Source organism: Cetorhinus maximus, chromosome 7 (assembly GCF_964194155.1).
Source record: "Cetorhinus maximus chromosome 7, sCetMax3.hap1.1, whole genome shotgun sequence".
Taxonomy (NCBI): Eukaryota; Metazoa; Chordata; class Chondrichthyes; order Lamniformes; family Cetorhinidae; genus Cetorhinus; species Cetorhinus maximus.
The window spans coordinates 90,547,631-90,691,809 of record NC_135885.1 but is presented as its reverse complement, the minus strand read 5'-3'; the positions used below and the strand labels follow the sequence as shown (position 1 = coordinate 90,691,809).

General features: G+C 43.0%; 1 protein-coding gene across 1 annotated transcript; it reads left to right on the top strand.

Annotated features, from left to right (window-relative positions):
• The first annotated feature begins 29,982 nt into the window (after positions 1–29,982).
• Positions 29,983–141,721, top strand: LOC144682492 (uncharacterized). Its single transcript, XM_078544889.1, has 4 exons — positions 29,983–30,505; positions 90,952–91,018; positions 91,137–91,221; positions 141,444–141,721. Exons 1-4 carry the CDS (start codon positions 30,185–30,187, stop codon positions 141,583–141,585), a joined length of 615 nt encoding a protein of 204 aa, XP_078401015.1. The 5' UTR covers positions 29,983–30,184; the 3' UTR covers positions 141,586–141,721.
• Positions 141,722–144,179: the final 2,458 nt, after the last annotated feature.

Here is a 144,179-nt window from a genome sequence, read left to right as displayed (position 1 = left end):
GACCTAAGTTCAGGAAATCTGGATGTAGAAATGGTTTGGATAGAGGTGAGAAATGATAAAGGCAAGAGGTACCTGAAGATAGCTCATTGGTTAGTATGCCAAAGTTACACGAAGAACCCAATTGCCACAATACTGCCACATATTGTTTAATGACTCACCATTTCCCTGGGATCTCTGATGGAATATATTTCATTTTCTTTGGCCCAAAGTATTTTTTAGAGCTTATCCTGCAGTATCAAACATTTGTGAATTGCTCGAATATTCACTGGCCCCCTGCTCTGAGACAATGTATAAGTATTGCTTTCTTACAGAGAGCTGATACATCTGGACAGTCCATACCTTTAGTGAGAAAGTAGGTCTTAAACCCTGAAATCCACCAATTCCACAACATGGGATGATCTCCCAATGGAGAAAGAAATGGTGTTGGGGACTGTTTAACCATCCTTGTTGACAATTTTTGTTATCTATTCTCTGGTTTGCTGTATATTTTGGATGTCAGATTTATCTCCGAGCAATGCAGGTATGACACCAGTTCTAAGTCCAAACAGCTGTATTTACAATACTTAAAATATCTCAGATTTTGTACACACACATAGCCTCAGCTCAGGTCTTCTCTCTGGAAGCTTCTCTTTGTATGCTTAACTCTCTATCTCCACCTTCAGGCTTAAATAATCAAGTACAGTTATATAAATCAGAGAACTAACTAGCGTAATCAAACACAAATCAATAAAACCATTGAACACCACAGAAGTCAGCATGGACTTGATGGACCGAGTTCTGTACCATTATGGTTCTATATCTGCCAGCTAGACATTGCATCTTACTTACCTTGCTAGACCTCAGAAGGTCATTGAATTGCTTCCTGAACTGTACTCATGCCTTGCTTAGTCTGACAGATAGGCCTCCACCCGCTCTCAGGAAATAAAAACATTCCTGCAAGTTCTCAACAGCTCTATCAGAACCTCCAGGAAGGCAGTAATGAACTGTGGGTCCACCATTCCACGACTGCATGCCATGTTGCTGCTCTACTATTACATACTCTGTAATGCTACAGTTTGCCTACGCCACATTGATGGCTGACGAAAGCCCATTAAATGGGTCCTGCCATGTCTCACTCCAACCTCATGAATACACCCGCCCTCCCTAATTGGATGACAATCACAGAGGCAAGCCACTAATTAGTCATCTAATGCAAAATCCTGCTGTATGTCATGCAACAACCTTGAGTGAAATTGGGACATGGGAATTGTCTGAATGTTGGGTTCACAACACTACCGGTTACATCCAGCCCTATAAGGCTGGAGCTGGAGTGGCAATATTTGTAAAAGAGAGTGCAGAGAGGGGCACAGACAGAGTCAATGTGATTGGAGCTCAAAGATTTTTTAAGAAGCTTATTATTTATTAGGACACAATACAGACCTCCAAATTGTGGGAAGGAAATGGAAGAGAAAATCAGCAGTCAGATTAGAGCAATGACGAAGAAAACATTATTGTTCTGGGAGATCTCAATCATCCACTTATTGATTGAGACAGAGAGATGAAGGAAAGGGAACTGAAATTCTAAACTACCTGCAGGAGTGAAGATTGGCCAATATAGAACTCATTTTTAAAAAGGGATACAGAGCTAATCCAGGTAATTACAGTCCCATTAGTATAACATCTGTGGCAGGCAAACTTTCAGAATGTCTAATTAAAAATGAAATTATGACCAATATAGAGATAAAGAGGAAATAGAAGTGGCCAGAATTGATTTCAAAAGGGATGATTGTGCTTGACAAACCTCATAGAATTTGTTGGGGAGGTTTTAGGCTTGTTTTTTTTTTATTCAAGGGATGTTGGCTTCACTGGCTAGGCCAACATTTATTGCCCATCCCTAGTTGCCCTTGAGAAGGTAGTGGTGAACTGCCTTCTTGAAATGCTGCAGTCCATGTGGTGTAGGTACACCCACAGTGCTGTTAGGGAGGGAGTTCCAGGATTTTGACCCAGCGACAGAGAAGGAACAGCAATATATTTCCAAGTCAGGACAGTGAGTGGCTTGGAGGGGAACATGCAGGTGTGGTGTTCCCATGTATCTGCTGCCCTTGTCCCTTTAGCTGGTAGCGGTGATGGATTTGGAAGGTGGTGCCTAAGGAGCTTTGGTGAGTTTCTGCAGTAGATGGAGAATTGCAGTGAATGAAGTGTGGACTTTAGAAATTTTGACTCAGGAGCCCATTCTGGCATGGCAGTCTCTGCTGCATTGCTGCACAGGAGGACCTTGGGCTGAGAAGTTGCATGATTCATGAGCCTCTGTTTTCTCTGGGCCCTCTTCTCACCCAGCTGAGCTTCTTGTTTCTGGTTGTCTCTTCCAATGCCCTTCTAAATGGTCAGCCTCCAGAGGTCACAGCGGTCAGTGAGTGTCTCCCAATTGTCAGTATCAATATCCGCCATCTTCGTATCTTGCTTGCAGGTGTCTTCATAGTAAAGGAATGGACTCCCAGGAAGTCGTAATCCAGTGGCCAATTCACAATACAGAAAGTCCTTGGGTATACCACTGTCATCCATCCGATGAACTAGCCAATGCAGATGTTGTTGGTTTAGCAATCAGTGTATGTTGATTGAATTGGTACGCTTCAGGACCTCTGAGTTGGTGACTTTGTCCTGCCAAGAAATGCCAAAGATACATCTGAGACAACAAAATTGGAAAATGTTCAGCCTTTTCTCCTGCCTAGTGAATGTTGTCCAGGTCTCACCACTGTAGAGGAGTGTACTGAGGACGCAGGCTTGGTAGACTCTCAGTTTAGTGTTTTCAGTCAGCTTTCTGTTGTTCCACACTCTTTTATTAAGCTTGGATATAACAGCTGCAGCTTTTGTAATGCGTGTGTTGATTTCAATGTCCAGTGACAGATTGCTCGTGGTTGTGTAGCCTAGATATGTGAAGCTATCAACAATCGCTAGTGTTAAATTGTTAATGCTGATAGATGGCAACATTCTGGACTCTGACATTTGTCTTTCTGATGGCCAAACCAAACTCCTTACAGGCACCAGAGATTCTGTCCGTTTGCTGCTGAGGTGTCCTTGATATGTTCATGCGGCATTATCAGCATAGAGCTGCTCCCTGATGAGGACTTGGTGCACCTTTGCCTTGGACCTCAGGCAAATGAGGCTGAACATCAGTTCTGGTATATGAGTAGACAGCCTCTATAGATGACCTGAAAGCATATGACAGCAGCAAAGAGAAGAATATGCCAAAAAATGTCGGTTCCAGAACACAAACCTGTTTGATTCCACTGCAGATCTCAAACGGCCCTAATGTTTCCCCATCATAGCGAACCTTGCTGATCGTCTTGTCATGGAAAGAGGAGATCACATGGAGCAGCTTCGGCAGACACCCAATTTTCTCCAGAAGCTTAAATAGATTGCCTCTATTTACATGGTAGAATGCCTTGATGAGATCTATGAAGGCAATATATAGTTGTCTCCTTTGTTCATGGCATTTGTCTTGCAGCTGCCACACTGAGAAGATCATGTCAATTGTAGATATTCCAGTTCTGAAACCACACTGGGGTCCGGGATAGATCCATTCAGCCAGAATCTGCAGTCTGACAAGAGCAACATGGGAAAATACATTTCCCACGATGTTCAGCAGGGAGATGCCTCGATAGTTGTTGCAATTGTTGTGGTTGCCCTTGTTCTTGTACAGAGTCACAACCTTTGCATCACACATATCCTGGGGCACTGCCCCCTCCCTCCAGCTGACACAGAGAAGTTAATGCAGATGCTGCAGGAGTGTTGGTTTCCTATGCTTGATGAGTTCAGGTGGTATAGCATCAGCACCTGAAGCTTTAACCATGGCAAGTGAGTCAATAGCTTTGCTAAGCTCCTCCACTGTAGGTTTAATATCCAGCTCTGCCATGATAGGCTTTCTATGGTGTTTGCAACTTCCTCGGTGACAGTGTTCTCCTTGGAGTGCCAACTCAAGGTTGTGTTCCACCAATCTGTCCAACTGTTTATTGCAGTTGGTGATGACCTCCCCTGCCTTTTCAATGGAGCTGCTTTCTTTCCTGATAGACCTGTTGCCTTTTTGATATCTTCATACATGCCCCTGACATTCCCTGTGTGGAAGGGCATCTGAACATTGTGGCAAAGTTGTAACCAGTAGTCAATGGCACAAAACCTAGGAGCCTGTTGGACTTTATTTCGAGTGGCTCTTAGTGCATTCAGAGTTTTTTCACTCAGATCTCTCTTGTAATTAATGAGAGCAGGCCACTTAGCATCAATGACAGGTTCCATCACAGTGATGATAGCCTTGAACCAGTCAGCATTTTTTTGCTTTGAGTTCATATAGTGCATTTGGAACAATCCCTGGAGCAGTGAATTCTAGTGCCAACCAGGGAGCAGGCTATTCTAGATCTGGCAATGTGCAATGAGACAGGATTAATCAATAACCTCCTAGTAAAGGAGCCTCTAGGTAACAGTGATCATAATATGACAGAACTTCATGTTCACTTTGAAAGTGAAAAGTGTGGGGCTAAGACTAGTGTTTTAAACCTAAATAATGGTAACTATAAAGGTATGAAGACAGAGTTGGCTAAAATGATCTTGGAAACTAGGTTAAAAGATAAGACAGTAAAGGTGCAGCGGCAGACTTTCAAGGAGATATTTAATAACTCTCAGCAAAGATTTATTCCAGTGGGAAAGACTCTTTGAGAAGGATGCAGCATCCATAGCTAAATAAGGAAGTTGAGGATAATATCATATTGAAAGAAATACTGTACAATTCTGTGAAGATTAGTAGTAAGTCAGAAGATTAGACAGAATCCAAAAACAGCAAAGGAGGACTAAAAAAAATGAAAGACGGAGTATGAAAGAAAGTCAGCTAGAAATATAAGAACAGATAGTAAGAGTTTCTGCAAGTATTTTAAAAAGGAAAAGAGTAACTAAAGCAAGTGTTGGTCCTCTAGAGGTCGAGTCTGGGGAATTAGTAATAGAAAACAAGGAAATGGCAGAAATGTTGAACAGGTATTTTGTGTTGGATTTCACTATAGAAGACTGATATTAACTTCCCAAAGATACTTGAAAAACAAAAAGTGAATGGGAGGGGGAACTTAAAACAGTCACCATCATCAGGGAAAATGTGTTGGGAAGACTATTAAACCTAAAGGCTGCCAAGACCAAGGACCAGGTGCTTGCATCCTAGGGTCTTAAAAGTTAGGCTGCAGAGATAATAGAGGCATTGGTTATAATCTTCCAAAATTCCTTATATTCTGGAGGGTCCCAGCATATTGGAAAACAGCAAATATAAAACTTTTATTCAAGAAAAGAGAGACACAGAAAGCAGGAAACTATAGACCAGTTAGCCTAACATCTGTTGTAGGGAAATTGCTGGAATTTATTATTAATGAGGCAATAGCAGGATACCTAAAAAAACTAAAATTTAATTATGCAGAATCAACATGGCTTTGTGAAAGGGAAATCATGTTTAACTAATTTATTAGAGTCCTTTGAGGAAGTAACAAGGAAGAATAGAAAAGCAGCATACTATCTAAATGGAGAGAGGTTTTAGAATTCTGAGGTACAGGGGGATCTGGGTGTCCTGGTGCATGAATCAGAAGAAGTTAGCATGCAGGTGCAGCAAGTGGAACCAAGGCAAATGGAATATTGTTATTTATTGCAAGTCGAGTGGAATATAACAGTAGGGATGTTTTGCCACAGTTGTACAGGGCCTTGATGAAAGGATATAATTGCATGAGAAGCAGTTCAGAGAAGGTTCACTTGACTCATTCCTGGGATGAAGGGCTTATCTTCTGAAGAAAGTTTGCACAGGTTGGACCTTTACCCATTGGAGTTTAGTAGAATGAGAGGTGATGTTGTTCAAACATATAAGATCTTGAGGGATTTGATAGGGTGGATACTGGGAAGATGTTTCCTCTTTTTGGGCAGGCTAGAACTAGGGGACATAGTTTAATAATCAGAGGCCTTTGAAGATGGAGATGAGAAGAAATATTTATTCCCAGAGGGTCATTGGTCTGTGCAATTCTGTTCCCCTGAAAGCAGTGGAGGCTGGGTCGTTGAATATTTTTAAGGATAAAATAGATAGATAAGGGAGTCAAGAGTTATGGGGGGCAGACAGGAAAGTGGAGTTGAGACCACAATTAAATCAGCCATGATCTTTTTGAATGGCAGAGCAGGCTCTAAGGGCTGAATGGCCTACTCCTGCTCCTAAGTCTAAGTCCTATATTTCCATATGGAGAGAGTCCAATATTGTAGGTTGTGTCTTGAAGGTCATTCCATTTTGCTTCTGCACTCTGTGTGGGAATACTGGAGAGTTCATGTTCAATCGAATCGCAGGACTTGTTGGTGTTTATCTGGGTAGGTAGTTTGGCTGATGTTGATTTGAGCATGCCATTTGATTTGAATGAAAAAGCTTCAAAGGTTGCATCCTCACCCTATACACACCAGGACGTGATCTGTATCACAGTCAGCATTGCGGTAGCTGTGTGTATTGAGAATGTTGTTCAGAGAGTTATGTCTGGTGGTGATCAGGTCCAGCTGGTGCCAATGCCCTGATCTTGGATGTCTCCAGGACACCTTGTGACATGATTTGTTCTGAAAGAAGGTGCTAGTTACACAAAGCTCATAGTAGCAGCAAATCTCCAGGGTCTCTGTCCATTCTCATTTATCTTTCCCAGGCCATGATTTCTGAGGCAGAAGGACCATGCTTCATGGTCTGTATATGCTTTTGTGTTGCTATCCTCCGGTAGGTAAAGATGTTCTGATGAAATTTGCCTGTCTTCTCAGAGGAGGTCTTGTGGCGCAATGGGTAGTATCCCTACCTGAGTCAGAAGCTCTGGCTTTGAATCTCACTACAGGGCTAGATGACCAGGAAAGGTGCATTTGTAACACAGCCAAACAGGTTGATTATCAACCTGCAAATCTTTCCAACATGCCTATGACAGGTGGTAAGAGTGGGAGAGACTCCTCATCAGCCATGCTTGATTTAGAGTGGCACCCCTTGAGCTGACTTCAAGCTAGTGACCTGTTCCAGGCAACACAAGCTACAGAAAACAGATATGTGCTTTCTCTGCCTCTTGCATCTCTAAATGTGGGAAGTCTTCTTAGTTTGAAATTCTAATAATTCAGGAGTTCAATAATCCAATTATCCATCTTGTTGGTCTTGGGACTCAGGATATGATTCTCACTTAGGGAATATCATTGATTTTGGATGAGCCCCGTATACAATGGGTGGAATTTTATGGCACCTCCCACCAGCAGAATCGTCTGGTCCTGTCGAAGTCAATGGAGTTTTGAATGGCTTGCCGCATTTTCCAGCCCCACCTCTGCTGTGACGGGGGCCGTAAAATTCCGCCCAAAGTATCACATAGGAGATTATTGGAGGAGATTAAGGGGTATGGAATTAAAGGGAAGATCGGAAACTGGATTAAAAATGATTGAAAGGAAACAGACAGAGAATAGGTGTTAAGGGCATTCTTTCATTTTGGTTGGAAATGGGTAGCAGTTTCCTTCAGGGTCCATTTCTGGGGTCACTCTGTTCACCATACACATCAATGATCTGAGTAATGGGTTACAGGGAGTTTGTCAACATTTTCAAATGATTCTAAAATTGGCAATATTGCTAATTCTTTAGAATACCAAATAAAACTGCTAAGGGTTATTAATAAGAGGCTTTCAAAGCCACAGATCAAATTCAATATCAGTAAGTCTTGAAGTGATACATTTTGGTAAACGTAATTATACGCTAAATGGAAGAAGGTTCAGTGCTGTGGAAGATCAGGGGATTTGAGATACAATTTCACTGGACATTAAAGGAGACCCCACACAGGTTGCTAAGGCTGTAAAAAGTAAACAGAATTCTAAATTTTATCACAAGTGGTTTAGGATATAAAAGTCAAGAGATGATGATGAGCCTATATAAATCTTCAATAAGGCCTCAGTTAGAGGACTGGGTTCCATAGTTTAGGAAAGATATTGAGGCTTTAGAGAAGATATAACACAGGTTCACCTGGATGCTATATGGTATGATGAAATACAAATCCAAAGAAAGACTTGAAAAATTGCGGTTCTTTTTGCTGAACAATGCAGATTGTGGGATAACTTGAGTCTTTAAAATTATGACAGAATAGGATAGGGTAGACAGAACACATTGTTTCCAGCAGTTGGTAGATCTAGAGTAAGAGGCCATAAATATAAATCTAAGAGCTTTAGAACAAAAGAACTGGAGAAATTTCTTCAGACAGAAAGCTGTAGGCTGCAAAATTCAATTCAATGGTTGGTGGTCGAGGCAGAAACCGTCAACATTCAAAATTAGATTGGACAGGTGCATGAAGGGAAATGGAAAGGTGGCAGGTAAATGTGATTAGAATTATTTGCTCATGTGGAAGGTGAACACTGCCAAAGACTGGGTGGGTTGAGAGGCCTGATTTGGTGAGTTTTTAAAATTAATTTACGGGATGTGGGTGTCGCTGGCTAGGCCAGCATTTATTGTCCATCTCTAATTGTCCTTGAGAAGGTGGTGGTGAGCTGCCCTCATGAACCGCTGCAGTCCCTGTGGTGTAGGTACACCCACAGTGCTGTTAGGAAGAGAGTTCCAGGATTTTGACCCAGCGACAGTGAACGAACAGTGATATATTTCCAAATTTAGCTACTTGCTGTTTAGGTCACTTCTTGGTGGGTAACGGATGGGTTAATGACTTCGATATATAGATCGGTCTTATTGCTGGTAACCACAATATATGAAGAGTATTAAGGGCATTAAAATTCATAGATGGAATACTCTGAGGCCTTGCTGTGCCAGAAATTCAAATGAATCTCCATGCCAGGTGTGTAAATTCATACAATCTATCCTATTGGAAATTTTGTATAGCTGATGTGTACATGCTTAATTGACTATCTATATAGACAAAATTCCTGACATTATGTAGTTTAAATACTCTTCCACGATGATTAATTTCAACTCGAATTTTATTACTGTCAAAACTGTTTATCTTACACAACAGCAAATCAGATTTATGTAACACCTTTAATATTATAAAATGTCCCAAAGCACTTCATAAAGACACTATAAAACAAAATATGACACTGAGCTGCACGAGGAGATGTTAGTGCAGGTGACCAAAAGCTTGGTCAAAGAGATAGGTTTTAAGGACCATCATAGAGGGAAGCAAGGCAGAGAGGTGAAAAAGTTTAGGGAGGTAATTCCAGAGTTTAGAGCCTTCACAACTGAAGGCACAGCCACCAATGGTGGAGCCATTAAAAGCAAGGAGGCTCAAGAGGCCAGAATTAGAGCAATGCAAATATCTCAGATGGTTGCGAGGCTGGAGAAGAATACAGAGATGCAGTGGGGGGTGGCGGGGGAGTTGGATTGGGTAGGGGTGGGGTGGGTGGGGACAGCAGGCCAGGGGAGGATTTGAAAACAAGGATGAGAATTTTAAAACTGAGGCATTGCTTAACAGAGAGCCAACGAAGGTAAGCAAGCACAAGGGTTTTGGGTGAATGGAATTTGGTGCAAGTTAGGGCATGGGCAGCAGAGTATTGGAAGACCACAATTTTTCAGATGGTTGAATGTTAGAGGCCAGCCAGGTGCGTGTTAGAATAAACATATCTGGAGGTAACAAAAGGTTGGATGAGAGTTTCAAAAGCAGAAGATCTAAGTCCGGGGCAGACTTGGTCCAATGTTATGGAGGTGGGCATAGATGGTTTTAGTGATGGTATGGATATATGGCTGAAAGCTCATCTTTAGGTCAAATATTACATTAAGAATGAGAATGGTTCAGTCTTAGACAGTTGCCAGGGAGAGGGATGGAGTCAGTGAGAACAAAGGACGAGCATCATTGCTTGCTCCTTTTGAAAAGTCAAACAGTTAAAAAAGCTTCTGAATAATTTTAACATTATTTTCCTTACTACTCATATTTTAAAAATCTACACTTTCTTTGAAAGAGTTTGTGCTGATCCCATCATTGGGCTAAATATCTTGGGAGTTGCTAATGAACTAGATGGTGCAAAATAATTGAATTGATATGCACAACTTATACTGAAACTTGCTCTCATTAACAATTACTTCCCTGCTTGTATTAGTTAAATTCCCATACACTGTTTAGCTTCAATATTGTTTAAACAATATCTTACATCAACAGAAAGAGAGTAACAAAACATTTAATCATTTTAGTAAGCATTTGATCTATTCTATGTTACCACTTATCCTTTACTCTGGGGAGCAGTCTTCATTCCCTGACAGCTAACCACAAAAAACTAACATCTTAATAACAAAAACAAAAAACTGCGGACGCTGGAAATCCAAAACAAAAACAGAATTACCTGGAAAAACTCAGCAGGTCTGGCAGCATCGGCAGAGAAGAAAAGAGATGACGTTTTGAGTCCTCATGACCCTTCAACAGAACTGAGTAATATTAGGAGAGGGGTGAAATATAAGCTGATTTAAGGTGGGGGGGTGGGGGGAGAGAAGTGGTGGGGTGGGGTGGGGGGGTGGTGTGGTTGTAGGGACAAACAAGCAGTGATAGGAGCAGATAATCAAAAGATGTCACAACAAAAGGATCAAAGAGGTGTTGAAGGTGGTGATATTATCTAAACGAATGTACTAATTAAGAATGGATGGCAGGACACTCAAGGTACAGCTCTAGTGGGGATGGGGTGGAAAGACTAACAGGGCACAAAAGGTATAGATTTAAAAATAATGGAAATAGGTGGGAAAAGAAAATCTATATAAATTATTGGAAAAAACAAAAGGAAGGGGGAAGAGACGGAAAGGGGGTGGGGATGGAGGAGGGAGTTCAAGATCTAAAGTTGTTGAATTCAATATTCAGTCTGGAAGGCTGTAAAGTGCCTAGTCGGAAGATGAGGTGCTGTTCCTCCAGTTTGCGTTGGGCTTCACTAGAACAATGCAGCAAGCCAAGGACAGACATGTGGGCAAGAGAGCAGGGTGGAGTGTTAAAATGGCAAGCGACAGGGAGGTTTGGGTCTTTCTTGCAGACAGACCGCAGGTGTTCTGCAAAGCGGTTGCCCAGTTTACGTTTGGTCTCTCCAATGTAGAGGAGACCCCATTTGGAGCAACGAATGCAGTAGACTAAGTTAGGGGAAATGCAAGTGAAATGCTACTTCACTTGAAAGGAGTGTTTGGGCCCTTGGACGGTGAGGAGAGAGGAAGTGAAGGGAAAGGTGTTGCATCTTTTGCGTGGGCATGGGGAGGTGCCATAGGTGGGGGTTGAGGAGTAAGGGGTGATGGAGGAGTGGACCAGGGTGTCCCGGAGGGAACAATCCCTACGGAATGCCGCCGGGGGGGTGAAGGGAAGATGTGTTTGGTGGTGGCATCATGCTGGAGTTGGCGGAAATGGCAGAGGATGATCCTTTGAATGCGAAGGCTGGTGGGGTAATAAGTGAGGACAAGGGGGACCCTATCATGTTTCTGGGAGGGAGGAGAAGGCATGAGGGCGGATGCGCGGGAGATGGGCCGGACACGGTTGAGGGCCCTGTCAATGACCGTGGGTGGAAAACCTCGGTTAAGGAAGAAGGAGGACATGTCAGAGGAACTGTTTTTGAAGGTAGCATCATCAGAACAGATGCGATGGAGGCGAAGGAACTGAGAGAATGGGATGGAGTCCTTACAGGAAGCGGGGTGTGAGGAGCTGTAGTCGAGGTAGCTGTGGGAGTCCGTAGGCTTGTAATGGATATTGGTGGACAGTCTATCACCAGAAATTGAGACAGAGGTCAAGGAAGGGAAGGGAAGTGTCAAAGATGGACCATGTGAAAATGATGGAGGGGTGGAGATTGGAAGCAAAATTAATAAATTTTTCCAGGTCCTGACGAGAGCATGAAGCAGCACCGAAGTAATCATCGATGTACCGGAGAAAGAGTTGTGGGAGGGGGCCGGAGTAGGACTGGAACAAGGAATGTTCCACATACCCCATAAATAGACAGGCATAGCTGGGGCTCTATACCTTTTATGCCCTGTTAGTCTTTTCACCCCATCCCCACTAGAGCTGTACCTTGAGTGTCCTGCCATCCATTCTTAATTAGCACATTCGTTTAGATAATATCACCACCTTCAACACCTCTTTGTTCCTTTGTCTGTGACATCTTTTGATTATCTGCTCCTATCACTGCTTGCTTGTCCCTACAACCACCACCCCCCTCACTTCTCTCCCCCCCCCCAAACACACACACACACACACACACACACACCCCCCCAACCTTAAACCAGCTTATACTTCACCCCTCTCCTAATATTACTCAGTTCTGTTGAAGGGTCATGAGGACTCGAAACGTCAACTCTTTTCTTCTCCGCCGATGCTGCCAGACCTGCTGAGTTTTTCCAGGTAATTCTGTTTTTGTTTAACATCTTAATAATTGTCAAGGTTACCAACAATTTCATCAATTTCCCAGCTCCAGCAACAGTAGTCAAATCCTTTATCAATACAATTTACACCATTCTTTGAAGCAATTTCCCTCTGTACACAGCAGCCATTGCAGAAACATATTTTGTGTTCCTTCAGGAATCTGCTAACATCAGGCTCAACCTATCCCCGACCTATGACTCCTATTAGATTTCTGCACTTCCCAAATTCAAGATCAATACTCCTTTTGTATTAGTGGGGTCTTTTTCCTCTGAAGTAATATCAACTGGTTATTAATCAACAAGACCAGTGACATGACTTTCTATGACGCCGTTAACTGAACACAATTCAACCTCATGAATTCCATTTATATTAAAGCAGCCTCTGCAGAAAAAGCTGCAGTGCACTTAAGACAACATACGTGCCTCCTGAGGTGGTTTTAATTCCCGTCTCTAATCATATGTAAACAGTCATGGCTGGTGACATTTGCCAGTAAGATGCCATTTTACTCTGGTTGTGGCTGGATTTTGCACTCAATTCATCCATGCAGGCCAGCTATTCCCCCAATGATAAGTGGTGTCTGTGACCAGCAGAATGATCATTTTGGTGACTTTTGAACACGTCATTATTCTGATCTTTCCAAATTTATCTCATAGAGATTGATCTGGTAAACTTTAGACTTGTTAATTACATGCCAGATTATACTAATTAGTCAGATACATGGACAGAATATTATCAAATATCCCAACTTATTCTTGTTCAGATGTAAGTTCATTAACCTCAAACATCAACTCTGGGTAGAATTTTCTGTGCCTGCTGGCATCAGGCATCATGGCGGGTGTGAGCAGACAACATGGCGGGAAGGCCAAAAATCGATCTCACGACATCATGAAACCAGTTTGCAATTGTCCACTCCGCCTGTTAATGGCGGGCCGATGTGTTTCACAACTGTGCATAAGCGACGTGCACTTTGCGAGCTGCACTTCACTCAGGGCCTTAAGGTTTCTTTGCCTACCTTGCTTCGGGCAGCACTCGCAGACATCAGCATCAGGCTTTGCACCACATCACTTTTAGGAGGGCTAACAGACAGGTCTCTACTTCTGAGATCAGCCGTAAGGCAGGGGTGGCTTTTCAACAGCTGCAGGGCTAATGCTTGCTTGGGGAAAGAAGAGGCCTCAGGCAATGGAAGAGGCTGCAGGTCTAGGACATTACTGTGGAAGAGGGGTATCCCAGGTGCATGCGGGGACACGTTGATCTGTGCAAGTGGCCTCAAAAGGGTGAGGGTTGAGGAAGCAGTCTCCAGAGGAGATGAAGCCAGATGGAGATGTAAGGGTGTGTGTTTGAGACAGTGAGTGGTGATTTCCCTTGAGCTGGCAGTGAGTGAGATGAATATGTGATGGCCTTGTGAGCGTGTGAGTTTACAGTGATGAGATGGTTGCCTTACCCCGGTGGCAGAGGTGAGATCATTTGTCCTTTTTCTGCACTGGATGGCAAACCTTTTCTGTACAGCATTGGCACTGACCACCATTGCCACCGCCTCTCAAGCCAGAGAGGTGACACTGATGGGCCTCCTGTGGCCAGAGCGGGGGTAGAGGACATTGCGGTGGGCTCCAACGGTTTCCAGAAGTTGTCCCAGGGATACGTCACTAATTCAGGGGGCTGCAGTCTTCTGTCTTTTGGAGCCATTCTGTGCAGCAGTCTTGGGCTGGAAACACTGAGGTGTGCGCGTGGCTGCACTTTAAATATGGCACCCAGCGTGAGGAAGCAGCAAGGTGACAGTGTGGTGGGCGAACGAGAGCCCACCCACCATCAAAACAGCTTGTTTCTCAGTAATGTATGATTAATGAGGTAGGATGAAAAGCCGCCGTTGCTGCCAGCAAATAAAACGTTCTCTTTCCTACCTGCTACCGCACTTAGTGCAAATCTGGGACGATTCCGCCCTCTGTTTCTCTCTCCAAAGATGCTGCCAGACCTGCTGAGAATTTTTCGCATTTTCTGTTTTTATGCCTATTTATTTAACTAATATATTAGATCACACTAATAATACACTAACTTCTCAATGCAACAACATTGAAGGAAGACAAATTTTTGTCCCTATTTTTCAAAAAATAGTGATATTCTATCTTATCTTTGCATCTACTTTGGTGATGAAATTAGAAGTCAAGAAATTCCACCCAGCAAATGATATAAACCTGTAACCACAATATATTGAGGCTAATAAAACTCTGATACAAAGGAGAATACATCAGCAAATATATCCAGCCATTATTGCCAATGAAAGCGCTGGAGAAGTGGAACTTTCTCTACTTGTTTAATTTCTGTTCGCTCTATGCTTTGACTTCCAGGCTTGGCTGCTGTACTTTCTCATGTTATGTGCAGAATATCACAACCAATTGAAATGCCATTCTATGTATGAATTAACTGGGGGGCTTATGTCATCCGGCTTTCAAACCTGTTTCAAACGGACACTGAAAAAAAAATCAAGTTCTCATGTGTTGAGGGCAGATTCGAACTATGGGAATTGTTTTTAGTGTTCCAATCTTACTGCAGTTAAGAAAGAGGATGAAGAAAAATAAGCCACCAAATCTATTGACCCAAGCACAACAGCCTAGCAGTTGCGGAAGAGAACTACCTCCTCAGGGAAGAAATTATAGAACTGTGCCATCTATTTCAAGGAAACATTCAGCTAACCTCCGCCAAATGGACTGCATTGCTAGAGGCAGTCAAAATGACCACAGACCTCTTGAAAGTTAGAAAAAGTGAAATCTGCAAGGCTAGTCAACTTATAAAAACAAAAAGCTACTGCGGATGCTGGAAATCCAAAACAAAAACAGAATTACCTGGAAAAACTCAGCAGGTCTGGCAGCATCGGTGGAGAAGAAAAGAGTTGACGTTTCGAGACAACATGACCCTTCAACAGAACTGTTGAAGGGTCATGTTAGACTCGAAACGTCAACTCTTTTCTTCTCCACCGATGCTGCCAGACCTGCTGAGTTTTTCCAGGCTAGTCAACTTGCTGTCCATGCAGGTGATTAATGCATTGTTCAACATGACCAACACATTTATTTTCAAACCTTAAGAATATGACAACAGTATAATATATTAAATGAATAGTCAGCATAGATTTAAAAGGGGAAAGTCTTGCTTAACCAACTTCATTGACTTTTTGAGAAGGTAATAGGGAGAGTAGACAAGGGCAATTCAGTAAATGTATTTTATCTAGAATTACAAAAGGCCTTTGATAAGGTACCATGTAATAGACTGGTGAACGGAGTCATGGAATGCGGAGTCGGGGGACAAGTAGCATGATGGAAAGCTAAAACAAAAACAGAAAATTATAGGAATATTCAGCAGGTCACCATATGGACTGCAGCGGTTCAAGAAGGCAGCTCACTACCACCTTCTCAAGGGCAATTAGGGACGGGCAGTAAATGGTGGCCTACCCAGCATCGCGCACATCCCATGAACGAATAAAAAAAATGTCAGGTAGCAGATGTCTCTCTGTAGAGAGAGAAACAGAGTTAATGTTCAGGTTGATGACCTTCATCAGAAGGATCAGAATGGATAGCTATTGGCTTCAAGACAGAAAGCAGAGAAAATAATAATAATAAAAATAATAATTGTATTCAAGAAACATGTTTGTAGCCGGGAGATTGAATTGCAGAGTGACTTACATTGAAAAATGTGTATATGGACTAAGATCAATACCAGCTCAAACTTCAATATTCTTTCAATCTGGGCAGTTTGCACTTGTGTGAAGCCAGGAATCCACACAGCCACAGCGGATTTAACCAAGGGACAGATGTAGCCCCTTTAGATCAACAACAAGTCATGAACAGTGGGCAGTAAGAGCAGGAAATGAGGCAGATGAGGGGATTAATTAGGCAGGAGCCGAAATTTTGGTTTCTGACGTCGGGTTGAGTGTGAGAAATTTAGTTGGCAGCGTGTCAATGGGGGAGCAACCTTCACACTGTCCTGTAGCAAAAATCTATTTACCATGCATTTGCATTCCATGAATGTCACCAAATTAAGTCCTATCTTCAAGATTAATTCAGCAACACATGGGAAACCTGAGCCTCCTGCCTTCCAACTGCTTAAAGGCGGCACACACTAGGTGAGGTTGTTCAATCTTTGGATCTGAGGTGAAGTTTTGTCTTTATCTAACTCAACAGCATAGGAAGCAGGAGAAGCTGGATGGTCCAGTAATGGCAAGGACAAGAGAGGGGGGAGAGGGTGGTGGTAATCAGGGCCTCAAACAGTACAACAGGTGGGCTGGCAAGCAGGCAAGAGGGTGCTAGTGGTGGTCAGGTCCTCAAAAGACAGTACAACAAGACACTGGCATAGTTAGGGGCGGGGGGGGGAGGAGGTGCCCAAAGGGAGAGCCAGGCTATTGGGTATGGGGTGGGGTCCATCGTTGCAGTACTCTTGTCATGTGTGTCCTGGGAGGCAGCTGTATCACAAGTGGCAGGTCAACTGCCAGGGAAGGGTCATCGAGTTTGAAGCAGGGCAGGTCCAGCTGCAGGGTTGGGAGGCCAATGGTCCCTGAGAGAGGGTTAAGGTAAAGTGAGGGCAGGTCAAGGATGATGGAGGGAGGCTGAAGGAAGACGGTAGGAAGGTCAATGGGGGAGGCTCAAGGAAGAGAGATGGAAGTTAGAGGGTCACTGGCACCTGGGTCAAGGGTGATGGTTGGAGGGTCCTGGATGATTGGGGGTAGGAGCAGGGTGATGTTGTGAGGGTCAAAGGAGATGGGAGGAGATTTGAGGGTGAAAGAGGGAGGGTGGAGGTGGATAGCCTGCAGCTGCAAGGTCGCAGTGTGCGTGTCCATTGATGTGGTTGCTAAGAAAGTAGTACCTTGCAGGAGATCAGGTTCTTGTGGGAAGAGGCCATTGTGGGATGGGAGGTATTCTGGGTGTGGCCCATGGGAGGGTCATGCATGCCCATTGGTCAATTGCAGCTGCTCTAGAAAGGAAGGCCGTGTAAACAAGTGTTTGAATCATTGCCTGCTTCCTTCACACAGTTCACAATGGGTGTCATAAACCCAATATTTTGCAATCTCAGTAGTGGAGGAGCAGATTCACCAGAGGAGGGCCTTGGTTGCACTATAACATAGGCCACAACGCCATCAGCCGGTACCAGCCAAGGGAGAAGGCAACCAAGGCTGTCCTCGTCACCAAACAGCATTTGCGTGTCGTCGCTTGTTCAGCACCAACTACCTCCACATGTGTGAGGGGCAATGTCAGAGATGATTAAGGTTTGTGCAGGAGATGGCCACTGACCTGTGTGCCCTCCTTCAACAAGACCTGCAGGATTTGGGGGGAGCCCCAAGTTGGTTGCCCAGGAGGTGACTGTGTCCCTAAATTACTTCACCTGTGGCTCATTCCAGGGCTCCATGGGGGACATGTGTGGCATCTCCCAAGCTGCAACATGTAGATGCATATGGGAGGTGACCAATATTCTGTTCAGAAGGGCCAACAAATTCATTAGATTCACAACTGATTCATGATAGCCAAGCTGCACAAGCAGTTGACTTCGTGGCCATTGCACGGTTCCCACAGGTACAGGGTGTGAATGACTGCACTCATGTGGCCATTGGGGCTCCCTGGGAATAGCCAGCTGCATTTATCAATTAGAAGGGGTTTCACTCCTTTAATATTCAAGTAATAGGTGACCACTGGAAAGGCATTATGCAGGTCTGTGATCATTTCCCATGGAGTTCCTATGGCTCCTACATTTTACGAATTCCCGGCTGCCAAGCTCTCTTTGCCCTGGCCCAAGTGTTGGATCCTGGGTGACAAGGAGTATCCCCTGAGAAGGTGGTTCATGACACCAATGCATCATCTCCACAGTATTACAGAGATGCGTTACAATGCAGCACACTGACCGGGGAGATCAGCAAATCATAGGATTGCTGAAACTGCACTTCCAATGCCTTGACCACTCTGGCAGAGTATTGCAAATATGCACCATCGAGGGTGTCCGACATTGTAGCAATCTGCGTGCATTGCAGAATATTGCAACTCTCGAAGATGCCAGTGCCAAGGAGAGGTGTGCCAGGGTTGTCAGAGACAAACTCATCTTCAATTGCCAAAGAATGAGGCAACTACATGACCATCAGTGCCTCGCCTGAAAACCTTTGCCTGCTCTGAACGTGTGCCAACTCTGCCAGATTACATCCGGACTCACATCACTATCCACGTCCTCTACCCCCTAGAAGGCCAAGGGCAGCAGGCTTTTATTACACAGGATGAAAAGCAATGATTGGCCCTGAGAATACAGACTTTGCACTGGCACATAAGCCACTTACGCTATTATTAGCCACCTTTCTGCTCCTTTCCCACATTGACAGGTCCATGAGTGCACAGGCAGCACATCACGAGAATGCCCCATTCCCTTCTTGCATAGGAATTGCTGTATTGAGCCCATGGCCAGAGTGGCGGAATGCATGTCCTCATGCATATGGGTCATATGATAGACCTGGTTCTCCATGGTGGTCACCAACCTCTCCATGAAGGAAGCCACATGCTCAGAGGGTTGTTAATCTTTGGATCCTCTTCCACAGAGAGCAGTGGAGGCTGGGTCACTGAATATATTCAAGGCTGAGTTAGACAGATTTTTGATTGACAAGAGTGTCATAAATTATGGGTCAGGCAGGAAACTGGAGGTAAGGCCACAATCATATCAGCTATTATCTTATTGAATGACAGAGCAGACTCAATTGGTTGAATTGCCTACTCCTGTTCCTATTTCTTGTGATCTTATGTGAAGATGTGCCACCAGCATGTGCCACCGATTCTATGTATAAATCCTCCAAGACCTGTGTGAGTGTAACTGGGCTGGTGGAGGAAGAGCAAGAGGCAGGTGACAGTGCATCCTCTGGCTGGTGTTGGTCTTCATCAGAGGTGGAGTCAAATGTTTCTACTATAAGTTTTGGTTTTCTTTGCCTAAGATGACAACCGGCATTGGAGAACAACAAGGAAGACATTCAGGAGAAGTTCAGTCTATCAGGAAACCACAGTTTCATGCGTCTTTCTAATGGGCTGATGTCTCAACACTAGTTTGGAGGAATTCTCACTTTGCTGGCTGGCTGTTTCAGTCTTGCTCTCTGCTATTGAATGGTCACCCTGCTCAATTGCAATCTCCAAGTTATAACTTTCAATTCGGGCACTCCTCCTCTTGGCTTGGTCCTCTCCCTGGCATTGAACGTCTCCTTATCCTGCATGACAAAGTGGAGATTAGTGACATGTTAAGAGACACTTAACTCCCTTGTTCTTGTTGTGGAGTATTTTAAACCAATGCTCAACACAGGGTCTTTCGTTCAAATGTCAAGCAGCCTTTATTCTTTTACACCGGTGGGGAGACAATCTCTACTGGTAAACCAGGAGACTTCTCCAACAATACAGAGTTTCAAGCAGTTTATATACTATTCTAATTGTGTTACAATCACAGTGCCGCCTACAACAGAACTGGTACCATTAAGAAGGACTGGAATTTAGGACATCACAACAATGACACAGGACAACCACCATCATGTAATCTAATTAAGAAATGGAGGAGGCCATTGTCACGACCAAATGGCCACAGACAATGTCCATTCGCTCCAGTCACAGAAGGAGAGAAATCTTTTACATAAAGATTAACTTTGGAGCCAGGGACAGCTCATCTTGGTAGGATCCATTGTTTTCAGTTGTGGAAGTAACATCAGCACTGAGCAAGTCTGTCCAGAACAGACTTGCTGGATCAAAGTCAGTGCTAAGAACCAATCATCCAGCATGATGTCCTCAGGAGATGTGCTTGTGATATTCTATAAACTTAGCATCTGGGAACCATTTTAACCCCATAATTGCTGTACAGCTCAAAAGCCCCACTTCAGCCCCCCCTTTTGCACTTGGCTACCCTGCCCAAATAAACCAACCTAAAGCTACGATGTCCCGGGTCCTCTGCCCCGTTGTGGTGATCAGGCACACAGTTTGGAGGACTCGGGGTGTACCCTATATCTTGTAATACTCCTGAATACTGGTTCTCGAACAACAAGTTTCGCTGGTCCTTAGCAAGGACCTTGCTTTTTCCTTTCCCTGTTTCTTCCTACATGCTGCCCATGCTGCAATTCCCCAACCTATAGCTTACAGTCACTGTAATACTATCAAGGCATGGGAGATCATTCGGATCCAAGGGTGGGTTTCAACACTTACATCCCAGTTCCACAGTCACTCCCACCAAGTTCTGGCCCTTAGGTCCTTTTCTATATCCTTCTTCAAAATTGTTAGGCCCTGTTTCAAAACATGGTATCGTTGCACTACTCTGCCTAAACTCTCCTTAATTTCTTGTAAGTGTTCAGGTAAGTGGGAAATAGGCGCCCTCACAGGGTCTTCACATTGTCCCGGGTCCTTGCTTATCTGATCTATAACGTTTATAGTAACCAGCTCCCTTGATTTTATACACACCAGTATGGTATGTCCAATAGTAACAGGAACCCGGGGTTTAAAGCAGAAATTTGGCATTATGATATTACACATAAGGTCTGCGTATTGATGTTTGACTTCAGTGGTAATGACGTAGTACCCCCTTGGTCTCTGTACCCTGCGTGGGTAACCTGAGTGGGATACTTCCAACATACATCCCTCTGTCCTGTTATAGCCACACTCACCCTTTGTGCCCCGGCCCGAGGGGTGTGGGCATATGGTTAAGCTACCTTTCCGATGAGACCCGCTCAGGGACACTCCTCTAATTGCACCATTCTTGCTCCTCCACACTAACTTCATCCTGTATCTTTGTAATATTCATTTCACATGGTCCCATTGCTGCAGCGACAATGACCAGTGTTTCTTTCTCGGCTGCTTGTCTGGTTGCCTCATCCGCTAGCATATTTTCTCTCTGTTCCTCAGTTTCCACCTTTTGCTGGGCTCTTATTTTAATCACAGCCGCCTCTGCTGGCCCTTGTGCTGCCTCCACTAACCCTCTCACCATTTTCTCGTGCCTTATGTGTCCTCCGCCTGAGGTGATGTATCCTCACCTACTCCAAACTATCACATAATCATTTATCACCCTGACAGCATATCAGCTGTCTGTATAGATGTTAACCCTTTATCCTTTCGCCAGTTTCAAGGCTTCTATAAGGGCAGTCACCTGGGCTGAGACACTTCCCTCTAGCCCCCCTTTGGCTACCACTTCACCATCTCCTGTTACTACTGCCCATCCTGTATGCGGCATTCCATATATATATCGTCGAGATCTGTCCACATAAAGGGTGTAGGAGGGGTTTTCCAGGGGTTCGTCTGAGACTATCCCTTGTGTTTCTTCGTCTATTGTAGCCTGACACCCGTGTGTCTCCCCTTCCACTAATATGTCTTCAGCGGGATTTACTCTAGTATCCTTCACTATCTGAACTGATCTGTCTTTAGGTATTAGGACTGCTTCTCATGCAGCTCTTCTACAGTCCAAGACAGATTTCAATTTCCCTGTGTTCAACAGGTCTACCAGTGTATGTCACGTGTGCAACACTGTCTGTCCTGACATGGTTATCGGCTTACAGACTCGCACTGCCCATGATGCATCTTGCCATACCCTGGGCTACCGGGAACTGCTGGGTGGAATAATAAGCTACAGGCCTCATGACCCCGCCATACTCCTGTAACACTACTTCATTGTAGAAGTTTCCATCCACATTGTGGTGCACGTGGAATGGCCGGGACATATTGGGAAATCTCAGGGCAGGGGCTGATGTCAGGGCAGCCTTCAACTCTGCCTATGCCTTATCCTATCCTGGTCCCCACTCTCTCTTTTCTGTTGCCGGCCTTCCTCCCTTTACTAATGGCTGTATTGGCTCCGCGGTTGCCACGAGGTCTGGTATAAAGTTTCTGCAGTAATTAAGTAGTCCTAACACCTTCCTCACTCCTCTGATGGTCATCGGTCTTGGCATGTTTTTGATGGCTGTTTTTCTTTCTTGGGGGAGTAACTTACAACCATGACTAATTTAATGTCCCAGGTATTTAACCTGTGGTAGTCTCAATTGTGCCTTTTTCAGGTTTACTTTAAATCTTGCCTCCTTTAGGGTCTGCAAAGTGCATATTAGAGTGCCCATGTGCCCCTTTTCATCCTCTGAGGCTATCAGTATATCATCTATATATTGTAGTAATGTGTTTTGGTACTTTGCCAAATCCAGTCCTTCCAGGGCTTGATGTATTACATGGTGGAACATATTAGGGCTGTTATGGAATCCCTGTGGGACTCTGGTCCAAGTGTATTGTTTCTCTTTCACCGTGAATGTGAATTTTTCTTGTGACTTGCCATCCAATGGTATGGACCAGAACCCATTGGAAATGTCCAAGACTGTGAACACTCTGTGTTCGGCCTTTAATCCATTAAATATTGTGGAGGGACTCGCTGCTATGGGGTGTTGTCATGGGGTTGCTTTATTAAGGGCAATATAGTCGACTGTCAGTCGATATGATCTGCCGGGTTTCTTTATGGGCCATATAAGGGAATTAGTGGTCGATATGGTTTCTCTCAACAGCCCTTGCTCTACTAGATCTGCCACTATATTCTGCATGGCTTTCCTTGCCTCTGGTTTTATTGGGTATTGTCTATGGGCTCAGTGTTCCGGCCCCGCTATCTTAATCGGTTCCGTCCTTATCAGTCAGCAGCCTTGTTTAGATTCTGCCCAAAACCCTTCTATCACCTCACACACTGGTCGTCCTTGCTCCAATCTCAGTTTAAGGGTTTTGTGCTGCATATTTGAGCCACATATTGGGCACCTGGACTTTGGGTCTTTTCCCCTAGGTCCCTCCATATTACTCTCTTGTCTTTAACATCTGTTAATAAGTTTAATTCACTCAGAATATCTATTCCTAAGATTGTCCCTTCAGGGTTCTCACATACCCACAATTGTACCGGAAGGATTAAACCCCCTATCTCCAATAATTGTGTCTCACTTTTATAAGCCCTAACATGTTTTCTGCCACACCCTGTATTAATATCGAATGTTTGGTGAGTGGAAGTTTCAAATTTGTTATGGACACCGAGGCCCCTGTATCTATTAGCACCTCGCACTGCCAGCCCCCTTACAGCACCGCTAAATATATTTGGGGGTCTTGGTCCTCTTTGGGGGCCGCTGCTACCTATTGTTTCTGACTCAGGGTTTTGATTTTCTCGATCAGTTGCTTTTTTGTTCATGTCCTCCATACTGGACGTTTGTCCGGTTGGAAGGACTAATTGTTGTTTGGGGCCCTGTCCTGCTTTGCCTCCCCCAACCGACCAACAGTCCTTGGCCTCATGGCCGGTCTTGTTACAATTCCTACACTTTCTCCTTTTGTCCTTTTTTCCGCATATGGCACTCATTGCGCCTATATCCTGGACGGTTGCAATTATAGCAATCCTCTCCTTTTCAGCATCCGCAGTAGTTTTTGTTTTTATCTCTCCTTTTCCTCCTGTTTTTGCTACGGCTGCCACTGACTCTGTTGTGGCTCGTTTAGCCTTCTGTTGATTGTCTATGTCCATAGCCCATCTAACTAGGGAGTCGTAATCCTGCATCGTGACTAGTCCCTTCCTTATTACATCCTGATGTGCTTTGCTCAGTCCATCTTTAAACATTTGTAAGAATGCTGCATCGCTCCTTGCTGGGTCTCGTACGCCTGAGTGTACTATTGGGATGTCCACTTTCTCTCCCCATAGTCGTGTGCTGATTCCCCTTTATTCTGTGTTACTCCCATTATCATACCTGAATTCACTGGCACCACTCCCAGTGCGGTAGTCACTGCTGTTTAAAATGATCAAATGCTGTCTGAGACTCTTGGGCGGTCTGGGTGACTGCCGCACACCAGGTGCCATCCCCAAAGTCATCGCCTAGTTCCTGCCATTTTGTCTCAGGCATTTTAGCTTGTACGAGATTGGCAATGTCCCGATTATGTCATTGGTGGGTTATTCGTATATCTCTCAATTTGTCCCAAAAGAGTTCATTGCTCTGGCGGGGGGGCCAGTTTTGGCAATATTTCTAATAACTTGATTTTGTCACTCGGAGAAAACGGGACATATATTGTCCTTAATCAGGACAGTCCTGGTTGACCTTTGGTATCCAGGAGTCTGGGCGCAACTTCTACTTTAATTGGTGCCACTCCAATGGCACCGTCATATGACAGAGGCAGATATTTTCCTTCTTTATCTTTTTCATAATTATACACTTCACTGTTTATATCCCAATCATCTGGACCTTTGGTCCAGTATTATGGGGCTGTTGGTAATACTGGGTAAATGTTAGCTACAGCAGATGTGTTTCCGCACCTTTTGTTCAGATCCCAGTATGTCCTGGCTATTAATAAAACGGCCTTTTCTTCCTTTTGTTTCTCTTTTTTCCACTATGCCCTGTTTCCCTATCGGGCCATCTGGATTCCATCCCTTCTCTCTCATTTTTGCTATGAGTTTCTGCTTCTTTTCTCCTAGCTATCTAGTTAACGGTCCCTCTAGACCCCACTCGAGTTCTAACTTCTTTTCCACGGTCATTGTTGGTTTGGGTTATTTGTTGTCAGTGGTACGCCTCTTCTTTACTTCCTCCTGAAGTGAGCGCGTTACTTGCAACTAATACCGAGTGTCTTATTATACACACTTCACCCAAACCCCCTTACCGGCTGATTGAGGTTTGACTCAGACCCGTAAGTTCTTTTGGTCCCAGGGCAGCGGATCGCGGACGGTTTTGGCTTTGCCCTACCTATGTGTGGTATTTTAAAAGGTAATCACACGGTGACTCAGCTGTCACTTGTCCGTTTCCTCCGTCCTTAGCAGCATCCCATCGTCATCGCCAATTTGTTTTGGAGTATTTTGAACCAACACACAACACAGGGTCTTTCGTTCAAATGTTAAGCAGCCTTTATTCTTTTACACCGGTGGGGAGACAATCTCTACTGGTAAACCAGGAGACTTCTCCAACAATACAGTTCCGAGCAGTTTATATACTATTCTAATTGCGTTTTATCACAGCGCTGCCTACAACAGAAACTGATACTATTAAAAGGACTAGAATTTAGGACATCACAACAATGACACAGGATAACCACCATTATGTAATCTAATTAAGAAATGGAGGAGGCCATTGTCACAACCAAATGGCCCCAGACAACATCCATTCACCCCTGTCACAGAAGGAGAGAAATCTTCCTTGTACAAGTTCAGGGGTAGGGGGGGGGGGGGGGGATCGGGAGGGTGGCAGAACTGCCATATTGGGCGTTTTAAAAATGTTTTTAAACTTAACCTGTTGTTGACGGCTGGTGAAGAATCTCAAGTGATGCCTGCCCCATTCATTGTTGACGAGTTTTGAAAATCATTTCTTCAATAGGTCTTAGGTTCCTAACTTACATAATAAAGGGGCACTGTTTAGGCATCCACACAGGATACCTAAAAATGGAGCTCAGAAATTTAGTTGTGGGACAAATGCCTGTGCAAGTTGCAAACATGTTAAATTGGCCACTGTTAAATTGGTATGCTTTGCACCCATTCTATACCCAAAAGCAGACACATGCCAATTTCTACCCAAAACAGCACCTAATTAGCTGTGGACCACTTTTGAGATGTCATGAGGTTGTGAAAGTTGCCACATCAATGCAAATAACAATGCCATGTTTACTCCAAAACAGATAGTTGCTGTTAGGGAGGTGATTAGGATAAGTGCTAGCCACCAAAATGATTTCTAATGAAGGCTAGCAGGCATTTTAAGTAGCAATCAGTCCCTAATGAGCCTCTGGACAATCCTTCCTAGTGCAGGTTTCAACTCCTTAATCAAGTTGATGTTAAACACAGGTTAAACTACTGTTTCATCTTAAGAATTCACCTTCGTTACTTCTAAGACACTTGAGCGCCTGAACAGTACTGCTGAAAATTGCCCCTCAAGTAACTTTTTCTGTAATCTGTCGGGTAATTATTAGGCTGTGCAACTTTGAGTTTATGTGATCAGTATATTTGCATAAATAAACAATGAATCCAATACATCTTCAGGTGTTGTGTATCGAAGTTGATACCTTTGACTGAAATGTGAATCTGCTTTCATCTTAAAAACAACAATGAAAAGTCTTCACAGAAGAAACAGGGTTACTGAACTGGACTTCAAGAAAACTAATTTAAAATGAAAACCCATTAAAGGTGAATATTTTGAGGTATTGTTCACAACATGGAGCCTCAACGATTGGGAATGTGCATCATGAGCTCCAGTGCTAAAGGGTGTGCTTGAAACATGTAGTGCATACATTTCATGCACAATAAATTTGTAGATTTTTCAAGGTCATTCCTTAAAGTGCTGCTGACTCCATTGCCCATTCGAATCTTGTAAACTTGAACTCATCCAAAACTCTACTGCCCATTTACTAATTTATGCCAAGTCTCAATCATCCATTTCCCCTTTGTACACTGACCTACATCAGCTCCCAGTCTGGCAATGCCTTGATTTTAAAATTCATATACTTCGTATATTCGTATGGGGAGCAGGCAGGAAAATGGAGTTAAAGCCCAAGATCAGTCATGATTGTATTGCATGGTGGAGCAGGCTTGACAGGCCAGATGATCTACTCCTGATTCTTGTGTTCGAATCCATCTATGTCTTTACCCCTCCCTATTTCAGTAAGTTCTTCTTCCATAGAAAAGTTACAGAGCAGAAAGAGGCCATTCAGCCCATTGTGTCTGCGCCATCCATAAAAAGAGAAAAAAGAAACTAGCTGCTCATTTTTAATCATACTTTCCAGCACCTGGTCCATAGCCTTGCAGGTTACAGCACTTCAGGTGCATATCCGGGTACCTTTAAATGAGTTGAGCATTTCAGCCTCAACCATCAATTTAGGCAGTGAATTCCAGATGCCCACCACCCTCTGGATGAAAACGTTTTTCCTCATGTCCCCTCTACTCCTACCACCAATCACCTTAAATCTATGTCACCTGGTAATTGACCCTTCAGCTAGGGGAAACAGGTCTTTCCTGTCTACCCTAACTAGGCCCCTTATAATTTTGTACACCTCAATTAGGTCACCCCTCAGCCTCCTCAGTTCTAAGGAAAACGACCCTGGCCTATCCAACCATTCCTCATAGCTGCAATTTTCAAGCCCTGATAACATTCTTGTAAATCTCCTCTGTACTCTCTCCAGAGCAGTATTCCTGTAATGTGGTGACCAGAACTGTACACAAAATTCCAGCTGCATCCTAACCAGCGTTTTATACAGTTCCAGCATTACATCCCTGTTTTTGTATTCAATACCTCATCCAATAAAAGAAAGCATTCCAAAAGCTTTACCACCTTATCCACCTATCCTGCCACCTTCAGGGACCTGTGAACATGGACTCCAAGGTCTCCCACTTCCTCAATCTCTCTCAACATTTTCCCATTAATTGAGTATTCCCTTGCTTTGTTTGCCGTCCCCGAATGCATTATCTCACACTTCTCTGGATTGAATTCCATTTGCCATATTTCCACCTACTCAACCAAACCAACGCTCCACTAATTCTGACCTATTGCACAATCCTGATTTTCTTCTCTACAACATTGGTGATGGAGTCTTTAGCTGCCAGGGTCCTAAACTCTGGAACTCCTTCCTAAATCTCTTTGCCTCTCTCTCCCTCTTTAAGACACTTCTTAAAATCTATCTTCTTGAGCAAACTTTGGTCCTCAGTCATAATGCCTCTTTCTGTGGTTGGTCTCAAATTCTGTTTGATAATCATTCCTGTGAAGTATTTTGTGAGATTTTGCTAAGTTAGAGATGCTATATAAATGCAAGTTATTGTTATTGTGCTGAAAGAGGTTTCAGAACAGGGAAGGGCCAAGAGAAGGAGGGATTTCAAAACATATTTAGAAAGGTGACAAACGATGGAGAATTGGAGATGGGCATGTATACACACATTACTAACACGCTGATGAATTAGACACCCGGTTTGAAAGTTACAAGTACCTAAATTAAGATCAACAACTGGGTGTTCTTTTCCTGATTAAATTCAGTATGTTTTGCCAGAAACTTTCCAGCCCTGCTTTTAGATCACACCCTGCAGACCTGCCTTACCTTCCTTTCCTGATTAAGACACAGTGTGAGGTAGGATATTGCATGGTAAAGTTCCCTGTCTTACTCCCTCCAGAAGTAGAACCATTGGTGCACATCACAGTTGAATTGTTGCACTGAGTGCTTTTAATAATGCTTGTAGGCTTTTCAAATGAGTTGTTTGATTCAGCACCATTATATACCATTCTTTCTGACTGGTTGCTCAGCTATCTGTTAGTTAAATGCATTAGAACAAAGGAATAGGAGTTGGCTATTCAGCACCTCAAGCTTGTTCCACCATTCATGGCTGGTCTATACCTTAACTCAGTTTACCTGCCTTTTCTCCATTTCGTTTGATATCATGATCCAGCAAAAATCTATTTAATTGCCGTTCCGAAATCTTCAATTGACCTAGCACCCGAAGTCTTTTGCAGGTGAGAATTCCAGATTTTCACTAATCCTTGTATGAAAAAGGTCTTTCAGTCATGGGTTATTAACAGGAAACTAACAAAAATGTAAGACCTATTCTCTTCAAACACAAACAGAACACCAGAGTTCGACTGGTGAGCAAATAGGAAACAAGGGTTTGGAGACTGAGGTTAATTGTGCTGAGGAAGCATCACGAACACAGGAGGGCTGAGTTTGGCTGGCAAGAAGCTGTAGTGTAGGCATTCCACAGAAAGGAAGTAAAATAAACTTTCCCTACTATTCCTTCAGTGGCATCCAGCTACCCCTTGAGAGGGTGATGTAGAATTGAAGAATCTAGTCTGGGCTTGCACGGTGCATGCTGCACTTAACTGTGCATCCATTTTGTGCAAGGGTCTTAAAACAGACATAAGAGCTTCTTTTGCTGATTAAAATTGATGCTGTGCTGATTTCAGGTGGCCAAAAGGGATGCTTAAAAACTGCGAAGACTAATATGGTGGCCACACTATTGATACAGTTTAGGTGCACTACCTCGCACACAGAAATTGGGACAAAATGTTTTTTTTTACCCTTTTATGCACAGAATGGGGAAAGCACACATCAATTTCTACCCTAATGGGTCAAAATAATTTTGCTGTATGTTGATAATGCCAAGTGCCAGAATATTGCATCAGGCCCACGATGTGAATTCTATTTGTTACCATTGCACTAAATTTCTGACACTCATTTTGCGCCAAAGCTTCTAGCTTCTGTTGCCTACAAGGAAAAATAATTTAAGAAATATTGGTTGATTTTCCTCAGCTGCCACTGCTATCCGTTGTAAACATTATTGTAATGTCGGCAAGTTTGATAAGTAATGTGTAGTTTCTATATTCTGCCCATAGGCAGCAGATCTAGGTGCCACGCTGCTCACACGTGGCTCTTTCCGCGGCAAATATCACCAGGCAACTGGCGTCACACAATAGCGCCGCCTATCCGATAGGAAGGGGGAGAAATTTCGCTTTGGCATTTAAAAATAGGGGAAAAAATCCACCACAGCTGACTTACCAAATGAACGCTGGCTATTTTATTTGAAATATTCCATTATTTCCTTCTGTATTTGTGAATATTGCTCTGGTGTATTTTCTGGCCTCACCCCACCCCGCAACCCCCCCCCTTGGTGATGGGCTAAGCCTCTGTGACTGAATAGTGACCCCGGGCAGGCGGTGACCGGGACCTGAGGCCTCACCACTCAGTGTCCGTATTGTCTCAACGCGTTGGGACTGATTTGTTTTTCTGCACATTTAAAAAAAAACACGAGAAATCTGTTCGCGTTCCTCATCTTGAATCGTTCGTTTCTTGTATATCGGATTGAGTTTGTCGGGCTATATCGAGGTCGAATCCGAGCCTTCCTGTGCGCGCGGCGCGCAGGGAGCCGCCATGTTGGTGAATCTGCTCGACGTGTTGGGGCTGGAACAGGCGACGGAATCTTACCCGGGAATATGGTGGGTCAGCGATCCGCCCCCCAGATCTCAAGTGACTATCTTCGGCGCTGCCATGTTCGACTTGATGTCACTCCTATGGACCACGAACCTGGGCATGGTCATCTTGATGAGCGCGATGCTGGCGGTGATCTCTTGCCTCCTGGCCGTGTTCACAGTCTTTCTGGTCAAGGGTGTCCGCTGCCAGGAGAAGAAGAGAAGCTCAGTGGTGTCGCTGAAGTCGGAAAGATCGACAGCTCCTCACTCTCCGTCCCGTAAGGTGCGTGCCCGGGGTTGTGCTTTTATTTAATTGTCAAGTACTGCACCCCCCCCCCCGCGCCCGTGAACGGGCGGCCGCGTGTTTGTGTGTGGCAGGGAGTTGGGTGTTTGAGAGTTTTCTTGGGATCTTGTGTTTGTCCACCTCGTTCTACCATTTTCACCTTTATTATCTTGCCCCTTGTTGGGGATGATTTTGTTGCTGTGTCGGGGGGAGCTTTTGACACAGTCACTGAAGTACAACTCCTCCAAATTGACCACTACCGTTTTCGATGGTCAGCATGTTTGTTCTTGATTTATCAAGGCTGCCAACGGCGTAATTATGTTGATTTTGTGTTTATTTAGAACATTCTTCAATCTACTTGTTTGTATCCTCCTGGTAAATAAATTCCATATCCCATCCACCGCATTAAACTTTATTCGCACCACTACGGACACACACTGCCACCAGTGTGTATCGTCTACGAAATGCATTGCAGCAACTCGCCAAGGCTTGTCAGAACCTTCCAAACTCGAGACCTTCAGCACCTAGAAGAACAAGGGCAGAAGATGCAAGGGAACACCATAATCTGCAAGTCCTAGTTCAAGCCTCACACAATCCTGCGTTAGCACTATATCACCATTCCTTAATTGTCATTGGCAATCAGGGATGGACAATAAATGCTGGCCTTGCCAGTGATATCCATGCCCCATGAATGATTTTTTAAAAAAAAATCAATATATTTTAGCCTGAGTTCTTACATGGATTCTGCAGACTTCAGAACATAGTACACGTGGTTGGACATCCATGCTTCAACATTCAGTATTATATGTGTTGGTCTGCAATGCAAAGTTTGTAAGTTTGCATTGCAGACCACCTCTCGGGAAAACACTGCAGCTGACCAGCCCATGAGGAGGCAAGCACTGAAATTTGTTTCAGCATGCTTAGAGGACCATCTGCGCAAAACCCACAAAATCAAACGTGGCCAGAGGTGGTGCAGCTGCAGAAGTTCCCCCGAGCACCAACAATGACAACATGAACTGCCAGTTCTGTGGATGCCCATGCTAATCGCAGTTTGGACTCTTCAGTTATGAGAGGATCCACAGAAGTTGATGAAGCCACTTACAGCTTAGACATACTCAAATAACAAGGAGCCTACCACCATTCTGAACAGAAATTTGCGAAATTCTGGGGAGAAAAAAGCCATTATCTTCAGTCCCTACCACAAACTGTTCCCTCTTCACCAGCTTCTTTTAGCAGCCATCTGAGGCTTTCTCCAGCAGCTGGTGAATGTCCTTTTTTGCCTTCAAACTTGGAGACTGTAACTTGCTATTGATTTAGCTAACTAAATTAGTAACTTATTGACTAATTATCAGGGCTGGTGATGTGCCGTGACTGCAACATTTGGGAACCTGTGGAATGCATTGCAGTCCTGGACAACCATATCTGTGCTAAGTGTCTGTAACTTTGGCTTACAGTAGCTGAGCTGGCGTCTGTGTTGCAGAGATTGCGGGGTATCGGGGAGGGGACACTTTGTTCGGCGATGCAGTCATAGCCCTTGGGTTAAGTAGAACTTGACCGTTGATCAGTGTTCAGGGACAGGAGGGTGTGACTGTGAGTCAGTAAGCTATGGGGACCCAGCATTTGGTGACGGAGGAGCTTCGGCCCTTGACTTTGACCCACAGGTACGAGGTATTTACTACCTGTGTGGATGAGAACAAGGACTACAGGGTGGATGGGAAAACTGACCATGGCACCACATTGCAGGATGCCATTCAAGTGAGAGAAAAGGAATGCTATATGACAATATAGTCAGGGGGATAGATACTGTTCTCTGCAGATGTGACCAGGAGCTCTGATGGTTGTGTTGCCTGCCTGGTGCCAGGATTAAAGACATCTCCTCACTGCTGGAGACAAACTTGGAATGGGAGAGGTAGGATCCAATTGTTGTGGCCCTTGTAGGAACCAACAACATAGGCAGAACTAGGAATGATGTTTTATTGAGAGAGTTTGAGGAGTTGGGGATCAAATTAAAACACAGAGCCTCAAAGGTAATTTCTAGATTGTTACCTGAGCCACATGCCATTGACACTGAGGCACACATTTAATTTGCTTGACCCTCGGGTTGGTTTAGGAAGAAGGGGTTTTTATTCATGGAGCACTGGCACTAGTACTCAGGAAAGAGGGAGCTGTTCCATTGGGATTGGGTCCACTTAACTCTGTCCTGGCAAGTCATATAAGTAGGGCTTATGGATAGGACTTTAAACTAACAGTGGGGGGAGGGAGGGAGGAGGGCTAGGGTTTGGTGCAGGGAGATTTAGAAATCCGAAGAGAAAAATTGAGATGATAAACATGGAAAATAGGAGCAGAAGGTGGCCATTCTGTCCTTGAGCTTTCTCTGCCATTCAATTAGTTCATGGCTGATCGGGTAGGGAATTCCAAAGATTCACCAACCTCTGAGTAAAGAAATTCCTCCTCATCTCAGTCTGAAATGTCTTACCTCTTATTCTGAGACTCTATCCCCTGGTTCCAGACCTGCCAGCCAGAGAAAACATCCTTATTGTATCTACTTGTCGAGCCCTGTAAGAATGTTTTATGTTTCAAGGAGATTGCCTCTCCTTCATCTAAACTGTAGAGAATGTAGGCCCAGTCTCTTCAATCTCTCCTCAGAGGACAACCCTGCTGTCCCAGGGATCAGTCTGGTGAACCTTCACTGCACCCCCTCTATGACCAGTATACCCTTCCTTAGGTAAGGAGACCAAAACTGTAAGCAGTACTCCAGTTGTGGTCTCACCAAAGCTCTATACAATTGCAGCAAGACATCTTTACTTCTGTAGTCAACTCATCTTGCAATAAAGACCAACATACCATTTGCCTCCCTAATTGCTTGCTGCACCTGCATGCTAACTTTTATGACTTACGAACAAGGTTATCAACACTTCTCAATCTCTCTCCATTTAAAAATAGTCTGCGTTTCTGTTTTCCCTACCAAAGTGGATAACTTTACATTTTCTCACGTTATATTCCTTCTGCCATGTTCTAGCCAACTCACTTAGCCTGCCGAAATCCCTTGAAGCCTCTTTGCATCTCCCTCACAATTCACATGCCAACCTAGTTTTGTGTCATCAGTGAACTTGGAAATATTACATTTGGTCCCCACATCCAAATCATTGACTATAGAATATGAATATCTGGGGTCCAAGTACTGATCTCTGAGGTACCCCATTAGTTACAGCCTGCCAGCCTGAGAATAACCTGTTTATTTCTATTTCCTTTGTTAACCAATACTGCAATCCCATGTGCTCTACTTTTGTTTTCTAACCTCTTGTCTATAACCTTATCAAAAGCCTTCTGCAAATCCAAATACACCACACCCACTGGCTTCCCCTTATCTATTCTGCTCATTACATCCTCAAAAAACTTAATTTCCTTTTCAAAAATTCATGTTGACTCTGCCCAATCCTACCATTTTTTTCAAAGTGTTCAGTTAGCACATCCTTTACAATAGATTCCAGCATTTTCGCCACTACTAATGTCAGGCTAACAGTCCGTAATTCCCTGTTTCCTCTCCCCCTTCTTTCTTAAACAGTGGGGTTACATTTGCTTCCTTCCAATCTGCAGGAACCATTCCAGAAGCTAGAGAATATTGGAAGATGACCACCAATGCATCCACCCTACAGCCACTTCTTTGAGCCTTGTGAGATGTAGATCATTAGGTCCTGGGGATTATTTTTTTTTTATTCATTCATAGGATGTTAGCTTCGCTGGTTGGGCCAGCATGGATTGCCCATCCCTAGTTGCCCTTGAGAAGGTGGTGGTGAGCTGCCTTCTTGCACTGCTGCGGCCTATGTGGTGTAGTAACAGCCACAGTGCGGTTAGGAAGGAGCTCCAGGATTTTGACCCAGTGACAGTGAAGGAAGGGCGATATATTTCCAAGTCAGGATGGTGAGTGACTTGGAGGGGAACTTCCAGGTGGTGGTGTTCCCATTTACTGCCCTTGTCCTTCTAGGTGGTAGTGGTTGTGGGTTTGGAAGGTGCTGTCTAAGGAGCCTTGGTGAATTCCTGCAGCGCATCTTGTAGATGGTACACCCTGCTGCTACTGTGCATCGTTGGTGGAGGGAGTGAATGTTTGTGGATGCGGTGCCAATCAAGTGGACTGCTTTGTCTTAGATGGTGTCCAGCTTCTTGAGTGTTGTGGGAGCTGCACTCATCCAGGCAAGCGGGGAGTATTCCATCACACTCCTGACTTGTGCCTTGTAGATGGTGAACAGGCTTTGGGGAGTCAGGAGTTGAGTTACTCTTCGCACGATTCCTAGCCTCTGACCTGCTCTTGTAGTCACAGTATTTATATGGCTAGTGCAGTTCAGTTTCTGGTCAATGGTAACCCCCCAGGATGTTGATAGTGGGGGATTCAATGATGGTAATGCCATTGAACATCAAGGGGCGATGGTTGGATTCTGTCTTGTTGGAGATGGTCATTGCCTGACACTTGTGTGGCGTGAATGTTACTTGCCACTTGTCAGCCCAAGCCTGGATATTGTCTAGGTCTTGCTGCATTTGGACATGGACTGCTTCAGTATCTGAGGAGTCGCGAATGGTGCTGAACATTATACAATCATCAGCAAATATTCCCACTTCTGACCTTATGATGGAAGGAAGGTCATTGATGAAGCAGCTGAAGATGGCTGGGCTTAGGACACTACCCTGAGGGACTCCTGCAGTGATGTCCTGGAGCTGAGATGACTGACTGCCAACAACCACAACCATCTTCCTTTTCAATTTTCAACCTCTTCAATTTTCAGTCTCATTAATTTTTTCAGTACTACTTTTTTATTCATAATTTCTTTCAGTTCCTAATTCCTGCTAGCCCATGGTTCCCTAGTATTTCTAGGAGGTTTTTTTGTTTTTTTCTCCATGAATACAGACACTATTTATTTAGTTTCTCTACCATTTCCTTGTTCCCCATTATAAATTCTCCTATTCCTGCCTGTAATTGGCCCACATTTGTCTTTGCTATTTGTTTTCCTTTTTACATACTTATGGAAGCTTTTACAGTCTGTTTTCATGTTTCTCCCTAGTTTACTGTCATATTCTATTTTCTTTAGCAGTATCTTGGTTCTCCTTTGCTAAATTCTAAAAGGCTCCCAATCCTCGGGCTTGCTACTTTTTTGGCAACTTTATAAGCCTCTTCCTTTGATCTAATACAATCTTTAACTTCCCTTGTTAGCCATGATTGGATCACTTTCCCTGTTGGGCTTCTGTGCCTCAAAGGATGTATATTTGTTGTAAACTATGTATTTTTTTTACTGCTAGCCATTGCCTATTTACTGTCATACGTTTTAATGTAGTTTTCTAATCTACCGAAGCCAACTTGCCCTTCATACCTTCATAGTTTCTTTTGTTTAGATTTAAGACCCTAGTTTTCGATTGAACTACATCATTTAAAACTTTATGTAAAATTCCATCATCTTATGGTCACTCTTCCCTAAAGGCCCCATTACAACAAGATTATTAATTAACCCTTTCTCATTGCACAATACTAGATCTAAAGTAGTCCATTCCCTAGTTAGTTCCTCAACAGACTGTTCTAGAAAATCATCTTGTATACATTCCAGGAATTTGCCACAACATTAGTTAATTTGATTTACCCAGTCTATATGTAGATTGAAGTTCCCCATGATTACCCTTGTTGCATGCTTCTCTGATTTTCCTGATTTATATCATGCCCTACATTACTACTACTGTTTGATGGCCTATGTATAAATAACTCTCACCAATGTTTGCTGCCTCTTGCTGTTTCTGAGATCCACCCAAACTGATTCAACATCTTGACCTTCTGATCCAAGATTCTCATTCACTGATGTACTGATTTCATCCTTTACTAACAGCACTACCCTACCTCCTTTTCCTTTTTGCCTATCCTTTCTAAATGTTGAATACCCTTGAACATTCGGTTTCCAGCCTTGGTCACCCTGCATCCATGCCTCCGTAATGGCAATTAGATAATACCAATTTACTTCATCATGCTGTCAATTCATCTACCTTGTTACAGCATGCCTTTAGTTTTGCCTTCTTCACATTTTTCTGTATTTTGACCCTTTTTGATGCTGGTCTTTGTTTCTACTACCTCCAATTTTGCTTACTACTTTTCTTCCTACCATTACCAGCTTTGTTACTCTCCTATCTGAATTCCCTCTCTGGTTCTCATCTCCCTGACAAACTAGCTTAAACGCCCCCAACAGCACTAGCAAATCTCCCGGTGAGGATATTGTTCCCGGTCCTGCTAATGTGTAATCCTTCTGTCGTGTACAGGTTCTAGCTGCCCCAGAACCAGTCCCAGTGCCTCAGAAATCTAAAGCCTTCCTTCCTGTGCCATCTCTCCAGCCATGCCAACATTTGCTCTACCTTCCAATTTCTGTGCTCAGCAGCACATGGTACTGGGAGTAATCCTGAAGTACGTCCTTTGAAGTCCTGCTTTTTAATCTCCTGGCATTCTCAAATCTGCTTTCAGGACTTCATACCTCTTTCTATATGGTGTTTTTTACTGATGTGGACCATGATCATGGCTGTTCAGCCTCCCCCATAAGAATGTCCTGTAGCCACTCTGATGTCCTTAACCCTGGCACCAGGGAGGCAACATACCATCCTTGAGTCATGTCAACGGCTCCAGAAATGCCTGTATGTTCCCCTAACTATTGAATCCCCTACCGCTATTGTTTTTCCACTCTTCTTTCTTCCCTCTTGTGTAGCTGAACCACGTGTGGTGCCACGGACTTGGCTCTGGCTGCAGAAGGAACCTCTGAGGAACCATCACCCTCACCAGTATCCAGAATCGAAAACCAGTTAATGGGATGGACTTGGGACTCTTGCACCACCTGTCTTGTTCTCCCATTCCCCCTCTGCCTGTAATCTCTTAACGTGTGATGTGACTATCTCCCTAAACCTGCTATCCGCTTAGTTCTCAGCTTCGCAGATGCGCCACAGTAACTCCAGCCATCACTTGAGCTCTGAAATCTGGAGCTCAGGTTTCAGCAGCTGGTGACAGTTCCTGTACATGTGGTTGTCTGGGCCACAGGAAACATCCACGACTCTCCACATGTTACAGGATGGACATTCTACACAGCTGAGCTACCATGCAGTGTCTTTACTTTACAGACTATTTATTATAAAGTTAGGGACTAGAAACCTAGACTCTACTGCTCCCAATGACCTTTACTACTGCTAGTAAACCTTGGTACTACTAATAAAACCTTACAATTTATTACTAATTTACCAGAGTTTTGAAAGATAAATGAGCAAAATACTCACAACCAGTCACTTACCTGTTTCTCTGTGACGTCACACTAAATTTTTTTCAGAGCACGGCTGATCCACAGAATGAGCCTCCTAGGTATTTTAAATTAGTCTGACTCTGCGCTATTTTAAACTCAGTAAAGGTAGTTACTTCCATAAACAACACCTCCCAATTCCCTCATGCACCAAATTCCCAAGCTCACGCTCTGATTAGCTGCATTCAGTGACCAGCTGTTGTCTTTGTACTTGCTTACTTTGTGTGCTCTATATTTATACTAGCTGAAATTCTACAGTGATGAGTCAGCTCTGCTAGCTAAAGAATCTAGTTCAAACTAGCTACCTTACTACCTAACTGCAGCTGTCTCTCCTGTAGGGAGCTTGTTTATCCCTGACTAAGACTAAAAGAAAATGAACTTTAACAGTAAGTTGTAGTTAAATTCTACATACAAATTAGACTAGATTTTAGAAAAAGATTAACCCTTAAAATTCCCTCATTCGCCAAATTCCCAAGCTCACACTTTGTGACTAGTTGCCCTCACTGCTGTTTTTGTGCTCACTTACTTAAAACAGTGTAGCTATGTAGGTAGGCAAACAGAATGGGACAGGAAGGGGCGTAGAGTTTAACTGTAATAGTGCATCAGGGTGTAAGATCTGTGCAGAGAACGGTAGCAAAAAAAATTAAAGGCTCTTTAACTGAATGTGCAAAGCATCTGCAATAAGATAGATGAAATAGTGACATAAATAGAGATAAATGGTTTAGACCTAATTGCCATTGCAGAGATGTAGTTATAAGATGACCAAGGTTGGAAAATAAATATTCCAAGGAACAGAACATTTTGAAAAGACAGAATAGAAAAAGAGGAGGAGTGGCCTGGACTGTAAAGGAGGATACAAGGACAATAGTGAGAGTGGCTCTTGGCTCAGAAGATCAAGGAGTAGAATCAGTATGGGTGGAGATAAGGGATAGCTAGGGTCAGTAAACACAGGTGGGAGTAGTTTATAGGCCCCTAATAGTAGTTATACCATTGGAGAGAGCATTAAACAAGAAAATATTGGAACTTGTAACAAAGACAATGTAATAATTGCTCAACATTTAATCTTTGTATAGACTGGACAAGCCAAATTGGCATTGGTGAGCTTGAAGATGAGCATGACCGTTTCCTGGAACAGTGTGTTGTGGAACCAACTGGGGATAAAGTTATTTTCGTGAAATGATAGAATCATAGTTGTGTCTGTGCTGAAGGAGCAATTCATCTAGTACCACTCCTCTGCCTCTTCCTCAGTGCCCTGCACATTCTTCCTTTTCTGATAGTGATCCAATTGCCTTTTGAAAACCTCAATCAATTCTACCCTCTCCACACTCTCAGACAGTGCATTCCAGATTGCCATTTCGCCATTGCTTCTTTTGCCATTCACCTTCAATCTCTGCCCTCTGGTTCTCAATCCTTCCACCAATGGGAACAGTTTCTCCCTTTCTGCTCTGTCCAAACACCTCATGATTTTGAATACCTCTATCAAATCCCCACTCAACCTTCCCTTCTCCAAAGCGAACATTCCCATTTGCACCAATCTTTCTATGTTGCTGAAGTTCCTCCTCCTTAACCATTCATGTGAATCGTTTCTGCACTATCCCTAATGCATTCACACCCTTTCTAGTGTAGTGCCCAGAATTGGACACAAACTCCAGCAGAGGAAGGCTGCAAGCTTCAAGCTTAAAGTAAGAAAATCTGCAGGAAGTAGATTTAAAGCGAGAGGTCAGAAGGTCCAAAGAGACAGCTGAAGGCCTGTAATCTTGCTGTGAGCATGTGAAGCAGTGGTGTACTGTTGATGGCTGAGTCAGTGAGAGAGGGAGAGAGTGCGTGGAAGAAAGCTTGGATGCATGTGGTGACGCAGGGGAGAGGAACATTGGAGGGAGAGTTCGAAACTCTGGAGATGGACCCTTGTGGAAGGCATCTGAGAGAAAGCGTTGGTTTGGGAGAGAATTCCAAAGCGAGCTCTTGGGATGTGCATATTGGAAACCTTCATGTGAAAGACGGAGATCAGTGAGACTGGTTGACTCACAGTGAAGCGTCTGGAGATGTTGATGAGAGATTCATAGCATCTGTTTTGAGTGGCATTGTCACTTGATTTCAGAGTGCCTGACCACAAGTCGCCATTTGGTTTACATGGACTGTGTATTTACTGTGAACATTAGAGTATAAGATAGTTTTTGTAACTTGTGTTATCCTTACTAATCTGTATCTATCTGTAAAGGTATAGTTGTGGGTGAAGGAGTTATCCTTACAAATCTCTATATATCTGTAAAGGTATAGTTGTGGGTGAAGGAGTATTGTAATATAGTTCATTTCTTCTTGTTTAATAAATGTTTTATTCTTTTGTTAAAAGTTCATCAGCTGACTTCTGTGATTGTTCAGTAGCCGCTCTCCATGTATCTAAACAAAAAAATACAAGTTAGGATCTATCAAGCCAGGTTCCACCCTAGGATCAGGCTTGTCCAGTTGTAACATTAGCTGGGATCATAACAACATATCGTATTTACAGAATTATAAGGGTTTGACCAGAGCAAAGGCAAGTATTAGCATGATTCATACATCATAATTATCATAACTCAGCCTATCTTCTCTCCTACACCCCTTTTTGAAACTCTTGACAGAGCATCAGCAATTACTTTGTTTTTCCTGGCAACGTGCTCAATTTTTAGGTTGAAGGTCTGCAGACCAACTCTAGTGAAACAACTGGAGATTGTTTGTGTAGAACTTCTCCAAAATTGCTGGTGGATTATGATTGGTGTAAATTAATTTCTCTGCTAAATTTATTTCAAATTGTTAAGAGCCAAGTCAAAACTTAACGTTTCCTTCTCAGTTGTGGAGTATTTTTGTTGATAACTGGGCACTCAACACCAGTATCATTATCTTGTAGCAACACTGTCTCCACGTCTTCAACACTAGCATCAATAGCTATTTTGAATGGTTTATTGAAATTTGGAAGAACCAAAACAGACTTGTTTATTAATATGGCCCTTAAGCTCTCAGAGGAGGCCTGACAAGACTCTGTCCATTAATGTTTATATTGTTCTTCAAGTTCACTAATGGAGCAACTACAGTGCTGAACTTCGGTACAAAGTTCCTGTAAAACCCACACATTCTGAGGAATTATAGCATTTCCCATTTTGTTTTAGAGACAGGAAAGTTCATAATTGCCTGAACTTTAGCTTTTCAACTTGACTCATGACGTCCCAAATAGGTGACTTTGGCATTCCCAAACTCCGTCTTTGCCAAATTTATCATCAAATCAGCTTTTGTGGTCTGTCAAACAATGCACTCAGGCGTTGCACATGTTCTTCACAAGTGTTAATATAGACCAATAGATCATTGATATACACAACACAGTCATGTGACCTGGCTTTGGCTGCAGCGGACTTTCCTGCCTGGAGGCGAGCAGTCTGCCTCCCTCTCCCAACCCCTGTAAAATGCAGTCCCATGTGTCCTTTGACTACCCTAGTGTTATAGCCACTTTCTCCAACAAGACAAAATTTCACTGAGTACGGAGTTGAATGATTCTAGGCACCAGACGAAGATTCTTTGTTAAATCAAAACTTAGAGTGGAACTTGACTTATCATCCATACCATTAGCTCCCCCTTCACCGCATAACCTAAGCTTTTCTATAGCTAGTTCATACTGTCTGACTTCTTTCTCTCTTTGAAACACTTTGGCCTGGATTTTCACTCCTGGGTTGAGTGAGCAGCGATGGGAAAATTCCCAGCTCTGCAAATCCAACCTTTAAAAATGGCAGCCCGCAATTCTGATTGTCGTTCATTGGGGTGGGGGAAGGTTTCTGGAACAGAAGTGGGGTCTGCCGCCCACAGAACAAGTGTGTAGGCTGCTGGGTACAGAGGTGTGCTGGGCTGCCTCTGTGCTCTGGCACTTTGTTGAATTTTTAAAAATTACAGCAAAAACCAGACCTCACCTCTTACTGCCCCCACACACTCCCCATACTAATCTATGACACCTCATGCCCCCACCCCTCCCCCATGGCACCTCATATCCCCAATGCCAATCCATGGCCCTGTACCCACCCCCATGCCCCTTTATATCCCCATGCTAACCCATGCACATCTACCCACTCTCCATGGCCCCTCATACACCCTATGCAAACCCATGCCCCTCTATCCACCTCCAATCGCCTCTTATACCCCTTATGTCAATCCATATCCTTCTTCTCACCTCTCATAGGCCCTCATATCCATATGCCCCCCACATTCCCATGGCCCTTTATAGCTGCTATGCCAAATTAGTGTCAACTCATACCGACCCATGCCCCCACCCATCACACTTTGCCCTTACCTGCTCCATGCCCACTCACCTAGTATTCACCATGGGCAAACCTCAGGAGCCATGCTGGCACAAAATAAAGTTGGGTTTCTATTGGTGACTTCATTATTTTAAGCAAAAAGCACTCATTGATAAAAAAAAATCCATTCAATACATATAAATTCTTCCAACTAATCTCTTATGGAAACAAACATTTCAATTCTATAACCACTTGGAGCTGTCAATCAAGCTGCTCATTTAGCAAGCACCCCACTGTGATAATGTTAGTTTATAAAATCAGTCATTGCAGCACAAATCTTATAATAGACTTCTGTCTTAAGTCAATAGATGAATGAAATATCAAGCACTGTTTAGTTTTGAACTCCAGACTGCATTTTTAAATTTAAAACCCAGCAGAGTCCATCGACAGCTTTGACAGTTTTTTGACAGCTTTCACAGTTCCAATGAGTTTATGCACTTTATAAGCGCAATCATGTTTACTTTTAACAATTACAAAGGGTGCTTTGCCCCTCCCACAAAGTTGTCTTGGGACTATATCCAAAGGGCTACCTAGCTATCTAAATGACTCGGCCAAGTTCAGACCAGCTTTTACCTGGTCTGTCTGTAAACTCCAGGTTTCACCTTCCTGGCCTGCCAATATCCCACTTCAGTGGAGGCAGCTGAGGATTTAAATTTTCAGCTCCCTCCATAAACTGTGCATACGCGAACCGTGGCCCGACTCCAGTCCCGCCTCTGTGAAAATTGTAAGTGCGTGTTCAGGGTGGGCTTAGAATTTCCAAACTTACGCGCCATTTTTGCCATAACACAAATCTGAGCATTGTCTTTCTCGTTCTTTCCCTGGCAACCTCTCTTCTGGAGTTCCGTTTCAAGCCTTTTGAGTTTTTGCTTTCTCTCTTTCGAGTTTGAGTTGCTTCATTTGCATCCGAATCCTAGCTAACTCAAGCTACAATATATCTCGATCAGACTTATTTCCTTGCAATTCCAAACGCTGTTCTATTGCTTCAGTTATTTCTGCCTATTTAGCCCTGGCTTTTAACTCTCTTCAGCTTTCTGCTAATGCTATTAACCTAACCTTTGTTAGTTGTTGTAAATCCCTCAGCGATAAATTCCCTTTCAAGAAAAGTCTCAGCAATTGATAAAGCCATCCTGCTTTCCAATAGGCACAGTGAGATTCACCATGTAATCCCAGCAGTGTATCTGAGTGTGGATTCAAAATCCTCCAAAAGATCCTCCAATTTTTGATTTCAAGAGTCAAACAAAGCAAACGTTAAATACTATTTTGGGTAGTTATCTATACTGTCAAACCCAGAATCAACGTAAACTAAACATGAATTAACAGGCAAATTGCTGACGACTATAAACAATAAATTGCACATTAAATGACAGACGCAACTAAGGCAGATCTTACTAATTGGCTCAGCAGTCGACTCAGCAAATACGTCATCAATCTCAGTCACAAAGCCCTTCAAAACTCTGTCTTCCTTGCAGAATTTCTTTTCCTCCTCTTCTAGGATTTAAGCCTGATCCCCAGCCAATAGCAGTGCACAACCAACCAGAGTTCCACGGGCACGGTCTTCACCAAAAATGATAGACATCCCCAGAACCTCCTTAACTCTGCATATGACATTCTGGATGTCGTCGATCCACCAATATTATCCTCGTGTAACAGAAACTGTTGCAGCAATTGTATATTTGCCTAATCTCAGTTTCTGCATCTAGCCTCCAATTTCTTTCGCTTGACTGTACTGTGTTACAAAAGGTTTAACATAACTTCCTTGCTCTTGTACTCTATGCCCCTGTTGATAAAGCCCAGGATTCCATATGCGTTATCCACCTTGTCTTGTCCTGCCACATTCAATGATTTATACACATGTACACCTAGGTCCCTCTACATCTGCCCCCCCACCCCTCGAATTGTACCCTTTATTTTATGTTGTATCTCTGCATTCTTCTGACGACTTCACATCTAGTATTATGCAATGAGGCTGGGTTAATCAGTAATCTAGTGGTGAAAGATCTGATGAGAAATAGTGATACGATTAAATTCCTCATTAAGTTTGGAAGTGATATACTCCTATCACAAACGGGAATCTTTAGCTTAAACAAAGCCAATTACGTAGATATGAGGGAAGAGCTAGCTGAGGTTGATTTGGTAAGTAGACTGAAAGGTATGGCAGTAAATAAAAACAGTGGTAAACATTTAAAGAAACAGTTCAAAATATACGGCAAAAATAGAACAATCAACAACTCAGCAAGAATGATCCCTCCTTGCCTTGCTAAGGAGGGTGAGGATAGTATTAGATTTAAGAACAAGCTTATAATGTTGCAAAGAATAGTAGTAAGTTTGAGGATTGGGAGTGTTTTTGAATCCAGCAAGGATCACCAAAAAGTTGATAAAAGGGGAAAAATAGAAAATATATCCTTTAGCTAGTCAGGAATATGAGAACAGATTGTAAGTGCTTTTCAGCTATATAAAAAGGGGCAGTGTAGCTAAAATAAACATTGGTCCTTTAGAGGCAAAGACAGAATAAATTATCATAGGGAATGAGGAAATGATCGAGTCACTGAACAGATGTTCTGTGCCTGTCTTCACTGTAGAAGACACAAGTTACAAACCAGAAATAATGGGTAACCTAGGGGCTAATACGAGTGAGAAAATTAAGACAATTAATATCAGCAGAGAAAAAGTACTGGAAAAACTTAAAGTACTACAGTCCAACAAAGCACCAGGACCTGATGGCCTACACCCTATGGTTCTAAAAGAGCTAGCTGCAGAGTTAATGGATGCGTTGGTTATAATTTTCCAAATCTCCTCACATTTTAGAATGGTTCCAGTAGATTGAAAGGTAACAAATGTTACATAAACTGTTTTATGAAAGGGACATTGTGTTTGACAAATTTCAGTTTTTTGAGGATGTACTAGTACGGTAGATAAAGGGGAACCAATAGATATAGTATATTTGGATTTCCAAAAAGCATTCAGTATGTTGCCCACACGCACAAGTTAAGAAGGGCTTATGGAGTTGGTAAAACATTAGCACAAATGGAGGATTGGTTAACGGACAGGAAGCAAAGAACAGGGACAAATGAGGCATTTTCAAGCTGGCACACTAACGATTGGAGTGCTGCAAGGATAAATGCTGGGGCTTCAGCTGTTTACTATCTATATTAATAACTTAGGCGAAGAGACAGAGAGTAATGTATCTAAGTTTTCTGACTATACAAAGCTGGTGGCAATGCAAGCTGTGAGGAGGATACAAAGAGGCTGCAAAGAGATATAGCAGAGAAAGTAAGTGACTGGGAAACAGAGGTAGATGGAGTATAATGTGGGGTAGTGTGAGATTATTCACTTTGGTCATAAGAATAGAAAAGCAGAATATTTTTTACAGGGTGTGACAGTTATAAATGTTCTCGGGATTAGAGTGGACTCGTACAAGAAGCACAAAGTTAGCATGCAGGTACAGCAAATAATTAGGAAGGCAAATGGTGTGTTGGCCTTTATTGCAAGGGGTTTGGAGTACAAGAATAAACAAGTCTTGCTACAGTTGTACAGGGCTTTGAGATCATACGACAACATTATGAATAGATTTTCCCTCCATATTTATGGAAGGGTGTACAGGACAAAATTGAAAACAACAAGATCCTCTTTCAGTTCTGGGCTGAACAGCACAGGAGACCGCCCACCAGAAAATTTAACTTGATGGGCAGGCCATGTGTCCCACATGGGTGATTACTGAATCCTCAAGCAGTTCTTTTATGGAAAGCTGTCTTGGGGCAAACGACGTCAAGGTGGTCAGTACAAACGATATGAGGACACCCTAAAAAAGAGTCTTACAAACCTCTGCATTGCAGACCATCTCTCTAGGAAAAGCACTGCAGCCAACCTGCCTATGTGCATTGAAATTTGGTTTGGCATGTTTTGAGGACCATCGGTGCAAATTCATAACATCCAACATGCCCAGAGGAAGGCCAAAGGTCGTGCTGCTGCAGATGTTTCCCCAAGCGTCAACAATGACAATATGAACTGCCATCTCTGTGGACATCAGTGCTGTCCTGCTTCAGACTCTTCCTTCGTGAGAGGACCTACAGAAAAGGTTGAAATCATTTACAGCCTGGACATACTCAAACAACAAGGAGTCTACCATGGTATATTTGTAGTGAAGGTGACACAGTGAAGGTTCACTAGATTGGTCCCAGGGATGAGATGCTGAGTAAATTGCCTCACTCTTCTCTGGACTTTAGAAGAAAGAGTGGTAATTGTATTGAAATGTCTAAGATTATCAAAGGCTTGACAGGGTAGACACTCAGAGGTTGTTTCCCCTGGCTGGGGAAGCTAGAACATGGGGGCACAGCCTCAAGATACGGAGTTGATCATTTAGGACTAAGATGAGAAATTTCTTCATTTAAAGGGTATCAAAGAGGATTGTGGATGCTCCATCATTGAACTTATTTAAGGTTGAAAGACACTTTTGATACCTGAGAATCAAGGGATATGGGGAGCGAGCAGAAAGGTGGAGCTCGAGTCGAAGGTAAGCCGCTCTAGTGAATGGTGAAGCTAGTTCGATGGGATGTATGGAGGTAGGCCCTGCACACGCGTGGAAAATGATGCGTGGTGATGTCGGGTAAGCGTCCCGATGTCACCATGAGTCATTGCGATATTTCGTTGGGCGGACGCGTGATGCTCTCCGACGTGTGCCCGCCATTAATTAACGGGCCACTTAAGGCCCTTGACGCTCCAATCGACTGCGATTTTTTGGCGCCCGTGCAGTCTTTGGGCTGGCGCATGCCGCAATGGGCAGGCGGGTAGAACACATTTGTATAAACTTTATCCACAGGCGGGATAAGAGGGCTCACTGGGGTCGCGAGTGTGTTCTCTCAAGTATTGATTTTTAAAAGCTTTGAAACTTGCCTGTGTGATCTGCAACACCTCAAAACGCATACCAGCTGCCTTGTCTGGACTCTTAACCTTCAGGTCAGCACCCTGCACTGAGGAATCTTTTTTGGGCCTGCAGGTTTCAGGAAGCCTTCCCTTAGCCTGGGAATGGGAGCTGAACTGGCCACTGGAGGCACCTCCTCTGAGGAGGAAGGGAGGGCTAAAAGGAGGAGGAGGCCAGGAGTGCACATTCAGCCTCCAGGGGAGCCACCATTGGGAGGACAGGTGCAGGCACAAGGGGCGCAGGGTCAAGGCGGAAGGGGCTGCAGAAGACGCCACTGTCCTGCTGCCAGGGTATACAGGTGGCATAACAGCTACCTCAATATGTCTGAGGTGCAGTGCCGAAGGAGGCTCCGTCTCTTGAGGGAGACAGTCAACTATACCTGTCAGATGGTTAAGCCTGAGATCTCCGCTAACTGTGTGGGTGGACACCCCATGCCAGTGGCTCTGAAGGTCACAGCTGCCCTCAACTTCTATGCCTCTGGCTCGTTCCAGGGGTCGGTGGGTGATCTTTGCGGTGTCTCCCAATCAATTATCCGCACTTATGTCAAGCAGGTTACAGACGCTCTGTTTAGGCGTGCATTGACCTTCATCCACTTCCGCTGGGACCAGGCAAGCCAGACACAGAGAACCAGAGGCTTTGCGGTGATTGCAGGCTTCCCCCGTGTCCAGTTTGCAATAGACTGCACACACGTGACCATCAAGGTGCCAGCAGTTGAGCCGGGTGCCTTTGTCAACAGGAAGGGCTTCCACTCCATAAACGTGCAGATAGTGTGTGATCACAGGATGCTGATTTAACAAGTCTGTGCAAGGTACCCAGGCAGCTCCCACGACGCCTACATCCTCAGACACTCCCAGGTGCCGGGGCTCTTCAGTGTTCCAGCCCGGCTTGATGAATGGCTGCTGGGTGGCAAGGGCTATCCCCCCAGAAGGTGGCTAATGATGCCTCTCCGCCATCCAAGAGTAGAAGCTGAGCAGCGGTACAATAGGAGCCACACCTCCACAAGGGCTGTGGTGGAGAGAACCACCGGTTTTCTTAAGATGTGCTTCTGATGCCTAGACTGCTCAGGGGGCGCACTCCAGTACCCCTCAGATCGTGTCTCGGTGAAAGTGATTGCATGCTGCGACCTCCACAATCTTGCGCTGGAAAGGGGGGATGCAGTGGACGATGAAGACGTCGACACAGTGGCTGTGGCTGCACACGATGAGTCCAGCAGTGAGTCCGAGGATGAGCGTGCACAGGGAAATGCTGAGGAGGTAGACGCTGACCTGGGCATACTGCAGGGAGGCAGGGACACCTGGGAGGCTTTAATCCAACGAACCTTCAGCTAGCATACCACAGATGGACCGCCAGGACAAGCCTGGGCTGTAGGCTCCATACTCGATACCTAAGTGCAAACTCTACCAGGCTAAGAACAGTAACTAAGGGCCTTGCTATTAAAGCTGAATATCCCACAGAGCATTCATAATGGTTTTGGAAACCATACACATACCTTTTCTTCTGTATGGTCACATGTCTGAATTTAATATCACAAGCAAAGAAACTTAAGCAAAAAAATGACAATGGTGTTCCAGTTCAAAGCAAATCATGAAGACCCCATCTAGGGCCAATACAAAAGCACCAGTGATAAACCCGTGGTATGCCTAAGATGCCTTATGTTTACGTTTCCAGGGGCTACGTCTTGGTGCTTCCCCCTCTGCCGACTCTGCTGTCCTGTTGACCTTGCTGACCTTGGCGGTCGTCCTCTGGCCCGTGGATCCTGGTAGGGATCTGCCAGTTCCACAGCTGGTTCTCCCCAGTCGTCGTAGCCTCACCGGATGTTACGGTTGCTGAGAGAGGGGCGGAGAAGCTGCCACCCTCATCTGGAGCACCCTGAGAGGTGCCAGCAGGGATGACAGGCAGCTGCTGCGCCGATGTGAGGTCGCTTCGGACCTCCCTGCTCACCGTGGATGGATGGGCACCGAGCTGGGAAACTTGGTGCCTAGACCAGCTCCCACACTGGCACTGACCAACTGAGGTCAATGCCGATGTGAAAGCTTGCTGGTCAGAGTGCATCCCCAAGAAGTCCTGACGTGTCTCCTGGAGGAGCCTCTTCACGAGAGTCACCATTCTTTCCATGGAGGACGCATGGCAGTTGGACATGTGGCTCATTCCTCAATCATCTGCGTAGACTCCTCCGCCATGGAGACCAAGCCAAGCATAGCCTCATGTATCTCCCCCAGATGCTCCCGCACACCCGGTCACATTTCCTGCCCCTCCTGGGTTGCGGACGACTCCAGAGGCGCATCATCAGGCACCGACTGAGCATGTGCCTGGTCCCCTGCAGTCCTCCGACTGCTGGCGGCATGGGCACTCTCTGTCTCTGCCAGCTCCTCCAGCGACTGTGAAGTGCTCTTACCACTGTGCCCCGGGACACTAGCTGATGTTCTAATTCCCACTGAGGTGCTCGTACCTGCACTGATGCCTGCCTGGCAGAGATGGTGTGACACTGGTGAGACTTCAAGGCCCTCATGTGTGAGAGGGGGCCTCTGCTGCTGCTCCTCCCAGCCCTGCTCCGCTGATGCTGAAAGGAAGAACAAGGACATTGGATCAGTTAACGTGGAGACAATGACAAAGTGCATCCATGTCCTCTGGATCATTATGCGCTCATCCTTCCATAAGCAATGGTCATGCCACGTTGCAAAATTAAATGGCTTAACGTTTAGCACTGCTGTGGATGTTGGGAGAACAATGCTGACCTCACTGCTGGGCATACATACCTGGCCGTGGCACCCCAGCCTCACTGGGTGCATAGCATCTCTCCAAATCCAGGGCCTTCTGCTCAAACTGGCTGAGAATGACTAACCGCCGTCAGCCCTCACACGCTCTGCCGCATTATGAGCATTTTTCTCCTGAAAATGAGAGAAGAGCGTTGATTTGTGCAAATTGCACATGGACTCTTCGAGCACTGCCCACCCCAACCAGAGTGGGACATAGCAGGGCTGCAGTGCCTCCTCACCCCGCTGCTGCCTAATACTCACTCAAAGATGCTAGGCCTGTTCCCCACCCTCCTTGGCCACATGCTGCCTACATCACATTAGGCACCACATGCTATATCCTTCCATAGCAAGGAGGCGCAAGCACGTGGAACGCAGGGGGCAGCAGATGGTTTGTTGCCACGCCACCTTGAAGCTCCCCTCCCGCATGGAGGCTGAATGTGCACTCCTGGCCTCCTCCCCCTTCTCGCCCTCCCTTCCTCCTCAGATGAGGTGCCTCCAGTGGAGCGAGAACCTCCCATTCCCAGGCTCAGGGAGGCTTGCTGAAACCTACTGGTCCCAAAATAAATCCTCACTGAAAAGTGCTGACCTGAAGGTAATGAGTGCAGTCCAAGCAGCTGCTGTGCGTTTGAGACTTTTCCACCTCACACATGCAACTTTCAATAACTTCTGAGCACTAACTGTTAAATGCCTGGATTCACAAAAACAATAATCCCTCTTTCCCACTCGTGTATGAGGATCATTAAAGTTTTGGATAGCCGCAAGCCCGTTGCACCCGTGCGACGAGCCGAATATCGCACGGACATCTTAAAATCCAGGACAATTGGAGCCATAACTACCTTAATTGGCCCGGTAATGACTGGCACCTGCGTAACGAACATTGTCACGCGCTCGCCCAGCAAAATATCGCGATGGCGCGTGGTGACGTCATTTTATGCATTGGCGTGTGGGCCCCACCCCCTGCACGTTGACAGAAAAATTCTGCCCCTGGTGTTAGCGTTGCAGCATTTTGAGGTTTGTGTTGCAAGCAATCCTTCAGAAACAATTGTTTATAGAGGTCACAAACCTTTAACATTTCTGGACAAATTTCGAGACTGGCAGTGCAAGACGGTTCAGATGGAGTTTACTACTGCAATCATTTAATTTACAGATTATACATGTCGCTGGATGAGAAAATTTAATTGCAGATGTGTTGTCAAGAGTTTAAAGTTCAAAGAAGTTCGACACTGAACTGAAATGACCTCTGTTGATCCAAAGCCTTTGTGTATATTGTCATGTTAATGCATGTACCTGGTAGTGTAATAGTTAGTGTATATAGATAAGTATGGTAAATAATGTGAAATGAGTTGAGCAAGTGAAAACTGCCTCTTAGAATTATGACAGTTCATTTTTCCATAAGGATGGGGCTGTAAAGGAAATATCCTTTTTTTTTCATAATATTACTGTGGGATACTGAAGCAGGCTTATGAGGACTGTGTGTACGTATGTTTGTGTGTTTGTCTAGTTTAATTAAACTGCAGACAGTCAGACTGAATAATCAGAAGGGGTTAAGTGTAAAACAAGCATTTGAAATGAAGTTGGGTAAGCTAGGGTGATGTCTCAGCAGAAACAGTATGAATGGAATTTGCATTTTTAGATAAATTGAGAGGTTGTTTGATTTTTTAAAAGGATGTGATAAGTTGGTTGTAACTGGCAAGATAAATAAGGCAGCTATTAAGTTTATTTTTCCCGAAAGTGCTGGCCATAATGACAACATGAAAGAATTTTATATTCTGGGAAAAGTAACTCTCAAAGAAAGGTTTAAACAATGGGATTTACAGATCAAATGAGAGGAAATATGTTTAAAGAGAGATGAAAAGCTGTGTGTGGAGTGACCATGTGAGATCTTCAAAGGGTGCATTGTGTGAAACAAACCTGTGGGAGGAAGAAACCTCTAGTTACCCTAGAGAAATTTGCTGTTCCAGAAAGCAAGGTTTTGTCAAAAGCTTTGGAATTCTATCGTCAAGTGAGAGGGAGAAAGAAGCTGTGAAATACCTCCCTTATAGCAACAGTGGGTGCTTGTGGTAATATTGCTGGATGTTTCATAGATTAATCTATTTGGACTGTTGCCTAAAAGGGGTGTGTAGTTTGGAGTGTAGGTAAGTAGAAATCCTGTGAGAACTGTTATAAAACTAAATATAACTGTGTTCTTGCATATTTACATTTCCTATTATTTTGTTAACAAATGTTCTAATTTAATCTTTAAAGCCTCCAAAGGTGGCAGTGAACTCTTTACTCCTGACTTCAGTGTACAAACCTTCTCGTAATAAATAGAAATTGCAAAATGGTTGTGATAGCCTGGCTAGTGTTCCCTCTGGGATTTAGTCAGCCTGGCAAATACCACCTGCCATATCTTAACAGCAGCCTGCTTGATTGGCACCCATCCACAAACATTTACTCCCTCCACCACTGATGCACAGTGGCGGCAGTGTGTGCCATCTACAAGATGCACTGCAAGAACTCACCAAGCCTCCTTAGCACCTTCCAAACCCGCGACTGCTACAACCTAGAAGGACATGGGCAACACACAGATGAGAACACCACCTGCTGGAAGTTACCCTCCAAGCCATGCATCATCCTCAGTTGGAAATATATTGCCGTTCCTTCCCTGTTGCTGGGCAAAATCCTGGAACTCCCTCTGTAATAGCACTGTAGGTGTACCTACACCACATGGACTGCAGCGGTTCAAGAAGGCACCACACGACCACCATCTCAAGAGAAATTAGGGATGGGCAATAAATGGTGGCCTCGCCAGCGACGTCCACGTCCCATTAATGAAAAATAAAAGAATCACATGCCAGTGTTCAGTCAATTCAATTCACTGCACATGATGTCAAGAAACATCTGAAGGCACTGGATACTGCAAAGGGCCCTTACTACATTCCAGCAATAGTACTAAAGATTTGTGCTTCAGAATTAGCTGCACACTTAGCTAAACTGTTCCAGTACAGCTAAACACTGGCATCTACCCAGCAATGTGGAAAACTGCCCAGGTATGTCCTGTCCACAAAAAGCATGACAAATCCAATCCTGCCAATTGCTACCCCATCAGTCTACTCTCGATCATTAGCAAAGCGATGGGTGTGGTCGTGGACTATGCTATCAAGCGGCACTTAGCCAGAAGCAACTTGCTCACTGATGCTCAGCTTGGGCTCCGCCAGGGCCATTCAGCTCCTGATCTCATTATAGCCTTGGTTCGAACACGGACAAAAGAGCTGAACTCAAGGTGAGAGTGACAGCCCTTGACATTAAGGCAGCATTTGACTGAGTGTGGTGTCAAGGAGCTCTCGCAGAACTGGAATAACTGGGAATCGGGGAAAACTCTCCACTGTTTGCAGTTGTACCAAGCACAAAGCAAGTTGGTTTTGGTTGTTGGAGGTCAATTACCTCAGTTCCAGGACATCACTGCAGGAGTTCCTTAGAGTAGCGTCCTAGGCCCAGCCATCTTCAGCTGCTTCATCAATGACCTTATCTCCATCATAAGGGTGCGGATATTCGCAGATGATTGCACGATGTTCAGCACCATTTGCGATTCTTCAAATACTGAAGCAGTCCATGCCCATATGCAGCAAGACCTGGACAATGTCCCAGCTTGGGCTGATAAGTGGCAAGTAACATTAGTGCCACACAAGTGCCAGGCAATGACCATCTCCAACGAGAAAATCCAACTATCTCCCTTTGATATTTAATGGCATTATCATCGCTGAGTCCCCTACCATCAACATCCTGGTGGTTACCATTGATCAAAATTGGAACTGGACCAACCTTGTAATTACTGTGGCTACAAGAACGCAGAATTCCTAGCTTCTACGCTGGAGAGTAACTCACCTCCTGACTCCCAAAAGCCTGTCCACCATCTACAAGGCACAAGTCAGGAGTGCGATGGAATACTCTCCACTTGCCTGGATGAGTGCAGCTCCAACAACACTCGAAGCTTCATACCAACCAGGACAAAGCAACCTGCTTGATTGGTACCCATCCACAAACATTCACTCCCTCCACCACTGACGCACAGTGGCAGCGGTGTGTACCATCTACAAGATGCACTGCAGGAACTCACCAAGGCTCTTTAGACAGGACCTTCCAAACCCATGACTGCTATAATCTAGAAGGACATGGTCAGCAGGCACATGGGAATTCCACCACCTGGATGTTCCCCTCCAAGCCACATACCATCCTGACTTGGAAACATATCGCCGTTCCTTCACTCTCGCTGGGTCAAAGTCCTGGAACTCCTTCCCTAACAGCACTGTGGGTGTGCCTAGACTACATGGACTGCAGTGGTTCAAGAAGGCAGCTGATCACCACCTTCTGAAGGGTAACTAGGGATGGGCAATAAATGCTGGCCTACCTCACAATGCCACATCCCATGAATGAATAAAAAAAAATCAGCCTTTGTTGTCCAACAAGTTCAAGGTTCTTGTAGCCTGTGTAGATAAAATTGGTGGCTGTAGGGTGGCTGAGCAAACTGACCATGGCACCATGATGCAGGAAGCCATTCAAGTGGGGGAGGAAGGAGTTAATAGGAATGTAGCAGTAGTTGGGGCAGTGTAGTCAGGGGAATATATATAGTTCTCTGCAGCTGAGAGCAGATGTCCGTATGGCTGCGTTGCTTGCCCCGTGCCAGGGTTGGGGACACTTGCCCTGGGCTGGAGAGAAACCTGCATTGGGAGGGGGAGGATCCAGTAGTCGTGGTCCATAACAACATAGGAAAAAGATTCTGCTGAGGGTGTATGAGCAGCTAGGTGCTAAATTACAAACCAAAACCTCAAAGCTATAATTCCTGAATTACTACCTGAGCCACGAGCAAATTGGTGTAGGGTAAATCAGATTAGAGTGTTAAGTACGTTGCTCAAAGATTGGTGTGAGTGAAATGGGTTTTGGTTCATGGGGCACTGGCGCCAGAACTGGGGAAAGTAGGAGCTGTACTGTTGGGACAGTCATTGCCTGAACCATGCTGGGACCAGAGTTCTGGCAAGTGTAATAACTAGGGCGGTAGAGAGGGCTTAAAACTAAATAGTGGCGGCAAGGGATCAGATTTGGGAAGATATGATAAATTAAATAAGGAAGATGAGGCAAAAGAGCAAGGTAGGAATCGGGGAAATGATCAGAGCGTGGCAGGAAGAGACAAGAGTGCACCTGCAGATAAGGCTAGGGGTTACAAAAAAAAGTAAAAAGACAGAATTAACCATTCTGTATTGGAAAGCCTTTATAACAAAACATGAATTGACAGCATACATAGAAATGAATGTGTATGATCTGATCGCCAATACAGATACATGGCTGTAGGAAGACAAAGACTGGGATCTGAATATTCAAGGGTGCATGACATTTGGGAAGGACAGGAAGCTAGGAAAAGGTGGCGAGCTAACTCTGTTAAATAAGGATTGCATTGGTGCAATAGAGAGAGACGGCCTTAGTTCTGGAGATCAAGATGTAGAATCATTGTGTAGAGATGAGAAATAGTTGGGAGTGGTTCATAGGCCCCCTAATAGTAACCGCACTGTAGGATGGGGTATACAGGAAGAAATATAGGGGACTTGTGAGAACGGTACGGTGATAATCTTGGGTAATTTTAATCTATATATAGATTGGACAAATCATATTGGCAAGGTAACTTGGATGATGAGTTCATGGAGTGTTTTTGGGACAGTTCCTTTGAGCAGCATGTTTTAGCATCTACCAGAGAGCAGGTTATACTAGATCTAGTAATGTGCAATGAGACAGGATTAATAATGACCTCATGGGGAAAGGCCCCCAGGTAGCAGTGATCATAATATGACTGAATTTCACATTCTGTTTGAGGGAACGAGGAGCGGACCTAAGTTAAATAAGGGCAATTAAGAGGGCATGAAGACAGAGCTGGCTAAAGTGAATGGGGAAATTAGTAGAGATGCAGTGGCAGACATTTAAGGAGATATTTCAGAATACTGAAAAGATATACATTCCAGTGGGAAAGAAAGAAGGGAAGGATACACTATCCGTGGCTAACTGAAAAAGTTAAAGATAGTGTCAAATTGAAAAAAAAAGACATATACCATTAATTTTTGCGGAATCATATCACATGATAAAGAACAGTAAAGAATGACTAAAAGATTAATCAGGAGGGAGAAGTTAAGAGTACAATGAAAAGCTAGCTAGAAATGTAAACAGTAAGCTTCTACAGGCATTTAAAGATGAGAGTAAGTAAAGTGAACGTTGGTCCTCTAGAGAGTGAGAATAGGAAATTAATAATGGAAAATAAGGAAATGGTGGAAGAATTGAACAGATATTTTGCATCCCTCTTCACTGTAGAGGATGCAAATGACATCCCAGCAATAATTGTGAATCAGGAGGTGAAAGGGAGGGATGAACTGAAAACAATTACAATCACCAGGGAAAGGGTACTGAGAAAGCTGTTCGAACTAAAAGCTGACAAGCCCCCAGGACCTGACGGACTTCATCCTAGGGTCTTAAAAGAAGTGGCTACTGAGATAGTAGATGCAATGGTTTTAATTATCCAAAATGCTCTAGATTCTGGAATTACCATCAGATTGGTAAATGGCAAATATAACTCTTCTATTCAAGAAGGGAAGGAGACTGAAAGCAGGAAACTAGAGGCCAGTTAGCTGAACCTCTGTCGTAGATAGATTACTGGAACCTATTATTACGAGCCTATGGCAGGGCACCTGGAAAATCTGCATGCAATCAGGCAGACTCAGCATGGTTTTATGAAAGGTAAATCAGGTTTGACTAATTTATTGGAGTTCTTTTGAGGAAGTAACAAGTAGCATTGATAAAGGGGAACCTGTGGATATGCTGTACTTAAATTTCCAAAAGGCATTTGACAAGGTGCCACATCCAAGGTTGCTGCGCAAAATAAGAGCTCATGATATAGGGGGTAAAATATTAATATGAAGAGAAGATTGGTTAGCTAACAGGAAGCAGAGAGTAGGAATAAATGGATCTTTTCGGGTTGGCACGTTGTGTCGAGTGGAGTGTCACAGGGATCAGTACTGGGGCCTCAGCTATTTACCTTTTATATCAATGACTTGGATGAAGGGAACGAATGTATGGTTGCTAAATTTAATGATGACACAAAGATAGGTAGGAAAGTAAGTTGTGACAAGGACATAAGAAGTGTGCAAAGGGTCATAGGTTAAGTGAGTGGGCAAAAATTTGGCGTATAATGTGGGAAAATGTGAATTTGTCCATTTTGGCAGGAAGAATAGAAAAGCAGAATATTATCTAAATCGAGAGATTGCAGAGCTCTGAGGTACAGAGGGATCTGTGTGTCCTGAGTCAGGAAAAGTTAGTATGCAGTTATGGCAAGTGATTAGGAAGGCAAATGGAATGACCTTGGTTATCGCAAGGGAATGGAACATATAAGTAGGGATATTTTTCTATAACTGTACAGGGTGTTGATGAGACCATTTCTAGAGTACTGCGTACGGTTTTTGCCTCCTTATTTAAGAAAGGATATAAATGAAGCAGTTCAGAGAAGGTTCACTCGACTGACACCTGGGATGGGGTGTTATCTTATGTGAAAAGCTGAATAGGCTGGGCATGTATCCATTGGAATTTAGAAAATTGAGAGGTGATCTTATTGAAACATTTTAAGATCCTGAGGAGACTTGACAGAGTGGATGCTGAAAGGATGTTTCCAATTGTGGAAGAGACTAGAACTGGGGGACACAGTTTAAAAATAAGGGGCCTTTGAGTTAAGATAGAGGTGAGAAGAAAAGTTTTTCTGAGAGTCGTGGATCTTTGGAATGCTCTTCCCCAGATAGCGATGGAGGCAGGGTCAATAAATATTTTTAAGGTAGAGGTAGAAAGATTCTTGACTAACAAGGGAATTAAAGGTTATTAGGGATAGGCGGAATGTGGAGTTGAGGCCACAACCAGATCAGCCATGATCTTATTGAATGATGAAGCAGGCTTGAGGGGCTGAATGGCCTACTCTTGCTCCTAATTTGTATGTTCATATGTACCCTTGTGGTTCTGCTTTTTAATTTTTAATTGCTAGTTAGGCCAGCACTTTTATTGCCCATCCCTTATTACCCTTGTGAAGGTGGTGATGAGCTGTCTTCTTGAACCACTGCAGTCCGTACAAACATACGAACATATGAGTTAAGAACAGGAGTAGGCCACTCGGCCCTTTGAGCCTGCTCCACCATGCAATAAGATCATGACTGGTCTGATTGTAACCTCAACTCCACATTCCTGCCTATTCCGCTAACCTTTCACTCTCGTGTTTATCAAGAGTCTATCTACTTCTGCCTTGAAAACATTCAAAGACTCCATTCCTTAAAAGGCAACTCCAAAGACTCACTACCCTCCTGAGAGATAAAATTTCTTTTCATCTCTGTATTAAATGGGCAGCTCCTTATTTCTAAACCCCTAGTTCTAGAGTCTCCCAAAAGAGGAAACATCCTCTCCACATTGACCCTGCCCAAGACCCCTCAGGATCTTTTATGTTTCAATCAAGTCACCTCTTACTTTTCTAAACTCCAGCAGATAATACAAGCCTAGCCTGCCCAATCTTTCCTCATAAGACAATCCGCCATTCTTGTTATTAGTTTAGTAAACCTCCTCTGAACTGCTTCTAATGTATTTACATCCTTCCTTAATTAAGGAGGCTAATACTGTACACAGTGCTTAAGATGTGGCCTCAGCAGTGTCCTATACAAATGAAGCACAACCTCCCTACTTTTATTTATATTCAGTTCCCCTCGCCTTAAAATGATAACATTCTATTAGCTTTCCTAATTACTTGTACCTGCATACTAGCTTTTTGTGATTCACGCACTAGGATATCCAGATCCCTCTGAATCTCAGAGCACTGGAATCTCTCACCATTTAGGTAATATGGTTCTTTTTATCCTCCCTTCCAAAATGGACAATTACACAATTTCCTACATTATACTCCTTTTACCAGATCTTTGCCCACTCTCTTATGTTCCCTTGTAGCCTCCTTAAGCCCTCTTCAAAACTTAGTATCCCACCTATCTTTGTGTCATCAGAAAATTTAGCAACCGTACCTTCTGTCTCTTCATCCGAGTCATTTATATAAATTGTAAAATGTTGAGGCCCCAGCACTGATCCCTGTGACACACCACTCATTACATCCCGCCAACCAGAAAAAGACCCATTTACGGATACTGTTTGTTTCCTGTTAACTAGCCAATTTTCTATCCATGACAATATGTTACCCCCTACACAATAAGCTTTTACTTTCTAAATAACCTTTAATCTGGCACCTTATCAAATGCCTTCTGGAAAGTCTAAGTACATCCTCCTTTATCCACAGCACTTGTGGCTTCTTCAAAGAACTCCAATAAATTGGTTAAACATGATTTCCCTTTTTCAAAACCATGTTGACTCTGCCTAATTGCCTTGAATTTTTCTAAGTGTCCTGTCATAACTTCTTTAATAATAGCTTCCAAAACTTTCCCTATGACAGATGTTAAGCTAACTGCTTCCTGCTTTCTGTCTCCCTCCCTTTTTGAATAAAGGAGTTACATTTGCTATTTTCCAATGGCATCTTGTCTGAATCTATGGAACTTTAAAAACTGAAGCCAATGCATCAACTGTCTCACTAACCACTTCTTGTAAGACCCTAGGATGAAGTCCATTAGGTCCCAGGGATTTGTCAGCCCTCAGCTGCAACAGTTTTCCTGAGTGCCTCCCTCCCTTCCAATTCCTGATTTACAACTATTTCAGAGATGTTACTTGTATCCTCTATAGTGAAGACTGATGCAAAATACCTGTTCAATTCACCTGCCATCTCTTTATTTTCCATTATTAATTCCCCTGACTGACTTTCTATAGAACCAACGCTCAGTTTGTTAACTCCTTTCTTCTTTAAGTATCTATAGAAACTCTTACTATTTGTCTTTATATTCCTAGCTAGCCTTCCCTCGTACTCTAATTTTGCCCTCCTTATTAATCTTTTTGTCATTCTTTGCTATTCTTTATACTCTGTCCAATCAAGCAGCCTGCTTGATTGGCACCACATCCACAAACATTCACTCCCTCCACCACCAACGCACAGTAGCAGCAGTGTGTACCATCTTCAAGATGCACTGCAGGAATTCATCTAGGCTCCTTAGACAGCACCTTCCAAACCCATGTCCACTACCATCTAGAAGGACAAGGGCAGCAGATAGTTGAGAACACCACCACCTAGAAGTTCCCCTCCAAGTCACTCACCATCCTGACTTGGAAATATATCGCTGTTCCTTCACTGTCACTGGGTCAAAATCCTGAAACTCCCTTCCTAACAGCACTGTGGATGTACCTACACCACATAGACTACAGCGGTTCAAGAAGGCAGCTCACCATCACCTCAAGGGTAACTAGGGATAGGCAATGAAGCCCAGCCAGTGAAGCCCACATCCCATGAATGAATAAAAAAAATCTTCTGACCTGCCACTCGTTTCTCTGCAATTGTATGCTTTTTCTTTAAGTTTGATACTGTTTTTAACTTTTTTAGTTAACCACAGATGGTGGGTCCTCCCCTTGAAATTTTTCTTTCTCATTGGAATGTATCTGATCTGTATCTGCATCTCTATTGACCTATCCCTTAACCTCATATGCCATTTCACTTTAGCTAGCTTTGCTTTCATTCCCACATAATTGCCCTTGTTTAAGTTTAAAATACTAGTTTTGTGGTGTAGTTACACGTAGAGTGCTTTTAGGGAGGGAGTTCCAGGATTTTGGCCTAGTGACATTGAAGGAATGGCGATATAGTTCCAAGTCAGGATGGCGTGTGGTTTGGAGGGAACTTGCGGAGGTGGTGTTCCTATGTCTTTCTGGTTGGTAGATGTCGTGGGTTGTACCCACACCACATGGACTGCATCGGTTCAAGAAGGCAGCTCAACACCACCTCCTCAAGGGCAACTAGGGATGGGCAATAAATGCTGGCCCAGCCAGCGAAGCCCACATCCCGTGAATGAATAAAAAAAAGGTGCTGTTGACTGAGCCTTGGGGAATTGCTGCAGTGCATCTTGTAGATGGTACAGTGTTGCCACTGTGCATCGCTGGTGGAGGGAGTGGGTGTTGAAGGTGATAGAGTGCCGATCAAGCAGGCAACTTGTGTTACGAACCGTGGGTTGTGGTGGAGATCCAGTTAGGGACCAGTAGTGTTTTGCTTAAAGTAGACAAAGCTTGAAATTCATATGCTACTAAGTGAATAAAGCCACCAGATTCCACAAGCTTTGAACAAACAAAAATAAACATTAATATAGAAGTTTAAAAAGATGAAACAATTTATAATATCTATCTTATACTTATTCTGAATGTTAAAGTATGAAGTACGTGTGAATTAACAAGTAAGTTATGGTCAGACACACTGCAATACACAATAAATGCCAAATGTGACCAAACCCAATTCCATAAATTTCTCAACAACCCACATTGTGAGTCAGTCAATCTCACTGAAACTTCCTCTTTCTCACGATGATTTCCAATCTCCCCGTTCAAACACCCCGCCTTGGAATTCAAACGTTGCTCCCACTCGGATGGCTTCAACGATGGCCCACCTCACAAGGTTTCAGTCTTGCCTTCCGAGATTGCGTTCTCCTGAATTTCTGAGTACACTCAGCTTACAAGCAAAATTTCCAATCTTTGACCATACGATGCAGAACACCACTGCCCCAAAGGGATACCTTTGCCCCAATAGCCCACAGCATGGAGTCACCAACCTTTGGATGCCTTCATGGATCTTTTGGGTTTCTCTCGAGCCCACTTAACTTAAAGTCTGCTCACCACAGCCCTTTCTCTAATTGGAGCCTGTTTCTCTGCTCCTTTCTTTTAACCTAACTGGGACTTGTTTCTGTCCCTTTTGTCTTTGTCCCCCAATTGGGACACTTGCTGGCTCACTGACTAAAACTGACTGTTCAAGCAGTGCTGTTCACTGACCCTTGAACTGATCTGGTGACCTATCACAACATTCCAAGAGGGTCCTGCCCTTGTTAATAGGCAGGAACAAATGTTACAAACAGTGGAACATCCTGTAACTTAAATGTTCCAATCTCAACAGACTACAAGCTTACACAACACACAGGCACAGAATGGATGGATTTTATAACATTCTGAATGCATGCAGCATTTGTAACAAGAGGGATGAATTGTCAGCACAGATAGAGATAAAAGTGTATGACCTGATAGGCATTACACAGACATGGTTGAAAGGTGACCAAGGCTGGAACCTAAATGTTGAAGGGTATTAGACTATTGAAATAACAGGAAGCTAGGAAAAGACGTCAGGATTGAGGATGGCATTAGTTCAGTACTGAGAGACGAACTTAGCTTGAAAGATCAGGATGTAGAAATAGTTTGGGTGGAGATGAGAAATAGTAATGGTAAGAGGTCACTTGTAGGAGCAGTTTATAGGCCCCTAACTGTAGGACAGAGCATGCAGGAAGCAATAAATGACACATGTGAGAAAGGTACCACAATAATCATGGGTGACGTTAATCTACATGTAGATTGGGAGAATCAGATTGGCAAAGGTAGCCTGGAAAATGAATTTATAGTGTTTTCAGGACATTTTCTTAGAGCAGTATGTTCTAGAGCCAACCAGGGAGCAGGCTGTCCTAGACCTGGTAATGTGCAATGAGACAGGATTAATCAATAACCTCATGGTAAAGGAGTCTCTAAGTGAGTGATCACAACATGGTAGAATTTCATGTTTAATTTTAAAGTGAGAAGTGTGAGTCCATGACTTGAGTTTTAAACCTAAATGAAGATAACTATGAGGGTTTGTCATGAAGAGATATTAATGTATATAACGTTATTGAAAATTATCTTAAATTGGACTTTTAGTGGGGTCTGTGTCTCTGGGTGGCTGTGTGTGGCTTAATTAGATTAAAGCCAGATAGCCTGGGTGCTTTGATGTATAGTAGCTTTGAGATGTTAATTGGGTGAACAGTAAGTTGAAAGGTAAAGAGTACATTTGCATTTTGTTGAATAAACCATTCAAAGATTGGGGGTGAAATCTTGCACCTAGCTGGGAGACACCAAGCTATATGTTTATATTACTAATAAAATTGGTACTATGAAAGGGGTTTTATTGTTAGAAGAGGTGGAGTTCAAAGGGCCTGGTGAAAAATGCGAATTTGCATTCAAAGAGAAGGTTAGGTATATTCAGAAGAGTTTTGTGTGTGGAAGTCAGAGGCATGTGAGATCTAAGCCACCTGTAAGCCTACAACTGTCTGCAAAGGGAACAAATTAAAAGGAACTACATTTCGAATTCGTAAGATAAAATGTGCTTTGCCTGGTGTCTGTTTAAAGTCTATGGATTCTTTGTTGCCTTGAGGAAGATTACCTGGGAGTGATTAATTTGGGGAATTATTTAACAGTTATTGTAGTAATTTGTAGATGTGTATGTGTTTAATTTCTTATTGAAATTAATAAATGTTTAATTTAATTTATATAAAAAAACCTCTGGAGGCTTGGTGGTTTCATTTCCGAATTCAGAGTTGCATCTCAAACATCCCAATTGAAAATATAGGTTATGACAGTTGTTTAAAGTTTCCCTTTGGGATTTTAAATAACTCAGCCTTTACCAACTGCTGTGTCATAACAGAATGATGGCAGAGCGGGCTAAGATGAACTGGGAAACTAGGTTAAACGGTAGGACAGTAGAGTTGTAGTGGCAGACTTTTAAGGAGGTATTTAATAACTCTTAGCAAAGATTTTATTCCAGTGAGACAGAAAGGCTCTTTAAGAAGGATGCATCATCCGTGGCTAAATAAGGAATTGCAAGGATCGTATTAAATTGAGATAAACACAACAAATCTGCAAAGATTAGTGGTAGGTCAGAGAATTGGATAGACTTTAAGAGCCAGCAAAGAATGACTAGAAAGATAATAGAGACAGAAAGTAGAGTATTAGAGAAAGCTATCTAGTGATACAAAAAAACATAAAGTAAGAATTTCTACAAATATTTGAATAGGAAAAGAGTAATGAAAGCTAGTATTGGTCCTCTGGAGATTGAGACTGGGGAATTGATCATGGAAAACAAAGAAATGTTTTCAACAAAGATGTGTTGAACAGGCATTTTGCGTCTTGCCTTCATGGTCGAAGACTTGGAAAATTTCCCAAAGAAAATTGAAAGTCAAGAAGTGATAGGGAGGGATGAACTTTAAATAATCACCATCGTTAGGGAAAAGGTGCTGAGCAAACTGTTACATGTAAAGGCTGACAAGTCCCCAGGACCAGATGGCCTGCATCCTACAGTCTGAAAAGAAATGGTGGCACAGATTGCAGATGCATTGGTTATAATCTTCCAAAATTCCTTAGATTCTAGATGCGTTCCAGTGAACTGGAAAATAGCTATTGTAATACCTTGATTCAAAAAAGGAAGTAGGCAGAAAGCAGGAAACTATAGGCCAGTTAGCCTATCATCTGTCACAGGGAAAGTGCTAGAATCCACTATTAAGGTAATTATAGCAGGATATTTAGAAAATCTCAATGTAATCAAGCAGAGTAAATGTGGCTTTGTGAAAGGAAGTCGTGTTTAACTAATTAGAGCTTTTTGATGCAGTAACAATCAAGGGGGATAAAGCGGAACCAATGAATATGTACTTGGATTTCCAAAAGGCATTTGATAAGGTGCCACATCAAAGTTTACTACACAAGATAAAAGAACGTGATTAGGGAGTAGCATATTACCATGGATAAAGGATTGGTTAGCTAACAGGAAGCAGAGAGTAGGGCGAAATGGGCTTCTTCGGATTAGCAAGCTGGAACTGGTGGAGTTCCACTGGGATCAGTGCTGGGTCCTCAACTATTTACGATCTACATCAATAACTTGAATGAAGGGACCAAATGTATGGTAGCTAGATTTGTCGATGACACCAAGGTAGGAGATTAAGTTGTCGAGAGGAGTTAGATATAGACAGGATAAGTGAGTGGACAAAAAGATGGGAGTATAACGTGGTAAATGTGAACTTGTACATTTTGGCAGGAAGAATAGAAAAGTAGCCTACTGTTTAAATGGAGAGAGATTGCAAAACTCGGTGGTAGAGGGATCTGGGTGTCCTGCCTGTTACATGAATCACAAGAAAGTTAGTTTGCAGGTGCAGCAAGTGATTAGGAAGGCAAATGGAATGTTGGTATTTATTGCAAGAGGAATGGACTGTAAAAGTGGGTAGGTTTTACTGCAGTTGTACATGGCCGCAGTGAGACCATATCTAGAGTACTGTGTACAGTTTTGGTCTCCTTATGTAGAGCAGATATTACTGGGTGGCAGGGAGGGTGGGTGTATTCTCCCCGCCCCCCCCCCCCGCCCCACCGACCCCAGCCCGGAAATAAAGTTGGCGTGGAGCCAACTCGCTTCACACCAGCCCGCCTTGCAGTCATAATGTGCTGTGGTGGGCTAAATTGGGGTAGCGTGGGACTTCACTGGGGAGGAAGTCCCCGCCTCAGCAGTTGCTGACCAGAATGGCCGGCAGCTTCATCAGGCCTGGCAATGCCAAGAACATATTAGTGGGTGTTGCCAGGTCTGCTAGCAGGCCCAAGAAGAAGGCCCTTGGACCCTGGAGCCAGGTAAGTCCAGGATCATGGGCAGGGAGGGTTTGGGCAGTTTAGGGTGGGGGTGGTGTTTTTATGGAGCAGGTGGGTATGAAGAAAGTTGGGGGCTACGATCTCAGGGGGCTGTCACCCGAACTGCAAGGGTCACCCCTGAAGACAGTAACTTTCCTACCTTTCTGCCCTTAGAAAAAGGTTTTCAAAAAAGTGGTCCGCCCACTCCTGCCCTACTGCCCACATCAACTGTTTTATGGTGTGGGTGGCATATTATTGGGGCCAATTGCCCTTTTAACAAGCCCAATTGACCCTTGATTATTATTTAAATTTGGCAGGCAGCATATCGATTTTGATGCCCACCCACCCTACCCCTCCCATATTTTAGGGGTGGGTGGGAAGGTGATGGGATGGACACCTACCCTATTTTACATGCCAGGCAGGGGCACATAAAATGCAGCCCATAATTGCTTTAGAAATAATTCAGAGAAGGTTCACTTGACTCATTCCTAGGATGAAGGGCTTATGAAAAGAGATTGAACAGTTTAGACCTATACTCATTGGAGTTTAGAAGAATGAGAGGTGATCTTATTGAAACATATAAGATCTTGAGGGGACTGGATAAGGGTGGATACTGGGAGGATGCTTCCTCTTGTGGGAGAAGCTAGAACACTGGGATATAGTTTAAGAATAAGAGGTCTCCCTTTTAAGACAGAGATTAGGAGATATTTTTTCTCTGAGGTTCATTAGAGTACGGAATTCTCTTTCCCAGAAGATAGTGGAGGCTGGATCTTTAAATTTATTCAAGGCTGAGTAAGACAGATTTTTGTTAGACAACGGATTCAAGGGTTTTGGGGTGCAGAGAGCAAAGTGGAGCTGAGACGACAACAGATCAGCCATGATCTTATTGAATGGTGGAGCAGGTTAGTAGGGCTGTATTGCCTACTCCTGCTCCTAAGTACTATGTTCTTATGAAGCCCTTGTGTTTAAATGAATAGTGACTGTATGGATATGGAAATTGGAAAGAGATAGAAAGCCAAAAGTAGAACGTAATGGTGATGTCTGATTTTCAGACTGGAGGGAAGAGTGCTTTCCTCCCAGGGTCAATGCGATGACATGAAACTCAGAAATGTAGTGAACTTGAGGATAGCAACAGACTTGCAGACACAGGTGAATGAATATTAACATAGAGAAATGTGAAGTGATTCATTTTAGTAGGAAGAATGAGGAGAGCCAGCATGAACTCAATGGGTGCAGGTACACAATCCTGGGAGTGTATCTACACAAGCTTTTGAAAGTAGCAGGAGAAGTTGAGAAGACTATTTAAAAAAAAACACGTAGGAGAGGATCTTCCAGTCGGCGAGCGGGGACAGGGCCTGCTCACCAACTCGTAAAATGACGGGGGATGATGTCAGGTGGAACTCCCGCCGTCACCCCGCGTCATTTCCATTTTTAGGTCGGCGGCGGCGCAGCCGAGTCAGCTGCACGCCCGCCGACCTGTCAACAGCCTAGGCCATTTAAAAAGTAATTAACCTCATTAATGGACCTGCCCATCAAACCTTAGGGTTGGCAGGCAGGCCGGGAGCCCTGGCGGGCTTAAGAAAAAGCATGAAACCTCATCTATGGGTGGGATGAGGTTTCATGAGGATTTTTTTTAATATTTAATAAAGGTTTCAGTAAAAGTGATGGACATGTCCCAACTCATGTGACAGTGTCACATGAGGGGACATGTCAGGGAAATGTTATCATTTGCTTACCATTTTTAAATTTGGAGCCGATCCCCCTGAGGCAGCACTTAGCCTCAGGGAGATCAGTGCGCTCTTTCATGACCTTGGGATCTTTTAAAACCAAGGAAGTTATGCTAAATCTCTATAAAATACTGGTTCGACATGAGGTGAAGTATTGCATCCATTTTGGGGAATGACATCTTAGAAAGGCTGTCAAAGTCTTAGAGAGGATGTGAGAGGAAACCCACGAGAATAGTACCAGTGATGATGGACTTCAGTTACATGGAGAGAGGTTGTCCTTCAAGCAGCGAGGGGAGATTTGATAGCTCCATTAAGACATTCCATTAAATCTTGTCCTGATAGTTCCTTAAGGGGCTCAGTGTCAAATTTTGTTTATTAATTGCTCCTATGAAGCACCTTGGGACATTTTACTACATTAAAAGCACGATATAAATGAGTTGTTGTTTTATGGATTGTTAATGCACAAACAGGGAGTAGAACTATAAACAGAATAATTGCAATTAAAAAGCAAAACCTTGGGATAGGCATGAGAAATGGAAATATAGTGGAGTAAAAATTTGCCAGACTGGGAGCAAAACTAAAGGAGAAACAAATACTTAGAACTTAAAAGCATAATAAAGGTTTACTTGAAAACAAAAATACTGCTATTTGAAATGAAAGACAATATAAAAAGGACGAAAAGGTAAAATTAGACTTAGAAAAAAATGAGAATGTCAGGAATGGAATAGAAAAGATTCTGGAATTTTATGACAGCGGGATTTTATGGTTCCGCAGAAGTCAGTGAAGTTAGAATGGCTTGCCGCATTTTATGGCCCCGTCCACACTGTGCCGGAGCCATAAAATTGCGACCATTGTGTCAGATATGCACATGGTTATAGGACAGATGGGGTAGTGAGAGAGATGGGGTAGAGACCTGACTACAGGAACATAGGACTTAGGAGCAGCGATAGGCTGTTCAGCCCTTCAAGCCTGCTCCGCCCTTCAACAAGATCATGGCTGATCTGGTTGTGGTCTCAACTCCACTTTGCCATCTGCTCCCCATAACCCTTGACTTTCTTGTCTATCAAAAATTTGTCTAACTCTGCCTTGAATAAATTCAATGCCCCAGCCTCCACTGCTTTTTGGGGAAGAGAATTCCACGCACTAACAACCCTTTAAGAGAAAAAATTTCTCCCCCTCTTCATCTTAAACAGTAGATCTCTTATTCTTAAACTATATCCCCGGTTCTAGTCTCTCCCACAATTGGAAACATCCTCCCAATGCCTACCCTATCAAATCCCCTCAGGATCTTTATATTTTTTAATAAGATCATCTCTCATTCTCCTAAATTCCAGTGGGCATAAACTCAACCTGTCCGACCTTTCCTCATAACATATGCCCCTCACCACGGGAATGAGTCAAGTAAACCTTCTCTGAACTGATTCTAATGCAGTTATATCCTTTTTCAAAAAAGATCAAAACTGTACACAGTACTCAATACAAAGAGATGTGGTCTCACCAGTGCCCTGTACAGCTATAGTAAAACTTACCTACTTTTTATATTCCATTCGCCTTGCAATTAATGCCAACCTTCCATTTGCCTTCCTAATCACTTGCTGTACCTGCATACTAACTTTTTGTGATTCATATACCAGGGCACCCAGATCCCTTTATACCACTGAGTTTTGCAATCTTTCTCCATAAATAGTATACTGCTTTTCTATTCTTCCTGCCAAAGCGGACAAGTTCACATTTATCCACATTATACGCCATCTGCCAAATTTTTGTCCACTCGCTTAACCTGTCTATATCCCTTTGCAGGCTCTGTCTCCCCATGACAACTTATTTTCCTTCCCATCTTGGTGTCATCGGCAAATTTAGCTACAATACATCCGGTTCCTTTGTGCAAATCATTGATGTAGATTGTAAATAGTTGAGGCCCCAGCACTGATCCCTGCGGCACTCCACTTATTACAGCTTTCCACCATGTAAAAAATCAATTTATCCCAACTCTCTGCTTCCTGCTAGCTAACCAATCCTTTATTCATGCTAATGTTATCCCTACATCATGTAATCTTTGATGTGGCACCTTGTCAAACGCCTTTTGGAAACCCAAGCACACCATATCTACCGGTTTCCCTTTATCCACCTTGCTTGTTACTTCCTTAAAAAACTCGAATTAGTTAAACACGATTGTCCTTTCACAAACCTATGTTGCCTCTGCCTGATCAAATTATGATTTTTTAAGCATTCTGCTATAACCTCCTTGATAATGGGTTCTAGCAATTTCCTTATGACAGATGTTAGGCTAACTGGCCAGTTAAACTGTAGTTTGAGGGGATTTTGGCTGTGGGGTGAAGATTATGATAAGGGCTCGCATATCTTATTCCCTATCCATTCAGAAGAATGCCCTCATCTATTTGAAGCTGATCTTTGATAACCTTTATACTAACTTTCCCTTCTTGACTTTAAGTTGTATGACCCCAGTTGCTGTCTGCAATTTTATGCTCCATGTATTGCGTACGCTTTTCCCTGTGACTTCCATACCATTTGTGCTTTTTTATTACTATCTTACTGCCATCATCTTTCCTGTGTGTTCCTTTTATCACCATCTCATCCCCTTCCCAGCAGAGTAAATCCAATAATATCCAATTTGCAGCACACTGCCAACTCTACATTTTGTGCTCCATCCTATGACCTTTCTGTTGCTGCCTGTCATGGCACCTAACTCGCATATTAGCTTTGTGCATGATACCCCTTATGCTTTACACTGCTTATTTCCCTTCTCTAAGACATCCTTTCCTATTTATCCTGCTACACACTTAACCTTACATCTGGTGCTGACCTCTTATTCTCCCCTCTGTTATGCCTCTCGTGTCTTATTCTTTATTAGAGTCATTTGTAATTTCTGCCACTGCTGCTGGAATTTAAAAAAATTTTTGTTGTGGCTGACCCCCTTCACCCCTTCTGTCCCACGGACACACATACGTTCCAAAACAATGGGAAAAATTTTCCCCCTGTTGGGGGTGAAGAGCGGGCGCGGGCGAGTGTGCCTTCTATTGGTGTCCCTGATTGGGAGCACGCTGCCATTTTACATGGGCGGGTCAATTAAGGCCCACCCAGCGTGACGTCTGCTCAGAAGCGCTATGCGCTCCCTGTGCGGGGAGGGGGTGGATTCTCTCAGCCGGATGTGCGCTTTTTTGCACATGCGCGCGAAATAGCGCACAGATCTCCCTGAGGCAAAGTGCTGCCTCAGGGAGATCGTCTCCGATTTAAAACTTTAAATAAAGAGGTCTAAAAAATTTCCCTGCCATGTCCCCTCATGACACTGTCACATGAGTTGGGACATGTCCATAACTTTTATTGAAAGATGTGATTAAAATTTAAATACCCTCATGAAACCTCATCCTGCCCGTGGATGAGGTTTCATGCTTTTCCCAAAGCCCACCAGGGCTCCCTGCCTGCCCGCCAACCTTAAGGTTGGATTGGCAAGTCCATTAATTAACTTAATTACTTTTTCAATGGCCTCAATAGGTCGCTGGCAGGTCGACGCGTGTGCAGTTGACTCAGCTGTGCCCCCGCCGACCTGAAAATGGAAATGATGCGGGGTGATGTCGGGAGTTCCATCCAACGTCATCCTGCGTCATTTTATGTGTCGGCGAGCGGGCCCTGCCCCCGCTTGCCAACCGGAAGCTCCTGCCCAATAAAGTTCAGCATCGCCTCCCCCAAAATAAAACAGCTGCATCCTAAAGTAATAGAGTAGATATTGTAACTGCCACAAATATCTACACGCTCCAGAAAATAAAGTAAAAATATCTTAGCCTCAAAAATAGAACTGTATAGCCCAAATACAGTAACATTTAACAGCCTCATTTATACCCCATAAAATAAGAAATGGCCCCTTTGAACACTTGGACAGTCCCCAAAAATACCAGGACAACTGCAACATGTCTAAAAATACACTAATTATTGTTTAACAACAAATTTGTGCCACCAAAAATTTCCAAAAATAATCACACCCCAAAAATAATACATTATTGCATTTGCTCAAAATCACATCAACACCCTCCCAAAGTATTGTTATATTACTATTGGACAAGCCAGATCCCAGGGTGGACCCCGGCTTGATAGATCCTAACTTTTATTTTTTGTTTGGAAAGGTGGAGGGTGGCTACTGGACAGAGTCACAGGAGTCAGCTGATGAACTTTTAACAGAAGAATAAAACATTTATTAAACAAGATGAACTAAATTACAATACTCCTTCACCCACACCTATACCTTTACAGATATAAGTACAGATTTGTAAGGATAACACAAGTTACAAAGGCTATCTTATGTTCACAGTAAGTACACAGTCCATGTAAACCAATAGGTGACTTGTGGTCAGGCACACCACACTCTGAAACCAAGTGACAGATGCCACCTAAACCAACTGGTTTCACAGAATGCCGTCTTTCACACCAGGGTTTCCAGGCTCCATTTTCGAAGAACCCGCATTCTTCTCCCAAACTATGCTTTCGCGTGGATACCTTCCACAAGGATCCGCCTCCAGGGTTTCGAACTCTCCTTCCATTGTTCCTCTCCCCTGAATCGCCACGTGCACTTGTCGGCGATTAATCACACCAAGGCATCATTAATACATAGAAACCCCATTTATTACTTGTGCACAAGGGAGAACAATACAACGAGAGCTATTGTACTGTCTCAAAGCAGAATACACAAACACTTGCTTAAAAGCATTTTACAGCCAATCAGTAAATTTTGCACAACTCAATCCGCTTACTTGCATAAGTTTACTGACCAATCCATGTCCCGGTAAATTTCCATTCCCATCACAACAGACATTGTGATTACGCAAATGCTTATCACAACTTTGATTACATTCGGCCTGAGAAAGAACAACATGGAATGTCTCAGGGCTCACCTACAACAGTGGTTAGACAAGATGGTATTGTTCTTCAGGTTGCAATATTTTTCTCTTAGGCCTAGGCATTTATTTCAATTTCCCTATTAACCCTTTTAGTACTAAGTGGGTTCCCTATTTGTCTAGGCCACCACACTTCCCCTCCTTTTGTCCTCCAAGGACAATCCACCACCCTTAGCCAAGTTCTATGTATCCTGGCCACCGGGCTTCATCCTGAGAGGGGTCTTGATCTCTGAGGAGAGGGAGGGAATAGATAGCTGGCTTGAATCAGCAAGGTAGGCACAGGAACCCAATGGCAGCTCGCCCACCCGAGTGCTATCCTTAGTATAATTTCTCCTGACGCATAGCCAGGCCTCCCCCTTAACAAGCACAAAGGTGGGCTCCCGTCTCCAAATGGCTTTTGCTAAATGAGGGCCCCTGTATTACCTAGGGACCATGCGGAATCTGAGGGGAAAGCCAGAAAATGCATCTCACAGGAGCAGGGGTTAACAGGAAAATGAGTACAAATCCAACGTTTAGTCCGATTAACTTGCGAGGCTACGGCCTGCATTTGTTGAACCGCAGAATTGGTAGTCCTTGCCCCCCGCAAGGACCACGCAGGACAGGATCCAAATCAGAGTCAGCATTCTAATGGCTCAGTTAAAGTTGCTGCACAAGCACTTCTGTCCGAGGTCAGCGTCCGCTTGACGTGCGATGCGTGGATCCACAAGGGACGTCCTTCAACCTTCACGGCCGTATGGGTGGTGAGCAGGACTTGGAAAGGCCCCTCCCATCAAGGTTCCAAACAGTTCTTTCTCCTGAAGGTCTTTACCAGGACTAGGTCCCCGGGCTGGTATTGATGGCAATCTTCAATGGTGGGCTTTTTCTGAGCTTCTACTACCTGTATATGCAAGCTTTTGAGAGAATTAGTGAGCGCTATACAGTATGTAATCATTCCCTCATCTATAGTGTGGATGTCCATTTCCCTAGCAGACAAAGGTGGGGCCACTGGGAGGCGCATAGGACGTCCCATTACAACTTCATAAGGAGAGAGGGAGGTGGTACAGTTAGGGTGAGAGCACATAGTCATGAGTGCCAAGGGTAGAGCTTCAGGCCATTTCAAATCGGTTTCTTCACATAATTTGGCTAGTTTGTTTTTCAGAATACCATTTTGTCTTTCCACTGCCCCAGTAGACTGGGGGTGGTATGGGCAGGAAAGGTGATGGTTGCATTGTAAGGCCCTCAACAGTTCCTTTATCATTTTAGCGGTAAAATGAGGCCCATTATCACTCGATAAAATCTCTGGTATCCCAAATCTGGGTATGTATTCACGCAACAACATTTTTAAAATAACAGCATCATTTCGTCGGGTGGGATACACCTCCACCCATCGTGAGAACATACTATAACTAAAACATAATTATATCCAATACATTTAGGCATTTGTATAAAGTCCATTTGTAGGTGTACAAACGGGCCCCATGGCTGGGGTCCCGTACCAGCAGTCACTGTGGGCGTCTTGCCTGGGTGATGTCATTGACATAGGTATGACAGGTATTACTAATGCAATGCCTATTAGCATATTACTATTCACTGTACATTCAACATTCATTCTATATGCACGTGTTAAACCTCTGAGCTGGCAACTGGTCAAGTCATGATTCTTGTGTTGTGAGAGATTCAATAAATGCTCATTAGTTACCCATAAAGGGACTACCCCTTCTTTAATCTGCCTTAAATTTTCTTGGGCTTGTTCCAGTGCCCAAGATCCATCGGTGCTGCATACATCATTTCTGCTTACTTTGTCTGAAATATCTTTCCCTATTTCAATTAATTTATTTATAGTCCCCGCATGAGTTTCGAGCACAGTGGCCAGGCTTTGGATTAACCAATGATGTCCCTATATTGAATATCGTAGCAGCATCATTTATCAGGCTGCGCTTAACGTGGTTCCCTCCCAAGCTTGATCGCATCTCGCCATTGAACTGAACTGCTTCAATCATCAATTGGCGCGTCAGAGCCGTATAGAGTGCTTGGGTATGGGTTGAGCACCACTGGGGCAGGACGATACCGGATACATTCAAGACTATGGGTACCCGCTCATGGTGCACATTATTATACAAAACTTCTGATTAACCAGTATCAAACCATTCGCCTGGATGCATAGTCAGACAAGATGGGTCAGTTGGTGTGGTTTGAGGGGCTACAATTATCTCTACTCGGACTGTGAAAGTAGAGGTGGGAGGTGGCTGGGTAGTGGCGGACCTCCCATGCCCGATCTGAAGCAAACCCTTACTACAATTTGAAAGCACTTGTTCTCCTACTGTTACATTTATCATTCCCCGTTGCGTGTCGCATTCGGCACTGTCCGTGCTGTACCAAAGTTCCTCCTGCGGTGCGGGATGAGCAGTGATGATCCCTGACCTTGTTGCCAGTACTGATATGCCCACGACCAGGATCGTAGATCTGTGGAGACATTAACATTGGCTCTTGTTCTCATATCTACAAGTGCGCATGTATCACCTGTCATAATTACCTCGTATGGTCCATGCCTGTTCACTCTGAGCTCACCCTGACCATCACCTTATTCCCCACTTTGGGGGGTCCATTGTTGCTCTTTGGATTTGCCTGTTTCCATATCCTTAATCATCTGTCAGTCTCTAACTTCCTCTCTCAACTCATGTAGTTGCCTACTTAATTCCCTTACCTTGTCCTGTATTTTTCCTTTCAGTGGCCCTACACCTCCTACTATAATGCCTTCAGGTAATTGCAAGGCCCTTCCTGTTATCATTTCAAATGGGGTGAACCCGGCGGTCCTGCTTGGGGTAGCCCACGGCACATTAGAATATTGGGCTGTCCCCTGTCTCTTGATTGATGTTTTTTTTTAAAAGTTCAGTTCATCCTTTCCACCATCCCTGGACTCTGGGGAGTATGGAATTTCGGTTTAATCTCCATAAGATTACACACTTCTTTAATGACTCTCCCTGTGAAATGAGTTCCCTGATCTGAATCCATCTGGGTAGGCACTCCCACTCCTTGCCCTTCAATTACCTCAACTACAGACACTGAATAATTTTACCTCCAAGGTTTTTTTTCCTGACCACGATCATCTTGATTCTCTTGAAGTCAGTTTCTCTATTGTCTTGATTGTTTAAAATGTTTCCTTACTCTGTAGGCAGTTCCAATGCCTCAGTTGATGGCCAGATTATCAAATTCATTTGCCTTAAAACAGTTTGTACATTATGTCCTCTTTCCCTAACTCATTCTCCTACTTGCCTCATACCATTTTACACATGCAACAGCTACCATCTTATCTTGTTCAGGTTGCCTGGAGAGACTTTAAAATAAATAAAATATTTTCATAACAGTTTTAAAAACTGAAATCAGGTATTGACATGTTTTGCTTCCTTATCTTCTCAAACATTTTATTGTCTCAAAAGTAACCCACTAAATTGTGTCTGACCCTTTTTTAGAATTATCCCAGATTCATTAACTAGGCCAAAAATTGGATTTCTGCCAAACTTTGTCAAGGTCTTGAGCTTAGCTTCATATTTTGGGAACAGACTTACAAATACAAAAGCTTGCAGCATTTGAATTAGTGCCAATTGTTGTCAAACCTTTTAAAATGAAAATTCCCTTTTGAGAACTTTATCAAGAACCAAACCTCAAATTTTTAAACTTTGTAAGTACTGTAATTTACACTATCAAAATTAAAACAACCTCATTTTCATGTGTCATGATTTGTATCTAAGTTATAATTTCTGTATGTTTATCGACACATTCTTTATCTTAGATAGCATCCTAGTGATTCAAAATTAACCTGTTAAATTACACTGCACTTTATATCTCAAGATTTGTCCCAAATTCAAATTCCAGTGCTTTTGGAAAGCAGATTTCCTTTAATATTTAATTCATCTCTTCATAAGAAACCCCTTTTTATCCATTGGAACCACCTAGACTTTGTGTTTATGTCTTTTTGTTTTCCTAGAATCTTTCTGAATTTCAAGTATTTTTTTTTCCTCAGAATTTTAGAATACTAACTCGTATGTATTAATCCCAATCAGCTTGGAAACTGATGATGAGGGTTATTCCCTACTAGTCTGCAAGGGGGTGGTACAAGGGTTGGTTCATCTCAAACAAAGGCAAGCCCTGTTTTATCTTTACACTACCTTCAAATGACTATTTTTGCCAGAAATCTCAACTCAAACCTTATACTCAAAACTTTGGAATGTTTGAGTATACTTTTCCTTTAATCTAATATGAGGCTTTTGACTCAATTATACACACAAAAGACAATTCAGGGAAGAAAACACATTAAAGTTCACATACAAATGCTTCATTGCACATAAACAAACACACAGATAAAGGTATTTTTCGACATTCCTATAATATTGAACTTAACTCTAAATGAAGCTTCAAGTAGCAGTGGGGGGAATAAAGGGATATTGAAGGCTCCACCTATAGGGACCTTCAAACTGACGAAAGCTCACATTTTCTCTGCTGCTGTTTGTCAATTGCTCATTAACCCCCTAGGGGTACCTTCTCTCTCTCTTTCCAGCACAAACAGCTCTTGTAACTTAGATCAATTCATTTTTTTTAAGTTACAGAAAATTCAGTAGCGGACTATCTACCTCCCTTAAAACATATTATAAGCGCTCAGTTCTGTCCCGATTAAAAGTTCCATCTGGTGGGAAGCTCTCTCCTTTACCTTGAGTCCATTTAACCCAATCAGAAACATATTGGACAATTTCAGGACCGTAATGGACATACATATAAGCATTTGGGGTTCCCTTCAAAGGGGGAACCTGGGGTTTCTTTGATTCCATATTACCCATTTTTATTTACTAATATACACAAAAAAAAGGCCAGTCTTTGGCAGGTCCTCGACCCCCAATCTACTATTACAAGGAACCTTCACCAATCAGTTCACTCATACGCTTCCAGGGGTCCTGGACCCCGAGCCACAATCACACACACACTCAGTTTTCCAACTCCGAAGGGCTACTGACCCTAAGCACACACACACTGTTCCAACTCCAGGGACTCGAACCCCGAGTACACTAAACCTACTTAAAACTCCAGGGGACTCGAACCCCGAGTACACTAAACCTACTTAAAACTCCAGGGGACTCAAACCCCGAGTACACTAAATCTACTTAAACTCCAGGGGACTCGAACCCCGAGTATACTAAATTTATTTACAACTCCAGGGGACTCGAACCCCGAGTACACTAAATCTACTTACAACTCCAGGGGACTCGAACCCCGAGTACACTAAATCTACTTACAACTCCAGGGGACTCGAACCCCGAGTACACTAAATCTACTTGCAATTCCAGGGGACTCGAACCCCAAGTACACTAAATCTACTTACAACTCCAGGGGACTCGAACCCCGAGTACACTAAATCTAGGCTCCAGGGGCTCCAACCCCACCCTGAGCTTACTGGCCAGACTAATCTCCTAAACACTTAAATAGGTGATTTACCCTAAGAGTCAGCCACAGGCAGGCGAAGGCAGATCGCAGGTCAACGAACCCCAGAAGCCCAAATGGGGCTGCCGTGGACTGAGGAGTCCTTGAACCGCGAGGTCCTAACGCTGGCGCTCCGTGACTCAACCCCAGGGGTTAGTCATCTCGGTGGAACCTCCAAGAAACTGTTGGAGATTAACACACCAAGGTATCATTAATACATAGAAACCCCATTTATTACTTGTGCACAAGGGAGAACAATATAACAAGAGCTATTGTACCGTATCAAAGCAGAATACACAAACACTTGCTTAAAAACATTTTACAGCCAATCAGTAAATTTTGCACAACTCAATCCACTAATTTGCATATCTATGTTCCAGTAAATTTCCATTCTCATCACAACAGACATTGTGGTTAGGCAAATGCTTATCACAACTTTAATTACATTCGGCCTGAGAAAGAACAACATGGAATGTCTCAGGGCTCATCCTACAACAGTGGTCAGACAAGATGGTATTGTTCTTCAGGTTGCAGTATTTTTCTCTTAGGCCTAGGCATTTAATTCAATTTCTCCATCAACCCTTTTAGTACTAAGTGGGTTCCCTATTTGTCTAGGCCACCACACACTCAAGCTTTGCCTTCCACTCTCTCAGATGCTCAGCATGCCAACAGAACACCACTGCTTCACATGCCCATAGTAAGGAGTCACCAGCCATTTGGCTGTCACCTTGAATCTTCTGGCTTCTCGCAAGCCAATTTTGCCTTGAGTCTGCTTCCTGCAGCTTTCTTTCTCTAAACTTTGAGCCTTCCCTTCTGCTCCTTGCTTTCACTTCCATTGAACAGGGTTTTGTTCCAGATTCCTGTCCTTGTCCTTTGACTTAACTTAAAGGGCTTCTTTGGACCTTTCTCTTTTCCCTTTCGGACCTGTTCCCTGCAGTTCCTTATCCCAGTAGACTGCTGACAACCTGGTATCTCCCTTGAGGCCCAGAACTCACTTGACATTCGCTATTACTTTAACTTTAGATCAACTCATCTTAGATTGTTAGACTTATTTTCCTCAGCAATTTGCTAGTATGTCCATGTCCAGCTAGAGAGAGACTTAAACTGCTTCCTCCACCTTAGAGCATGAAGTCAACCAACTGAAGTCAAACTGTTTCTCTGTTTCTGTCTGTGTCTCTGTATGCCTGCTATTGCTAGGCAAGAGCCCAGTTTTCCTACCTTGTTTGTTTTAACTTCCCTTCAAGAATCATAAATCCTCATTAAAATGAGGTTTTAAAGTGAAACTAAAACTCAAGTTCCCTCTTTTAACACACAAACAGAAATAGAAATTAAACTTACTTAAACTTAAAGCTAAAACTAAAACTTAAACTTAAAGCTAACACCCACAAATACAAATACAACTTAAGTAAACTATGCTCCTATTGTGGGTAAAAGGCATTGAAGTGGTCAATCAGCCATGATCGTATTAAATGGTGGAGCAGGCTTGATGGGTTGAATGGCCTTCTCCTGTTCCTATATTCCTATATCTAGCTCCTGACAGTATGCAGTAAATTTCACTGTGTCTACATATATATCTACACTCAAAATGAAACATATATTGCTATTCTCTCAAACATCATACACATCTGCACTATCAGAGCACTCCATTCCACCCTAGCCTCCAACTAACATAACTACCAGGGTAAAAAAGATAGTACATTTTCCCTTGTGTGCAAACACATCCATATAAATATTAGAAGATAATAAATATGCCCCCCACCCACCGCACACACACAACTACACATATAATAACTGGGAGTCCCAGATGTTAAATTCCTCACTGCAGCCTGGTTGAAGGACATTACCAGATAAATGGAACAAATTTTGAGGTAGTGAAAGCATAGTCCACATTAAAACCAATAACCTGGCTGAGAAGCATGTTTCAGGTCCTGCAGAGGGAGTTTAAGAAGTTGGACATCAGCTTGAAAAACATGAGTGCGCTAATTTCCTGAATGCTTCATATGTTGCCTGTTGGCCAATGATAAAAGAAGAAAGGGGGAATTTTAAGGTTTCCATTCACACCCTCAGATTTCCCAAAGTCCTTCGCAGCCGATGAAATACTTTTGAAGTGTAGTTGCCAGGGTTCACGATATATAGGGAGGTGGGTGAATTCACCCCCGCAACATCACAAGTAGCTTGCAAAAAAGGAGAGATGGGGTGAAAAATTCAAGAAAGGTTGCCCTCATATATTGTTAGCTTACATTATGGCACCTTCATGGTCTGGACTGACCAATCCAATTGCAGGCGTCTTGTTGAGATCAGGAAGACAATGCAGAGTTGCTATTGGAGGAGTAACGAACTTGGAAGAGACAGATTCTGTGAGGAGTTGCTCCTCCAATCATAGATTCTGTCTCTCCCGTACTGGCTCCTCCACCTCCTCCAATGACAGGTTCCCTCCCTCTTGATTTCACTGCCCCTCCAGAAACAGAATTTATAATTGGAGGAGCAACAAAGGTGCAAGGGAGGAAACATGATTGAAAGTGCTGGAGCATCAGAATGGGAGAGACAGGAGAGAGGGAGGCTGAGGTAGTGATGGATCCAGTGCAGGTAAAGCAACACTGGCTATGCTTGTGAGAGTGACCAAGACTGAGTAGGTGAGAATGAATCTGTGTGTGTATGTGGGGAGAAGGTGTGTAGGCTGTTGATTACAGCCGGTAGGTCTGAAGAAGTCTTCAAGGTCATACGTAGGTTAACTGTAAGTTTTCATTGGCTCTTAGAACTATTTACAAATATCCGGTAAATAATACAAGCTAGGAGCTATCTCCATGCTTGCTGGTACAGATGGCTCTGTCCGACACTAGACTAACTCCTAGGTGCGCGTCATGTGTTGTCTTACATCACTCTGTGGGCGGCACTGTGCTCAGTCCCACATTTACCCAATATGTGCCAGGTCTGCCCCAAGTCTCTGTCCAATTCATTTTAAATGAGTATAGTTTACCATATGTCTTACATTGTTATTACGATCATAAATTTACATTGTCATTGCTACATTATCACTAACCCATCTCCCCCTTTCAAGTCCTTGAATCCAAAGGTTCAGGGGGTCTGCAGGCCTTATAATCCTTCCACATCTCATTCGTGCTATTGTCCGAGGAGTGGTAGGCTCTGTCACAACTGGTTCTTCCTGTAGGCTTGGAGGTTGTTTTGGCATTTGGGTATTTTCTATTTGGTATTTTCTTCCATTCTTTCATGTTGAACTGCACTTTGTTGGTTCGGCTGTTGTGCTGATTGGTGATTGTTATCCTAACTCATTTCTTGCAGGGTGGATGAACACTGTGCTTGCCTCCTTGTTGCTTTTTTCATTTCTTCTGTCGTCATGTGGGTCATTTCAAAATGGAACCTTCATTTCCACTTGTTTCACAATTTCAGGCACATATTTGTTACTCTCTTATTTTTCAATCCTCTTTCAAACTTATGGGTCCTTTCAGCTCAGCAACTACTCTGGTGAGTTCAGTTGTCTTTGTTTTAGAGTTATCTGTGGAATCCTTATACAAGCTTAACAACTTCATCTGGCATTTATTTCCTTTGGAGTCTTCCGTGGTCATCCTTAGACTCTTTAAATTCACTTGTTAGATCCTCAATCTATTTCTTAAAATTTTCCTTATCTGCTTTCAAAGTCTGGATTTGCTCTTCCATACTGTGCATCTGATCTTTCATGTTATTCAGATTGCACTGAAGTTCAAGAATTTCATTGCTGTTTCCATAATGAAGTTCCAACATTTCATCAGTTTTGGTTGCTTATTCTGCATTCAGCTAACTGTTCCAGTGTAATCAGTAATTTCTTTCTCTGTTCCAGGCATTTTTCAAGATCCTTAATATTTCTGATACTGGAAGTTCATCCAGTTCTAATTTTTCATTAGCAAACTTGTCTTTCATCCATGAGTGTTGTTTCTCTTCACTGAACAGTTTTCCCTTAGCAGAACCTAATTCCTGTGTGCTATCCTTCAAGCTCACATGCTTTAATGTTACTTCTGCTAGTTTGTTCTGAGACACTTCATGGTCCTTTGTGAGAGTTCTATTTTTTCTTGCAACTATTCAATTTTTTCTTGACATATTAGGCTCTTGATTTTCATTTCAGTGATGTCATTTTTTAACAACCCAATGGTTCTCAGTAAGTTTGAGGCATCCAGTGCTTTTTCTTTTAGCTCCTTGAGATTCAGCTTCAGATTTGCGTCTCTGATCTTACTTCTATCTTTTCTTTCTTCACTGTTGGTCAGGTCTGTCTCCAACGAAGTCTTAACTTGTCTCAGTTCTGTAATTGTGCCACTCATGGCTTCATTATCCACTCGCAGCTTGTAAAGTTCTTGGCTTTTCCTGTCAATGCCTCCTCTTTTCCATTCAGCTGGTTCTTCAGCTCTTCAGCCTCTTTCTTGTACCTCTTGGCTTCCCCCTGGAATATCTAACATTGCTGAGTCTTCTCTGCCAACTGATTCTTCAGCTTGTTCAAGTGACATTAAATTCATTTTGCTTCTCTTCATAATTTTCCAGAGGAACAAACTTTGACCTGAGGGGTCCTTGTAGCATGTAAGTCCATCAACAGGTTTTCCTTTTCTTTGCAAAGCTTAATTGTTTTGTCTTGAATTCTCTTATAATTCAACAGAGTCTCCTTGACTTTGTCCTGTTATTCTTCCATTCTGCTGTTCGAGATAGTCTTCACTTCTTTGTACTGCTGAAAGGTTATGTACTCCTTTTGCAGTTGATCTTGAAGAGTGATTGGCTGTTCTTTCAACTTCATTTTCTTGTTGACCTCTTGCCAAATTACACTACATTTCACTGCATTGCTTTGTCACTATTGATTGTTCCAGCATAGCTTTTGCTGAAGCAGTAGTCAACATCTCTTTTAGTTCCTCATGTTTTTTCAGGGCTACGTATTGATCCTTCGAAGAGTCTTCCAGGGCAGCGACTTCTTTGGGCACCTTTTCTGCCTGCTGTTGTGCCTGGCTGTATTTCTGGTTGATGTTTCCCAACCCCCTCTTCGATTTGCCAGCAGTGGAATTCAGAGTTGCTGATTCCTCCTTGTACCTTTCTGATGCCTCAGAAATCTGCTTGTTCAGATCTCAAACAGCTTGGTGCATTGAAAACTTTATCATGCATTTTCAAAGGTATATACTCAGCTTGAATTTTGTGGTTCAAATCTTCCAATTCAGCTTTGATGCAAACATTTTCCTGTCTTATTTTCCTTTTGTAGGGCTTGTATATTCTGGACTTCATCAGATAGCTTTCCTTCATTTGCACTCAGCTGCTTCCTCCACACTGGAGGAGGCGATGGCATAGTGGTATTGTTGGTGGACTAGTAATCCAGCGACCCAGGTTAATGATCTGGGGACCCGGGTTCAAATTCTGCCAGGGCAGATAAAAATCTGGAATTAAAGGTCTAATGATGACCATGAAACCAATGTCAATTGTTGTAAAAATCCACCTGGTTCACTAATGCCCTTTAGGGAAGGAAATCTGCCGTTTGGCCTAAACTGTGACTCGTAACCCACAGAAATGTTAAATGCTCTCTGAACTAGGAATGGGTAATAAACACTGGCGACGCCCACAACTCATGAACGATGTAAAAAAAAAATTGCCACCTGCTGTTGCAGTTCAGGTAATGTGTCAGGGTTTCCAAAAAGATATATTTTTGGGACTTCTGAAAGTTCATTGCCTCTCTGGCATCCTCATGTGGTTTGTGCAAGTAATGTATTTTTACCTTACTGGGGGTTTTCTATCTTTTTTTAAGTGCTGTGTGTTCCACAATTTGTCGAATCCTGGGTTTTGCTTACTCTCAGCTGAGTTTAGAATTAACGATTTCAGGGCAAGCTTGGATGCTACGTGTTGTGGCACTGATTCGGGGATTGGGTTTTGGAGACAGGTTTTTTCAAATTGCACTTTTGACTGAATTGTTTTAAGATTTCTTGGGACCTGGTGTTTTAAAAGATTTCACTCACCCTTGCTCAGCCTGCTGACTCTGCACTCTGGGATTTGAAGCTGGATTTCCAAAGGAGACTCAATGAGTCTTATGCTGCAGTAAGAAATTTTAAATTTCTGCCTTCAGCTTCCAAGCCTTTTTTTTTCTTGGAGCTTTTTCCTGATGATTCTTTTCCCCCTTTTGCACCCCTGCTTCTAGAGCTTCTTTTCAAGTCAGATTGCTTTGCTGAACTTTTTTCTTAGTCTTTCTGTGTTTTCTGTGAGGCCTTGGGTTTTTCCACAAGATGCTACCATGTTGTAGAGTGTTGGTTATAGTTTGGTAGGTCTGAAGAAGTCTTTGTAGTCATACATGGGTTAACTGTAATTCTTTATTGACTCTTAGAACTATTTACAAATATCCAATAAAGGCGACAAACCAGGAGCCGTCCCCATGCTTGCTGGTACATGCGGCTCTGTCCAACACGAGACTGACCCCTAGGTACAGGTCATGTGCTCTCTTGCATCGCTGTGTAGCCGGTACTTCACTCAGTCCCACATTAACCCTATATGTGCCAGACCCTTTTACTTCAAAGGAGGCCTCTCAGGGCGAAAGTGGGAGGGTGTGAGCAACAGGCAGCTTTGCTCACTTTCACACTTACAGCTTATTTTGTTTATGTATATGATTTTGCAACTCTTTTTTCTTTCTTTTTCCTTTTAACGCCCTCCTCCTGGGCCTGGCTATCAAGTTTACAAACTACTGCAGGAACACCAATAGTCAAACAAAAAAGAAAAATGTCAAATCCTTCCAAAGGCTTTCTTCTTCTTTTCTTTTTATCCAATAAATTATAGTGGGAATAAAAGCTTAAAGTAGCAAGATCTAGGGTAGAGGGAGAAAAAATATTGTGGGGGAAAACCTGTTTTTCTATTCCCTTAATTTTTTGCTACATATTTCTGCTACAGAAGTGCCTCTCTGTAGACAAGCTTTTTTTGGCTGTCATTGTCTATCTTTAGCATGTTTTAGTATCAGGCACTGGTGGATGGATGGTGTTGTGTGGTGGTGGTGAATGAAGGAAAACTGTTTAATTGTTGTTGGATTCTTGACCGCCTGCCCAGCAATCTCTTGTTTCTTTTGTTTCCATTAATGGAGGCGTAGAGTGAGTTTGAAAATTCTTGCTCTGGGAACAGTTTGGTTTCTAACTTGAATCTTTAGACCCAAGGAGCCTAAGTAGCCCTTGAGAAAATCTCAAAAAGAGCCCTCAAAGAAAAAATTATTCTGACCTCCAGTAATTACTGTTGTAGGAAATATGGCAGCCAGTTTGTGCACAGCAGCTCCTGCAGACCACACTCTGCTAATACCAGAAAATCTGTTTCAAGTGTTTTTGAGAGATAAATGTTCGCCAAGACACCAGGAAGAATGAACCTGCTTTCTTCTTCAAATAATGTCATGAGATTTTTTTATGTGCAGTTGAGAGGAGGGCAGAGGGGGCCTCGGCTTAATGTCACATCTGAAAGATGGCATCTCTGAGAGCGCAACAACTTCCTCAGCATTGCAGAAGGTTTTGTGCTTAATTTCCTGGAGTGGGACTTGAACCCACAACTTTCTGACTCAGAGGCTACTCGTTGAACTATAATTGATGGCTTAGAAGGAGGTGTAGATTAGCAAGATCAATGCATGTCTACTGGAGCATTAGAACAATTTCTCAAACAAAGTCTGTAGTAAAGGTGTCATCTTTAAACTGTACCAAAGAAGCACCAATGACCTTTATGGAAAAGATAAATGGAACACTGAGAGAGGATTTAGGAAAAAGTCTATGTTTGACACTAGCAAAGATTAATTAAGTTATTGGAATAGAAACCATTGGCTCAATTAAAATAAATGGTGAAAAAATAGTTTGAGAAGGAAGTAACAGGCATTGTCTTAAATAAATAAGGTACTTGTAGAATGGGCTAGGATATCACACAAAAAAATGAGAAAACCCCGAGAAAAAGAATAAAGATCAACTATTTAAAATTGCAGTCAGGATTGAGAGATTTGTATGTAAAATCACAGTGCATTCAAAACAAAATTGTATAGTTGGAGTACTAACTATGAAAGAATGTGATATAGCTAATATGGAATTAGGGCACAGGAACTTAGTAATTCCGAATAAAATTTTTAGGAGAGTTAAAAGAGGAATGAGGTGTCAATGTTGTTGGAGCATACTACCACAGTGTTAAGAGTATAAGGATGCCCTGGGGCTTGTTTTGAAACAGAATCATATAGGTAGAGTTAAAAGATAGGAAAGTAAATGGTGCATGCAGTTCTTGGTGCGCATTGCAGGCTACTGAACAGTGGCACTGACAGAGGTAAGGATCTGTACACAGCTCCGAGGTATATATGAAAGCACAACAGAAAAACAACCCAAGGTGGACTGGAAGAGAGGAGAATTATTTCTTGAATGCAATCAGACTGCTTCCTAGATCAATGCAGGATAAATTTCCATGTGGTGAGTTGTGTCACTTTTATGCCAGTAGGAAAAGATTTGTGCCTAGGATGGCCTAGAGAGATATTTCCACACTAAAAGAAAGTCTTGTACAATGACCCTCCACAATGCACTCGGGTTAAGGGTGGCAGTGGCTACCCAACTTACATGCATAACCTCAAAACCCCTTCCTGCTCCACTTAACAGGATTCTGCCATCAGATTTGTTTCTTCAGCTCTGCCATGCCACTTGGCACACACTCCTTAAACTTGGTATCACCACATTTGCTCTATCACCTTGCTGGAGAAATTAGCACAATGCTAGTGAGAGGTAAGCTACCATATCCACATTTAGATGTCTTGCCTACCATTGAGCTCCTCTACAGGTTCTGTGCCCTTCCTGCAAGAGATGGTGAGATCAATGACACATTGCCAGCACCGTTAAGTGAATGAATGCATTCAAGATATCCAGATAGAATCTTCCATCTACTTAATCCCAAGAGTGTGTAGTTCACCCATTTATTCATGGGTGACCAGACAATCTTTTTATTTATTCTTTCATCGGATTTGGGCATTGCTAGCCAGACCAGATTTGTTGCCCATTCCTAATTGCCCTTGAACCAAGTGGCTTGCCACACCATTTAAGAGGACGTTAAGAGTTAATCACATTGTTGTGGGTCTGGAGTCACATGACCAGGTAAGAATTTCCTTCCTAAAGGGCATTAGTGAATCAGATGGGTTTTTACGATGATCAACAATGGTTTCATGGTCACCATCACTGATACTAGCTCTTCAGTTCCAGATTATGAATTGAATTTAAATTCTACCAGCTGCCATGGTGGGATTTGAACCCTTGTCCCCAGAGCATTAGCCTGGCCCTCTGGATTACTAGTCCAGTCACATTACCACTATACCACCATACCACCATCTCCCATCTGGAGGAAGATGGGGAAAGGGGAAGTAATAGATGATCTGCTGGTCAGGTCCATGGGGTCTGCAGTGGGTAGGATGAGTTGGGCAAGGCGGGTAATTGGCAAAATCAACCCCCAGTGTAGTCAGTAATGGTACTAATAAGCCATTCTTGGTGATGGAATTGAAGTTCCCCATCCGAAGAAGATTTTGTGCCTTTGCTCCCTCAATGGTATTCAACATGGAGGAGTATTGCTTGATGAGCTGAGGGAGATAGTAATTAGCAAAAGGCTTCCTTGCCCATATTTGACCTGATACCATGAGACTTCATGAACTCTGTTGAGAAATTACAGGGCCACTCTTACCCTACTGTGTACCACTGTGCCACCCCCCACCCTGCCACTGGGACAGGGCATAACACAGGCATGGTAATGGAGGAGTTTGGAACATTGATAGGTATGTTCTGTGACTGTCATCCAGCTGTTGCTTTAATAGTCTGTGAGACAGTTCTTTCAAGTAAGGCATTAATCCTCAGGTGTTTTTGAGGAGGACTTTTTGAGGTTCACTGCACTAAGTATGTCTTTTGTTGAGTGGCCTATCTGGTTTTACTCTTTTATTTTATAGCAGTTTGATGCAACTGTGTGGCTTCAGAGTTGAGACCATGTTGATGTGGGACTGGAGTCACATATAGTACATACTGGTTAATGATGGCAGGTTTCCTTCTTTAAAGCTGTGTGTTTACAGCTTTATCATTGTTACTGATATCAATATTCCAGATGTTATATTAACTTGGCTTTCAGATTCCAAACTGTCACATTGGGATTTGAATTTGCATTCTCTGAATTATTAGCCCAGTAGCAAAACACCACACCCCTGTACTCTTATGTTTTATAAATAGGGACACTGAATATAGGAGTAAAAAAAATACAAAGTATTGGTTATGCCACAGCTACTGTATATAGTTTTGGATGACTTATTATGGAAATATTCAAAACCTGGAGAGTGTACAGCCTGGATGTAGCTTTGAAGATGTTAGTGGGATAATTTCATTGAAGCTGAGAAGGCTAAAAGGAGTTTCAGTGGAAGCTTTTAAAATAAGGTAGAGAGAGTAGAGAATGACTATTTTTCGTGTCATTGATAAGGTTCATTCATTTTCTGTCGAGTGAGGAAGTGGTTAAGAGAAATACCTTTACATATACAATTCTTGGAACATGGAATTCTTTGAAATGGCAAGTGGTTGAGGCCATGGCATCTTTGATGGAAAATTGCCTACATGACTTTAAGGAGAGTGTGAACTAGTGGGATTAGTTTTGGATTGCTTTAGCAAAAAGCCAGCAAAGACCTGATGAGTCAAATAGTTTGCTTCTGTGTTGTGAACTTGTATGGTTCTATGCCAGAAATTGATAGCAGATACTTCTTCCATACAAACCATATATCTAATATATCAATAGCATTGTAGGAATTTCTAGATCAAAAAAAAGACTCAGGTTCAAGTAATTTGTCTTCTACTATCCTGGTAGTCACATTCTACAAATATGTGTGCTTTCTGTCTGCACCACCTGATTCTTAAGTTTTTGCCACATTTTTAGTGTCCATTAGTGATAATTTTCTGCAGGGGTTTTCCAATTCTCCGCCATAAACCCCTGAGAAAGCAGCATAAGCAAGGTCATTGCATGCAAGCAGGAGAATCCCAGTGTAAACCAAACCCCCCCCCAGTTTATAATCTGTTTGATTTTGTGGCACGTTTACAATATGGTTGTTTGATTTTTAATGCTAAATCTGATTATCCACAAGCTTCCTTCTAGAAACATCACTTGAACTAGATGCTGCAAAATTACTTAATCTGCAAAAGTGTTTAGATTCCTTGATCCTGGTAGATCTTTTTCACTTTATTTTAAGTTTCTGTTAAATTATTTTACTTTATGTTGACTTATAGGGCTGGATTTTTGCGAAACCATGGAGAGTCTGTGGAATTTTAAAAACGATTGATGGGATATGATTCTGGATTTCTGCCCCCATTTCTGGTGTCCCCAGTTTTCATTGACGCAGGAGAAGGGTGCAGGCAGTGAACCCGCACCCTGCATTCTTGACCTGGCCGATTCCATTATTGGAGTAGGCATCTCCTAGACCCCTGCAATCTTCGTGGAGATGGTCCAGCTTCTTGAGGATTCGAGTTTCATGGCCCCATAGAGGAGTCACGACCATAGTCTGGATGCGGGAGCCTTTTGAAAGATAACTTCAAAAGATCCTACCCATGCCCTATGCCAACAAAGACCTCACTCAATGGCCCTTCATGCCCTCCATGCCAAATCATAGCACTTTCATGCCAATTCACCCAGTATACATATTGTACAGAAATGATGAAACCAATAGTAACAATGGCATGTGTTAGGAAGCTTAAGAAAACAGCCCTTCATAACTTTCTTTAAAAAGATTCTGCCACAGCAACCCTATAAAAATGATGAAAGGAAGGGTCAGATAGTGGATAATAAAATTGCCCAACCCTATATCCTCCTATTTGAACTACCTTTTTTGATCTTGTATCTATGTCCAGTTGTTGTAGACCCACTCAATTCACAATATGTAACAATATGCTTAACCCAGTCTCTTCAAAATGTTAAGCATCTCCACAAAATTACCTCTTAATTCAGTGTTTCTCAGACTTTTTCCCACAGTGACCCCATTTTATTGCTTGAAAATTGGTGCAAGCCCAGCGTGAGAGCTGGGCTGGGGGGAAGAGTCATTGAGTGGGTCGAATGGTTTTATCCACAACTGTCTTGAAGACTCAAGTGCAGCCTCGGAGATAAGAGCGTGCATGCATGTATAATGGAGCCTCGGCACCAATCCCAGGCAGGACTGGCCTGCAATTTGAGAGAAGGCATTGATTTGGGAGAAGATTCCAAGGCGAGATCTTGGAGAGCGGAGATTGGAAACCCTCGTGTGAAGGATGAAACTCAGTAAGACTGGTTGGTTCATGTTGTGACAGGCATCTGGGGGGAGTTGAGGAGAGGTCCATAGCATCTGGTTGAGGTGGCATTTGTCACTTGATTTCAGAGTGTGGTGCGCCTGACCACAGGGTACCATGGATTTACATGGACTGAGGGGAATAGGATTGGTGGTATTGGTGGATTTTAGGGAAGATGGGAATGTGGGAGAAAAGGCAATGAAACTTTTCAGAGGAGGGAGGCTGTGAATGGTCATTTCAGTGGGATTCTCTTTGGAGAGGGTTGGCGGAAGAGTTCAAGGTTTCTTTTTCCATTTTACAAGCTCCATTTTTAGTGTCAGTGGGATTGGTTCGTGGCATGTTTCTGCTTTCAGGCCTTGATCTTTGAGTTAATGCAGGATGTTTCTATACTTTTCCTTTTACAGACTCATAAAATAATTTACTGTGGCAAAGGGAAATTGGTTCTTTTTCATGCTGCAACCGGAGTTGACAACAAGAACTCAATTCAATTGCCGGCAATGCATTGAGTCAAGCCTGGTGGGATCAGAAAACAAACAAGACAGGAACAGGACATGACAGAATGAGAGTTATACTTTAGTGTAGGGAAAGGATGCGCTGAAAGGTCTTTCAGCAGATGAGCTCTTAGAAATTCAGATACACGTGCTCAGACCTGATAGGAGGCTGACCTGACCTTGAAGCAAAAAAACGATCATTTAAAAAAAAAATTATTTGGTATTATGATAAATTGCCTTGTTATATCAACAAGGGTTTCAAGATCATCTTCATATTTAGGTCACTGCAGAGTTATTGGAATAATGCTGATGTGTATCCATGTAGTAGCTTTAGGTATAGTGATGATTGGCTGAGGCACCATATAGCAGCCACATCAGCTAAACTAATTTTACATGGCATTTTAATGTAACAGCTCTATTACAGCATCTCCTTCACGTATAACCGACAGCTACAGGTAAACAGTGACATTTTTACAATAGGCCTATGACAAAACCTGCCACAGATGTCTTCAGTGCATTTTGAAATGGAATGTTGTGACTTAGTGACAATATATTAGTATATATATAATATTTATAGCAACAGCATGTATGAATTGTGTACTTATACCAGATTACCCCATTTTCATAAATGTTTTTCCAAAATGAAAACAGCATCCCTCAACATTTTTTTGGCATATACTGCTGCTAAATTACTATTCATTTTACTAGTTTCTCAGAATAAAAATGAAATGTTTGTTTATTTTTAGTGTCATTCTCGTAAAAAGCTGAAGAATTCAAAGAAGGCTGAAACAAATTGGAAAGCTGCAATTAATGGTAATGTTAAAATGAATGAAAATTTGGAAATTTATACAACCAATTGTTGAGATTAAAACACATTTTTGGCACAGTTATTGATAATCCTGATATTTCTTTATTTTACTCTTTGCCTTAGAGTCAACTGAGACAGAGCAAGAGATGGAAATGGACAACCACGCGCGCTTACATAAAGAAAAACAGGGTTTTTATAGCATGAAAAAGTAAGCTTTAAATTTTGAAAGATGTTCTAGAAAAATATCAACAAGCATATGCTATATATTTCTGGTCACATTCTAAAATCAGACATCCAAATGGAACTATTTTCTAGCAGACTTTATGGTGACTTCAGTCAAAGAACAATCACTTTCAGGTAGTCAATGTAATAATGGAGCAGTGCAATCATGAATAACTTGCATTTACAGAACACAATGAAGCATATGTAGCTGTCAGGTTGTGAAAACAGTGTGTTGAGCATCATAAAAACATTTCTATATTTTAGTTTCCTAAAGGAATACAGCCGAGAAAATGATCAGATAGTGAATACTGTGTGTAACTTTGCTGTTACTGGCAGGAGGCAGGTTTTTGTCCAAACTAGCAATATACAAACAAGATAGCAAAGATATCAAAATTTTCTGCCTTTAATCCTTAATTCAACATCCAATTCTAAATCCTCATTAATTTTATTAATTAGTTAAGGAGTTAGCATGGATTTGTTAAAGGCAAATTTTACTAGTTATTTGAAAAAGCAAAGTAGTGTATGTGGATTTCAGAGGTATTCAGTCAGGTGTCTAACAAGAGGCTTGTCAGAAAAGTAAAGGTATATAATATAAATGAAAAAGTAAGCGCATAGAAAGTTAGTTGATGGACAAGAAACAAAGATTTAAGGTAAATGGGTGTTGCTTAGATGAGAGAAGGTTTGGAATTGATGTATTCCATGGACCAGTGCTGGCTTCATTTTATTTTTGTTGTAGATAGATGATTTAGACTTGAGCAAAAATAAATTTGTTGATACAAAAGCAGAGGATATGACATCGCAAGAAGAACTGTATGGATTTCAGAAAGATATAGGTAAGTTAGCAGAGAGGCACAAAGATAATAGATATAACTTGTTGTGGTTAAGAGTGAGGTACAAATATCCTTCTGTGGCCCAGATTTTGTGATCAGCAGTGCACAAATGTCGCTCATCCTTTATGTTTACACCTGCCCATAGACACAGTGGACATTTGTGCGCCGACTTGTGGTAATTAAAGAGCCGTTTACACGTGGTGCATTCTACAAAGAATTTGGGACCTGTGTGAGCAGGGCAAGCAACAGCATACCTCTTCAACCAAACAAAGTGAAGAATTCCTATTGAGGCATGCAGACTCAACCAAGGAAGTGTAGTAATCAACAGGCCTGGACTAATAATCAATAAATGGAGTTAATTTCTCAGCTTGGACATTTGGCAATTCGAATTCAGTTTAAAAGCTTTATCAGTCAGAGTAGCCATTAATTTGTCAGCAAAACCCAGTTGCTTTATTCATTTCGGGAAGGAAATCTGCCATTCTTGTCTGCCTTTTATATGTTTCCTGTTCCACACCAATGTTTTTGACTCAACTGCCTGTGAAGTATCCTAGCAAGCTGTCCAGTTGCATCCAACCCAGAAGGAAGCTCACCATCGTCTTTCAAGATCTTTTAAGGATGGGAAGTAACGCTGAAGAATTAATTAACAAAAACTTTCTTAAATCCTATGGCGAGAAATTTGTGTCCGTAGCACCACTTCAAATAGCACTGCACAGATTTAGGTTGATCCCCTGGGCAGGCAGTACTGGGAGCTACTGCCTGCACAGTCTGTGCTGATTTCCTTATTGATATCATAATGGGCAGACAAACATACAGTCTATATTGTAGGGAATGTAATGTCCACTTACAAAAGTGACTGCTGACGCTGAGGCCATGAAAATATCTAGCCTAAAATTTCATAACTTATGACAAGTGTAACAGGTGTGGCAAGTTTAGTTGAGAGAACAAATAATACTCATTGGACAAATGCTGATTTAAATATTTAAAATTTAAGGTGTTATGAATAATGATAGTTTAAAATATTGATCAGAGCCCCAAGTAATTTAGGCAAGGAAATTTCATCTAGCGTGTTTAGTTTGAGGAAAAAGGCAAAAGAACAAGATTTCACCTAAACCTGAATGTTTATAGACCAAGGCCTTCTCCCAAAGTTCAGCTGAGTAAACAGGAAGGATATACAGCGCATACATAGAATAAAGAGCAATGTAAATAGGAAGAAAGAATGAGAATAATGTAGGCAGGAAGAATCTCAAAATAAATTGGGAAAATGGGATGGAACAGTACAAATTTGAGGCAAACTAGGAAGCTGGAATATCATGACAGAGAAATGTATATGAACAGGGAGTCTAGTAGGTGGCAATACAAACCTCTTGGTCCATAATTTTCTTAAATTTAATTCCAATCTTTAAAGAAGAAAACACTGATTATTTATTCTGATTATTAACATGCCACCATTATTAGAATGTAGTAATGTATGGATAAATATTCTTGTACTATCATAGAGAGAATTAGGAGTGATTTTAACTCACCACTTGGTGGCAAACAGATGGGTGATCAAAAATTGTCCAGGTAAACCTACCTGCTGGAAAGCTGCAAGGATCCTGCCATTTAGGATTGTAACCTGCTCTACTGAGCAGGTGGCAAAGGCACTCATTAAAGCCGATAGGATCCTTCTTGATATAGCAATATTGCATCATCATAATGTTATTAGGGTAGATAGTGGCATAGTGGTAATGTCACTGGGCTAGTAATCCAGAGGCCAAGGCTAATGTTCTGGAATATGGGTTCACATACCAGCACAGCAGCTGGTGGAATTTGAATTCAATTAATAAATCGGGAATATAATGCTAGCCTCAGTAATGGTGACCTGGAAACTAACATTGATTGTCATAAAGACTCATTTGGTTCACGAATGTCCTTTAGGGAAGGAAATCTGCTATCCTTAACTGGTCTGGCCTACATGTGACTCCAGACCCAAAGCAATATGGTTGACTTTTTTTAGAGCCATAGCAGAGAATTCCCCCCCCCCCCCCCCCCCCCCCCCCCCCCAGTCGGGGGAGTTGTGCGGGGGCGGGCGCAGGCGGGCACCGACCCGATCAGGGGCACCGATATCGGGTCCGCGCTGCCATTTTACGTGGGCAGGCCAATTAAGCGCTCCCTGTGCGGGTGGGGGGGGTTCCCTGAGTCGGCACGCGCGTGAAAGAGTGCAGAAATCTCCCTGAGGCACAGAGGTGCCTAAGGGAGATAAGTTTTAAGTTTGAAAATTTGTAATAAAGAAAAAAAAATTTGAGACATGACCCTCATGTGACACTGTCAATGAACTTTAATGAAAAACTTCAGTTAATTTATAAACCCTTCATGAAACCTCATCCCGCCCGTGGATGAGGTTCCATGAAAAATGCAAAGGCCAACTGGGCCCTTCGCATACCCGCCAACCTTAAGGTTGGACAGGCAGCTTTCTCAATTGGTTTAATTAGTTAATTAATGGCCTTAACAGGCCTTTGACAGTTCGGCAGGCGCGTAGCTGATGTCACCCGCATCATTTTACGCCTCGGCGAGTGGGCCCCGCCCCCGCTCTCTGAGCCGAAAATTCTCCCCATAGAGCTATACAGCACAGAAACAGGCCCTTCAGTCCATCGTGTCTATGCCGGCCATCAAGCACCTATCTATTCTAATCCCATTTTCTAGCACTTGGCCCGTAGCCCTGTATGCTGTGGTGTTTCAAGTACTCATCTAAATACTTCTTAAACGTTGCAAGCCTGCTCTGTCATTCTTATTGAATGACAGAGCAGGCTTGGGGGCCGAGTGGCCTACTCGTAATTCGTATGTTCATAATGCAAATTAATCTGTGGTTATGCACATAGCTGTACACATTTCATGTATATATAAATGTTTGCACAACATGTGACACAAAAGAAGACAAAGTTGGGAGTGATCAGTGGATACTCTTTAAAAAGCAGGAATTCTCAATTGGAGGTCTGCAGCCCCTAGCAGTCCATCAAATCAGACTCAGAACTCCTGAGCAAAAGTGTCCAACCAGAGAGCCCAGAAGTGCTGACTGGCCAAGTGCAAATCAATCATCAAGGCAAGGCAACTGGTGCACCTGCAGCTGGCAGTTTAACCCCGTGGTTTTAAAGAGTCTGTCTTGATAGGTTTTGGAGACTACCACTAGTCATCCTGGTATCTAACCTGGTTAGTTGCAGTATCAATGAGTGCCCCTTCACCCTAGCTAGCCCAAATGGCGCACCCAAGACGGTCAGGGCTTTATCAGTTAAAAGTAGCCTTTGCCCGGCAAAGGGGCAGATACACAGATTTGACATTTCCCTTCCTAGCTCACCAATCCCTTTCACCTGCCACTGACCCAGAAGAAATCCAGAGTTTTGACCCAAGATTATTAATAGAACACTGTTTTGGCACCACTGGCCTGGCAGTGGAGTTGCTGTTTCACTGTCTTCTCTTGTGCTATTATGGCCAGTGCAGCCAAATGGTATGCAGAAGCACTTGCCAATTAGGAAATTAGGCTCAGACCTCTGGAGCAAAACTGACCATATAAATTGGGAGATTGCACAATGGGAAATCATTCACCAAGCTAATTCCAGGCCCTCACTTGCAGGTGGCAGCACTTTGTTTCCCCATAAGAAACTTGATTAACAATTTCCCACTTTGGACTTCTCTGAAAATTATTTTCAGCTTTGGTTAATTATTTCCCACCTTTTACTAATTTCTGCATGCTTTGGCTTATCATTTTCCTACTTTTTGGTGGAGGTGGGGGATCATGTTAGATCCCCAGGTAACCAAGTATAGTTGTCCCCATTTTAAAAATAAAAATTATATTGCCAAGACGTTCAGGGTTCAGGCCAGTACTCCAAACTTGTCCTGCAGAATGCTAGGTCTGCTGATACATTTTGTCTCACCAAACATGCCTGGGTCAACCACATGCTGCCTTTTACAATGATGTCCCTGTAAAGAAAAGGGTGGAGGTTGCACCACCAGAAGCCCATCTCAGAAAGTTTGTTGCCATATCATGACCCCGGTCCAGATTCTAGCCAAAGATGAGGTGGGAATGTGCCAGAATTTCTAATTTTTCAATTTCAAGATTTATTGAAGCTTTTTCCAGCATCAGATGTCATCAGCAGCCAAATCTAGGAAAATACCTATCTCCACAACACAGTGGGAACTGACTGAAGACTAAATCCAGCCATTGAGTATGTGTGTCTTCTGAATGGGCAAGACCCTGTGTGACTGTTTCCAATAGCAAAACACAGAATATTTTCTGCCAGGTAGAAGACATTCTTGCTTATTTATTTTTAACCACATAGGAAGCCTTCTTGCCCTTTATTTCCTTGCAAACATTAATCAATCTGAAAAACTGGAACTATATCCCAACTCTTGTAAACCTATTGCTGACCTCAAGAAAGGCAAAGACAGGTCACTTGCTGGCTTTCTCAGTTTAATGGTGAAAGGTTGCAGAAGGACAACCTAAGGGCGGGGAAGTTACTTACAAAATGAGAGGTCATGTAGGCTGGATGGGAAGGTGGTTTAGACTTAGTTTAGAAGAACTTGACATCACAGCAATTAGGATAGCTGAGTAAAACAGATGAAATTAAAAATCAACTGTTCTAATTAGGATTCTTAATATGTATTTCTGTTTATTTTCACAATAGTGGATCTTTATTCCAAAATCATGAATCAACTTTGTTGTTACAACCTCAATGGTTTTGCACTCTGATTGCAAACATTTACCCACTTCCCACCTTTTGTGACCACTTGGTCAACAGAAATTTCAGGCTTAAAGCTAAACTTCACAGAAGATACTGATATTTCATTGTGTTTACAAAGTTAACGAACAGAAGTAGGTGATAGGTTTCCATTATGACTTTGAAAAGTTTACAAATGCATGTATCATTTACAAAGCGGTCAACCATGTTATCACTTGAGCAGATCTCAAAACAAAACAAACGTCATTCATGAAATGCAGGCGTCGCTGGCCAGCATTTATTGCTCATCCCTAATTGCCCTTGAAAAGATGGTGGTCAACTGCCTTCTTGAACCACTGCAGTTCCTTTGGTGTAGGTACAACTGCAGTGCTGATGGGGAGGGAGTTCCAGGATTTTGACCCAGCGACTGTGAAGGAACAGCGATATATTTCCAAGTCAGCGTGGTGAGTGGCTTGGAGGAGAACTTCTAGGTGGTGGTATTCCCATGTGTATGCTGCCCTTGTCCTTCTAGATGAATAGCGGTGGCAGGTTTGGAAGGTGCTGTGTAAGGAGCCTTGATGCGTTGTTGCAATGCATCTTGTAGATGGTACACACTGCTGCCACTGTGCGTCAGTGATGGAGAGAGTGAGTGTTAGTGGATGGAGTGCATTGTCCTGGATGGTGTCAAACTTCTTGTGTTGTTGGAGCTGCACACATCCAGGCAAGTGGAGAGTATTCCCTCACACTCCTGACCTGTGCCTTGTAGATGGATAGGCTTTGGGGAGTTAGGTGGTGAGTTACTCACCTCAGGATTCCTAGCCTCTGACCTGCTCCTGTAGCTAGCGTATTTGTATGGTGGGTCCAGTTCAGTTTCTGGTCAATGGTAACCCCCAGGATGTTGATAGTGGGAGATTCAGCGTTGGTAATGCCATTGAATATCAAAGGACGATGGTTAGGTTCCCTCTTGTTGGAGATGGTCATTGCCTGGCACTTTTGTGGCGCAAATGTTACAAGCCTGGATATTGTCCAGGTCATGCTGCATTTGGACATGGGCTGCTTCAGTATCTGAAGACATGAATGGTGCTGAACATTGTGCAATCAATCTGAACATCCCCACTTCTGACCTTATGATGGAAGGAAGGTCATGGATGAAGCAGCTGAAGATGGTTGGGCCTAGGACACTACCCTGAGGAATTCCTGCAATGATGTCCTGGAACTGAAATGACTGCCCTTCAACAACAATAGCAATCTTCCTTTGTGCTATGTTTGATCCCAACCAGCGGAGAGTTTTCTCCCTGATTCCCATTGACTCCTGTTTTGTTAGGGCTTCTTGATGCCACACAGTCAAAAGCTGCGTTGATGTCAAGGGCAGTCACTCTCACCTCACCTCGGGAGTTCAGCTCTTTTGTTCACATTTGAACCAAGGCTGTAATGAGGTCACGAGCTGAGTGATCCTGACAGAATCCAAACTGAACATCAGTGATCAGATTATTGCTAAGCAAGAGCTGCTTGATAGCACTGTTGATGACTGCTTCCATCACATTTTGTGTACAGGACGTACCTGGACAATTTTCTACAACAAAAACAGAAAATTCTGAAAAAACTCAGCAGGTCTAACAGCATCTGTGGAGAGAGAAGCACAGAGTTAATGTTTTGAGTCTGGATGACCCTTCTTCAGAGTGGGCAATTTTCCATATTGCTGGGTAGATGCCAGTGTTGTAGCTGTACTGGAACAGCTTGGCTAGGGGCGTGGCAAGTTCTGGAGCACAAGTCTTCAGTATTATTGACGGAATATTATCAGGGCCCATAGCCTTTGCATCATCCAGTGCTTTCAGCTGTTTCTTGATATCACATAGAGTGAATTGGATTGACTGAAGACTGGCATCTGTGATGCTGGGGACCTCCGGAGGAGGAGGCCAAGATAGATCATCCATTTACAAACATATACGAATTAGGAGCAGGAGTAGGCCACTCGGCCCCTCGAGCCTGCTCTGCCATTCAATGACATCACAGCTGATCTGCTTGTAACCTCAACCTCTCATTCCTGGCTACCCCATTGTTAATTAAGAATATATCCAGCTCTGCCTTAATAATAGTGAAAGACTCTGCTTCCACTGCCTTTTGAGGAAGAGAGTTCCAAAGACTCACTACCCTCTGAGAAATTTTTTTTCCCGATTTCTTAAATGAATGACCCCTTATTTTTAAACAATGACCCCTAGTTCTAGATTCTCCCATAAGAGGAAACATCCTCTCCACATCCACCCTGTTGAGACCCCTCAGGATTGTAAAAGTTTCAATCAAGTTGCCTCTTACTCTTGTAAATTCCAGTCAATACAAGCCTAACCTGTTCACTTGGCACTACTGGCTGAAGATCGTTACAAATGCTTCAGCCTTCTCTTTTGCACTGATGTACTGGGCTCCCCATCATTGAGGATGGGGATATTTGTGGAGTTCCTCCTCCAGTTAGTTGTTTAATTGTCCACCACCATTCATGACTGCGTGTGGCAGGACTGGAGAGCTTAGATCTGATCCGTTAGTTGTGGAATTGCTTAGCTCTGTCTATTGCTTGCTGCTTATCCTCTTTGGCACGCAAGTAGCTCTGTGTTGTAGCTTTACCAGGTTGCCATCTCATTTGTAGGTATGCCTGGTGCTGCTCCTGGCATGCCCCCCTGCACTCTTCATCGAACCAGGGTTCATCCCCTGACTTAGTGATAATGATAGAGTGGGGGATATGCCAGGTCATGAGGTTACAGATTGTGGTTGAGTACAATTCTGCTGTTACTGATGACACACAGCACCTCATGGTTGTACAGCCTTGAGCTGCTAGATCTGTTCGAAACCTATTCCATTTAGCATGGTGATAGTGCCAAACAACATGATGGAGGTTATCCTCAATGTGAAGCCAGGATTTAGTTTCCACAAGGACTGTGCGGCGGTAACTCCTACCGATACTGTCGTGCTCAGATGCATCTGCAGCAGGTAAGTTGGGGAGGATGAGGTCGAGTATGTTTTTCCCTCATGTTGGTTCCCTCACCACCTGCTACAGACCCAGTCTAGCAGCTATGTCCTTTAGGACGCGGCCAGCTCAGTCTATACTGCTGCCACTGAGCCACTCTCGGTGATAGACATTGAAGGTCCCCACCCAGAGTATATTCTGCACCCTCGCCACTCCCAGTGCTTCCTCCAAGTGGTGTTCAACATGGAGGAGCACTGATTCATCAGCTAATGGGGTGGGGGGGGTGATACGGAATAATCAGCAGGAGGTTTCCTTGCCCATTCTTGACCTGACGCCATGAGACTTCATGGGCTCTGGAGTCAATGTTGAGGAATCCTAGGGCAATTCCCTTCTGACTGTATACCGCTGTGCCACCACCTCTGCTGGGTCTGTCCTGCTGGTGGGACAGGACATAACCAGGGATGGTGATGGTGGTATCTGTAAGGTATGATTTCATGAGTATGAGTATGTCAGGCTGATGCTTGACTAGTCTGTGAGACAGCTCTCCCAATTTTGGCACAAGCCCCCAGATGAAGGAGGACTTTTCAGGGTTGACAGGGCTGAGTTTGCTGTTGTTGTTTTTGGTGCCTAGGTCGATGCTGGGTGGTCCATCCGGTTTCATTACTCTTATTGATTTTGTAGTGGTTTTGATACAACTGAGTGCCTTGCTAAGCCATTTCAGAGAGCATTTATGAGTCAACCACATTGCTGTTGGTCTGGAGCCACATGTAGGCCAGACCAGGTAGGATGGCAGATTTCCTTCACTAAAGGACATGAGTGAACCAGATGGGTTTTTACAACAATCGTCAATGGTTTCATGGCCATCATTAGACTTGTAATTCCAGATTTTTATTGAATTCAAATGTCACCATCTGCCATGGTGGGATTTCAACCCGGGTCCCGAGAGCATTACCCTGGCTCTATGGATTACAGGCCTAGTGACAATTCCACTACACCACTGCCTCCCCTATTCTTACATGCCCTCTGAAGTGTTCGAGGACAATTAGGGATGGTCAACAAATGCTGGCTTTTCCAGTGAGGCCCATATCTCATGAGAGAATAAAGAAAACAAACTGCAATTTTAACTGAGACTTGAGCGAGGAAGACACTGGCTGGTGAAAGCAGTTGGGATTTGCCGCAAAGGAAATGAAGTGGAAAACAAAGCATGAATGCTCTTCTGGGCCTCACAAGGAAAGTCTAGATTTCCCCTGCCCTCTTTTCCCACCAACATCCCCCACCCCCACTTCACCCTCCCCCCTGCGAAAATGAGAGTCCTCTGCGAGATGATCCCAACAGCTGAACCTGCCATTTACCTTGTATCGGCCACTTCCCGCTAACTTTGAACCTCCCACCTTAGAACATCCAACTGGCAGTAAAAAAAGATGAGGGGAAACTTTAACCTACAGTGTAAACGTCTTTAAATAATAACATAATAGGAGCTGTAGACCATTAGGCCCCTCAAACATGCTCCGCCATTCAATTAGGTCATGGCTGATCGGATTGTGGTCTTAACACTGCTTTCCTGCCTCCCCGCTGCCCCCCACCCCCATAACCTTTCACTCCTTTGTAGATCAAAAATGCGTTTAACTCAGTCTTGAAATATTCCATGACCAAGCCTCCATGGATCTCCGAGATAGTGAATTCCAAAGATTAATTACCCTCTGAGAGAAGAAATTCCTCCTCATCTCTGTCTTAAATGGGAGATGCCTTATTTTGAAACTGTGTCCCCTACTTCTAGATTCCCCCACGAGGGGAAACATCCTACACTGTTAAGGCCCCTCAGAATCTTATGTTTAAATAAGGTCACCTATTCTAAACTCCATTGAGTATAGCCGTAGTCTGCTCAACCTTTCCTCATAAGACAACCGTTTCATCCCAGGAATCAACCGGGTGAGTCTTCTCTGAACTGCCTCCAATGCAAATATATCCCTCATTAAACAAGTATTGTTCACAATACTCCAAGTATGGTTTCACAAGGGCCTGTACTGTAGTTACAAGCCTTCCCTACTTTTATACACTCTCCCCCTTTTAATAAAGGCTAACATTCCATTTTCCTTCCTAATTACTTGACATATTTGCTTGCTAACATTTTTTGATTTGTATACAGGGACACCCAGATCCCTCTGTACCATATCATGCTCCAATCTCTCTTGATTTAATAATATTCTGCTTTTCTCTTCTTCCCACCAAAGTGGAAAACCTTACATTTACCCTCATTGTACTCCATCTGTCAAATTTTTGTTCACTCACTTAACCAATCTATATCCCTTTGCAGACTCTTTGTTTCCTCCTCACAAGTTTCTTTCCTATCTTTGTATTGTCAGCAAATATGTCTACAATACACTTGGTCCCTTCATCCAAGTCATTAATAAAGATGGTAAACAGTTGAGGCCCCAGAAATATAGAAACCTAGTTGCATCTTTATTTTCATAGATTGAGTTTAGGGAAATGCATTTTTTCTGAAAATTCAAGTATCTTTCTTTTATATATCCTGAATAAATAAACTACTGGCTTGAAATGAGTGTCTCATCTTAGGGAGTACTTATTCAGTCTGTGATCTGTTAATGGAGAATTTTTGTGACAATAAGTATTACATTTCAGTAGCCCTGATACAGAGGTTTATGGTTATGATTCCTGAGTTGTGCAATTGATTAACCTTATATTGAGCAAGAAGAGTTCCATTCCAGATTGTAAACATGTTTCAGGATTCGTTCCACAATGTTCACTTGTGGGAGTGACCAGTGACACTGAATCCGAAGAAATATTTTGTTAAAACCCAAAATTTTGAGAGTTTTGGCAGAACCCAGGACTAATGTTTATCAGCCTAGGAGATTGGGAGTCACATGGTCCTGGGCTTGATTCCATTTTAACAACACTCAAAAGGGAAGAATAGGATCCGACAGTACTAGAGGGTCTGCAACTGGACGCGTGGGGTTGTTACCTTTGGCTGTAAGGGGAAGATTGTAGTTTTGCATCTCTGGGAGCTGGCTCCTTTTAGGAATTGGGAATCTACTGGGGGTTCAGCAGGACTCTTAAACTGGCAACTGGTAATATTCTTAAGGGCTATGGTTTGACCCTTTATGAGGAACTGGGACATGAGACCATTTGGAGATTGGGTTTGGAAACACTTGGTAAGTCAGCCCTCAAGGAAACAGTTGGATTCTGATGGCATTCATTCGTGGGTCTGGCTTGTGGGGTATGATGGTCAGGCATCACTTGCAAGTTGTGGTCTAGTAGTGCTCGCTGGAGGCTGATGGTGTTTTCTAGCATCTGAGGAGGAGCAGTGGTTTTGCAGCAATCACTCTAAGGCAAAAGGAGCTGGAGCTTGATAGCAACCTTGTGGACCCTATGGACTGACCACACCAATGCAAGATCAGTTGTCACCTTGTGAGGGCTGCTGTCAGGCATAATGGAGTTAAAAACTCACCTGTGCTGCTATCCACTGAGCCAGATCATCAGTTTATACTAGTCACGGTGAATACATCTCTGGGAATTATATATTGACTGCCAATTCTCCACATCTGTCTCCTCAAAATTAAATTCCAGAGGTCATTATGTGAAGTAAAAAGGGTACTGTGGGAGTCCATTCCTTCTGATATTCAGTTTAAGTATTACTGGAGGTCAAGAGAAATGGGGAGCAGGTAGGAACACGCAGTTGAGGCAGAAGATCAGCCATGATCATATTGAATGGCAGAGCAGGCTTAAGGTGCTGTGTGGTCTACTCCTGCTCCTATTTATGTTCTTACTAGCAGAGACCTGCAAAGTGTTAACGATGAAATTAGTATCTTTATTGCAACAGTACCCTTTTAAATTCCAGTGCCAGTGCCATGCCGACCCCCTCATTCCATATCCATCCCAATCCTGCTCTTCATCCTTCTCATATCAACCCCCATCCTGCTCCTCCTTATGGAATCCCCATCCGCCATTTCATACTTCCCATGCATTCCGTCCCCTCCCCCAACCATTCCTTCAGCCACGGTAACTTTGCTGGGCTACCACTGTTCTTTTTCACGATCAATACCTCCTATCTGGTTGATACTGTGGAGGGCACCCCCCCGTTTCACAATTAATAAAGACCACCTGGGTCTTTCAGAATGTATTTTTTGGGAATGGGGACAGTGTAGGCTTGGCTTTACTCCCTAAACCTTGTGTTGTGAGGAGACTTTGTGGAGCATATGTGGGGGGGAAAGACACCTCGCCTGACCATAGCCCTGGGAGATAAAGAGTCAGCATCTTTCCTGTCTGTACCCCAGAGAAAGAGTCGATATCTTGCCTGCCTGGACTCCGGGAAGAGAGGGAATGTTTGCACCTTGCCTGACAGTTACCTGGGGAGAGAGTTGGCACCTCACCCGATTGTACCCAGCGAGGGAGAGAGAGTCGGCACCTTGTTTGACTATACCCTAGAGAGGGAGTCAACACCTCACCTGACCATACCCCAGGGAGAGAGTTGGCACGTTGCCTGACCATACCCCAGAGAGAGTCAGCACTTTGCCTAACTACCCTGGGGATAGAGGGAGCATTGGCACCTTGCCTGAGTGTATGCTGGGAAAAGAATTGGCACTAAATAATACCTCTCCCCAATTTACTTTGTATGCATTGTGAGAGACATTTTACCTTTAAAAAAAATGGTGAACTGATTTATTACTTCATAATTCATAGATTTTTAACCTTAAAAAAATGTAGGTGGAATAAATGCCATGACTGACCCAAATCCTACTGTATGTCAATGTTCTTTCTCCTCTGATTCCGGAGATGAGTGAGTTGTGAATTAGGCTCATGTGGGAATTCAGTGCATGGGGAAAAGAGACGTGTTATGTGTAGGAATTATTCAAAGTTGGGAACAAGCAGCTGATCAGAAATGGACCTGGGTCCAAACCTCACCTTTGGAGCTGAGTTTGAAAAAAAAATCGAACAGTAACTTCACAGGAAAACCATAAGTTCATTGGTTGGTAAGAAACTGCTGTTTAGGGAGTGTTTTTAAATAGCTGTAAATTAGAAATGCGTATTATTTTTAAAGAAGTAGCTACTTGGATTTGAGTAAGAAACACTAGGAATAAGGGGAAGTCAGAGCCAGTAATGTAAAGTAATATGAGTAATGCGTGCCCTGTAATATGTGGGAAGCCCTGGACACAACTACTGACCTAGATGACCACATGTACAGGAAATGCTGCAAGCTGCAGAAACTTGAGCTCTGGGTTTCAGAGCTCGAGCGGCGGCTGGAGTCACTGAGGCGCATCCATGAGGCTGAGTGCTACATGGATAGCATGCTCAGAGAGGTGGTCACACCACAGATTAGGAGCATGGAGGCAGAAAGGGAATGAGTGACTGCTAGGTAGTCCAAGAGAACCAGGCAGGTAATGCAGCTGTCCCCTGGGGCCCTGCTTGCTAACTAGTTTTCCATTTTAGATAATGCTGAGGGCTTTGGTTCCTCAGAGGAGTGCCGTCAGAGCCAAGTTTGTGGTGCCACGAATGGCTCGGCTGTACAGGAGGGAAAGAAGAAGAAAGGACGAGCAATAGTGATAGGAGTTTTGTGAGTTAGGGGAACTGATGGGCGTTTTTGCGGCAGTAGACGTGACTCCAGGATCCTATGTTGCTTCCCTGGTGCCAGGGTCAAAGATGTCACCAAGAAGCTGCAGGGAAGGGTGAACAGCCAGGGGTCGGGGTCCATATTGGTTCCAGTGATTCAGGTAGGAAAGAGCTTATGGTCCTGCAGACAGATTTTAAGGCACTAGGTAAAAAATTGACAAGCAGGACCTCAAAAGTAATAATCTCCAGATTACTCCCAGTGCCACGTCCAAGTGAGAACAGAAATAGGACGATAAGGCAGATGAATGTGTGACTGGAAAGATGGTGCAGGAGGGAGGCTTTAGATTCTTGGGCACTGGGACTGGCTCTGGGTGAGATGGCACCTGTACAAGCCAGACACGTTGCACCTCTGCAGAGCCAGGACTGAATTCTTTGCGGGGCTGTTTTGCTAGTGCTGTTGGGGAAGGCTTTAAACTAACTCAGCAGGGAAAGAATATTAGAGAATAATACCAAGGTGCACAAACTACTGGGAGAGACAGTAGACTATGATAGAGAATAGTATGTTCATAGGTAGAGTCGGAATAAGGGAGAAAGTAATGAAGTCTAAATCAGGGTTATACTGCATTTATGTGAATGCATGGAGAATGATAAATAAGATTGGTGAGTTACAGGTACAGATTGTTATGTGGAATTATGATGCTGTGGCGATATCAGAGACCTGGCTAAAGGAAGGGCAGGACTTGGTGTTAAATATTCATGGGTACAAGATGTTCAGGAAAGAAAGGGAGGATGAAAAGGAGCCAGGAGTGGCTGTATTGGTTAAAGAGAGTATTGTAGTGCTGGAGAAAGAGGATGTCCCAGAGGGTTCAAGGACATAATCAATTTGGCTAGAGCTAAGGAACAAAAAGGATGCAATTACATTGGTCAGTGTTGTCTGTGGGCCACCGACTAATGGGAAGGATGTAGAGGAACAAATCTGCAGGGAAATTACAGAAAGGCGCAAACATTATCTAGTAGTTATAATGAGGGAACTTTAATTATCAAAATATAAACTGGGATGGTAGCAAAGTAAAGAGCAGAGACGGGTAAGAGTTCCTATAGTGTGTTCAGGAGAATTTTCTACAGCATTATGTGCTTGGTCCACTAAGAAAGGAGGCACTACTACACCTGATTCTTGGAAATGAGGTGGGACAAGTAGATGAAGTGTCAGTGGGGGAGCATTTTGGAGACAGTGATTATTATGTCATACGGTTTAGGATAACGTTAGAAAAGGACAATGGGCAACCCAGAGTAAGAATAATTAACTGGGGGAGAGCTGACTTCAATGGGGCAAGAACGGAGCTGGGTTGGATAGTTTGGAACCAAAGGTTGGCAGGAGAAACTGTAACTGTCTACCTTTAAAGAAGAAATGGTTCAGGCACAGTCAGGTATATTACGTCAAAAAGGGAAAGATAGGGCAAACAAATCCAGAGCTCCTTGGATGATAAAAGAGATAGAAATTAAGATAAAGAAGAAAAAGTGTGCTTATGGCAGGTGTCAGGTAGAAAATACAATTGAGAGCCAAGCTGAATACAGAGATTCAGAGGAGAGGCGAAGAAGCAAATTTGAGAAGTGAATGAGATTATGAGAGAAGACAGGCAGTCAACATAAAGGGAATCCCAAAGTCTTCTATAGACACATAAATAGTAAAAAGATGGTAAAAGGAGAAGTAGGGCCGATTAGAGACCAAAAAGGGGATTTACACATAGAGGTGGGGGCATGGCTGAGATGTTAAATGAATATTTTGCATCTATCTTTACAAGGAAGCAGATGCTACCTAGGCCATGATGACAGAGGATACTCTGTCACTAGAAGTGTTCAAAATTAATGTTGAGGAGTTATTGGATGAACTGTCAGTACATAAAGTTGACAAGGCACTGGGACCGGATGAGAGGCACCCAAGGATATTGAAGGAAGTAAGAGTGGAAATTGCAGGGGCATTAGCCATAATCTTTCAGTCTTCCCTAGACTCAGGGGAGGTGCCAGAGGACTGGAGAATTGCAAGCATTACGCCCTTGTTCAAAAAAGGTTGTAAGGATAAGCTGAGTAATTACAGACCAGTCAGTTTACCTTTGATGGTGGGGAAGCTTCTAGAAACAGTTATTCAGGATAGAATTAATAGCCACATAGAAAAATGGAGGTTTATTAGGAAGAGCCAGCATGGCTTTCTAAAGGAGAAATCGTGTTTAACTAATTTGCTGGAGTTTTTTGAAGAGGTAACAAAGGGTTGATAAGGGTATGCTGTTGATGTGGTTACATGGACTTCCAAAAGGCATTCGATATAGTGCCGCACAACAGGCTTGTGAGAAAAGTTGTAGCTCATGGAATAAAAGGGACAGGAGCAACATGATGATAGAATTGGCATAGTGACAGGAAACAGCAAGTAATGGTTAATGGATATTTTTCATGCTGGAGGAAGGTTTAAAGTGGAGTTCCCCAGGGATCGGTATTGGGACCCTTAGCTTTTTCTGATATATATTAATGATCTAGATCTCGGTGTGCAGGGGGCAATTTCAAAGTTTGCCAATATACAAAACCTGGAAGCATTGTAAACTGTGAGGAGGTTAGTGTAGAACTTCAAAAGGACATAGACAAGTTGTTGGAGTGGGCAGATATGTGGCAGATGAAGTTCAGTGCAGAGAAGTGTGAAGTGATTCATTTTGGTAAGAAGGACATGGACAGACAATATAAAATAAGGGGTACGACTTGAAAGGGTGTGCAGAAGCAGAGGGACCTGAGTGCATGTGTGCATAAGTCATTAAAGGTGGCAGGACAGTTTGACAGAGCAGTCAATAAAGCATACAGTCTCCTGGGATTTATTAATAGGGGCATACAGTACAAGAGCAAGGAGGTTATGCTGAACTTGTATAGTTCACTAATTAGACCTCACCTGGAGTTTTGTATACAGTTCTGGGCGTCACACTTTAGAAAGCATGTGAATGCATTGGAGAGAGTGCAGAAGAGGTTTACAAAATGGTGTCAGGGATGAGAAACTTAAGTCATGAAGATAGATTAGAGAAGTTAGGACTGTTCTCCTTGGAGAGGAGAAGCTTAAGAGGAGATTTGATAGAGATGCTCAAAATCATGAGGGGACTGGACAGAGTAGATAAGGAGAAGCTGTTCCCACTCGTAAAAGAATCGAGAATGAAAGGGCACAGATTTAAAGTGATTTGCAAAAGAAGCAAATGCGATGTGAGAAAAAACATTTTCACACAGCGAGTGGTTCAAGTCTGGAATGCACTGCCTGGAAGTGTGGTGGAGGCAGGTTCAATCAAGGCATTCAAGAGGGCATTAGATGATTATTTAAATAGAATGCAGGGTTATGGGGAAAAGGCAGGAGAATGGCACTGAGTCATAATGCTCATTTGGAGAGCCGGCGCAGACACGTAGGGCCGGATAGCCTTCTGCACCGTAACAATTCTGTTATTTTTTTTATTATTCATTCACAGGATGTGGGCTTCGCTGGCTAAGCCAGCATTTATTGCCCATCCCTAGCTGCCTTTGAGAAGGTGGTAGTGAGCTGCCTTCTTGAACCGCTATAGTCCATGTGGTTGTAGGTACACCCACAGTGCTGTTAGGAAGGGAGTTCCAGGATTTTGACCCAGCGACAGTGAAGGAACGACAATATATTTCCAAGTCAGGATGGTGAGTGGCTTGGAGGGGAACTTCCAGCTGGTGGTGTTCCCATCTATCTGCTGCCTTGTCCTTCTAGATGGTAGTGGTTGTGGGTTTGGAAGGTGCTGTTGAAGGAGCCTTGGTGAATTCCCTCTTCTTATGGCGGATTCCCTCTTCATCCCATGGCACTCTTCCTCAGCTCCCAAATATAGGTACCCCTTCAATATTTAATTTACGGGAACACCGGGCTGGCTTTTCATCTTGGAGGTAGGTACCATGAGATATCCTGGCTTGGCACGCCCATCTTGGAGAAAGCGCCCACAAAGACTGGGTTTTTGTTCCCAGGTAGGAGGGTTGGTGGTTGCCAACAGGACTTGAGTCCGCTGCCTCCAGAAGGAGTTCAGAAGCAGCCACGGGTGCTGCTGGATGCTGAGGCAGGCTGTTTAAAAGGCCCATCTCGGTGCTCTGGAACTTTGTCCCAGTTATAATTAAAACAGTAAGACTCTCACTCCTCCCGCCCCTGCAACCTCAACACACTAACACACTCCCTATGCCACCTCATTCCCTCCACCCATGCACACCTCCCCCCCCCCCCCCCCCCCCCCCCATGGCCCCTCATTCTCCATGCCAAACTATGGCACTTCCACGCTGATTTATCTACTATTCACTCTGTTTAGAGCAAGTTAATCCTGTAGTGATAATAGAATGTGTTAATAAAAGCTTTTTTTTAAAAAAAAAAACTTTCCACTTTCTTAAAAAACGTTTCTTTCACTATGGGCCAATGAACGTGTCAATCATCCGGACCCTTTAAAGAATCAATAGCAGAAACTGCAAGCACTTGAAACCACTTTATCTTGTGTAAATAAACATTGTGCGATTGGCAGAATAGATCAGAGAGCCAGAGCTGTAAATCCAGCAATGTTTTCAACATTCTAATGGATTTCTGGGCTCTCAGCCAGAAGATTATGCTGATAGAGGAAGGAGATTTGAGCTGTAGAAACCAGTTACGCCGAATGGCCTGTTTCTTTGCTGTAAGGTATTGTAACTCTCTTGATTGCCATTTGTTCATGTGCAGCATTTTTTAAAAAAGTATTAAGGGGAAATGTGCGCTTGGCTTTTTAATCAGTTCATATATTTCTTTTAATCATTGTTACTGTCACAATGGATAGTTTTTTTGAGCCACTTAGGTTTTTTCTGGCTAATGGAAAACCGTATGTGTGGGGGACAAATTTTTAGTATCTTATGGTGCTAATTACCAGATGGAAGACTTTTAGTAATATAATTGGAAGAATTGCAATTATCACATATTTGTTATGGCCTGTCCAGCTCAGAACTAAAACTAAAGGAAACTTTTTCTATCGGTCTGCACTGGTGGCTCATGTATGCCTGACAGGGATGTCGAAAATTTCAGGGATTGGAGCTGGTGCCATTGTTTTCTAAGTTGCTGGAAACACACTGGCCTGGATTTTGCTCCCGCGGCGGATGAGCCAATCTGGGAAATTTCTCAGTTTGCCGCACCCACCTTGTGGGAAAACGGTGCCCCCAATGGCAGGATCTTCATTCTGGAGGGTGGGTGTGGGACGGAGTTGGGTCTGCCACGTCCCAGACACTGATTAAAGGCGTCCACAGGGTCTGCCGAGTGCCAAGGTGGGCTGTTTAAAAAGCCTGTCTCAGTTTTCTGGGGCTTCATCCTAGTTGTTTTCTTAAACATTAGAGCCTCTAGCCCTCACCTGTAACACCCCCTCATCCACCTATACATGCAAACTCATGGTCCCCACCCACCCCAATTGCCTTTCATACCCTCCCTGCAAACCCATGCCTCTCACTCACCCCCAAAGTCCCTTATAGCCCTTATGCTAACCTAGTGCCAACTCATGGGCCCCCCAACCCATCTCCATTGCCCCTTATAGCCTATACTAGCTTAATGCCAACTCATGACCCTCAACCAATTTGACATTGTGTGCTTATCTAATTTAGTTATGAAAGGCCCAGTTTTAATTGACTCGTATTTTGGACCATCTTCATAAACGTTTGCAGGTTTATCTGATTCTGATTTTCTTACAGTTAAAAGTATTTTGTGGCCCTGGGGGTACAAGAGCCCTTTAATCACATTTTGATGCATAAGAATTGAGCAACTATTTATATATTTAGGGAGGATTGAAATAAAAAGTCAGGATCCAGTTAGTAATCGCCATAATAGTGTTTGGTGTGTCAGTACTTTTTTCAACGCTAGTGCTTCCCTGTAAGACTATGTATGGCGAGTGTCCTGCTGCTTAGGCTGGTGCTCTTGCCCTCATCAATTTTAAATTGTTACTGCTGGGTTAGGAGGAATTTCTTTATGCAGAGTATGGGTTTCTTTGCCATGGTTTGGTAAGACAGAGAATATGGCATGTTTTATTGGCAGAGTAGCTAAGCATTTGAAGCATCGTGCCTGACAAATTTATTAGAATTCTTTGAGGAGGAAAATAAAGGGGAACCAGTAGATTTAATATATTTGGATTTCCAAAAGACGTTTGATAAGGTACCACACATAAGGCTACATAATAAGATAAGAGCCCATGGTTTGGGGGTAGTATATTAGCATGGATAGAGGATTGGCTAACCAGGACAGCAAGTTGGGATACGGGTGGCATTTCCAAGATGGCTAATTAGTAACTAGTGGAGTGCCACAGGGATCAGTGCTGGGGCCACAATTATTTACGATACATATTAATGACTTGGATGAGGGAAACTAATGTACTATCACCAAGTTGCGGAGGACACAAAAATAGGTAAGAAGACAAGTGGTGAGGATGATACAGAGTCTAGAGGGATATAGACAGGTTAAGTGAGTGGGCAAAAACGTGACAGATGGAATATAATGTAGGAAAATGTGAGATTATGCACTTTGGCAGGAAGAATAGAGGGGCTGAATTTTACTTAAATGGGGAAGGACTGAAGAAAGCTGCAGCACAGAGGGACTTGGGGGTCCTCATGCATGAATCCCAAAAAGCTAGCATACAAGTTCAGCGGGTAGTAGGTAAGGTAAATGGAATGTTGGCCTTTATTTCAAAGGGAATGGAGTATAAAAATAGGGACGTCTTGCTAAAGCTATACAAGGCACTAGTTAGACAACACCTAGAATACTGTGAACAGTTTTGGTCCCCTTATCTAAGGACGGACATACTGGCATTGGAGGCAGTCCAGAGAAGGTTCACTAGGTTGATCCCAGGTATGGAGGGAATTTCTTATGAGGAGAGTTTAAGTAGGTTAGACCTGTACCCATTGGAGATCAGAAGAATGAGAGGCGACCTTATTGAAACATATAAGATTTTTAGGGGGGTTGCCAGGGTAGATACTGAGAGGTTGTTTCCCCTTGTGGGAGAGTCTCGGGCCAGAGGGCATAACCTCAGAGTGAGGGGTCACCCATTTAAGACAGATGAGGAGGAATTTCTTCCTTCAGAGGGTTGTTAATCTGTGCAATTCTTTACCACAGAGGGCTGTAGAGGCTGGGTTGTTAAGCATATTCAAGGCTGAGATGGACAGGTTTTTAATCAATAAGGGAATCAAGGATTATGGGAAAAGGCAGGAAAGTGGAGTTGAAGATTATCAGATCAGCCATGATCTCATTGAATGGCAGAGCAGACTCGATGGTCCAAATGGACTACTTCTGCTCCTATGTCTTATGGTCTTATAGAAGGAACCAATGGGGGAAAAACAGTGAAATTAATTTCCACCACAGAGCACCTAACAATGGAAAGGAAGTAGAGGAAGAAATGTATAAAGAAATATGTCAAATGAATAAAGGGGCATAAAATAACATTCCAGGAAGGTTTCAACTACCTCAAGTAAATTGACAAGAAGAGATCACAAAGTATACAGAGGTTGGTGTTTTTACAATGTGTGCAGGGCTCCTTTCTTACCTGAATGTTTAAAGCCCAATAAGTGAGGGAGAAGGCTGGATCTAGTCATGGGGAAATTAATCAGAACAGAAAAGTGAAGTATATGGAGACATCTAGGCAATAGCGATTACAACATAATATTTAAGATTTGGAATAAAAAGTCAGGATTTTGCAGATTGGGAAGGATGTGTGTAACACAAAGACTAAATAAGAAATTGGACAAAAGCTATTTTTGTCAGGATGAGAATGAAACTAAGAAAACTGGAGAAAAAAAAAGTACTGAGAAAGAAATAGAACAGCAGTAGCAAACATTTAAAATTATGATCAATATAATCTAGAAGAACTATATCCCACTAAAAGACAGGAACAAACTAGCCAGTAATGACCCACAATGAATGAATAAAGAAGTATGGGAAAAATTGAAATTAAAGTAAAAGGCATACACTGAGCATATTGTTACAGACAAGGCAGGGAAGCAAAACTGAACTCCTTTATTTTCTAGCCATTTGTCCGTGAGCAGAAGTATTTTAATTTTTGAAATAGGCTGTGGCATGTTTCCTCAAGCCCTCTGTTTTGTGAGCTCAATTTTTAAAGTAACTCGCAGCAAACTCTCTTTAAGGTTAAATCAGAAGTAAAGTTTATTCACACATTCAAACCCGGGGAATGGTCGCAACTTCATACACACACAATCGCACATTAAGAACATAGGAGAGAAAAATTTTTACAACAATGAATAACTTAAAAGAAAAAGGAAGCACCACAGATATGGATATTAATTCACATGATTGCCAGAGTCGAGAAAGTCAGAACCCAGTGAGGGTTCCTTCACAGAGGAGCTACGGTTCAGATGGGTTTAGCTAGCTGAAGCAGGATTTTTCAGAATTCCTTTAAAGTTGGTGGTGATGTAGTGAGATGAGGTTAGTATTCAGAGACTTCATCTGCTCGGCAGATGATGGCAGGAATCTTCCAGAGAAACAAGCTGCGAGGAGGCTTAGACTTGATACAGGCTGTTGGTCAGCCTGGAGACCTGCATTGATGTTTGCAGGCTGGAGTTTAAACAGCAGACTGAGTTGCAATTGTAGAAGTGTAATATTAAAACTCTACAAAGGCCAGAAGCCTAAGTCATGTGATGTTGCCCATTAATGAGTCAGTTGCAGACTGACGAGCCGTTTCTATGCCTCTGGTCAAAATCCATTGTTCATGTTAGGAAATGGGTGATGGCTTATAGCGTCTCTGCACGTATAACAAGTTTTAATGGCTTTCCCTTTGTTATAGGACAGGCTGGGGAGAAAGTTGTCAGCTGGTCCCTGGTGTCATAGGGCAGGATTTTCCCCTCGGCGATTTGGGGGCGGGGCCTGCTCTCCAAGGGGAAAATTACGCGGGATGATGTCAGGAGGAATCCCCGACCTCATCCCGGTCGGTCCCTTTAAATTTTTAGAAAGGTGGGCGGACAGCGAAATCAGCTGTCCGCCCGCTGGCCTGTCAATGGCCAATTGAGGCCATTGACAGGCTCATTAAGATAATTAAAGACCTGCCCGTCCAAGCTTAAGGCTGGTGGGCAGGCCAGGAGCCCCAGCAGGCTTCTGATTATTCATGAAACTTCATCCACTGGCGGGATGAAGTTTCATGTCCATTTTTTAAACATTTAATGCATTTTATGTGTTTATTATTAACATGTTCCATCTTGTGTGACATTGTCACACGAGGGGGACATGTTAATAATTTCAATATTTATCTATTTTTAGACTTTACTTACCTGTCACGAATCTCCCTGAGACAGTACTTTGCCTCAGGGAGCAGTGCGCTCTTTCGCGCGCATGCACGAAAGAGCGCACATTGACAGATGGGGATTCCCCCACCCCCCCCACAGGAAGCGCATAGTGCTTCCTGTCGGGCAGGCCGCTTAAGGCCCGCCCACTCAAAATGGCGGCAGGCCCAGTTTCGATGGCGGGGGTTGGCTGTCCGCCCACCGCCGAGCCGGTGGGGTCCGCACGCCATCCAAGGGCAAAATTCTGCCCATAGATTGTGATGTGCCCTCAAAATGAGAGGTGTGAGATTCCACAAGCATGAGGATTGAACTTTTGTTCTGTTACTGCTGTTGGCAATTTCCAGAAACTGTAGCTAACTTGTGAACCATGTGACCTTTAGTAGCCATCTTTTTGGTTCAGTAAGGTCTACTTTTTTAATAAGCAAAAAGGTAAAGTTTGATTTAAACAATTTATGATCTATTTCATGTCTTAGGGACAAAAGAGAGCATTACATAAGAGGATGTGAAAGTGTTAGGTAAGAAGTAAAAAAAGTGAGAGAAAGAGAAACTATGAAATTTAAATTATCAAGGAATATGGCGTATTCTTCAGACTAATTCACAAAAGAAAAATCAGGATGGTTATAGGGCCACTAAAGGGGGCACTCGGGTAAACTCATGAGTAATGACAGTGAAGTGGGAGAAACAAATACTTTGCCTTCAACATAACATTAGAAGAGAAGATCAAAAAGTAATAAAAACATTTAAGATTGACGGATTTCCAACATTTGGATTTTGGAATTCCACCATTTTAAATATGTCTCTGATCTCCGCCTCCTCCATGGTCCAAATGGGGCTGAACAATTGAAAGCAAAAGTGTTAGTGAGAGCAGGAAAATAATATGTAGAGCTGTGACATGAGGAGCAGTGAGCATGGCAGGGTCGGAATCTCTCAGGAATTGTTCCTCCAATCACAGATTCTGTCTCTCCCGCTCATGTTGTTCTTCCAGTCACAGAATCTATGATTGGAGCAGGAGCAAGGGCAGAATAGAAGGAACATGTGATTGGAGGAGCTGGAGCAGTTATTCTGACCGGTCCCATTGCTGCTATGCAGGAGACCAATCACTTCAACCAGAGGCTTGATGATCAGTCTGATGTCCTCTGTAAAGCTGAATAAGAAAAAGGAGGAGGCAAGGGGTGTGTTGAAATGCAGAGCAGGGATCGGGAGAGGGGCTTCCGTCAGTTCCTCAGCCACCACTGTCTTCAACGCAGCCAAAGCCAGGAGGAGAGAGTCTTAGCTTGGAAAATCCCCACCAGTAATGAGGCTGGGAGCAGGCCAGGGTAGCTGCCTGTACCAAGAACGTCTTTGCGGGTAGCAGCCAGTAGAGAGATGTCTGTTCCTCCAGCCCACTTTGTGAATTGGGCAGAAGAAGAGTTTAAAAAACCCTAATTAATGTTTAAAATACCACCCCTGGGGTGATTGTGCACTTGGCTTCACTTTGCAAACTCCAATCTGCAGAGAGGAGCAGGCAGGCAGGGGACTGGTAAATCAAACTTCAGTCTGTTTTCAAATCTGACTTGGCTCCTCTGTGAATGAGGAGCACAAAAGTAGTTCAGGGCTTAATTTCTATCGAAAGAGAATCAACATCAATACGTGGTGTGTAAAACGCTTAATAAAATGCTTAATATCTTTTAGTAAACCTGTGGTGGTGGGTGTGGAGGCAATGACAAATGAGAAGAGAAAATGGTCAACCTGTAGAAATTCATTTGGTTTGTTACTAACTTACCTAAACTGCTTCATATGTTTGTCTGGTTCCTGTTTCATTGCATCAAAAGTTGGAATTTGAGAATCTGATCTTAGTGTTTTTTTCAGTAAATTGGCAATTGTATTTAGAATCCAAATTTGAGAGATATACCAAAGAACTATAGAAGACTGGTATCCTGAACTCCTCATGTTAACTGCTTTGAATGACTGAGACTGATTTACCTTGTCTTCATAGGTGATGAACAGAGACTTTTCTGATGGGGAACCTTAGTTCATGGTTGGTGACACCTTGCCCCTTTATTGAAGCTTCCCTGCCCATGATGTACATAATGCAGCATGGTTATGTTCTGTTATTTGAATGGACTTCACCCTGTATTCATGTACTAACCGCATGAAAAGCTGAAATATTGAAATGCTGAGGTCACTTGGTGATTTTTATAGAAATGCAATGGCCCACAGTCTTGACGGTAAAAGAAAGTAAACAAAGGGAAAACTAATGTTTCAACCCACTTGAAGTCTAATAGTTTTACCCATTTGAAGTGGCCTGAAAGCATTTGCATTTCACTGCAGATTTTAATAAATTCCATAATTTTCCAGCCCCTCACGCTGTGGTGACTTTACTGTTTTACGCTATAATGTGTACATGATTCCTTGTAGCAAAAATTTTCAGACCTTTTTTCTTCGGCTGCTTATTTTCAGACCTTTTTATCTTCAGCCACTCTCATCCCTGTAAGATAGGAAAGGGTGAGGTAATGAACTAACCAAACATAAAAAAGGATAAAACCCCTGGCCTGATGGAATCAGTCCACACACATAGAAAGAAGTTAGGGAAGAGTTAGAGATGAGATAGCAGAGACACTATTATGTATAAAATATAATTAGAAGATGGAGTAGTGCCAGAGGTCTAGCAGACAGCAAATGTTCCTATATTTTAAAACGGAGGTAGAACTAGTTCAGGGAACTATAGGTCAGTTAGATTAAATTCAGTAGTAAGAAAGATAGCAGCAATGTGTACCATCTACAAGATGCACTGCAGAAATTCACCAAGGCTCCTTCGACAGTACCTTTCAAATACACAACCACTACCATCTAGAAGGACAAGGCAGCAGATAGATGGGAACACCACCACCTGGAAGTTCCCCTCCAAGCCGCTCACCATCCTGACTTGGAAATATATTGCCGTTCCTTCACTGTTCCTGGGTCAAAATCCTGGAACTCCCTTCCTAACAGCACTGTGGGTGTACCTACACCACATGGACTACAGCGGTTCAAGAAGGCAGCTCACCACCACCTTCTCAAGGGCAACTAGGGATGAGCAATAAATGCTGGCTTAGCCAGTGAAGCTCACATCCCATGAATGAATTAAAAAAAAAAGATAATGCAATCCTTACTCAAAGATGGTGGCGTAGTGGTAATGTCACTGAACTAGCGATGCAGAGGTCCAGGTTAATGCTGTGGGGACATGGGTTCAAATCCAACCAGGGCAGGTAGTGGAATTTAAATTCAGTTAATAAACCTGGAATATAAATCTAGTTTCAGTGATGGTGACCATAAAACTATGATCGATTTTTAAAATAAAAACCCATCTGGTTCACTAATGCCCTTTAGGAAAAGAAATCTACCTACATGTGACTGCAGACCCACAGCAATGTGTTTGACTCTTAACTGCCCTCTGAAATAGTCAAGCAAGCCACTCAGTTCAAGGGCAAATAGGGATGGGCAACAAATGCCACTGATGCCCACATCCCACGAAAGATTAAAGAAAAAAAGTAATAAAAAAGTTAGAAACATAAAAAGTGATGGTCATGCTTGAATTCTTTTGAAGGCATAGTAGAAAGGATAGACCCTAGCACCTTTGTGTAATGTCAGCTGCAGGGCTTCTCTGCTAGCTATCTATAGTGGAAGCTTAAATTAATTAAAGGGGCATTCACCTACCAACTAAATCACTGCAAACCTTTTAGGGGACAACATGGTCACATTATTATCAATATTGGCTGGAAAATTGCTGTGCTTTTCTTTGGAGTTGCTAAGTTACCTTCAGGAAGGTAGTAGCTATTGCAGAAGAGAGGAATCATCTTGGCCATTCCATTATTGTTGAAGGAATAAGAGCAACAGAAGTAAAAAAGGGGAGAACTCAATTGAGATGCAGTTGGGTAACAAGGAAGTTCACAAAGCAGGAGGCCAAACTGCATATTTATTTGCCCTGTCCATGGGATCTATAGGGTCAGAGTGTGAGTCATCAGCCCTTTGAAACTAGACAGATTTCACTACTGAACCAGAGTGAGGATGCAGAGAGTGATCCGAGGACAAATTGCCCGTGAACTGAGTAGTAAGTTGGGAATTTGGTGCAGAGAGAGAAGGTACTGCTTTTAATACTTCTTTCAGCTTCTGGTAGCTAGTGAGTGTTCTTCTTTTGTCTACTAGCAAGGAAACACTAACTTTCTATTACTTTAGCTAATTAAATCAATAATTAATTGTCTAATTAAATAAATAAGGTTAGACAGACATGGCAGGGAATGTTGGTGTGATGTGACTGCAATGTGTGGGAACCTATGGAGCATCGCAGTCCTGGACAACCATATCTGTGCTAAATGTCTACAGCTTGAGGAACTTTGGCTCCCATTTGCTGAGCTGGAATCTGAATTGCAGACATTGTGGGATGTCAGGGAGGGAGGGAGTTACCTGGGCACTTTTTTCCGGGAGACAGTCACATGTTTTAGGTTGGGTAGAATTTTACCCAATTCATTAATGGTCAAGGACAGCAGGGTGCAACAGTGTGTTAGGAAGGTATGGAGAAGCAGCATGTAGTGATGGAGGAGCCTCAGACCTTGGTTTTGACTAAAAAGCTTGCTGTCTGTGGGCATGAGAACAAGGACTGCAAAGTGGTTGAGCAAACTGACAGAGGTTGCATGCTGCGCTCTCCACAATCTGGCACTGGAAAGGGGCGACACAGTGGACGAGGAAGATGTGGACGCAGTTGCTCCGGATGCACACGATGAGTCTAGCAGTGAGTCCGAGGATGAGCACGCGCAGGAGAACGCTTAGGGGGTAGACGCTGACCTGGGCATACACCATGGAGGCAGGGACACCCAGGAGGCTTTAATCCAAAGAACCTTCAGCTAGCCCACCACAGATGGACCTTCAACACATGCCAGGGCTGCGGGCTCCATACTCGATACCTGAGTTCAGGATGCTATTCAGGTTGCGGGCGTGGGGTGGGGGTGCAAAAAGGAATATGGTAGTGATTGTAGAGTAAAGGGTTAACATCAGGAGCACCTGATGCTGATGTAACTGATGCAATGTCACATGAGTAAATAGAAGTACAACCTCAGGTAGTGTACTGAGATGTACATGGCTCTAGATAAACAAGAATGTTTTTTACGAGAATAAAGTCTTTGACAGCATTCTTAGTGTAACAGGAAACCTATAAAGAAAACTCATTTAGATCCTGAATGCAAGAAGAAATGTGGCAGCAGACAGAGTGTAAAAGATACAGAAAAACTCCGAGTGCAGACCTGAAAGACTTACAAATTCTGACAAAAAGAGCAAGCAGAAAAATGATTGAAGTCTCACTTGAGAACAGAGCATCCTTGGTGCAGCAGATGCAAGCTGACACACAGACACGGAGTCCAGACAGCAGTGAATACAGACCACAATCTACAAGCCAAAATACTGAAGCAGAAACAGACCCAGAGCTTAGGACAAACATGGAGTCTACATTGCCACCCCATAATCTTTCCAAAACGCTGAAGGCTCGCAACAGGCTCAACCTTGGGACAATTGGAGGAGGAGATTCTCCAGATACAGAACAGCTTCAGGTTTGCACAAGAAGGAACAAAAGGATCAGGTCAGTACTCTTTGCAATGGGGCCTGTTGCAGACTATGTAACAGTGAGACAGGGAGTTGATGAGGCTTCAAGCTTATACAGTGAAGTCCTCCAGGTAGTTGATGCGTACTTGCATTCAAAAAGATTTAATCAATGAACGAGTAAAATTTAATGAGGAGACAAAAACCGAGTGAATGCATGGATTCATTCATTAATGACCTGTACAACAGAAAATTGTGATTCGAGGATCCTCAGACGAATTAATGTGTGAATGCATAGTAGTTGGGGTCTTAGATGAGACCCTATCAGATCTATTGCAAATGGGAGATTTAACTCTCACAAAGGCAGCACAGTGCGACAGACTGAGCTTAGGAAGCTAAGCAGTGGTTGTTCATGGGGAAAGCACTGTCCCTTGGAAAAGAATGAGTGAGGCCATTCAATTTAAATGACAGAAAGCAGAAAGCGCATTGAAGCAAAAGCCCATGAAATTGGAGAAAAGTGTATCAACCGCCAACTTGAAATGCTCTCGGTTTGCCGGGAAAACCTTGCAGAAGAAAGAATGTCCAGCAGGGGGAGCACTGTGTCACAACCGTGGAAAGAAAAGACATTTTAAAATTAAAAGCAAAATACTGTGGATGCTGGAAATCTGAAGTAAAAACAGAAAATGCTGGAGAAACTCAGCAGGTCTGACAGCATAAGTGGAGAGAAAAACAGAGTTAATGTTTTGAATCTGTATGACCCTTCTTCAGAGCTAAAGAGAAGTAGAAATGTGATGAAATTTAAAAACAAAAAACTACTGCGGATGCTGGAAATCCAAAACAAAAACAGAATTACCTGGAAAAACTCAGCAGGTCTGGCAGCATCGGTGGAGAAGAAAAGGGTTGACGTTTCGAGTCCTCATGACCCTTCAGCAGAACTGAGTAAAGTTAGGAGAGGGGTGAAATATAAGCTGGTTTAAGGGGGGGAGGGAGAAGTTGGGGGGGTGGTGGTTGTAGGGACAAGCAAGCAGTGATAGGAGCAGATAATCAAAAGATGTCACAGACAAAGGAACAAAGACGTGTAAAAGGTGGTGATATTATCTAAGAGAATGTGCTAATTAAGAATGGATGGCAGGACACTCAAGGTACAGCTCTAGTGGGGGTGGGGTGGAAAGCCTGACAGGGCATTACAGTTACAGATTTAAAAATAATGGAAATAGGTGGGAAAAGAAAAATCTATATAAATTATTGGAAAAAAACAAAAGGGAGGGGGAAGAAACGGAAAGGGGGTGGGGATGGGGGAGGGAGTTCAAGATCTAAAGTTGTTGAATTCAATATTCAGTCCGGAAGGCTGTAAAGTGCCTAGTCGGAAGATGAGGTGCTGTTCCTCCAGTTTGCGTTGGGCTTCACTGGAACAATGCAGCAAGCCAAGGACAGACATGTGGGCAAGAGAGCAGGGTGGAGTGTTAAAATGGCAAGTGACAGGGAGGTTTGGGTCTTTCTTGTGGTCAGACCACAGGTGTTCTGCAAACAGGTGTTCTGCAAAAGCAGTCGCCCAGTTTGCGTTTGGTCTCTCCAATGTAGAGTAGACTGCATTGGGAGCAACGAATGCAGTAGACTAAGTTAGGGGAAATGCAAGTGAAATGCTGCTTCACTTGAAAGGAGTGTTTGGGCCCTTGGACGGCGAGGAGAGAGGAAGTGAAGGGGCAAGTGTTGCATCTTTTGCCTGGGCATGGGGAGGTGCCATAGGTGGGGATTGAGGAGTAGGGGGTGATGGAGGAGTGGACCAGGGTGTCCCAGATGGAACGATCCCTACGGAATGCCGCCAGGTGGGGTGAAGGAAAGATGTGTTTGGTGGTGGCATCATGCTGGAGTTGGCGGAAATGGCAGAGGATGATCCTTTGAATGCGGAGGCTGGTGGGGTGATAAGTGAGGACAAGGGGGACCCTATCATGTTTCTGGGAGGGAGGAGAAAGCATGAGGGCTGATGCGCGGGAGATGGGCCGGACACGGTTGAGGGCCCTGTCAATGACCGTGGGTGGAAAACCTCGGTTAAGGAAGAAGGAGGACATGTCAGAGGAACTGTTTTTGAAGGTAGCATCATCAGAACAGATGCGATGGAGGCGAAGGAACTGAGAGAATGGGAGTCCTTACAGGAAGCGGGGTGTGAGGAGCTGTAGTTGAGGTAGCTGTGGGAGTCTGTAGGCTTGTAATGGATATTGGTGGACAGTCTATCACCAGAAATTGAGACAGAGAGGTCAAGGAAGGGAAGGGAAGTGTCAGAGATGGACCATGTGAAAATGATGGAGGGGTGGAGATTGGAAGCAAAATTAATAAATTTTTCCAGGTCCAGACGAGAGCATGAAGCAGCACCGAAGTAATCATCGATGTACCGGAGAAAGAGTTGTGGGAGGGGGCCGGAGTAGCACTGGAACAAGGAATGTTCCACATACCCCATAAAGAGACAGGCATAGCTGGGGCCCATGCAGGTACCCATAGCCACACCTTTTATTTTGAGGAAGTGAGAGGAGTTAAAGGAGAAATTGTTCAGTGTGAGAACAAGTTCAGCCAGATGGAGGAGAGTAGTGGTGGATGGGGATTGTTCGGGCCTCTGTTCAAGGAAGAAGCTAAGGGCCCTCAGACTATCCTGCTGGGGGATGGAGGTGTAGAGGGATTGGACGTCCATGGTGAAGAGGAAGCGGTTGGGGCCAGGGAACTGGAAATTGTTGATGTGACGTAAGGTGTCAGAGGAATCACGGATGTAGGTGGGAAGGGACTGGACAAGGGGAGAGAGAAGGGAGTCAAGATAACGAGAAATGAGTTCCGTGGGGCAGGAACAGGCTGACACAATCGGTCTGCCGGGACAGTTCTGTTTGTGGATTTTGGGTAGGAGGTAGAAGCGGGCCATCCGAGGTTGGGCGACTATCAGGTTGGAAGCTGTGGGAAATTTATACTGTTTAATGGGGGGTGGCGGTGGAGCAGGTGAAGCTGGATAGAAGGCCAGCGATAGGTGGGGGCTAAGGAGAGATTGACAAAGATGCCATAGACAAAAGGACAAAGGGAGTGTTAAGGTAGTGGTAAGGGCTAAAGAAGGTGCTGATAGTGACGTAAAGGTAAGAAAGCAGAATGTGTTAATAGCAGAACAAGGGTAGAAAGAACAACATGGAACAAGTAACAGATGGCCCTTTTGCAGGTAGGGTAGGGTAGGGGGAGGGGGCAATTATTGAGGGAAAAGGATAGAAAAAGGGATAAAAAAGGGGATAAAACAATGAATAAATGAATGAAAATAATAAAAGTAAGTGGATAAAAAAAATTTTTTTAAAAAGGATTAAAAAGGGGGGTAAGATAGAGGAGAGTTCATGGACTGAAGTTGTTGAACTCAATGTTAAGCCCAGAAGGCTATAAAGTGCCAAATCAGAGAATGTGCTGCTGTTCCTCCAGTTGGGTTTCTCTGGAACATTGCAGCAGGCCAAGGACGGACATGTGGACATGAAAGCAGGATGGGGTATTGAAATGGCAAGCGACGGGAAGCTCTGGGTCATGCTTGCGGACAGACCGAAGGTGTTCTGCAAAGTGGTCACCCAGTCTGCGTTTGGTCTCCCCAATGTAGAGGAGACCGCATTGGGAGCAGCGAATTCAGTAGACCAAATTGAAGGAGGTGCAAGTGAAGTGCTGCTTCACCTGAAATACAAGTAGCTCACAGGAAGAAAGAGAAAATAACATGGCTAAGTCAAATCCAAGTAGTGGAAGAGCCATGGAAAAAACAAATACCATCCTAGAGAAGTTAACAGAACAGTGAATAATTATTGGAGCATTAAATTAGAAGTTGACGGTCACCCCACGGAATTCAAGTTTGATATTTACGCAGGTGTTCCAGTATTATCTGATGAAGCAAATGGCTTAAAAATATCACATTCCAGTCATCTATTCATTTGCAAAGTCCAGGAGGGGCTGGACTGAAAGTAATAAGCCAACACGTGGCGAGATTAATATACAAGGATAAAGAATTATTGAACCTCTGCTATACAAAACCAGCAATCATAATTTTTGAGCAAAAAAGCATGCTTGCAGTTGAGGCTGAGTTACAAGGTTGGTGAAATTGCTGATGAGCGATCCAGTAATGTATTCAGAAATGAATGTCCATCCCTATTTTCAGGCTTAGGAAAGCTGAAGACAGAATATCATATAACCCTAAGGATGGATGCTAAGTCTATATGTCTCTTCACAGCGAGGAAGGTCCCCCACCCACCCTTAGACAAAGTCAAGAGTGAGATTGAACACATGTTACAACGAGGGGTCATCTCTCCAGTAATCATACTGACAAAATGGCATTCTGGAATGGTCACAGTACCAAAGCCTAATGGTTCAATTAGAATCTGCATGGACTTAACTCAATTAAACAAATCAGTAGAGAGTTAAATCCACCAGATGGTATCAGTGAATTAATGTCTCACCAAATTAGCAAAAAGCATCCTCTTCTCAAAATTGGATGCAAACAGCAGGTTTTGGCAGTTGCTGGACAAAAAAATCCAGATTAACTACTTTTATCAGTCAATTTGGTCATTATTGTTTTAACAGGCTACCATTCAGAATTCTGCACCTGAGATATTTCAAAGAACGATGAATCAGACCTTGGAAAGCATGGAAGGAGTGATATGCCATATGGACGAAATTCTCGTATACGGTTCATAGAGGAAAGAACATGACTGTTGAGTGAGAACAGTCCTCAAGGTTCTACAAGCAGCATGTTTGACATTGAACGACAAATATGAATTTGTAAAGCCAATGATAAAATTCTTAGGGCACATTTTACAAGCTTCAGGAATTAGTGAAAACTTGCAGTAAACCAAGGCAATTAAAGAGCTGTACAGCTTAGAATCATCACAAAATTGCAAAGGTTCATTGGGATGGTTAACCAAGTAGGCAAGTTACTACCAACCTTGGCAGAAATCAATGAGTCATTAAGGCAGTTGTTGAAACAAGGTCAACAGTGGTGCTGGAATATGAATCAGCAAAATGCTTTTGACAAGATCAAAAATCTCCTAATTTCACCAGAAATTCTAGTGCACTATGGTCCAGAATTGCCAACAGTTGTAACAATGAACACACTGCCTGCAGGCTTTGGTGCAGTTCTGTTTCAAGTTCAAAAAGATGGAAAAAGAAGACTAGTTTATTAGACTTCAGGATCTCTCACGGACACAGACAAAAGGCATGCAACGATTGAGAAAGAAGCATTAGCAGCCACAAGGGCTTTTTTTCTCTATTCTTTCATAGGATGTTGGCATTGCTGGCAAGGCCAGCATTTGTGCTCATCCCTAATTGCCCTTGTACTGAGCAGCTTGCTAGGCCAATTCAGAGGGCAGTTAAGAGTCGACCACATTGCTGTGGATGTGGAGTCATATGTAGGATAGACCAGGTAAGGATGGCAGATTTCCTTCCTTAAAGAACATTAGTGAACCAGAGGGGTTTTTACAACAATTGATGATAGTTTCATGGCCACCATTACTGAGGTTAGCTTTATATTCCAAATTTATTAAATTCTACCAGCATAGGAATGCGAACCCATATTCCCCGGGGCATTAGCCTGGGCCTCTGGATGACTACTTCAGTGACATTACGCCACTGTCTCCCTCTTAATTAAGGTCTAAAATTGAAACCAACCACTTTGGTTACTCTTTGTAACCTAGAGGAAATTGCAAAAATGCCACCTAGAATTCAATGTTTTAGACTGAGACTCATCAGATACGATGCAGTTACTGAGTATGTTCAAGGGAAGTACCAGATGACGGCAGATACATGATCAAGAATACCAGTGGAAGGAGTCAAATGGGAAGAATTTAATTTTATTAAGGAAGTGGAAGCATATGCTTTTCTCATTAGGAAACACTTACCTACCATGGAAAGGAAATGACTAGAGATTAAGCAAACACAACAACAGGATGCCAAATGCATTCAAATAAAAGTGTATTGCCAGACAAACGGATGGCTGGATTACACTCCTAACAACCCAGTTCTTCGCCAATACTTTTCTTAGCTTTTAATGACAGACTAGTCATCTCTAAAACACTTTGACTTGAAATGTTCAAAAAAAAAATTGCATCAAGGTCATTTGGAGACAGCGAAAAGCCAAGCAAGAGCCCAGCAATCAGTCTGGTGGCCAGGCAGCAGTTGCTCGGATTAGGGAATTATCAGAAGGAACCAAAAAGCCTTGATATCTTTGGGAAGAAAACCAATGGAACCTTGGACAGACTATATACATCCGGATAGAGACCAGGAACCAGAAACAAGAAGTAATTCTACAACCATCCAGTTGCATTACAACTGGGATGGGAGGAGTGTGCAAATTATCAAGCCCCACAACTCAGCAGGCCATACCATTAATTTAAATGTTTAATTTTCTCACTGAAATGGCCAATTGTGTACCTATACTTCTGGCACCCAGGAGAAGTAAGACTGTGACCAGGCTTCTTTCAGAAAACTCAGAATGATTAATTTATTTTAAAACAAAACTTCCTTTTAACATGCTGCAAATACAGGTTAACACAATTGTAATCGGGAAGTATAACTATCTATCCCTTCCTAAAGAACTTTTCTAGCACACAACACAGCCACACACACATTGACAAACAAATGGACAAACAGATAGTGTCTCTGCAGAGATGGGCTTCAGGGGATGAGTGTTATAAAATAAAGGATAACGTCCGCAGGGTCTCAATGCTGTCGACCTGAAGTTCCCTCATGTGAAGGTAGGCTGCTGGTCCCAGTGGATGCCTGGAAATTCTCACCAACTGGTCTCATCCTTAGCATGTCCAAATGCAGACTAGTTACACTTTGATGAGGGTTCTCTGGCTACAGGTTAATAGCCCCACACAATTTTAGACAAGGTAGAGAGAGGGAGCCTGCTAGGGTAGTCTTCCTTCCTCAGCTTGTTCCCCAATAAGACTGAAAGCAAAACCACAGGTTCAAACTTAAAGTTTACCGTTGCCATGTAATTGCCTTTTTGTCTTCCAGCTTTTCATTAATTAATGTTCTTTGCAGTTCAAAACAAACAAACAGTTCCTTCTCAAGTACCATATAGGTCAGGTGATTTCTTGGAAGAGGCGTGCTTGTTGACAGTTCCAAGGTGAACTTATGACCTTTGGGAAAAAAAACCCAAGTTAGCATCCAGATGTCCAAATCATGCCATGTCCTTCCGTTTTGCAAAATAAAACCTCAGTCTTGAGAGATATGGTTCTAACATGCCTTCGCTCTTAAGAGGTGAAACACCATTTCCAAATGTCTTTCATCACAAAGTATACAGAAAAAGATATGTACAGCATATAAACAGAATTCAAATATGCACTCACTCAGCCATTCATTCCTTATACAAAATCTGTATAGTTTTCTAACTTTCTTGCTTTCAAGATAATTATTAACAATTTACATTCTTGATAATGCATCGGCAATTATATTATCTTTTCCAGCAATATGAACAATCTTCAAGTTACAAGAATCTATTAGCAAACTCCACTGGAATGGTCTGTCATTCTGCGTCTTAAACTTTTCCACAAAGGCCAGAGGGTTATTGTCAGTATATACTAATGTTTCTTTACAGCCATGATGGATTTATACCTCAAAATGCTTAAGAGCCAGTGACGATCTCAGGGGTTCGTTTTCTACCGTAGAGTATCCCTTTTGATGCCAATTGTATTTTTTTTTAGAAAAGTAGCCCACTGGCTTCTGTATGCCTGATTCATCATCTTGCAATAAGACTGGACCCACCCCCAAATCACTAGCATCGATTGCCAGCGTGAAGGGTTTAGCGAAATTAGGGGTGGCTAATACTGGTTCATTAATTAGAATTGCCTTCAGCTTCTCAAAAGCTGTCTGGCACTCTCTTGACCATACCACCTTTGCTTTCTTTTGCAATAAATCCGTTAGTAGAGCCGCTATTATGCTGAAGTTTGGCACAAATTTACAATAGAAACCGTACATCCCTAAAAATCTCATGATTTCCCGTTTAGTTTTAGGGACATGGAATTCCATCAAAACCTGTACCTTCACTGTTCTTGGCAACACTTGACCCTGCCCTATGATATGCCTAAATAAGTTATTCGCGCTTTTGCGAACTCACTCTTAGCAAGGTTTATTACTAGATCTGCTGACTGTAATTGTTTAAATAAGGCTTCCAGTTGTTTTAAATGGTCTTTCCATGTGTTGCTATTAACCTGTATGTACATCATCCAAATAAACCACACAGTTATGAACATTAGTGATCACCTGATTCATTAGTCTTTGGAAAGTGGCTGGAGCATTTTTTAGTCTGAATGGCATTACTTGGCATTGGTATAGCCCATTTGGTGTGAGAAAAGTCGCTATCGCATTAGCTTGCAACGTTAACAGTACTTACCAGTATCCTTTCAACAAATCTATCTTAGTAAGGAACGTGGCACTGCCAACCCTGTCGATACAGTCTTCTAGATGAGGAATTGGGTAGGAATATGTTTTTGTTACTGCATTAACCTTTCTGTAGCCTATTGCAGAATCTGGTTGACCCATCAGGTTTAGGGACTAACACTACTGAAGCGCACCAACTGCTTTGACTGGGCTCAATTAGGTGATTTTCTAACATAAATGGAATTACTGCTGTCACTTGAGCTTGTTTCTCTGGACTTAAGCGATTCCCCCGCATCCACATTGTGTGGCTAAAATTGTGGACCCTCGTTTATCCCCCTCAGATCTCTTTAAATTCTGTAAGCAACCTTACTAGATCCTCTTGTTGTCCTACCTTTAATGCCTGTATCTAACGGTCAAAATTACACTGCTTTACCCTCTCAAACTCAACATAGGTCTATCCAGGCTGTTTCCTTATATTCTGAAATCCCTGCGTGTCTGCCTCAGGGACCAACTCATATGCACTCAATTGCCTTTTTTACTGCATCATAATCCACAGAAACTTTTGAAAGTGAAGCATAAACCTCGTGAGCTCCACCTACCAACCTACTTTGTAAGATTAATGTCCAAATTTCTTTTGGCCACTTCATTTGCTTAGCTACCTTTTAAAACAAAATAGAGAATGCCTCTACATCCCTTTCCTCAAACTTTGGGATGGTGTGCACAAATTTAAACATCTCCCCACTGGGTTTTGGGTTGGAGGTTTTTTCATCATCAGAACCTTCCTCAGCATCTGAGGCCTCTTTTTTTTAAAGTCCAGCCTCGTAAACTGGTATTCCCTTTCTCATTTGTTCTCTCTCCTCCATTGTTAACTTCTCCCTCTGGAGCTTAAGTTCTCTTGTCTCTTTCTCCTGTCTTTCTGCTTGCTCCCTTTGAAATGCTCTCTCTTTTTCTATTTCATCTCTTTCTCTTTCCTTTTCTATTTTCTTTTGCCTCCAGCCTTTTTGATTCCAATTCTTTTTCTTTTTCTTTTGCCTCTGATTCAAGTTTTTTCAGTTCCTTTTCATGTTCAAGTTGCTTCATTCGCAGCTGGATCTTACCTAACTCAATTGACTCACCCCCTGGAGAACATGGTCTCTCTGGTATCCCTTCCAATTTCAAATGCTGCGCTATTACCTCAACTATGTCTGCTTTCTTCGCCCTTACGGGTAATTCTGACTCCAACTTATCCGCCAATTCTGTTAGCTGAATTACTTTTTGTAAACCAGTCAAGGTCACATTTCTCATCTGTAGAAAAGTCTTATCAACTTCCAACGCCATTTCAGTTTACCAACGTATAAGAAACTTGGTCTCCGTCCTTTTATCTCTTACCAGTTATTATTCCACATTCAATCGCCTGCTGTCTGCGTTTCAAATCCCACAAGAGCCCCAATTTATTTTACAACTGGGATGAGAGCAGTGTGCGAATTTTTAAGCCCCACTACTCTGCAGGCTGTACCATTAGCTTAAATGTTTAATTTTCTCACTAAAATGGCTAATTGTGTACCTATACTTCTAGTACCCAGAAGAAAAGATATTCTGACCAGGCTTCTTTCAAAAAACTCAATGATTAATTTGTTTTAAAACTTATTTTAACAAGCTGCAAATACTGGTTAACACAATTGTAATTGGGAAGTGTAACTGTCTATCTCTACCTAAAGAATTCCTCCGCCACACACACACATGCGTACACAGACAAAGGACAAACAGATAGAGTCTCTCTGCACAGATGGGCGTTGAAAGATGGGTGTTATAAAATAAAGGATAAAGTCTGTAGGGTCCTGACGCTGTGGACCTGAAGTTCCTTCATGTGAAGACTGGTCCCAGTGGATGCCTGGAAGTTCTCATCAACTGGTCTCCGCTTTGCAGGTCCAAATGCAGACTAGTTACAATCCAGTGAGGGTTCCCTGACTACAAGTTAATAGCCACACACAATTTTAGGCAAGGTAGAGAGAGGGATCCAGCTAGGGTAGCCTTCCCTCCTCAGCTTGTTCCCCAACAAGACTGAAAGCAAAATCACAGGTTCAAGCTTAAGGTTTGCCTCTGCCATGCGATTGCCTTTTTGTCTTCCAGCTTTTCATTAATTAATGAGCTTTGCAGTTCAAAACAAACAACTCCTTCTCAAGCACCATATAGTCCAGGTGATTTCTTGGAAGAGGCCTGCTTGTTGACAGTTCCAGGGTGAAGTTATGACATCATTTTAAAAAAAAATCCAAGGTTAGCACCCAGGTGTCCAGATCATGCCATGTCCTTCCATTTTGCAAAAGAAAAACTCTGTCTTGAGGATGTGGTTCTAATAGGTGGAAGGTGTCTTTTTGAATGATGAAGGAATGCACTTTGTCATCAGCCTCAAAATAAAATCAGGATCAGATCAGGGAGATTGGTCAAGGCACCACAGAGACTAACCCTGTGAAACCTGACACTTTGGGGGAGAGATGTATAGTAAAGGGTTAACATCAGGAACACCGGATACTGATCTAACTATGATGCTGTGTCACATTATTAAGTAACTGAGATCTGGTGGGAAGCAGAAGTATAACCTCAGGTAGCATACTGACACATACATAGATCTGTCAATGAACAAAAAAGGTTTTGACAAATAACCATCTATAGTAGGATTCATAGCGTAACAGGCAAACCCTAAAGAGGCCCCATCTAGACCCCGAATGCAAGACCAAGCAGTGATAGGGAGCAATATATCAAAGTAATGCTATTCTCTGCAGCCACAACCAGGAGCTCCAAAGGTTGTGTTGACTGCCTGGTGCTAGGATTAAAGACATCTCCTCATGGCTGAAGGCAAAATTGGAGTGGGAGGGGAAGGATCCAGTTGTTATAGTCCATGTAGGAACCAGTGACATAGGTAGAACTAGGAATGATGTTCCACTGAGAGAGTTTGAGGGGTTAGGGTCCAAATTAAAACGCAGAATCTCAAAGGTGATAATCTCTGGATTGTTACCTGAGCCATACGCCAATTGGCACAGGGCCAAGCAAATTGGAGGATTAAATGCATAGCTGAAAAAGCGTTTTGGGAAGAAGGAGCTTTGGTTCATGGGGCACCGGCACCAGTAGTCAGGAAAGAGGGAGCTGAGCTATTGGAATGGGCTCCACTTAAACTAGGCTGGAACCAGTGTCCTGGTGAATCGTATACCTAGGGTTGTGGATAGGTCTTTAAACTAACAGTGGGGTGGTTGGTGGGAAGAGGGAGGCTGAAGGGAGAATTAGAAATCCAAAAAGAAAAGTCAAGGCAACAGAACACTGTAGCGATGTGGGTAAACACCAGGAAGGGACAGAATTTAACAGTAAATGTGCATCAGTGACTAAGATCTGCGCAGAGAATAGTAATAAAAAATAAACATAAAGGCTTTTTAGCTGAATACATGAAGCATTTGCAATGAGATAGATGAAGTAGTGACACAAATAGATATAAATGCCTTAGATCTAATCACCATTAGAGAGACATGGTTGCAAGGTGATCAAGTTTGGGAAATAAATATTCCAAGGTATGGAACATTTTGAAAAGACAGGTAGAATGGAAAAGGTGTAGTGGTAGCCCTGATCGTAAAGGATGGCATAAGGACAGGGGATCTTGACTTGGCAGATCAGGGAGTAGAATCAGTGTGGGTGGTGATTAGGAATAGCAAGAGTCAGGAAATGCCTGTGGGAGTAGTTTTTAGGCCTCTTAACTGAGGTTATATTACTGGATAGAATATTAAACAAGGAATTATTGGAGAGTGGAACAAAGATAATGCAATAATTGTGGGAGATTTTAATCTTCAATATAGACTGGGCCAATTAAATAGGCAAAGGTGGTCCGGTAGATGAGTTTGTGGAATGTTTTTGTGACAGTTTCTTGATTATGGAACTATGGATAAAGATATTTTAGGTCTAGTATTGTGTAATGAGGCAGAGTTAATTAGTAATCTCATAGTAAAAGACCCACTGGGAAATAATGATCATAACAAAACTCAATTCCATATTAAGCTTGAAACCAATATACTCCAATCACAAATAAGAATCTTAAACTTTAACAAAGCCAATTATTAAATAGATGTGAGGAGAGAGCTGGTTAAGGTTTATTAGGGCATTAGACTAAGAGGCATGGTGGTGAAAAATGAGTGGGAAACATTTAAAGAAACAATTCAAAATGTTCAACAAAAATACATTCCATTGCAAAAGAAAAACTCAATGAGAAAGATCCAACTGTGCTTGACTAAGGTTAAGGATAATATTAGATGAGGCTTATAAAGTCGTGAAGCAGTAAGGTAAGCCTGAGGATTGAGAGCATTTCAGAAAGTAGCAAAGGGCACCAAAAAGTTGGTGATAAGGGAAAAATAAGGAATATGAGAGTAAACTTTACCAGAGCTTTTACAAGTATACAGAAAGGAAGAGAGGACCTAAACATTGGTCTCTTCGAAGCAGAGGCAGGAGAAATTATCATGGGAAATAAGGAAAAAGCTCTTTCCCCCAGAGTCTCATTCTCACTGGAATGTACCTTTGCTGAGTGTCATGAAATATCTTCCTAAATGTCTGCTACTGCATCTCCACTCTCCACTGACCTATCCTTTAACTAATTTCCCAGTTCATTTTAGCCAATTCTGTCTTCATACCCTCACAATTGCTCTTATTTAAGTTTAAAATACTAGTCTTAGACCCACTCTTCTCTCTCTCCAACTGAATGCAAAATTTGATCATGTTATGATCATTGCCACCTGGTGGTGCCTTTACTGTGAGATCATGAATTAATTGTGTCTCATTGCACATTACCAGGTCTAGAATAGCCTGCTCTCTGGTTGGCTGTAGAACTTGCTGTTCTAGGAAACTGGCTCAAAAGCTCTATGAACTCATCTGCCAGGCTACCTTTGCCCATCTGATTCACCCACTCTATATGTAGATTAAAATCATCCATGATTATTACAGTACCCTTCTCACAAGTCACCATTATTTCTTCCTGTATACCCCATCCTACATTGTGGTAACTGTTATAAAAGGGCCTATAAACTACTCCAGAAGTGACTTTCTACCTTTAGTATTTCTTATCTCTACCTAAACTGATCCTACATCTTGATCTTTGGAACTAACTTCATCTCTCTCTGTTGTACTAATGTTATCCTTGGTTAACAGAGCTATCCCTCCATATTTTCCTATCATTCTGTCCTTCCAGAAGATCTTGTATCATTTAATATTCAGGTTCTAGTTCTTTTGTCATCTTGCCATCTTGCTACAGTCCGTGCAATGAAGGTATACTTTCACAGTGTTGTTAGGTAGGATGCACATGGATTTTGACCCAGCGAGAATGAAGGAATGGCAATAAATGTCCAAGTCAAATTGGTGTGTAATTTGAAGATAGTGTTCCCATGCTCCTGCTGCTCTTGTTCTTTAAGGTGGTGGCGGTCATGAGTTAGGGAGGCGCTGTCAATGAAACCCTGGCAAGTTGTTGCAGTGAAGCCTGTTGGTGGTAATCATTGTAGCCACAGTGTGCTGTCAATACAGGGAGTGGATATTTAGGATGATGGATGGGACTATTTGTCTTGGATGGTGCTGAAATTCGAATGTTGTTGTACCTGCACTCATCCAGGCAAGTGGAATATTTTTCACCACACTTGTGACTTGTGTCTTTTTAGGTGTTGGAGAGGTTTTGGGAGCCAGGAGGTGAGTGGCTCACTGTAAAATATCCAGCCTCTGAATTGGTTGAGTAGCCATGTTGTGTGGCTGGCCTAATCAATTTTCTGATCAGTGTTGATGGTGGGTGATATGGCTGCAATATCCACATCTTTGCTGAGTAGCTGGAACCAATGTGGAGCCTATACCTTCTGCAAACCCTGATAATGAGAATAACACAGAAGCAGGAAGGCACCAACAGTAGCCTGGAGCCAGAGTTCTTTTACAGCCTTGGTGGGACCACCGCACATGGAATATTTTGTGTAGTTTTGGTCTCTTTACCCAAGTAAGGATATACTGACCATAGAGGGAGTGCAATGAAGGCTCGCCAGATGAATCCCTGGGATGGTGGGATTATTTTTTGGGGAGAGATTGAGGAAACTGGGCCTGTATTCTCTAGAGTTTAGAAGAACGAAAGGTGATCTCACCTTGAAGTACACAAAATACCCAGGGCTTGACAGGGTAGATGCAGGAAGGATGATCCCTTTGGTTGGTGGGGGGGGCAGTCTAGAACTAGGGGAAACAGTCTCGGAATAAGAGGTAAGCTATTTAGGACCAAGATGAGGAGGAATTTCTACAGTCAACGTGTGGTGAATCTTTGGAATTCTCTACCTCAGAGGGCTGTTGAGGCATAATCATTGAGTATGTTCAAAGCAGAGGTCGATAGATTTCTAGATAGCAGTGACATCAAGGGATATAGGGATAATGTGGGAAGACAGCGTTGAGGTAGAAGATCAGCCATGATCCATTAAATGGTGGAGCAGGCTCAAGGGGCCGAATGGCCTACTCCTCCTGTGTTCTAGGTTCATTGAACAGCCCTTCACCTGAGCTATTCCTGATCCCCACTTCCTTCATTACCATTCCAAAAACAACTCTTATAATCCTTCCTCTTAATAAAGCACTGCTAATAAATGATTAACAATATAAATGGTACATGGCATTGCAGGATAAAAATCTATAAAATGCTATGAAAATGCTCCATGGACCAACTAATGATTGGAAATGCTATCGCATTTCAATGGCTTACAGTAATGCCATAATACTATATTCTCAGTGGTGCTAGCTCATAATGTTCTTAGATTTTACTTTTGGGTACTCTATATTCCTACAAGATGCATTCCACAGTGGCCTCAGCATGGTAAGTGCGAAAATGCTGATGTTCAGAAGAAGATTATTGATATGCTTGTGGTTGGTGACCTCTAGAAATTCAGAACTCAGAGGGTTCGACTGCAATATCTCAGCCCAGCTGTTAGGCAAGTTAATGAAGGGTAATTGAGGGATCAAATGTACTGTTATATTGAGAGAGCCACTCCTGTGACATTTCTGCCACTGGAATGGGGGGCAGGATTTTCCCATCGGTGAGTGGGGGCCCGCGCACCGACGCGTAAAATGATGCGCGGTGGTGTTGGGCGGAACTCCCGACGTCACCGCGCCCCATTTAAAATTTTCAGGTAGGCGGGGACTCAGCAAAATCAGCTGTGCGCCCGCCAACCTGTTAATGGCCAATTGAGGCCATTGACACAGTCATTAAACTAATTAATGGACCTGCCCGTCCAACTTTAAGGTTGGCGGGCAGGCCAGGAGCCCTGGCGGGCATTAGAAAAAGCATGAAACCTCATCCACGGGCGGGATGAGGCTTCATATAGGTTTTAAAAAATTGAATTAAAGTTTTTTAAAAAGTTATGGACATGTCCCAACTCATGTGACAGTGTCACGTGAGGGGACATGTCAGGGAATTTTTATTTTTTATTTTTAACATTTTTGACAATAGAGCCGATCTCCCTGAGGCAGCATTTAGCACTAACACCTTGCTAAGTGGGATAGATTTTAAACAGATCTATCAACTCAAGAATGGGCAGCCATGAGGCGCTGTGGGCCATCAGCAGAATTGTACTCGAACACAATCTGTAACCTCATGGCCCGGCATAACCTCCACTCTACCATTACCATCAAGCCAGGGGATCAACCCTGGTTCTCTGAAGAGTGCAGGAGGGCATGCCAGGAGCAGCACCAGGCATACCTACAAATGAGGTGTCAACCTGGTGAAGCTATGACACAGGACTACTTGCGTGCCAAACAGCATAAGCAGCAAGTGACAGACAGAGCTAAGCGATCCCACAACCAACAGATCAGATCTAAGCTCTGCAGTCCTGCCATATCCACTCATGAATGGTGGTGGACAATTAAGCAACTCACTGGAGGAGGAGGCTCCACAAGTATCCCCATCCTCAATGATGGGGAGCCCAGCACATTAGTGCAAAAGGAAAGGCTGAAGCATTTGCTACAATCTTCAACCAGAAGTGTCGAGTGGATGATCCATCTCGGCCTCCTCCGGAGGTCCCCAGCATCACAGATGCCAGACTTCAGCCAATTTGATTCACTCTATGTGATATCAAGAAGCGGCTGAAGGCACTGGATAGTGCAAAGGGTATGGGCCCTGACAATGTTCCAGTAATAGTACTGAAGACTTGTGCTCCAGAACTTGCCGCGCCCCTAGCTAAGCTGTTCCAATACAGCTACAACACTGGCATCTACCCAGCCACATGGAATATTGTCCAGGTATGTCCTGTACACACAAAGCAGGACAAATCCAGCCTGGCCAATTACCGCCCCATCAGTCTATTCTCCATCATCAGTAAAGCAATGGAGGGGGTCATCAACAGTGCTATCAAGCAGCACTTGCTTAGCAGTAACCTGCTCATTGATACGCAGTTTGGGTTCCACCAGGGCCACTCAGCTCCTGACCCCATTACAGCCTTGGTTCAAACATGGACAAAAGACCTGAACCCCTGAGGTGAGGTGAGAGTGATTGCCCTTGACATGAAGGCCACATTTGACCGAGTGTGGAGTCAAGGAGCCCGAGCAAAACTGGAGTCAATGGGAATCAGGGGGAAAACTCTCCATGGGTTGGAGTCATACCTAGCACAAAGGAAGATGATTATGGTTGTTGGAGGTCAATCATCTCAGCTCAAGGACATCACTTGGGGTAGTGTCCTCGGCCTAACCATTTTCATTTGCTTGATCAATGGCCTTCCTTCCATCATAAGGTCAGAAGTGGGGGATATTCACTGATGATTGCACAATGTTCAGCACTAATTGGGACTCCTCAGATGCTGAAGCAGTCCATGTCCAAATGCAGCAAGACCTAGACAGTATCCAGGCTTGGGCTGACAAGTGGCAAGTAACATTCGTGCCACGCAAGTACCAGGCAATGGCCATCTCCAACAAGAGAGAATGTAACCATTGCCCCTTAACTTTTAATGGTGTTACCATCACTGAATCCCCCACTATCAACATCCTGGGGATTACCATTGACCAGAAACTGAACTGGACTAGCCATATAAATACTGTGGCTACAAGGGGAGGCCAGAGGATGGGAATCCTTCGACAAGTAACTCACCTTCTGACTCCCCAAAGCCTGTCTACTATCTACAAGGCACAAGTAAAGAGTGTGATGGAATATTCTCCACTTGCTTGGATGAGTGCAGCTCCCACAACACTCAAGAAGCTTGACACCATCCAGGACAAAGCAGCCCACTTTATTGGCACCACATCCAAAAACATTTACTCCCTCCACCACCGACACACAGTAGCAGCAGTGTGTACCATCTACAAGATGCACTGCAGGAATTCACCAAGGCTCCTTAGACAGCACCTTCCAAACCCACAACCACTACTGTCTAGAAGGACAAGGGCAGCAGATAGATGGGAACACCACCACCCTTCCAAGTCTCTCACCATCCTGACTTGAAAATATATTGCTGTTCCTTCATTGTCGCTGGTTCAAAATCCTGGAACTCCCTTCCTAACAGCACTGTGGTTATACCTACACCACTGGGACTGCAGCAGTTCAAGAAGGTAGCTCACCACCACCTTCTCAAGGGCAGTTAGGGATGGGCAATAAAAGCTGGCCCAGCTAGAGAAGCCCACATCCTGTGAATGAATTTTTTAAAAAGGCCAGGATCGCTCCATGGAAGACGTGACACCCAAGGGGAAGAAGCATGCTTTCTATTGGACCAACGCTCACTTTGTTAACTCATTTCATTTTTAAATATTTATAGAAACTCTTATTATGTGTTTTCATATTTCTGGCTAGCTTTCTCTCGTACTCTAATTTTTCTCCTTATTAATCTTTTAGCTATCCTTTGCTGTTCCTTATATTGTGTTGAATCTTCTGACCTTCCACCTATCTTTGCACAATTATATACTTTTACTTTAAGTTTGATACTATTTTTAACTTTTCTAGTTAACCCCAGATGGATGTCCGTCCCTTGGACTTTTTCTTAATTGTTGGAATGTATCTATTCTGTGTATTCTGAAATATCTCCTTAAATGTTTGCCACTGCATCTCTATTGACCCATGCCTTAACCTAATTTGCCAATTCACTTTAGCCAGCTCTTCTTTCATGCCCTCCTACCTGCCTTTAATTAAGTTTAAAAACATAGTCTGGGACCCACTCTTATCTCCCTCAAACTGAATGTAAAATGGTTACATACTATGGTCACTGCTACTTAGGGGCGCCTTCGCTATGAGGTCATTAATCCCACCTTGTTGCACAATACCAGGTCTATTGTAGCCTACTCTCCGGTTGGTTCCAGGACATGCTGTTCTAAGAAACTATCCCAAAATCATTCAATGAACTCCTCATCTAGGCTACCTTTGCCCATCTGACTTTTTTCAGTCTATATGTAGATTAAAATCTCCCATGATTATTGCTGTGCCTTCCTGACAAGCTCTCATTATTTCTCCCTTTATGCTCCACCTTACCATGTGGTTGCTATTAGGGAGCCTATACACGACTCCCACAAGTGACTTGTCTTTACCATTTCTCATCTCTACCCAAACTGTTTCCACATGTTGGTTTCCTGAACTTAGGTCACCCCTCTCCATCGTGTTAATACCATCATTAACCAACAGAGCCACCCATTGAGCAAACTGATAGAAGGTGACATTGACAGCACTATTAAGTGGCACTTGCTCAAAAAGCTGCTCTTCAATGCTCAGTTTGGGTTCCGCAGGTAATGCATGGTTTCAGATTTCATTACTGTCTTGGTCAAAACCTGGACAAAAGAGCTGAATTCCAGAGGTGAGTTGAGAGTGACTGCCCTTGACATCAAAGTAGCATTTGACTGAGTGTGGCATCAAGGAACCCCAGCATCATTGAAGTCAGTGAGATCGGGAGGGGGAGGAACTCTCCATTGTTTGGAGTTGTACCTACTGGAAAGTAAGAACCTTGTGGTTGTGGTTGTGGCCTATCATCTCAGCCATAGGACATCACTGCTGGAGTTCCTCAAAGTGTCCTAATGGCTAACCATCTTTAACTGCTTTGTCACTGGCGTTCCAACCATCAGAAGGTCAGAAGTGGGGATGTTTGTTGGCGTTTGCACAGTGTTTGTTGCTATTCGTGGCTCCTCAAATACTGAAGCAGTCAGTACTCACGTGCAGCAGCACCTGGATAATATTCAAGTTTGGGCTGATAAGTGGCAAGTAATTTTCATGCCAGACAAGTGCCAGGTAATGACCACCTTCAACAAGAGAGAGTCTAACCATTTCCGTCTGACATTCAATAGCATTACCCAGCACTGAATTCCTCCATCATCAACATCCTGGTGGTTACATTGACCAGAAACTGAACTGGAGTATAAATACTGTGACTACAGGAGAAAGTCAGAGGCTGGGAACTCTACGGCGAGTAACTCACCTCCTAACCCCCTAAAGCTTGTCCATCACCTTTAAAGCACAAGTCAGGAGTGTGATGGATGAGTGTAGCCTCAACAACACTTAAGAAGCCTGACTCCATCCTGGACAAAGCAGCCTGCTTGATTGGCACCCTAAACATTCACTGCTCGCAGTGGAAGCCGTGTGCACCATGTACAGGATGCACTAGGAGCTTGCCAAACCTCCTTTGGCAGCATCTTCCAAATCCATAACCTGCAAAGAAGGACAGGGCAGCAGACGCATGAGAACAAATCTATCCTGATTTGTAATTGCTACTTATTGTTGCTGAGTTAAAATCCTTGAACTCCCTCCCTAATAGCGCTGTGGGTGTATCTACATCACATGGACTGCAGCAGTTCAAGAAAGTGGTTCGCCACCATCTTCTCAAGGGCAGTTAGGGATTGGCAAGAAATGCTGGCCTTTCCAGTGACACTCATCCCATGAATGAATGAAAAAACATTGCAATAAAAGGGATGATTTGGTCAGTATCACTTTGCTGTTTGAATTTGCTTTGGTTACCAATTTTCCTTCGTTACGACAGTAATTACATGCCAAAATCACTTAATTAGTTGTTAACTGCTTTGGGTGACCTGAGGTTGTGAAAAGTGGTATACAAATGAAAGACTTTTACCTAAGAATTCATATGAAGATGCCATTAGTGCCAGAGGCTCCAGCAGCAGTGTCCATTGACGTGACCACATATGGCCCATGGTTGATTAGTGTTGATGCCACATAACCTGAATCCCATGCAAGTTGTTAGCAAACTGCCCCATACTCTGACACATTATGGAAGCTCCTTGGAAAGAAACCCAGTGCACTCAGCAATTGCTGATGCATAGAAAGCCTTTTTGTTTTAAAGCTATGTCGTTTTCAGCAGAGCTGATTTGTGATCTTTCACTCCCCTAATTTGCCCATTTCATCTGACTCTGCTGCTCTCATTTGTGCTCAGTGAATTACCCAGTGTAGAATCTTCCAACTCACTATCTAAGCCATGTAGGATCTCAATTTCTCTGCTGATGGTTGAAATAACAATATTGCTTCAGGAGGGTTCTCTTCCTCAGTCTGTGCATCCTGGCCCTTGAAATTATGCTGCAGGCATTCAGATGTTCCACATGCTTTTTGCATGCCTATTGGCTATGTTGTCAGGGCATTTGCCTGACATCCAAATTTTCTGGCCCTGGCCCTGATCCACTACACCTCCACATCAGTATCCCAGAAAGAGGGTGCCCTGGTAGTAGTCAACCTTATGAAAAAAGCATTCAATAACTGCATCTAAGAATCAGCACCAATGAAATGATACACATGCTTTAGGAGATGAAAGCTCGCTTTCAATATATGTTACAATCACTAGATACCCTGCCTTTCAAATGTGCAGCTGCCAATCAACATTGGAAGCAAATGGATAGCTTGTCAATTCAAATAAAGTTTAACCACAAAATTGATTTGATCCTCACTGGTGACATTCACCAGGCATTCTGATTGATCTGAAGTCTGCCCACTATGAATGTTATCGCTGTTTTTTTGTTTTAGTTACCAAATACAGGCTCAAAAGCCAGCATTTTCCAGCCCTACTGTGGTGGGACCCATCGCAGAAGATTTGGCGGGCAGCCAAAAGTCCATTGACTTTTGGTGGGATTGGAAGATCTCGACCAAAGACAGTGAAACTGAATGACAAACTACTAAGTTGTATAATTGTACTTTAAAATGTATGTTTGTGAAAAGTCGCCTGTATAACATTGTTTTTTTCTTAGAATATATTGATAAGGTGAGTTGAATTAATTTTTGTGTATTGACTTGTATGTGTTGCAAATAAACAGAAAACAACGTAATGCAAGAGAAGAATTTGACAAGTCAGAGTTTGAAGAATGTAAAGGAACTCTGAATGAGGAAGCGGTACTTGAAAGTTCCTATGAGAAATCTTTATGTCATCATCATCGTTGTCATTGCTGCAAGAACACATCTGTTCCTTCATTTGGTTCAGTTACATCTGAAAAATTAAGTTACAAAAACTCCAGACCAGTTTCCTATAACTCTTCCCAGTGTAGTGCTTTAAAAGCTGGGGGAAAGAACTGTCCAGCCCCATCAGACTTTAAACAAAAATGCTTAAAACAGAATTTGATCAGAAAGCACACTTCGGTTGGAACAAATACATCTGACCAGTTTTCTTCAGAAGAAATATGGAGGACGACTCCTAGCATTACCTGGACAAGTACTGATGAGCAATGTACTGTTACTGGTAACACAATGGACAAGAATACTTCAGGATCAAGCACCGCACTGAAAGAAACTGAATACAGTAATTATGAGTATGGGAGATTTTCTATATCACCGTCAAAATTTAGAAAGGATGAAGCACTTATGTCAAAGATAACACGTGGTGAGGATGCCAAAATGACAAGTTCACGATTATCAAGTCCTGAGTCATCTCTTAGTTACAGTACACAAACCACCAAAAGCTCTTACAATACTGAAACGCCAGTGAGAAAAATACCATATGTCAATGTAAAAAAAGTGGCACCTTACTCCACATTACAAACCCAAGTTTGCTACCCACTTTCCCCAGTGCCTACACCTGGCTTTGAGACCATTTCATTCTGCAGTAGTGACGGTTGTTCCTCTTTTGCCCGTTATTCAGATACCCAGTGGTCATCTGAATCATCTTGGTCTACAAGCACTAGCATGAATACTGTAACAGGAAATGCACTTTTCTCTGTGTATGAAACCATTACTGAAATAGAAACATCAGGATGTATGCCATCTTCCTGTCCAGCATCCCCATCAGGCCAGACCTTGCTTGCCTCTAGAGCAATAATTGACAAAATAAAAAGAGTGCCAGTACAGAATGATTTTATAAACAATAACTACTGTAATGGTCTTCATGGAACAGTCTTACCAGATTCAGAGATAAAACAGATGGAGTCTTTAGAAGTTTGTAACTTAAAGAACCAGCTTCCTTTGCCTGAAATCTACCATTTCGGAGAACATGAAAAGTATGCATTGGCGAGCAATACCAATTTTCATGTTTATCCATGCATTCGGGAAGTTGCTTTTTTGACAAAAGAAAATGTTGAAAAATTTGAGTTACTTCAGCTCAGAAAAAAACTTTGTTCTGTTTTACCACCAGTTACTGAAGAATTGGAAATTGACAAAAAAAAGCCGGGAGTGAATGGAAAGATTCAGCAAATGGAAAATGTGATTTATCAACCAATACCTTCAGTCATTCCACACTTGCCTGAAAACCAGGTTAGAACCCTTGAGCTGAATGTTGCTCAAATGGCATTAGAAAGTCAGTGGGGATTGCCATACATTCATAAAAAGTCACTTTCGATGATGTTGCCTTCACTGTCACCCTTACCTAAAAATTCATGTATTGAACCCACCATGAAGGAAATAAAAACACCAGTCCTTACTGAAAATGAAGTTAATGACTTGGAATTTAATCTGCAAAGGAGGATTGGAATGCATCAGTGGAGACCAACATTAATCAAGGAAGTTAATCTTACAGATTCTGCTAATGTAACCATGATGAAATCAGATGCAGAAACATTAAATGAAAGGCAAGCCACTCAGTTAACTTTAAATTTAGAAAGAAAGGTAGCTCAAGACTTGAATAGTCTACCTCTCATTCAAAAATCTGTTGGAGTACAGAAATCTGTAGTAGCACCCCTCAAGGAAGGTTCAGTTGCACTAGTTGAAATTAAAAGGGAAGAGGCTGAAATGCCACAAGTATATCATGAGCAGGTAGCTCACCTTGAAACAAGACCAACAACTGCTGCAACTGAAGACAAAGTGAAACCTGATGAAGTCATTATTAAAGAAGTTGATACTCCCCAATTTAGTAAACATAACATTGACTATCTTGAATCTCATCTAGATAGAAAAATTCTTCAGCACATATCTAGCTGTTTTGTGAACAAAGAACAGCTGCTTGAAGAGATGTCAAGTTGTCATTTACTAAAGAACATTAATAAACCTGATACGCCTCAGCAACGATCAGCTTCAACAGAGCACCCATTAAAAGCAAAGGCTGAGCATGCATCATCACGTTCTTCAGTGAATGAGTCCATTCTGAAAAATATTGACATCACATATAGAAATATTTCACTTTTAAATAAAGAACAAGTTGAAGCTATTCAGTTAAATAAAACTGAAAATATGAAGCATCTGAACTCTGGAGAACTGAAAATGCAAACGGGCACAGCCGCTAAAAAAAGTGACATTCCTGAGAACATAGAAAGTAAAGATAAATTTGCTGTACAGGTTGGT

What these genes read in the sequence shown, in the direction of transcription:
- LOC144682492 (XM_078544889.1), top strand. Translation starts at nt 30,185, where the DNA reads ATGTTGGTGAATCTGCTCGACGTGTTGGGGCTGGAACAGGCGACGGAA. An exon ending in TTGGAAAGCTGCAATTAATG is followed by an intron (nt 91,019 to 91,136) that starts GTAATGTTAAAA and finishes TCTTTGCCTTAG; the next exon opens with AGTCAACTGAGACAGAGCAA. An exon ending in GGTTTTTATAGCATGAAAAA is followed by an intron (nt 91,222 to 141,443) that starts GTAAGCTTTAAA and finishes TTTTTGTTTTAG; the next exon opens with TTACCAAATACAGGCTCAAA.